Genomic DNA, 106,863 nt, shown 5'->3' on the forward strand with positions numbered 1-106,863 from the left:
AGCAGAGATATATCTCTCTTGTCTCTGTTGTTCTGTGAATCTGTGTGCGTCTTTCTTTCTGTAGGGAGTGAGTGGGTGGTGCTGTGCGTTTTGGGCATGGCGATTGCAGCGGCAGCTGTCGTCGTCCCATTGGGCATCCTCTTCTTCGTTTCGGGCCTCGTCGTGAATATCGTTCAGGTATTCCTTTGTAAATTTGACTCCGATTTGATTTCCGTCAAGTTCTTGGATGGATTTCTCTAATCCTTCAATTTTTTGGGTTGGTTTGGTTGAGGTTTCGGGCTTTTCGGGTTTTTTTTTTTTTTTTTGCTTTGTTAATTTCATTGGTTGCTCATTAGAGGTAGAGCTCGTCAGTTTCCTTGCATGTGAATCTAGGTTTTTGTTTTCGCCTTGTATTGCATTTGAGCCAATCTCTCTTTCTCATATGCAATGAGTGAAGACTTGTTCATTTCTCTTTTTCTTTGTTTGGTTTCTGAGAAAATGTGGGGAAAACACGATAAATTAATATATTAAATATTTGGTGTTCCATAGCATGCGACCTCGCCAAATCAAAATCCACTAGTCACTTGAGCTCAATATATATTTTTTTTTGTTTGCCTTTTCATTTGTAGGAACATAAGAGCATAAACATTTTATTTGTTCTGTTTTTGCTTAAATTAACATAATCTCGTGTTAATCTTGTTATCTCTCACTGTGTATAACTTGTTTCTTTTTTTATTTTTCCAATTAGTTAGGATCAGTTAACTGAGTGAATGGACTGTTGGACCTTCTTTTCAGGCAATTTGCTTTGTCCTTGTTCGGCCACTGTCGAAGAATACGTACAGAAGGATCAACAGAGTGGTTGCAGAATTGTTGTGGCTAGAGCTTGTATGGCTGATCGATTGGTGGGCAGGAGTTAAGGTGTAAATCACCCTGCTTACGATGCCATTTTATTGGTTTATACAGAAGAATTCTGAGTAAATCTTAGTATACAGTAGTCATTTTTTGGAGTAATTTCATTTACTTATAGATGGCATAGTTCTAGATGATACAGCTTTGATTCTTGAAGAGGATTCTGTTGTAATATATATTTGGGTAGGCTTGTTTTAATTCTAGTCTGTTTAATATTATTGGGAAGCTGTAATTAGTTTTTTATTTGTTCATATATCCACCTTGCAGTGTATGTAGTGTGGCATGGTTCTATCTGTCTCTTTTTTGTGGTATTTCATTCGATATCTCTTAGACTCTTTCCGTTGTTAAGAAAACGCAATCTTAAAAGTGTTGACAATGATGATATTAACTCCCAACTAGCAAGGCTGATCCTAGCCAGCCATGAGGGTCAAATATTGAGGAGAAGTAATCAAGATAAGAAGCAGATTGAGTTCTACTTTTCCACCCATGCAACCACACCCAGGACTACACAATGGAGCTTAAATGTCAAAATTGTAATAGGAAATCTTTATAATGAATAGAAGTTAACATTGGTACTACTTAAACAACAATTCCTTATATTCCTATTTTGTGTCGCTCATATTTCTTCTTTCAATATTTTTTTTAAAAGATTTGCGTACTTTTAACTGACATGTTTTTGGAGAGAATTTGCTAATATGACAACCTGTTATAACAGAAACCTGATTGGTAACACCTAACGAATTCCTTATGAATGTGGATTTATGTTATAGTTTGTTGTAGCATCTGGAAAATTAAATAATGATCACTGAAACCCTTCTGGCTGCAGATCCAACTATTTATAGATCGTGAAACCTTTCAATTAATGGGTAAGGATACAGAACTTGTTGAGTGCAACAGTTTGGTGCTTGGTGTTTCTTTGTGTTGGAGGAAAAAGGAAAAAGATATTCTCCTGTTCCAAATATTCCAAGTAGCTTATCTATCTGCTCATGTGGTATTTTTTCCAGGTAAAGAACATGCACTTCTCATATGCAATCACAAGAGTGACATTGATTGGCTCCTTGGATGGGTTGTGGCTCAGGTGCATGACTTATATTGTGTGACCTTAATCACATGTGTCCCACACACATACATGCAGTGCACATTTATATGTTGTGGGTTTAATTGTGTGAGTGCACATTGATACGAGCAATCCAACATACACTTGTCACGTTTGTTTATTTGATGCATACATAAAGAGATAATCAGATACTCTGACAAAGAAACATTTTCGCATAAATACATATGTATATGTATCTATATATATCTGATGTTTATATACCGTGTACATGTCCCACTTATAGACTCTACACCCTTTCATTATTTTTTTTAATGAATTTTGTTACTTATTAAATAATATATACTGCGTAGTCAGGGAGTCACAAAAACATTCAAGTATGTGTCTCCTATATCTAGGGTACTGTTTGAATTGATAATTAGTGATTTTGATGTCGGTGATTTATGTTATGTTTTCTATTGCTGATTGATTATTGAAATTCAATTACAACAGCGGTCAGGTTGCCTTGGCAGCACATTAGCTGTAATGAAGAAATCATCAAAGCTCCTTCCGGTATGTTTCCACCTTGAAAATTGTGTGTATGATTGAGATGAAATTCATTATTCCAAAAGTTCAGTTTGCACTTATAATCAATCCTTAGTCGGAATGTCTTTTTAACTTATAAAAAGAAGAACGAAGAAAAGAAAAATGGAATAGATTTTTAACCTGCTAAATGGACTAGCATTGTTCATTGTTACTCTGGTGTAGTCATTCAGTGGTTATGACAACTTAGGGAATTCAGATGCTATTCAGTATTTTAAGTGTGTATGTCCTGATAGGGAGTGAGAAGCTGGGTTCATATTTGTGTTTTTATTATGAAGTGAAATGTGAAATTATTACAAGTTTAGAATTTTGACTCAATTCTTTCCCTTGTCAATCCGGTTCTTGTTTCTTATTACCTGTCATTCACTATAGGCATCCTTATCCTTATCCTTTTTCTTTCTTTTTTTTTTTTCTTTTTTTGAGGGGAGTGTTTTACACACCCCTATATATTGAGGATCAAGACTATGTCCAATATTTGCAGGTCATAGGTTGGTCAATGTGGTTTTCTGAGTATCTTTTTCTGGAAAGAAGCTGGGCCAAGGATGAAAGCACATTAAAGGTATGGGTGTATAAGAACGTTTTCTCAATATATGTATACATGCATAAACTCAACCTACACAAGTACTCATACATGTATTTTTAATACGTACATCTCTCTCTATCTGTGTTTGTGTTTTTGTTTGGAATCACCCATGTTGATCTCATTTGAATCTTGTAAAACTACATGTAAAACTATATCTGCAGTCAGGCCTTCTACGGCTAAAGGACTACCCTCAGCCCTTCTGGTTGGCTCTATTTGTAGAGGGAACTCGCTTCACGCAGGCAAAGCTTTTAGCTGCTCAGGAGTATGCAGCCTCAACAGGGTTGCCTGTTCCTAGAAATGTTTTGATTCCTCGTACTAAGGTCAGATTCTCATGGCACTCCGTCTTTTTTTTTTTTTTTGGTCTCTTAAAATTAATTTCTTTCTTCTTCCCTGTTTTTGAGAGAGAGAGAGAGAGAAGGAGAGGGGGGGGGGGGGGGGGGGGGGAGGGCTTCTGAAAGTTCTTTACTTCTGTACAAGAAAAAAAATCACAAATAACCCGTCTTAGGAGCATCCCCTAATACTTACTAGCCACCTCATGTTAGTATCTGTCTGTGCCTTTGTAACTGATTTCATTTTTATCGCCCAACTAGGACTAACAAATATTTTGAGCTAACATTTACCTACCAGTTTGGCTGAAAAGAATGGTACCCCCTGATTTTAGTTTTTGATCCTCACGTGGTAATCAGTTGAGCTAAATCCCTTTCTTAAGCTTCATTTCTTTCCTGTGTTACTGCCATTTGCTGTTTGATCATCATGATTAATGATACACTTGCTGTGTGGAAGCAGATGTTTGGGAGTGATTCTATGTTTAGAAACCTATCAACTCTGCTAAGTTTTCTGGGGTTATTACTTTCTTTATGTCAATAAAAGAAGTTCTTAGGATACGGATACTTGGGGAACTGTATTCCTTTTAGTTAAGTTAATTTAAATTTATGAGTTCATCAGTTCTGATAAGACTTGTGATGAGGCAATTATTAATAATGATTCAAAAGTCAAGTGAAGGCAAAGAAAGATTGTTTGATGACTTAGAAGTTTCTTCAATCTTTTCATGTATAGATCAAACGTATTGACTTCTTTTAGATGTTGGACAATATAGCACGTGAATTCAACAAGAAAAAAAAAGGGTTAGAAACTGAAGAGGGCCAAAGAATTTCATGATGTAAGAGATTAAAATTTTTGAATAGCAAGGCAACCGTGAAAGTTCTTTTATAAAACTTATATTTGCTTGAGCAAAAGGGATGACGAAAGTTACGTGCTCAGTTCTTTCAATGTAACTCAAGCAAGCTTTGTTCTATCAAATTGAGTTTCGGTGTTTAAATCCTCTCAGTTATGCAAGTGGGAGAAGCCTTATAATGTATTCTGGTTGATCTGGGCAGACTTGTTCCTATAAGCTTTACACAATTGTTCCTATCCATATTGATTCAATCCTTATCTTTTGCTGACCTGCATACTATGGTTGTATTTCCCAGGACACATGCCCAAGAGGGAGACTACTGACTATAGAGTAGTTTGCAAACTATATGGTTTTCTAAGAAAAGAAACAGAACCAGATGTCAAATAGTACTGACTATATCTATTTTGCAAAACAGATGCTTTCCTAAGAAAAGAAAAGAAACGGAACCAGATCTCTCAGAGTGTACTGACATAGGATAGCCTTATACAATTGGACATTCCTCCCTCCCGTCACTTGTATTGTGAAGTTGGTATTGGAGTGATTAATGCTGTTTATATTCCATCCTTTCCCTAGATGGGATCCATGTCTGTTCTCAATTTTAATCCGTCAATTTATTTTGTATTTTACTTAACAAAAAAAAAAATATATATTTTGTATTTGCATAACCATGAGCCATCCCTCTTTTGGATTCTAATATCCACGGTACTGCTTTCAGGGATTTGTTTCAGCAGTAACTCATATGCGCTCATTTGTTCCAGCGGTTTATGATGTAACAGTGGCTATTCCTAAAAATTCAACTTCACCTACAATGCTAAGACTCTTCAAGGGTCAACCTTCTGTGGTAAGCCAACTAAAGTAGTAGCTTTTTGAACTGCCACATAAAGTGATTTAGGTTTCTTTTTAACAACTGGGTTTGAATTTGGCATTGCTTCATTACTACATGCCATGTATATTTGTTTCATCTTGTCTAGAGCATTCTACTAATGTCATGTGTGGACCTGGAATTTGATGTATTAATTCTGCATTAAAATAATGCACATCTAAGCGAGGCTGCGGATTTTCTATTGACATTTGATTTTCCCCTGTTGAAACAACCTTTTCTTTCACTCTAATATTGTTTTAGGCTATATGTCATTTATGCTCCAAAATTGTAAAGCTTATCAGATGCAATAATTCCCCTCACCATGGATAACTTAAGGAGATGGCATGTTATTATGGTTGACTGATGTTGTATGTATAAGAGGAGTGGGGGAGTTTGTGGCTCATCTTCTTCTCCATTGTAAGATTGACAGTGCCTTGTTGAGTGCTATTTTCAATTGTGTTGGGTTGGCTTGGGTCATCCTTAATAGAGTAGTAGCTTGTTGGAGAGGGTTGGGAGGCAGTCTTCAAAATGCAGCTATGTGGATGATGCTCCCATCCTACTTTTTGTGGTGTGTTCGGAGGGAAAGAAATGATAGAAGTTTTGAAGATAGTGCTTTAGCTCTTAATTTGCGTAGTCCTCAGGGGGTTGGCTCAAGTGGTAAGGGTATTGATCTTTGTGGTAGTCCCATGAGGTCTAAAGGTTCAAATCCCCTTGAATGCAAACAATTCATTGGGGCCAGCCCGCAAGCGAAATCGGAGTATTACCTAATCCGTGTGGAGGGGGCTCTTTACACGGATCGGAGGTTTACCTGACAGAGGTGGGTACACTAAGTGGCCCTACCTTGGAAGGGTTCCTCAAAAAAAAAAAAAAAAAAACACTTATGAAAAAAATAATTCAGTGGCCATAGAATTTAGGGATAGATGGTACTTATGAAGAATGTAATAACAGTTTTGAAGTGTAGGGGTCCCTGCATTTGTCAATTCTCTCATGTTTTGCTTGTGAAAATGAATGAGCATATTAGATTAAGATGCAACTCTGGAGAGTGTCCGATATTGTTGACTCGGGAAATAATAAAGCATTATTAAATGCGTATGATAGCTGCATTAGTGAATTCTATAGCTGTCGCTCCTGCACTTAAACGGGTCAGTGAGAAGAAATATTTCTTCCAGTCGACCTGGGGATACTGCTGTTGAGCCGGCCTTTGCCCAGTACTAGGGACTTGTGGCTGGATTGAATCCTTTTCTTATTTGCAATGCTGCACCCCCCCCCCCCCCCCCCCCCCCACACACACACACACACAACAAAAAAAGAAGAAGACTTGTTCTTACTCTCCTGTAAGCGTCATGGACGAACCTAATCGTCTCGCAATTATGTGATCCAGCTCAATCAGTCAACCAGGACCGAATCCACCCAGACCCGGGGCTTTATCTCGGTTAAAACTCAACACAACCTTCTCGATTTCATCCGCCGTGACCTGTCCTTTGGGGTTTCTTTCTCTCATGTAATTTTACTCGCTGCAAGAGTATCTCACAAACTGGAGTTCAAGATCTCCGATTCAAATCCAATTGACTAGATCCAGTCACATGATCAAAAAACTATTCAGTAGGAAGAAACCAAGGGGATACTTGAAGATGGAGGAGATTGGGAGAAGAAGATAGATAACTAAGAGACAAGGATAGAGAAGCTTGGAGATGATAAAGGAGACGTGAGGGGAGATCAGATCTGAAAGGTTTAGAGAGAAGAACCTGGAGAAGATGAAAAGAGAGAAGGAAAAAATGGGCGGGGGGATGGGGCACAAGCTTTCAGATATTCCCCAAATCTGAATTATTTGCAATGAAGAAGCTTTTTATGGGGCTTATAGCTTATAGAACTTAGGGAATAAGAAAATAATATTCTAGATCCAAGTCTTTCTGACGAGGTTAGATGCAAACCCTTCGTAATAGATTCCTCTAATATCTAGATCTATATGGGTTCCACCAATTTCAACTCCCCCTCTTTTTTTTCTTTTTTCTTTTTTGGGTTGGGGGGGGAGTTGTTGTCATTAACAAATCACTTTGTGACTTTTTGATTATATTTGGTTTGGTTCATGTAACATGTAGTGCTGGCTCTCCTGCAGATGCACGTGCACATTAAGCGGCATTTGATGAAGGACTTGCCTGAAACAGATGAAGCTGTTGCACAATGGTGTAGAGATATATTTGTTGCCAAGGTGCATACTAACCCTTGTTTCAGAGTGTTGTTTTCATTTGTATAACAGTTATGCAAATCTGAAATGTTTATCACATGCAGTGGAAAATGAATAGTAAGACTTTAAAACAGCTGCATATTCTTGATCCCTAAACGTAAAAACATTTTATCTGGTTGTGCATGCAGTAAAGTCATTTATCAGTTTCCTCCTTGTGATTGTCTTACTGTTTGCTTTTGGCCTACCAGGATGCATTATTGGATAAACATGTAGCTGAGGACACCTTCGGTGATCAAGAATTGCAGAATACTGGTCGGCCAATAAAGTCTCTTTTGGTGAGATATTTGTTCTAAAGCAGCACCGACACCATTCATTTTCACTGTTCTGGGGTTGCAGGGGTTGTTTTTCTGATTAACTTGTTTCTTTTTTTGAACAGGTTGTTACCTCTTGGGCATGCCTGCTTATATTTGGGGCTCTGAAGTTCCTCCATTGGTCTTCACTTTTATACTCGCGGAAGGGTATTGCAATATCGGCAGTCGGTTTGGCCTTTGTCACTTTCCTCATGCAGATCTTGATTCGGTTCTCACAGTCAGAGCGCTCAACCCCTGCCAAGGTTGCTCCAGCGAAGCCCAAGAATGGGGGAGAGCATCCGGTAGCCAAACATCACTAACTCACCTTTTCCTTCCCCAGAGTCGTCGTCCATACATTGTCAACTTCATCAACAGTTGTAATTTTGAGAATTTAGTATACTTGTAATTGTGTTTGTCTCGCTTGCTTACCTCAGCGTGCTTCCATTTTAAAATTCTAATTAGTATGTCTTTATTTATTTTTATATAATGCACAATATGTATGAATTTCTATTCATTATTTGCTGTTCAATTACGGTAATTCTGTATAGACTCTCTAAGTTGAATTTAGCAGCAGTTGCGGTTCTTTTGTATAGCAAGAATTCTAATTTTTTTTCCTTCAAAAAGAACACCAGGTTCAGTGGGATAGAGATTCCCTACAATTTACCTGCGCAAAGAGGGCAGGGGAAATTGTAGGGGTTCAAGAGAGGGACCCTTTGTTCCGGTAATTAGGATACAAGGATCAAACCGCATAAAACGCAAGTTATAGAAGCAAAAAGGATTTGACTCCGTCGTTAACTTGTCCGTGAATCGAGTTCTGATTTATAAAAGTACAGGGCCTATTTCAGATTAGAGGATGAGTCTTTTCTTCATTTTCTTTAGAAAGGATTATGATAGCATGTATTTTTATATGAAATTTTGTGGATTTGAGGATTTATAGAATATTGCACATCATTCTCTCTCTCTCTCTCTCTCTCTCTCACGCACATTCTTTCTCTCTAGTTTTCATTTTGTCCTCTTTCCTCGACAAAAATAAGCCTTTATAGTGATAAAGAAAGAAGAAAGATCTTATAGCAAGACTGTTCTCTAGTGAAACAATTACGGTCGGAGTGCCTAGAAAGGTTTGTCCTTTTTCTGACGAAACGGGGGCGTATATTATCCGCCGGATTGCCAGTTCGTTTGAGTATTTGAATTTTTTTATTATATTCAAAAGTGTGAATACCGAAAAATTTTATTTTAGAAAATTATGTTTGGATGGTTTAAAATCTGAAACAAAATTAAAAAAAAAAAGATTTTTGGAGTGTGAATTGAATTGAATATAATTAAGAAAAATATATACAAAAATGGTTTTTTTTATTATTATAAAATTAAAACTAATTATTATTATTATTTTTTTAAAAAAACAAAAAAACAAAATTTGGATGGTTTTCGAACCACCCTAGGGGTAGCTCTGCCACCCCCATGGGTGGTCGGCCACCCTCAACAGTTGTTTGGAGGTGGCCGAGCCACCCTTGTAACCGCTCGGGGGTGGCTCGGCCATCCCTAACCAGCTATTTTGGGGATGGCTCGAATCTGACGGTGGTGGCAGAGCCACCCCCGGACACCTGGGGCTAGTCTAGCCACCATCCCCAGATGCCTAGGGGTGGCTTTCTTGGGTTTTTATTTTTTTGGTTAAATACAATTCACCCCCCAAAGTTATCACCCATTTTCAATCTTGCTTTAAATCTTTAAAAATTTGTAATGTGGCCTCACAAAGTCTTTCGATTTTTCAATGTCGCAATTCTGTTAGCCTTTTTTGTCAAACCATACATAATGGGCGTCACGTGCTCCACCCGTGATTTTTTCGATACAAGGTTCTCCATTTTACTCACTCCAAAAAGTCATCGTTTATGCTGTTCACTGATGTGCAAATTTTAATACTCGCAAGCACACGAATCGTTTGCAATATAGTGTATGTGCAAGTGCGATATCGTATCTACAGAGAATTGTGTTGCAAAAATTAATTTCTATTTAAACTAATTCTATTTTAACATAGTTCTGAATTTTGGGGTTTTGTGAAAAAAATAAAATAAAATAAAATAAAACAAAAGAAAATGTATTAAGGTTTTAGAATCCACACCTGTTAGAACAGTTTCTGATATGGTAGTTGATGAACCAGTTGAGCCTATCTTCGCTATCCTGCAAATAAAACAAACTACGTCGGGGGGAATCCGACAATCCCACTCCGATGCCTTTGTCAGTTTTTATCTTAAGTGTATATCACTCTTATATCACAATGAGCAATCTAAATTACCTGCCCAGTAGTGAGGTATTTATACATGTCGTGTTGCAAGCGATCTGGTTCTTTCGTTGGACCACGTGTCAGGTTTGGAGTGGGATCAGGGCACACGCTTAACAATCGTGGCCAGGTTGGTTTTTTAACCGTCTGGAGATTGTGGAGAATAATGCTTCACGACCACTACTGGAATCTGTTGTAATACCCCAAATTTTTATTAGACAACATATATTTTTTTTTTTAAAACCAATAAAAAATACCTATGTTTATTAATTAGTTTTTTAAAAAGTAACTCTAGTTAATTTAACTAGATAAAAGTTAACTATGGGTTAACTAGATTTTTATTAAAAAGATTAACTTAGGTTAATCTAACTAGGATAAAAAGTAACCTTAGTTAAAAAAAAAAAAAAAGAAAAGAAAAACTTGCACGGCAAGTTCTTTTATTGTTTTATAAAATTCATATTTTCTTTCTCTTTCTTGGTCTTCTTCTTTCTTTCTTTACTATTCTTCGTTTCTTCTTTTTCTTATACCTGAGAACAGAGAGGGGGACTTGAGAGGAGAGAAACAGAGGCGAGAGAGAGAGAACACAATCGAGAGAGAGAGAGAGAGAGAGAGAGAGAGAGAGAGGGCCGATCGTGGTGGACCCAAACCGAACCGGAGAAGAGAGAGTCGGGGGAGGCTAGTCCTCCATGGGTCGCCGGAGGACGCGACTTCCGACGGCATGGAGCGGGACTTCCGGTGGGTGAGCTGGGTCGGCGTCGTCCAGCAGAGCAGAAGCCGATTTTCGGCGGGCTCAGGTGTTTTCCGGCCTAGCCCAGTGACCCCAAATCCGACCCGTGACCCGAAGCCCAGTGACCCCAAATCCGACAGACCCAGAACCCGGTCCTCCATGGCGTTTTCCGGCGACTTCCAGAACTGATTTCCGGTTGTTTCAGCATGGTTTTCTGGTGGATTTATGAGAAACCCCCAAAGTAAGTGGTTTTGTAATACTAGATTAATTATTGGTTTAATCTTGTTGATTTTTTTGAGTGGTTGATGATTTTATGGGATTGGGATTACTATTAATTTTGGGTTGAATATGTATGGTTTGGAAGCTTGATTTCTTGTTGGAATTGTTGGGATAGATGGATTCGTGATCCCTGTTCTTAACTGGCAGTGAGTGAGTTTTATAGGGTTTTGTTTAGCCGATTGCGTGTGTTTGAAGTGGTTAACTCTGGAATTGGGTTGTGAAAATGTAAAATGGGTTTTAGTTTACAAACTGTTGGAGTATTCGGTTGGATGATTCTTTATCTATATGTGGGTAGGAATTTGGATTGTGGGCTGACTTCAGGTGTTCACTGTTTGGGTATTCTGTAACCGTGTTCTTCCTCTGTTTCGGCCAGTAGCGAGTGGGATTAATAATTAGTGGACACGAGGGAGTTTATGTTTTTGGAGGGATTTTTCGTGGTTTAGGTCGGTTGAGTTTGTAGTGAAATTTCTAGAATATTGATGTTTTATTCTATTAAGTGGTATTGTTAAATTATAAATATATATATAGGATAAATTAATTTAAGTATTAAAACTGAAATTTCAGAACGCTCCGCTAAATCCATCCTTGTGCTTGATCTAGGTAAAAGGTCGATTCTGACGCTAATGGAAAGTCCAGGTAAGGGGATACAACACCGAAAAACCCCAACAAGATTTTATTATAAATCTTTTGAAAAAGTGTTGGGGAATTTTACAAAGCGTTGCTCATGCGATTTTTAATGCCATGCTTTATTACTCATATGATATTGTTTAAGAATTTTGAGCATAAATCACAGTTTTGGTTAAGAGCATTTTTAAGAATTATGATTTATGCATAATTATAGTTAAGACTAAGAGCATTTTAAAATTATGAATTATGCATACTCACAGATATGATTAAGAGCATATTTTAAAATTATGATTTATGCATAATCACAGTCATAATTAAGAGCATTTCAAAGTTGTGAAATATGCATGATGAAAAAGAGAGCATTTGAAAGTTATGACTATAGAGCATTCCAAAATAAATGACTCTATTTATGAATACAGTTTTGAAAGAAAAGAGAATCTAAAGTTAAATTCTGCACATGACTACAGTTATAAAAGCGGCTCTTACAGTTTTGAAATAAAGTTTACAGATAAAGCAGAGCCTACAGTATTACAGAAAACGTTTATGTGCAGTAATTGTTTAACCTTGAGGCACTACTACAGTTAGGTCGGTACCGTATAGGGTAGCATGGCAAACATACAGTAAATCGGTGTGTGCTACCATCCGAGGTTGGCCTTCACCTAGGGAAGACCCCCAACCCGGCGACTCTTCTCTGTGACGACAGGCTGAGTCTATAGGTCCTTTGGACAAAGCCAACGTGTGCCGCTCACGGGAATTGGCGGTGTAGAGTCAATAAGAGGTTAAACCACAGAGAAAAGATTAAAGAGAAAACTGATAAATAGAAATTACTGGATCATAATAAACTGTCATTCTCATAATAAACTGTCATTCTCATAATAAACTGTCATTCTTATATCATTATTCATAATCTACAAATTCTATTAAATTGTTCATATGCTATGCCACCTGTTTTAAAACAATACATCTCATGTTATGAATCATGCCTTAATATGTGTTTTCTTATAAAACATAAACAGCCTAGCATATCATCTTCTCAGACAATTTTTCATAACTTGAATCTCTAGCTTATACTCAATCTAAAATCACATATTCATACTTCTAAACATCATCGTAATCTTAATATATTCAAATACATTTAAATCATCTAAAATAAATTAAAATCAATATACTATTGGTTTAGGTTCTAATTCAATTTACTTTATGCAATTCATCATATGTGAAATTAATTCTTAACAGTGAGTAGAATAAATCTGTCATTATGCATGACTAAAGATTATGGCATAAAGGTTTATAGCATGTTTTATTTTCCCTGGTGTTGTATTTTCCTTACTGAGTTGTCGAACTCACCCCTTCTTCCTCCACCCCTCTCCAGATGACAACCGTAAGACGAAGTCCCTTTCTTGTAAGGGAGTAGACCTCGCTGAGAGCGATAGTTCGTGATGAACCAGCCAAACCCTAACATTGTATAGTACGATTTGTTCCTTTTGGAGTTCATGATTTTGTATAGATTTATATATAGAAAGGTTTAAGAGAGTAGAAGTTTTAAATTTTTAGTTGTAAATGCACGCTTTTATTTATAATGTTTGTTTTTAGCACTTAAACTCACGTTTTCCCTTATATCCAAAAACGGGGGCGTGACATCTGTTCTCAACCGCCGACGCGATCGTGGTCCAGTCGGTCTTCAACTGCTCTTAGATCGTGGGGACACCTTCCTAAGTAGTAGCGGTCGTGTAGGTAGTGGGGTTTCCTCCCTGGCTGGTACAAGGTCGGTAATTTACCGTCCTTAGCCTTATCGTGGAAGTCGGCAAATTACCGCCTTTAAATACGCAGACTCGGCTAATTAGCCGAGTATGATTCTGATGGGCCGTGAATCTGGCCCATTGGGCGAGATCGGGATTATTTCCCAACAACACCCACCAAATCACAGCAACATATTCTCATGTTCGCCAATACATATCCGAATTCTCACCGTACAAATCCTATGTATGTTCTACTATGCTTCAAAAATTAATTAAATCATTAAATGAATCCGTTCTTTGCACAAATCACAAAAGATATCCGGTTTAAATCAAATCATCAAATATATTCGTAGAACAAAACACAATGAATATCCAATGTTTTGATAAATGAAAAATCTAAGCAATCAATTAAATGAGACTATCTCGAATCATCACATGTATCCGGAAATCACAATAGATATCCAAGAAATCATCTCAATAATTGAAAAGAAGTAAAACACTGGAAATATTAAACCCAATAAAATGGGATAGTATAAACTCTCATAAAAATATTGTTGTTCTTCAAATGTGAGGTTTCATCATCAACCTTAGTTGAAAAACTAGCTACTCATCACTAAGAAGAAAAAAACTAAATTTTATTAAGAACATAAAAATAAAAAAAAAAACTTACAAAGAATAAAAGCCAAAGAACCCAGCTGCCGCTATGTACAATGTTAGGATGTGTCATAAGTGGTGCATATCATGGGGTTTTTATGGCAAAACATTAGGTTAGACCCCATATTTTAAAATGATACCTCTACCTCTCAAAACCCTAATAAGAGAAAATAATGCTAGGGTTTTGAATGTCTACAGCCGCCAAGAGTAAGGAAATTCGCGTTCTTATATTGCAGGGCCCTTATAGCATAGAAAACATTCGAATTAGGAAAATCCTATTTCACAATGATTTGTAGTATTTTAAATTATCTTTTGAACGCCACTGATTTCACTTTAATTAGATATTTGAGCTGAAAGTTATGATCAAAATATTATAACTTGTGCAGAATGTGAAATTTAATCCAATTCGATTTTGACTTTGTGCTTCCTTCCAAACTTTTCATTTTTCACTTTAAAATTGCTGTTTTCTCTCAATGGTCTGAAAAATACCAAAATACAAAAACTAATAAAAAACATTATTAAAAAATAACAAAGCTAAAGGTTTAACAAATGTGAATTAATGGGTCCAAATATACAATATTTGACACTCATCATTCACTTTCAGGTCAGAAGGCAATGCCAGAAAATTGAAGCGCACTCAATCTGTTTGAAGCACCCATCGAGCAAGGCCAGAGAATTGAAGCGCACTCGGTCTGTTTGAAGCACCCATCGAGCCTTTCATGGCTGACTACAACAGCCGCATAGCGACCCCCTCGTCACAGTGTGATTCCTCAACACACTCTCCTCGCCTTTTATGGCCAACCGCAAGGCCCGATCCCCTGCCCCCAAAACTCCGTCCAACAACCTTATTGTTGTTATTGTTAAGATCTTAAGAAAACACCGTAAAGGGCCAAGCAAAATGGGGTCGAACCACCGCGCCGCCAATAGGCAAAACTGTGAAGAACCGCAATGTCACGCCCCCGTTTTGGGATATAAGGGAAACGCGAACTTGAGTACTAAAAACAAACATTTTAAATGGAAGCGTGCATTTACAACATATAAATTTAAAACTTCCTATTTTTAAACCTTTCTATTAATAATTCTTTACAACACTTTGAATTCTCTAAAAGAAACAAAACGTACTATACAATACTAGGGTCCGGCCGGTTCATCACGAACTATCGCTCTCAGCGAGGTCTACGCCCTTACAAGGAAAAGACTTCGTCTTACTGTTGACATCTGGAAAGGGGTGGAGGGAAAAAGAGGTGAGTTCGACAACTCAGTAAGGAAAATACAACACCTGGGGACATAAAACATGCTATAAACCTTTATGCCATAATCTTTAGTCATGCATAATGACAGATTTATTCTACTCACTGTTAAGAATTAATTACAAATATGATGAATTGTATAAAGTAAATTGAATTACAACCTAAACTAATAGTATATTGATTTTAATTTATTTTAGATGATTTAAGTGTTTTTGAATATATTAAGATTACGATGATGTTTAAAAGTATAAATATGATATGTGATCTCTAAGTGATTATAAAGTGGAGATTATAGTTATGCAAATTGTTTAAGAAATGACCTACTAGACTGTTTATGATTTATAAGAAAACACGTGTTAAAAATATGATTCGTGATAAGAAATGTATTGTTTTAAAGCAGGAGGCATAATCATATGAACAATTAATAGAACAAATGAATGAGGAATATAAATAATGGCCTATGAAATTATTAATGATCTAGTAAACTCTGTTTTCTCTTTAATCCTTTCTCTGTGGTTTATCCCTTTATAGACTCTACACCGCCAGTTCCCGTGAGCGGCGCACGTTGGCTTTGTCCAAAGGACCTATAGACTCAGCCTGTCGTCACAGAGAAGAGTCGCCGGGTTGGGGATCTTCCCTAGGTTGAAGGCCAACCCCGGCCGGTAGCACACACCGACTTACGGTATGCTTGCCTTGCGCTACCCTATGGGTACCAAATCTAACTGTAGTAGTGCCTCAGGGTTAAACAATTACTGCACATGAACGTTTTCTGTAATACTGTAGGCTCTGTTACAACTGTAAACTTTATTTCAAAACTGTAAGAGCCGCTTTCATAACTGTAGTCATGTGCAGAATTTAACTTTAGATTCTCTTTTCTTTCAAAACTGTATTCATGAATAGAATCTTATACTTTGGAATTCTCTGTAATCATATCTTTGAAATGCTCTTTATCATCTCTCTGAGTATGCATAATTCATAATTTTTGAAATGCTCTTAATCTTAACTATAATTATGCATAAATCATAATTCTTAAAAAAAAATGCTCTTAACCATAACTATGATTTATGCTCAAAATTCTTAAACAATATCATATGAGTAATAAAGCTTGGCATTAAAAATCACATGAGCAACGCTTTGTAAAATTTCCCAACACTTTTTCAAAAGATTTGTAATAAAATCTTGTTGGGGGTTTTTCGGTGTTGTATCCCCTTACCTGGACTTTCCATTAGCGTCAGAATCGACCTTTTACCTAGATAAAACACAAGGATGAATTTAGAGGAGCGTTCTAATATTTCAAGTTTAAAACTTAACTAAGATATCTTATATATATATATTCTACATACAAAATCTCTATTCTAAATTTACTACACTTATGAAGACCATATTTCTATCCAACTAATATTTCCCTAGATAGAAATTCATTTCAATGAAGAAACACACTATATAATCATCTAGAGAAAATATCAATAATTATCCCACAACAACTAAGCTCATAATCAAGCCTAAAGCCATGGTCAAAACTCAACTCTAGGAATCACAAGCAATCGGTTACACGGCTAAATCGGGAATCCAAATTCACAAAAATTCCCAAAACAGTACACAGCCAAACTCATAAAAATTCTCCATATTTATAAATATGGCAGAACACCTCAATTCACCCAACTCTCAGAGTGATTCCAGCAACTAAAATCAACACATCACTACTGACACATAAAATCAATACTTAAAACTTAGCTCAACCTAACAGTGGATTATTTCCATTCAGGAGTACACGGCCAATCTTCAAAACCCATAATACCACACAATCGGTTAAGAGACAAGAAACCCAAATCAGACTATAGCCAAAACAGGAGGAATATACACTCACTGCCAACAAACCGGAATCACACCCAATCAGTTTAACAAGCCTCAACTAGAATCACCCCACTGCCAAAACCTTTACAGCCAAATCAGAAACACAGGCAACAACAAAAATATTCATCATCAATTCCTAAATATCATGCATATTGATCAAATAGCACAATACCCATATATACCTATTCAATCGGCCAGCACCCATGGAAATCCACAAAACAGAAAATACCAAACAATGATATCTCCTACCAATATTCAATCACCACATAATTAACAAGAAATTACTCTAATTTAAAGAATAACTCACATTAAGGATTTTCACAGAAAATCCACCGACAAAAACAGTGAAATCGGCAACGGAAAGGATCGCCGGAAGTCCACCACCGAATAATCGGGTTGCGGGTTGCACTCCCGGGTCTGGCGGGTTGAGGTCGGGTTCTGGGTCACAGGGCTTCGGATCTTCGTCTGGGTTGCTGCACACAGGTCATAACTCGTCGGAAACCACTGCTGGAACCACCGGACATCGCCGAAAAACCGCCATGGAGGACCGGGTCTCACTCGGGTTCAATGGTTCACGGCTTCAGAGGATTGGGTTGCGGGTCTGGCGGGTTGAGGTCGCACGGTCTTCACGGCTTCACGATCGGAGCTCCTCCATCGCCGGATTTCAATCCCAGCCGTCGATCATGGAGGATCGGAGCTCCTGGGCTCACGGTCCACGAACCGCCCCGTCGGGTCACCCACTCACGGATCCACCGAAACCCCTCTCTCCTGATCTCACAGTCTCCCTGTCTCTCTCTTTCCCCCCTCAATCTCTTGATCTCCCTCTCATTCTCACTCTCTCATTCTCTCAGTTCTCTCTGTGTCTTTGCATCTCATCGGAAGAGAAGATAAGAAGAAGAAAGAAAATAAGGAGGAAAGAAAAGAAAGAAACAACTTGCACGACAAGTTGTTCGAATTTTTTTTTTTTTTTCTTCTTATTGAGTAAGTTACTTACTTACTAAGTTATATATATACATATATTATTATTATTATTATTATGTCTAATAAATCTGGGATATTACACGCAAGGCGTCGCAGGGTCTCCTAACCCCGAAGATTCCCAAAACCAACTTCCCCGCGCGGCCGATTTGGTAGAAACTCAGATCTACCCATTCCACCATCAGATCAGAGATGGGTCCTTATCGACTCAGTTCGGTGCAGTCCACCATCGGATCTAGGTTGGGACCGGGCCTGGATATCGATCAATTTGCTCCATCTAACTGGAAAATCGAATAGAGGGTAAAATGCATGAAATGGTTGAAGGTCAGTTTGGTAATTGACCAGGTCTAAATAAGGGTAAAATGGAGACATTTGCATTGAAAAAAAACCATGTGTGGAGCATGTGACGCCCATTTCGTATGGTCTTACGGAAAAAAGGCTAATAAAATGGCGACATTGAAAAATTGGGAAACTTTGTGGGGGTACATTGCAAATTTTTAAATATTGGAAGCAAGATTGAAAACGAGTGACAACTTTTGGGGGGGGGGGGATGAATTGTATTTAACCCTTATTTATTTATTTATTTCGTTATTTATTTATTTATTTTGTTATTATTTTTGAGTTGGGTTTGATTTTTGGGTTAAATACGTTCAACCCCATGTGGTTTAACGACTTTTTGTTTTGTCCCTTGTGGTTCATTTCGTATTGTAGATAGTACCTCATTTATAGCTAAAGACGAAAATGACACTTCTGTCTAACTTCCATCCAAAAATTTACGAAAAAGTCCACATCAACACCTCCCCTAAAAAAAAAGAAGAAAGGTGAGGGTCCACTTGACTTGCCACACGAGCTACCAGTCTTAAATCAATCAAATAATCACATAGATGAAAAATGTTAGGAAGAGAAAATATTGAGTAATGCTATTCTTCACACTCATTATAAATTGGCTGATGTGACGTATTTTAAGTGGGTTTTTTATGTCAATTATTTAAAAAAAATTAAAAAAAAATCACTTAAAATATACAACGTTAATCGATACGAAATTGGTGTGAATAGTAATGTTAGTAAAAATTATTACTTTTGTCGTGCTTAGCCCTTGAAAAACAAGATTCATGTATTTTTTTCTCGGGCTTAGGGTATTTTCAATGGCTTATCCATTTTCACCTTTAGGCTAAAATAGCTAACCAATTCACCAAAAATTTCCTCCATTTGATTATGTCAATCAAATGCAAAATGCGTTTGTGATGTATATACGTAGAGTTGCACTATTCACACATGCATATTATTAATTTTAGGGTTAAATACCTTTTTAGTCCATGAGTTTTAGAAACTTTATTTTTTAGTCAGAGTTTCAATTTGCATCACAGATGATACCTCAGTTTTGGGAAATGACCGAATAAGTACCTCGGTTAACTTCTCCGTCCAAAAACTAACAGACCGCCACGTGTCAATCTCATAGGTTGAGTTTGGTTGACATGTGACACTATATAAAAAAAATTAAAAATTAAAAATCTTTAAAAATGAATTAAAAAAACATAATATTAAAAAAAATTAAAAAAAATTGAAAAAAAAAAAAAAAAACAAGGGGTGGCTGCCACCCCCCTTGGCAACCATGGGGTGGTTGGCCACCCCCTTGGCCGGTATGGGGTGGCCGAACCACCCTATGGGGGGTGGTTCGACCACCCCTTGACAAAAATAAAAAAATAAAAAAATTCAAGATTGGTTTTGGCCCTTGGGGGTGGCCAAACCACCCCCATACCGGCCAAGGGGGTGGCTCAGCCACCCCTTGTTTTTTTTTTTTCAATTTTTTTTAATATTATTATTTTTTAATTAATTTTTAAAGATTTTTAATTTTTAAAGATTTTTAATTTTTTTATATAGTGCCACGTGTCAACCTATGAGATTGACACGTGGCGGTCCGTTAGTTTTTGGACGGAGAAGTTAACCGAGGTACTTATTCGGTTATTTCCTAAAACTGAGGTATCATCTATGATGCAAATTGAAATTCAGGGACTAAAAAATAAAGTTTTCAAAATTCAAAGACTAGATGAGTACTTAACCCTTATTTTTATTTGTTTATCTTTCTTTCTCTCTCCCTCTCTCTCTCTCTCACACCAAAACTCATTTACTCCGTAACAATATTATAATATATCTCTGAATTTAGGAAATTGTATGCCAAAGTACGTTTATATGGCAAAATCTATGTTTGTCATTTTAATGTCACACTCATGCGAACTACCTTATATGAGAACTAAAAATTTACTGACTTTATAGCAAATAATTATTCAAAAAAAAGACTTATTGTTGAATAAATGTCTTAGAATTAATATAATGAAAGAATAAAAAAAAAATATTATAATAATATAGAAAAATAATAGATAATCAAATGTGTAGTACCTTTTAAAATTTATTGGTTAAAATAAATAAAATAAATTTTAATTAATCATTTTAAATATAAAAATGCATAAGCCATTAAAAGTTCGCCTATTGCACCTGGGGATCGTATTGTCCCGGGCGCTTTCAAAAAAACGTTTACGGTCCGTATAGACGAAATTAAGCCCTTACGTTACGTACGTGCGAACACCTGAAAAAAGAAAAAAAGGCCCCTACGTCACGTGCGAGTTTTTTGCACCGAGTTGAGACAGGCTAGGGAAGGGGCCGAACACGCACACGCAGTCACCGCCTGCTCTCGAACTCAACTCAGCTCTCTCGCTACCCCGCCGCCGACCAACAATCCTTACCCGCCGGTGTCTTCAGCACCGGTCATCGCTCTCTCTCTCTCTCTCTCTCTGTTCCTTCAATAGCTTTATCACTTGCCGACTTACATAGCCTTCTACATCAGCAACACCGTCATGGCGCAACCCCTAGAGGTCTCTCTCTCTGTATTTTTACATGTATTTGTGTGGTTCCTTAACATTGCGTAATAGATTTTATGCCAGTAAATTATGAAACTTTTTTTTCTTTTTGGCTGTTGTGTGGTTCCTTAACTTTGCGCTATACATTATGCCAGTAAATTATGAAGCATTTTATTCTTTTTGGCTGTTTAATAATGAAAGTAGCTAAATTTAATGGAGCCAAGTGATTTTATGGAACTCAGTTTAGTGGAGTATATAATTTTCTTGAGCTCCAAGTAACAAAAAGCTCTTAATCGTTATGCTTGGAGTTGTGGAGAGACAATATCTGGTTTCTTGATTTTCATTTAGTTTGGAAGTATCTGGTAAATCTGCGTGGATTTGTGGATTTGGTTGGTTTGTGTTTTTGGCTTGTTGGAAATTCGAACTAATGTGACTTTTTTCCTTTTCTCTTTTTCGAATAAGAAATGGGATTCACAATTTCATTATGCTTTCTATCTTTTTCTTGACACTTAATAGTAGGGCTTAAGCTGAAGACTCTGAGGACAAGTTTTTAGGTTTTACTTGTGATACATTTTGAAAAGTGCTTATCTGATAATGCAGAGACTCTCCAGGTCTTTTGTGGTATATTTTCTGTATAGAAAAGTTTGCATTATTTCTTTTTCTAAAAAAAACTGGGCGTGAAGACTTAACTGTTATGTGTATTTGTTATGATCGAATCTTAGTAAGTGAAGGTGTATGAGGCAGAATTCTCTTGGGTCCTGAAAAATCAAATCTCAAGGTTCTGGGATATTGTTTCTCCTACTCTCTCTCTCTCTTGTGCGCACTTGATCTTTTGTGTGCAATTGCTACTAAATGTACTGAACGCATGACTGAAATATGGAATTCACCATATTTGTCTTAACCTGAGCATTACTGCAGGGTACTACGAAGTCTTTCGAAGCAGTTAGGTTCAGTTTCTTTACAGATGAAGAGGTTCGAAAGCACAGTGTTGTGAAGATTACAAATTCAATTTTGCTTGATAGTATGGAGAGACCGGTGCCTGGTGGATTGTATGATCCAAAATTGGGCCCACTAGATGAAAGGACGCTGTAAGTCTCTTTTAACCCACCTATTTAGATTGAGCCCTATGGTAGGTGTTTTCTGTCTTACATTATTCACATTTAAGGCCACATGCTTGTTAATGCCTCTGTCGGAATCTGATGACACCCAGGATGAACTTTTGTGTGGTCTGTTCTGTAATTAATATTCCTTTTTTAGTTTTATCATCTTGTGGTCTGTTCTGTAATTATTATTCCTTTGCTAGTTTTATCATCTTATTTTTTTTGTTAGACTTATTGTCAAAGTTTTAGTTATCCTTTTTGTCCCCCCCTCCCCCTCTTCTTCTCTGTCTCTGCTTCTGCTTCTCCCCATTAAACAATATGTCCTCCTAGTTTAATTGACGAACGAATATGTCAATTTAGAGGTAGATAGTCCATGCCCATGATACTAGTAAGGGGGATATTTTAAAGTAATAAAATAACACGCAGTTATCTTTTCACTGATACAATTGACAATTTTTTAGTATGGTTGTTTTTTTCTTTTTCTTTGCAGCAGCTTGTACTGATTATAAATGGATTCTTCATCATGTAACAAATTTTGCTCATACTGCTGGTTTACTGGAAATGATCGTGTAATAATGAACGATGTTTAATAGGTGCATTTGTTGTAGAATACATGGCAATTTTTGTGACGTAGGGATGATACAGTTCTTTTGTTTCTGATGCAGTTGCAAGACATGTGAGCAGCGTTCATTCCATTGCCCAGGCCATTTTGGTCGCATAGACCTTGTTTCACCAGCCTATAATCCCTTGCTATTCAATATTCTTCACAGTCTTCTTCAGAGTACTTGTTTCTTTTGTCACCATTTCCGAGCAAGCAGAAGCCAGGTATTTTCACTTTGATGGGGCAATATATAGTACCTCCTGGGCCTCATGGAGACTGTTGTGCTTTGTTCCTTTCATTGACCTTGCTTTTTGAATGTTATTTTCTAGTTATTTTTTTAGATCCTTGTTGGCTTTTATATCTTCTCTAATGGTTTTCTTTTGAATTTTTATACCAATTTAAGGTTGAGACATGTGTTTCTCAATTGAAACTCATTGTGAAAGGTGATGTTGTTGGGGCCAAAAGGTTGGACTTGGATACATCGAGTGAAACCTCATATCCAGATGACATCGATGTGAGCCAGTATACCGATAAGGAGCATTTATGTCAGCAAGGATGGACCTCTCTTCAGTTTACTGAAGCTATGTCTGCTTTGAGAAAATTTATGAAGCCAAGATCTGTGGTTTGTAAGAACTGTGAGGCCAGAAATCCTAAAATCAGTAAACCTACTTTTGGATGGTTTTATATGGTAAGTTTTTTCATTTCGTCACTGCTTGAAAACTGTCCATGTAACCAGCGATAGTTCCTTTCTTATTTGCCTTTAACTTTTGGTGATATTTGATGATATTTGAAGGATATATATATATATATATATATTTTTTTTTTCTTTCAGTTCTTGTAGTAAAATGCATGGATTTATTTGTCTGCTTGTGAGGGCTTGGAAGCCTGGAACTTTGACAAATAACATACAGAAACCAGCAACTGATCTAATTTCAATAAGAAGTGGGAAAAAAAATCTTAAGTGAATCCATAGGATGGGAGTGGCTATTAAGATGCCCTTTCTTTAAAAAATTGCTCAAATTTAATTTGTAAAGCAGATTCCATATCTGATTGTGTTTGATTGTGTATGTAATTTTGTGTTTATCTAAAGACTTCACCTAACTAATTGTTAAGAAACATTAAGTTGTGGACAGATATATATTCATTGCAGGCATTTACCCTCCTTGATTCTTTAATAATTTTTTTTTAATAAGTAAAGTATATTGAAAAAGCGCAAAGAGGCGCAACCCATAGTACACAGGACGTATACATGAGGCCCTTAATTCAAAGAAAAAAGAGAGCACCTATCTATGAATTCAAAATAAGAACACTCATGGATAAACTGAATTTTCTCTCTCCACATAAACAACGTTTGTAGCATCATTTTCTTCAAGTTCATCAAATCAGTTTCACAATCTTCAAAACAACGTGCATTTCGTTCCCTCCATACACACCACATCAAACACAATGGAGCCATGCGCCAAATTGGTATCAAAGTCCGATTACCCTTTTGCCCCCTCTAACTCCCCAACATATCTTTCACTGATCGCGGCTTTAGGTTTTGTATTGCTCTGCTCTTTTTCTCCATTTCATCTTTTTGGTTGTTAATCGAGATTCATTTGTTCATGATTATTAAAAAGAGAGAATGCTCTTTGCATAGTGAAAGGGTCTTGTTCCTGGCTCATGCAATAATAATTTGAAGAGGGGATAGGAAGTTAGTAATGGATTAAGAAACAAGAGTTGACCGGCAAGATTGTTGGAAGGTTTGAAGGGGGTCTATTTAGAAGGATGGTTCCTGCTTTCTTAGAGTGATGCTTCTCAATTTTTGATCTAGGACAGAAGTTATGATACCAAAATTGATGTAGAACAAAAGATTTGAAACCAAATCTTATGTTGGAGAATCTGGAAAGCAACTTGTTTTAGGGTTCAGGACAAGTTATGGCTACGATTTTGGTGGGAAAAAGGCTGGAAAATATTAGGGAATATAGGGTTTTTTTAATGGTATAACAAAAGGTTAGGATTTGGAGATGAAATAGAGAGGAAAATTTAGCATTTGGCTGGCTGTTTCTGGGCTGTGAACAGTTTTTTTTTTTATAAAAAAAGTAAATTTAGTCTTATTTAAAGCGTAAGGCACCCTTAAGTACACAAGAATTATACAAAATGAAACACCTAACTAGGAATAGAAAAACGGATGTGGAAATCGGCAAAACTAATTGATAGTGGCTTGTTCTCCCCGCTGTGAACAGTAACTCGGGAATAGTCTTTTAATTTTTTTTTTTTTTTGGATTGTTTGAATGCTATTTGATGGATAGGTGGTTTGGGCCGTTTAGGATTGATTCTGAAAAGCTCCATTAACTATGGCGATGCAAGCGTGCCCTATTGGCGAAGGAAAGGCAAGGCTTACGTGCTGTAGCGTTGAGTGCTCCTTGTGGGTTTCGGGTTTGAGGGCTTAGGTCCTTGCGGGTTCGTTTGGGTTTTTTTTTTGTGGGCTAGTTTGGTTGTTCCTATGTATACTGCCTGTATACATAAGGGCGCTTGACACTGTTCTAATAAAACCTTTCTTACTTATAAAAAAAAAGGGATTGATTCTAGGGAAACAATATATAAAGATCAAATCATATATTGATTGGAATTCAAAACAAAATTGCTGGAAACTGAAAGAAGAGAAAAAAGAAAAGAAAAGAAGAGACAAGCCTAGGTATCATACCTAGTTTTTCCAAGCATCACAACTAGGGTTCCTTGGTATCACACCTAGTTTTTCACCTAAAGGTTAGCTAAAAGACAACAAAGGAAAACAAAGAGAGAGGACATGATGTTATGATGGTATCCCATTTATTATTTGCAGATGATACGTTGATCTTTTGTGATCCTATTGCTGACTAGATTCGAGACTTGAGGTGTTTGCTGCTTTGTTTTGAAGCAGCTTCGGGCTTGAGAATTAATTTGTCTAAATCTGAGATGGTTCTGGTAGGTGAGGTAGGGGATGTGGAGGAGTTAGCTAGTATTCTTGGGTGTGGTGTGGCCTCACTTCCGATAAAGTATTTGGGTCTTCCGTTGGGTGTTAAGTATAAAGACGCTCATATGTGGAATAGTATTATTGAGAAGATGGAAGTTAGATTAGCGGGGTGGAAGAGGTTGTGTTTATCTAAAGGTGGGAGGTTAACTTTGATCAATAGTACTCTTTCAAGTGTACCTACGTTTTTTCTGTCTCTTTTCCCTATTCAAGTGGGAGTGGCAAATCGTTTGGAAAAACTTCAGAGAGACTTCATTTGGGGTGGTATTGGAGATGAATTTAAATTTCATTTGGTTAATTGGCATACAATTTGTTCTTCAAAGGCTTTGGGGGGACTAGGAGTGAGAAATATGGTTTTGTTTAATAAAGCTTTGATGGATAAATGGTTATGGAGATATGCTTTGGAGAGGGATGCTCTTTGGAGAAAGGTGGTAGATTTCAAATATGGAAGTATGAGGGGTGGTTGGTGCTCTAAGGAGGTTGGAGGTTCTTTTGGGTTTGGAGTTTGGAAGAGTATTAGGAGGAGATGTGATGCTTTTGCAACTCATGTGAGATATGAGATCGGGAATGGTTCGAAAGTTCTGTTTTGGCATGATGTGTGGTGTGGGGAGATTCCTTTGAAGACTCTTTTTCCAGAATTGTTTCTCGTTGCTAGAAGCAAGGATGCTTGGGTGGAGGAGAATATGCAGAGACAAAATGGCACAATTCTGTGGAATATTTTGTTTTCTCGCCCAGTTCATGATTGGGAGGTGGAAGCGATTAGTAGATTTTTTGAGATGTTGTACACTTGTACACTCTTAAAGTTAGAAGTAGGGAGAGGATAAAATGTGTTGGATTCCGGAGCGAAAGAAATCATTTGAGGTAAAGTCTTACTATGAGGTTTTATCTAGTCCTATTCAGTCTTTATTTTTGTGGAAAAGTATTTGGAAAGTTAAAGTCCCCCTGAGAGTGGCTTTCTTTGTGTGGACGGCAACTTTAGGGAAAATTTTAACTTTGAATAATTTACGAAAGAGAAACATTATTGTGATGGAGTGGTGCTTTATGTGTAAGATTTTTGGAGAGTCCATTGAACACTTGTTTCTGCATTGTATGGTGGCTATAGAATTGTGGAGGACGATTCTGCAAATGTTTGAGGTGGAGTGGGTAATGCCGTGGTCGGTGAAAGATATGTTGGGGAGTTGGAGGGGGCAAAAGGGTAATCAGACATTGATATCGATTTGGCGCATGGCTCCATTGTGTTTGATGTGGTGTGTATGGAGGGAGCGAAATGCACGTTGTTTTGAAGATTGTGAGACTGATTTGATGCATTTGAAAAGAATGATGCTACAAATTTTGTTTGTGGAGAGAGAAACTTCAGATTATGCATAAGTGTTCTTATTTTGAATTTATAGATAGATGCTCTCTTTTTTCTTTGAATTAAGGGTTTCATGTATACGTCTTGTGTACTATGGGTTGTGCCCCTTTGTGCCTTTTAAATATGCTTTACTTATCAAAAAGAAAAAAGAGAGAGGACAAGGAAGAAACAAAAACAAAAACAATAAAAATTACAATGTTAAAGTATTTTAATGGGCTAATAACTAATTTTTCTCTTTGGGTTGATTTTTGTAGAGTGGTATGTCAGGTGCCAATGCTAGACGGAATGTAATTCAAGGGATCAAGGTGGGAAGGTCATTAACTGGTGGAACTAATGGAAAAACTTCTCTTGAGGTGCAAAACACCAGTGATATGACTCCCTGGGGGGATGTTGTTGATACTGCTGAAACAGAAACCTCCAGTGCTATCTCTTCTGAAGCTCAAGATAGTCCTGCAAGAAGGCATAGAAAAAAAGGAGGGGAAGTGCCTCTTGAGTTCTTTAAGCAGAAGGATTTATTTTCGGGACCTCTTTTGCCATCAGAGGTATGCTACTTGGGGAAGTTTCTTTTTTACAATCGTAATTGCCGTCATTTGTCTATGGTTGTCATGACTTGGGTTCAATGTTATAGGAACCTAATCTGATTTTGAAGTGCATTTTTAAAGTTTTCTCTCTCTTTCTCCATTTTCTCTTCTAATTTACAGGTTAAAGATATTGTGAAGCTTCTCTGGGAAAATGAGAGTCAGCTGTGCTCATTTATCAGTGATATTCAGCAGCAGGGACTTCAAATGAAAGATGCTTACTCTATATTCTTCTTAGAGACTATTCTTGTACCTCCAATCAAATTCCGCCCCCCATCCAAGGGAGGTGATTCGGTATGTACTTGTTCTTGAAAGAAAATCTTGCTCTTTTTAAAAAAAGTGGGGGTTTGTTTTCTTCTATTCCTGTTTGACTTTGTTTTTCCCTCGATTGTCGTGATCCTGGAAAATATTATGTTGGTTAAAGATATCTGTGCTGTGGTTTTGTTGGCAAATCTAGCAATCTTAATAGTTGGCTTTCTTTGCTTTCCACCAAACATATTAATCATTTAGATTATCATATGAACGATGTTTATGCATTGTTGCGATGCTTGCACACATTGTCTTTTGAAAAATTTATATTCTTAATCACATTATAGTTGGCATGGTTTATCTCTAGCTCTGTCGGCCTGTTTCTCTCTTCCTCTGGTTTGGTTGAAACAATGTAAGCGTATGGTGGTTAAAGAGGAAGCAAATGGTAAGTCATGTTAGGAGCATGCATTGTGGACCTAATACGATATTAGATGCTCTCAACTTATCAAAAAAAAGAAAAGAAAAGCGATATTAGATGCTCTCATGGAGCATCTGAGAAAGGTAAAATTACTTTGGCATTTTAGATAATCCAATTAATGTGTAAAATCACTTTTTGAAGATATTTTAGATCATTGTAATGTTACATCTTGATTTTTTGGTGTCTTTTTTGCACACATGCTCTGTACTAGAGCAATGCTCCCCGCTTTTCTTGCTCTAAGTATTTTCTGGACCCATTGTAGTGTTCATTATGACAACTAAGCTAGGCTGGCCTCTATCATGGTAAAGTTGTAATTATGTCAAACTGTATCTTAAATAATCATACCACGCTCTGAAGGCAGTTGTTTATGTTAGAAATAGTGCTACTTGTTCTAGTGGCAATTTATTTATTTTTGCTCCGACCCCCTGTTTTGCTTATACTTTTCGTTATGTGCTTGTAATACTTGGAAACTGTTGACTATTGTAAATGCGACTCAATTGGAAAAGGATAAGAATAATGTGGCTTCTACTTGAAGGGTGAGTGAGTTGTTGGTGAGTTGGAGGAAACAATTGGGAAACCGTACTGCTTTGAAAATACAGGTGGTCGCTCTCGGAGTATTGTTGTATGGAAGATGGTTCCTTCTTGTCTTTTATGGTGCTTGTGGAGGGAACGTAATGATAGATAGTTCAAGGACAAAGAAAGGACGACTGAGGAGCTTATTACTTTTTTTTTTTTTCCTTTCTTTGTACTCTTGGACTGCGGCATTCCTAACTCCTTTAGTGATTTTTTTGTTCTTTTTTGTTCTCCTTCTTAGCCACTTTTCTTGTATATTCCCTGTGTATTTGATTGCCCTTTGCGTTTTTTAATGATATCTTTCTTACTTATCAAAAAAAAAAAAAAAATGGAGGTTGGCTCCTTTGCGTTTAATGTTGTGCTTTGGAGTGAGTAGAATGCAAGGAGCTTTGAAGATCGTGAGATTGTGATGTTAGAGCTGAAGAAGATGATGTTACAATCCCTTTATACATGGAGAGTAGCATGGAATAGTTTGCATATTTATAATTTTTTGAGTTTTTGGAATCTTGTTCTTGTGTACTAGGGTTGCGTCCCTCTGCACTTTTTAATGAATTTGGATTGCTAAAAAATTCTATTATTGTTACATGTAAAGTTGAGTGAGGTTCAGTATTTTTTTGTTTGTTTTTTTTGCACCTGCAACATGTGTAGCGGGATGAATAACTTAATGCTATTTTTTAATTTGTATCTACTACATTCTTTTGATTTTAAGGATGCTTCATTGAATTACATATATGATGTTATTGTAGGTAATGGAGCATCCTCAAACTGTTTTGTTAAATAAGGTGCTACAGTCCAATATATCTTTGGGAAATGCGCATGTTAACAACTTAGAATACTCAAAGATAGTACGCCAGTGGATGGATCTCCAACAATCTATAAACGTATTGTTTGATAGCAAAACTGCCACAGGTGAGTATAAATTGATGCTATCTTCCTTGATTGGACTTCTAATTTCTGTTATGTTTTTGAATATGAGTAAATTCCATAGATTCTCTTTTGATTGCATTTCAAATATCTATAATCATATTACTTAAAAAAAAATCTATTAATCAAATTAAAATATGCAATGCCTTACATTTATCGGCTTTTACTTTGATCAATGATGAAAATCCTATCTCTCCATTACTCCTCCCCTCTCTTACCCTTCTTAAACTACATGTGTAATGGTGTGTATATGCTTCTAAAGTGTATGATTGTAATGAATGTCTCGTGCTTTATCTTAGAGTCTGCGTTAAAAAAATAAGGATTGCGGTTTTATTCCAAAGATTACCTGAGGGGAACTGGTCATGGGTAGAGTTATTTGAATTGAAAAAAAAAGTGTTCCACTTTGTTTGCATTGTTAATACTTATTTGTGTGCATTGGATGATTTAGTGTATGTCCTTGGCTTTGACAGTGCCTGTCCCTTGTTTCAAGTATAATATGCAAGTGTTAAAATAATCACTGCCTGTAGCTGCTAACACCCGTTTTCCTTTCTCTACTTATGGTAGGTCAAGGTCGAAGAGATGTAGCTTCAGGAATTTGTCAGTTGCTGGAAAAGAAGGAAGGCATGTTCCGCCAGAAAATGATGGGAAAGAGGGTTAATTTTGCTTGCCGCTCTGTCATATCCCCAGATCCTTATTTAGCTGTAAATGAAATAGGAATTCCTCCATACTTTGCATTAAGGTTAACCTATCCCGAGGTAAGAATGGACAAATTTTAATTATCATCACGTAGTAATGAATATGTAAAAGTGTTATTTTTGTTCCTTACTTTATCACTATAAGTTTTAATTAATTATAGAGCCAAAGGGTTATGCTCTTGATGGAATCTCAGTGCGTGAGGGTAAGTGTTGGCGTGTGAGATTGGTATCGGAGGTGTATCATCGCAATTCTGTTTGTTTGAGTTTCATTTGAATTGAGAGATGGGATACTTGGGATTTTTCTATGTAGAAGCAAAATCATTTGAGATTCGTTCTGAGATTGGTGTTAGTTGTGTACGTTTAGTAGAGAGAAGTAGAGGAACTATCCGGTTGGCTGAAGACTTCGATGGAGGCGTTGATAAAAGGAGGAGCTTTGAGCGAGTTTTGTTGGGCCTATCTTGTGGGAAATACAATGTATATTTTGCAGCAGCAAGTAAATAATCATGGGAGATTCTTGGAGTTATCGGAATGTGGTGGTGGAGGAAGGTGTAGTTTTGTTATAGTACTAGAGGGGAGAGAAGGAAGAGGATGGGCTAACTGCCTATCTCAGTTGAGGCGCCTGGAGAAGTATTATGAGAAGAAAGATGTTGGGGGAGAACAAAAATGGGGAGAAGCAAGGAGTTTTCACGGGCTTATTGCGGACAGTGGACCAGGGAGGGTGGTCTCACGCGGAGGTGTTGGAAGGGAAGGGGCAGTCCTAGGAAAGAGCGTCGTCGAGCAGGGGCAACATGGGCTTTTCTGGATAGTCAATGCCAAATATGGAAAATTTTGGAAGGAAGGAGACACATTCACCGGCCGGAGATCACGCGGGTAAAGATGGAGAGGTTGTATTGACAAAGCCTGTTTTGGAAGGAGCTTTAATTTTGCAGCCGTTGAAGAATATGTGTATGTCGATTAAAAAGGAAGCTGATAGATGTCTGGGTTGGTTAGAGATGGGCTCCGTGCTAAATGGGGCCGGGGAGATATAAGGCACTATCGAAAACAATTTAAAGGATTTGAAAGACAAGGTAATGGTTTTGTCTAGAGAGGAAGATGAATTTGTGATGGGCCGAAAGGAGTTTGGGTTTCTAAAGAATAAGGAAATGGGCTCCGAAGGGGGAAATTGGGAAGGAGCATTTCAAAGCCCAACCATCAAATGAAAAAAGAAGAGTTGAACTTGAGACGGGTAACTTCTTAGTGTATAGTAGTCGGGTACAACCTAAGCATAGAAGCAAGTGGGGGAGCGAAGGCCCGTGTTGGGCTTGATGACGGGGATGACAACGACGAAAGTCGTATCTGACCCAGAGGGTGCCAATGTAGTCTCTGGGTGCATGGGTGGTGTAGTCCACAACATGGCATCAAGTGTCCCTCCTTTGGCCTTGAGTTCGAAGCTTGATATGGTGGAAGAAAATAATGGGTCTATGGCAAATAACGCCAAAGAGCACAAAACAAGTGGAGGTGAGAGTAGTATAGTTGGGGAGTCATCTTTGGCTTAGATTTCTCGGTTTCAAGTTCGTGAGGGAGATAATGCGGAGGGGGTTGAGGGTGTTGAGTGTTAAAGGGGTGTAGTTTTGGTGGGAGGTTGCGACAATGCATTGCAGAGGGTGGTGTCTGAGTTGGGTAACCAGATATTGTATCAGAGGGTAGAAGGATGTCAGTTTTTTGGGAGTTGAGTAGCACTTGTGGAGAATGAGGAGGGTGTAGTAGGGAGCTTCGTGGGTAGTAAGGATAGTTTATGCTGTGGGGTTGTGGTTGATCTTGCACTAGTCGTGGTGACATGTATGGAAGAGGAAAGTAGGGAAAGTGAGATGTTGGATATCATCCACTGTTTGTAATTGGGGAAAAAGGAGGATCTTATTTGGTGTCCTAAGATTGGGCGATGGAGGGTAAAATTTTTTTTGCCATGTAGTTGGATTGTCTTGTGAAGGTTTTGAGGATCAACTTATGACTTTATTCACTGCGATTGAAGCTAGTTGACCTCAAAATGGGGTGGGTAGTGTCACAGACTTGAGTGGAAAATCTGGGAATAGAGGAGATTGTGAATTAAAGAGATTTGGTATGTTCGGTGAATTCTGATGTTAAGGGAGGTCAATCTCATAGAGTGACATGTGAGGGGAGGGGTGGCAAATGTTCTTTATGAAACCTAAGATCATATCATGGAATGTGAGAGGCCTGGATGATAACGAGAAAAGGATGGGGATTAGAGGGCTTCTAAGGAGTGGGCAACTGATATTGTGTGTTTTCAAGAGACAAAAATGGAGGTTATTACTACGGAGGTGGTTTGTAGTTTATGGGGTTGTAATCATGTGGATTGATTGTATTTGGGGACGGCAAGGGCATCAGGAGGTATTCTGTTAATGTGGGATAGGCGAGGGGTGGAGAAGATTGAGGAATGTGCGGTAAGGTTTGTGGTAGCGTGTTCTTTCAGATGCGTTACAATGAGTTTTGGATTTGCATTGCAGGTGTTTATGGGCCAAATGATGATGTGGAAAGATGTCTTTGGGATGAGTTGGTTGGTTTAATGAGTTTGTGGGAGATGTCGTGGTGTATTTGTGGGGATTTTAATGTAGTTTGGTATCCTTGTGAAAGATTTGGCGATCAAGGCTGACACAAGCGATGGTGGAATTTTTTAGAATTCTTTTGAGTAGGGACTCATGGATATTCCATTGGTAGGGGGAGTTTCACGTCGTCTAATAATCGAGATGTTGAGGCATGGCCCATAATTGATAGATTCTTGCTATCCAGAGTTGGAGGAATATTTTCCAGATGTTTCTCAGAAATGTCTTCTTAGGTTATTGTCCGATCATTTTCCATTGATGTTGGATTGTGGCGTGGGGAGTAGGGGTAGTAGGTATTTTAAGTTTGAAAATATGTGGCTGCAATCAGAGGGTTTTGTAGTGTAGGTCAAAACGTGGTGGGGGTCCTATAATTATCAGGGTGTTCCTAGTTATGTGTTGGCACAGAAATTGAAAAGCATTGAAATTTGATTTGAAGAAATGGAATGAGGAGGTCTTTGGTAATGTATGGAAAAGGAAGAAGGAGATGGTGGATGGTCTTTGTGAGCTGGATTTGATTGCGGGGGAAAGATTATTAACTGGAGATGAAAAACTTAAGAAAGAAGATTATTCTAAAAAGTTGGAGAAGAGTATCTTTCTTGAAGAAGTGAGTTGGAGATAGAAGTCAAGGACCCTTTGGTTGATAGAGGGAGACAATAATACTAATTTTTTTCTATCGTTTGGCAAATTCGCATAGAAGAAATGATTTGGTGTAGTCTCTAGTGGTTAATGGGAATATGACGACTGATTCAGTAGTAATTAAGGAACATATTGCGAACTTTTATAAACATTTGATTTTGAACAATATATGTGGCGACCAAAGGTGGATTGCCTCTCATTCCTTTCCATTGATAAGGGGGAGAGAATTTGGATCGAAAGAGAATTTGTGGAGAGTGAAGTGTTGGAGGTGGTGAGAAATTTAAATGGAGATAAGGCGCCAGGACTTGATGGATTTTCTATAGCTTTTTTCCAGAAATGTTGGGAGGTATTAAAAGAGGACATTATGGCGGTGTTCAAGGAGTTACATAGTTGAGGGAAGTTCGAGAAGAGTTTCAATGATACTTTCGTATCTCTTATTTCGAAGAAAGTTGAGGCAATGGAAATTAAGGATGCGTCCTATAAGCTTAGTGGGTGGTGTGTACAAAATTATTTCTAAAGTATTGGTAAATAAGTTGAAGTCAGTATTTAGGAAGATTGTCTTAAGTTCTCAGAATGCGTTTATTAGGGGTAGACATTCTGGATTTTGTCTTGGTGGAGAATGAATGTTTGGATAGTCGGATTCGCTCTGGGGAGCCGGGAATATTATGCAAATTGGATTTGGAGAAGGCCAATGACCATGTCAACTTGGAGTTTCTATTATATTTGTTGAAGAGATGCGGCTTTGGGGTGAGATGGGGCAGTTGGATAGATCATTGCATATCTACGGTGCGGTTTTTCATTCTCATTAAGGGTCACCTTTGGGCTTTTTTAATAGTTTGTGTGGATTAAGACAAGGGGATCTACTGTTTTCATTATTGTTTGTGGTTATTATAGAAGCATTAAGCATTATGATGTTTGCTACGGTGGATAGTGCGTGGGCTTTTATTTGGATTTTCAATGGGACCGAGGAATCATGAAGAGATGGTAGTGTCGCATTTGTTGTTTGCAGATTATACATTAATCTTTTGTGAGCCTAGTGGTGAACAACTTCGTAATTTGAGATGCATTTTCTTATGTTTTGAAGCAGTGTCGGGGTTGAAGATAAACTTGTCTAATTCAAAGATTGTTCCCGTAGGCAATATGGCGATGTGGAGGGTTTGGCAGTGTAAAATTTCCAGGTATTGCACTCGGTCAGTCTTAATAGAGGCAGTGAAGACAAATTGTGGTGGACCCCTTCCAAAAAAGGTTTGTTCAAGGTAGGGTCTTTCTTTAGCTCTCTGACTTGCGATGTGAGAAGTCACTTTCCGTGGAAGAGTGTATGGCAGACTCAGGCTCCTCCGCGGGCGGCTTTTTTCGCTTGGTCTGCGGCTCTAGGCAAGATCCTAACGGGGGATAACCTCAGGAAGAGGCATATCATTGTGGTGGATAGATGTTGCATGTGTAAGAGAAGCGGGGAATCAGTGGATCACCTTCTCCTTCACTGCGATGTTGCATACGCTATGTGGAGTGCTATTTTTTCTCGTTTTGGGCTGTCTTGGGTTATGCCTCTAAGAGTCCTTGACTTGTTTGAGTGTTGGTGGACGGCTGGGAGGCAAAGGAGTGCTGTTATCTGGAAGATGGTGCCAACATGCATTCTCTGGTGTGTTTGGAAGGAAAGAAATGATAGGTGTTTTGAGGACTTGGAGAGATCATTGGAGGAAATTTTAGCTTCTTTTTTCATACTTTGTATCTTTGGACGGTGGCTTTTGTGTCACCGTTGTCGTTTACCTTTGATGAATTTCTTGTTCGTTTTTCTCTTTCTAGCTAGGTGCGTTCTCTTGTATACTGCCGGTGTATTGAGGGGCGCCTTACGCTTTTAATAAGACCTACTTATTACCTATCAAAAAAAAAGAGGGTTTGGCTAGCATTCTTAGGTGTAGAGTTGCTTCGTTTGGGTCTTTTTTTGGGTGCTCATTACAAGGCTTCTACCATTTGGAGTGACATTATTGAGAAGATGGAACATAGGTTGGTGGGTTGGAAGAAGCTTTATTTGTCAAATGGAGGCAAGTTAACTTTGAGAAAAAGTATTTTTTCTACTTTGCTGACGTATTATTTGTCCCTTTTACCTTTTTCGGTAGGAGTGGCTAATTGACTGTAAAAACTTAAGAGGGACTTTCTTTTGGGGGGTATTGGCGTTGCGTTTAAGTTTCATCTAGTGAAGTGGTCAAAAATATGTACTCATATAATTTCAAGGGGTTTAGAGGTGAAAAATTTGATTCAGTTTAAGTGAGCCCTTTTGAGTAAGTGGTTTGTGGAGGTATGCTACGGAGGTGGAGACTCTGTGGAGAACGGTGGTGGACATTAAACATGATAGTATGAGAGGAGGTTGGAGTTCTAAGAAGGTTTGATGGCCCTATGGTGTGAGAGTGTGGAAATGTATAAGGAGGGAGTGGTAAGGTTTTGCTAAACATGTGAGGTATTAGGTAGGAGATGGACCTAAAGTGTGGTTTTGGCATGGTGTTTTGTGCGGGAGCAGCCTTTGAAGTTCTCATTTCCGGTAACTATTGCTTGTGGTAAGGATGTGTGGGTAGCGGATCATATGCAGTTCTGGAATGGGAACATTCGTTGGAATATTATCTTTACAAGACTTGTGTATGATGGGGAGGTGGAAGTTGTTTATGGTTTCTTTGAGTTGTATTCTCAAAGAGTAAGGCATGGAGGCGAGAATAAAATTTGCTGGATTCCTTCTGAAAGGAAGTCATTTGAAGTTAAGTCTTACTATCAGGGTGTTTTCTACTCTGGTAAGGTCCCCTTTTCCATGGAAGAGTATTTGAAAAGTTAAGGCTTCCTTGAGAGTGGCATTCTTTGTGTAGATGATAGCTTTAGGGAAAATCTTTACTTTGGATAATTCACGAAAGATGAATGTTATTGTGGTGGAGTGGTGTTGTATGTGTAAGAAATGTGGGGAGTCTATTGATCATCTTCTCATTCATTGTGAAGTTGTAACAGAATTGTGGAGTGCGCATTTTCAGTTGTTTGGTGTTGCTTGGGTTATGCCTCGAAGGGTGAGCGAGTTGTTGGTAAGTGACAATTGGGAAACCGTAATGCTTTGAAAATATGGAGGTTGGCTCATTTGTGTATAATGTGGTGTCTTAGGAGAGAGTGGAATGTAAGGAGCTTTGAAGATCGTGAGAAGAAATTGTTAGAGATGAAGAAAAAGATGTTACAATCCGTTTATGCATGGAGAGTGGCATTGAATAGTTTGCCTTTTTCTAACTTTTCTAAGTTTTTTGGAATTTTGTTCTTCTTTTTCTATACTTGAGGGGTTCTCTTGTGTACTTCTTTTGTATTAGGGCTGCGCTCCTTTGCACTTTGAATGAATTTACATTACATATCAAAAAAGAAAAAAGACTTTATCACTATATCTTATTTAATTTAGTTATCTGCTTGATCTATTGATTGTTATCTATAGAAATGCATTAACCTGCACCTGGTTATGAAGCATATTGCTTGCATCTTGATTGCAATAAATTTGCCAATCATGACCATTCATGTATGTTGGTCCTACTTGTGATCCATGTAGGTCAATAATATCGACCCTCGTACATTGGATGGCATTGAAACATTGTATGGCAAATATTGCATGTGAATAATGTCCCCTTGGATATGTAACTACATTGTTGGCTGTATACCTAGATAGTGAGTGTAGGTGTGGACACTTTTAGTCCAGCATGCGTAATGTAGCACAGATGAATATTTGTAGGGGAGAATATGAGAGGAAATTTTCTTCTCTATATGCTTTTTGTGTTGGCCTGTAGCTTGCTTCATTCCTGATGGCTTCTAACTATCTTCCATGTTGGACTTCTTTCAGCCAGTCTTGTACTCATAATTTTTTATCCTCAACTGTCTTGATTTTCTTGTTTACTAGAAATATGGACTCTAACTAATTGGAAACATGTGCAAAATTGTGCAAAATTTCAGTGGGTCTATTGTTGATGCTAGATATTCAAATGTAGTCTTTTTCCCAGACTCACAACCTACATATACACGCGCACACACACATGTAGAAGACAAGACTGGACTGGATTGTTTGTTTTTCTGATGGATGTGCAACTCTAGATGGGTGGTTGGCAAAGAATTTATTTTGGACCTTTACTGTGCAAAAAGGTGGACGATCTGAAATCTAGAATTTTAAATTCTTTTCAAATTACTTGAGGTCTTTGAGGCGCGACATAGTGAATAGCCTTTTGTTCGTTTGTTTGCCTTATATTATAAAATAACGACATTGAGATGGGTCATTTTGTTTTAATTTGAATTTATTCTTTTTGATTATTACTTGGAAAATTTTGTATGTATGGAACTACATGTTTCTCTGATATTTTCTAATTACATAGTGTGCCTTTAGGTGCAGGGAAATGTTGTTAGTATAATGATGCTTTGATTAATGAGTTCCCCGTGTTTCATTTTTGCTCTTGATGTTGATATTTCTGCAGAGGGTGACTCCTTGGAATGTTGAGAAGTTGAGGAAGGCTATCATCAATGGTCCTGAAATCCATCCTGGAGCTACACACTACGTTGATAAGCTAGACACTAGGCAACTACCGGCAGGCCAAAGCAAAAACGAGCGCGACCGCCGCACTTCAATATCAAGAAAAGTATCATCCTCTCAAGGTCTTCTCACGCAACATGGGAAAGGCTGCGATTATGAATTTGAAGGCAAATTTGTACGTCGCCACTTGCAAGATGGGGATATTGTTCTTGTCAACAGACAGGTACTGGTTGATTAGATTTCACATATATAATTTCTTATGCATATCCATATGTGATGAGAGGTGCAAGCTTCTACTTTCTTTGGCTGACATTATCAAAATTATCGGAAAGTGAGCTGGGGCACTAAAGTGCTGCAAACACATGCTGAAAGGGCTCATGATGTTCATATGTTATCTTCAACATTGTTTGTTAAGTGCGATCCGGATTGTAGAATGCTACTATCCTACGACACTTGAACTGCCATCTGATCTGGAGTGCATGGAAACTCATTGGTTGGTGGGTTTGGGGTGGAATCTAGAGTTGGGTCATGGATTGGGCAGGATTGCTATCCTATCCGAAACAGAGAATGGAGCTAAAAAATTTAGAGTGCTCGCAAGAGGTCTCTAGGGCTTCCGTTGGGTTTCTTGGTGTTTCTTCTGTTTTATGGGTTTCTGCGGATGTTTTCTTTGTTTTCTTTGTTCTCTTTTATTTATTTATTTATTTTTTGTGTTGGTGGTCTTTGTGTATACTTCTTGTATGCTCAGGAGCATCTTATGCTTTTTTAATGATATATTTTTTGCTTACCTATCAGATTTTTTTTTTTTTTTTTTGCTGCTTTGTGGGCTTTCTTTCTTTATGCTACTTAAAATTTTGGCTAGTGCTTTATGGAACTCTACTTTTGGATTATTCGTCTTAGCGTGGGTCATGCCTCATCGAGTGAGAGATCTCTTTGCTTGTTGGCTCGTTGAGTAAAACTCTCTAGAAGATGATTCCGTTATGCTTGATGTGGTGTATTTGTAGAGAGATATTACCGAAGCTTTGAAGACAAAAAAAAGATGGTGGTGGAGTTAAAGGCCTTCTTCAGTCCCTTTTCCTTTGGATGGCTGCCTTTGATAGTTTCCATATTTCTAGTTTCCATGACCTCTTTGATCTTTTTTTTTTTTTTTTTTTTTTTTTTTTTTTTTTTTTCCTTTTTCTGGTTAGGTGTTTCTTTTGTATATGTCCATGCTATTCTTGGGTGTGCCCTTTGATTTTAATGAAAATTCGATTACTTAAAAAAAAAAAAAAAAACTTTCTAGATGGTCTCTTTGGGATGTCCCCACCCTTGGGTCTTCCAACAATAAAGCAACTCTAGGATGTTGTTAGGCATAGCCCATGAAACCTCGAATAAATTGAGAATCAAGTGTCAAATATCACTAGTATACTCATAATGAATGACAGGTTATTTATGGTTTCCTTATTCTTTTTACATAGGCAACACCGGTTTGCAAGAGTGAAATCCCGTCTTCTAAGATTATCAACCATAAGAATTTTACCCAAAGCTGTTGTCCATAAGAAGAAAGCGATGCGAGGGTGGGGTCTTAACTTTCCAAACACTTTTTTTCCAGGGGAACAGATGAGGCTCTCCAGTCTAAAGTTTATGATAGAAGCTCTTCTCTTTGAAGCCGCAACATTCTATTGGTCACCCTTGGATGGGTTTTTGAGGAATATGACATATTAAGGAAAGAGTTGAGAGATTCCAGCTCCCAATCCTTGGTTGCCATAATGAAACTCGGTTTCCAATGTATAGAAGAGCCGGTGGAATTCAAGAAATCCAACACCAAGGCCTCTTTATCATGAGCTATCGAATGAAGTTCTGGGAATGAAGACTTAAGAGACACTTCTCCGCATTAAATTCTGGGAAGGAAGACTTAAGAGCCATTTGTCTGTACCACACGTCTTGCCAAAAGCGAAGGCGGGATTCATTCTTAACCTCGAAGGAGACAAGGTTGGAGAAATACCCCCAGCCATTTATACTATTTCTCTAAAGACACACCCTTGAGCTTCCTCTGAAAACCAACCCCCTCTCTGGACTCCATATTTTTCAACAATCACGTATCTCCATAGAGAATTCTCCTCTTGTAGGAATCTTCAAAGTCATTTACCAAGCAAAGCTTTATTGAACAATATGATATTTTTAACTCCCAACCCTCCTCTGGGGATTGGGGAGTAGATAGTCTTCAAGTTCACCGGGTGAAACTGAAAAGATAGGTGTAAGCAGCAACGAAACCAACCGGAAACCAGATACCAGTAAGAGAAACTGCATGTGGAAGGCCAACAAAGGACCAGGGGAAGGCTCAGGATTACCAGGAGGAGCAAGGCAACCTATCAGACAAGGTCATGGCAACTACAAGAAAACAATGGTCACTCCAATTTGAGTCGTCGAAGGCAAGGCAGAGAGTGAAGGTAGAGGAAGAGTAAAGCTATTATAAGTTTCATCGCCTGGACCATCCCAAAGGAAATCCCTCTAAAGACGTTCCAATCGCCTAGCAATACCTGCTGGTAAAGGAAAAATGGACAAGAAGTACGTAGGTAAAGTGTATAATGTACTCTTGATTAGAGTTAGGCAACCTCCCCGAGACAAGTGGATCTTCTTCCAACTAACAAAACTTTTTTCTGTTTTCTCAACTACCCATCCCAAATAACTTTTAAGAGTGCCAATGTCTTCATGTTTTCTACTCCACTTGTCATGTCCCAGCCCATTATTCCACTTTTCATGTTCTTGTCTGCGTTAAGCTGCCCTTTCAGGGTCATGGAATTTACTTCTATACATGCACTATATTAGTGTTTTTTTTTTTTGTTATTATAAGAGTTTTATTCAAGAAACAATGAGAAACAGGAGTAGGAGAAAACCAACAACCAAGGTAACTCTTAACACAAGGCTGGATCACAACTCCTATCTTATCCAAAGAGCCACAAATCAAGAATCATTTGAACTAGATTGCAGTGGTGATTTTTGTATTTAATGCTATACAGTTATCTTGGTAAATTTAACTTGAAATGCTACATGCATGAGCATAATAACTAATGCAGTCATCCACATCATAGCATTTACTGAGAGAAGGATTATCCCCCCAAATGCTCTGAAGCCTAGGAATTGAGTTTTGGACAAATATCAGCTGTAAAATTCATTTTTATAAAGATATTTCTAACTTTAGAAAAAAAAAATCAGCTTATAGGTATATTTCCTTTACAAGTCATCAAAGTCCCGTGTATAAGGGTTGCGCCCCTCTGCGCTTTTTATATAATTGCAATTACTTATCAAAAAAAAAAAGTCATCAAAGTCACTTCCAGCTAATTCAGAGGCCTTAGAACCAGTAGCCTTTATAACAGCATCTTTTTTTTTTTGATAAGTAGAGAATTTTATAAAAAGAGTAAAAGATGCCCCTAAGCATACAGGAAGTATACAAAGAGGAAACCAAAACAGCAGAGCAAGAGGAGAGAGGAAAAACACCCGAAAAACCCAAAAACATAAGGAAACCCAAAGACCCCTACAAAACCAGCCCACAAAACCCACAGAGTAAAACATTATAACAGCATCTTTCTCTCCTTTTGCTAGTTATAGCCCTACATTGATAGCTTTTAACTCATGACACAACTGGAAACTACTGAAGAAGCCATAACATATTTCCATATAAAATCTATGGAATGCTGCTAAACCAACCTCAGGAATTAAGCTATGACATGCATCTTAACCACTTACCAAGAAACCATTTCTAATTTAGTTGGCTATACTGTTTTGTTCCAAATTATTTTTTGTAGTTTTCCTGTATGATCTGAATTGTATCTTACAACTGGAGTTTTCATATATTTTTTTTTAATTGATTGGTGGGAGAGTTTGACTAATAAATTTTCATTGCAGCCAACTCTTCACAAGCCTAGTATAATGGCACATGTAGTTCGTGTGTTAAAGGGGGAAAAAACAATTCGCATGCACTATGCAAACTGCAGGTACCATGCAGTTCGCTTGTTGATTTTGAATTTTTTTATTGCATTTATGTTATGCATGTACTTGCATCAATTTCTCTGTCTTTTCTTTTTATGATTGAATATTGGGGTTTTCCTTCCACGCATGTGTTGATTAATGATTTTGATTCCAGTACATATAATGCTGATTTTGATGGTGATGAAATGAATGTACATTTCCCTCAAGATGAAATTTCTCGTTCTGAAGCTTACAACATTGTAAATGCAAATAATCAATATGTCAAGCCCACAAGTGGTGAGCCCATTAGATCCTTGATTCAGGTATCAGTTATTATATTATATAATCCTTAGCAATGAGATGGTTTTTTCTTCTTATAATATTATAATTTGTCTAATCCATTTTTTATTTTTTATTTTTCTAATATTTTGCAGGATCATATCATTAGCGCTGTACTTCTTACGAAGAAGGATACTTTTTTTAATCGCGATCAGTTCAACCAGCTTCTTTATTGTGCTGGCCTCTCTGCATCTAGTCCAGCCTCTTTTTTTGGAAAATTTGGCCAGAAAGTTTGCATATTAAACTCTGAAGATGAGATGCAACCCCTTCTGCCAGCAATATGGAAACCAGAGCCTCTTTGGACTGGGAAACAGGTTAAGCAAACTAATTCTGTATTTCAGTCTTAATGTCAAGACCAGTTCAAAGCATAAAATAGATGCTTTCTTTTCTTGCATGACTATAAATAATGTTCCTGGACCTTTGAATGTGAACTTAACAAATCTGTTCCATTGCATGCTTGTCAAACAAAAGTTGGTGGCATATTGCAGATGATTTCATGGTCTAACTATAATTTTGTTTAATTTTCCCTTTGTAGGTAATTAGCGCCTTGCTAAATCATATTACCAAAGGTCACCCCCCATTTTCTGTTGAAAAAGATGCAAAACTCCCGCGTGATTTTTTCAAGAGTAGAAGTGATGAAGATGAACTGGACAAAGATAAACTGAGTAAAGGGAGAAAGGTTGACGAAGATGCATCAAAGAGAAAGGAGCCTGATGAAGATAAATTGTTGATATATAAGAATGACTTGGTGCGTGGTGTTATTGACAAGGCTCAGTTTGGTGAATATGGTTTGGTTCATATGGTGCAGGAGCTCTATGGCTCAAATACTGCAGGCATCTTGCTTTCTGCGTTGAGTCGTTTATTTACTACCTTTCTGCAGGTCAGCCAGCTTTGATTGTAAATTTGCAAACTAACTGTTAATATTCTCTTCAAGAATTTTTTTCTCAACTTTGGTGGCATGTTTGTTTGGTCAAATAATTGGACTTACAATATGCCATATTATGCTTAAAAAACCTGGATGGATCTTTATGATTCAGATGCATGCGGCCACATGTGGAGTAGACGATCTTTTGCTGACGGTGAACAAAGACTATGAGAGGGAAAAAAACCTTCAAGATTGTGAGAAAGTTGGTGAAGATGTTCATCTTTTGTTTGTTAATGGCAAGGGTGGTGATGAAATAGGTATGCTATTGTTCATGTGGAACACTCTACATTAAACCTCGTGTCTCCTGTACAGGTGTGATAATATTATGATCAATGTGGTCAAGAACTATGAAAAATGAAATAGTTTTAGGTCAATATGTTAACTCTTGGATATTATAAAAGGTCAAATTAGTTGGTTGTTTTAATGCTGTGGATGATGGTTGGTGACACAGATTTTCAATTCTCTTCTTCTTCTTGCTTGCTCCTCATTGGTGCCTATGGCTCAATAGGGTATTGACACAGTTATATATTTTGACTGAAGCAATCGAGTGTAGTTGCACCAAAATTAGAACTTGACTGTTCTTTCTTAAAATGTCTGGTATGAAAAGACATGTTAAGAGGCATTAAATGATGGTTTTGAAATAATGACGCTAGAGCTAGCATATTTAGATGTCTGAATGCCTGTTTCTGTTCCCTCCCATCTTTTATTTTCTCTGTGTTGACTTGTAGATCTAAACCTGGATTTTCCTTCTCATGGTCATATAATCCTCGTCATGCTGCTTATGTCGAATGAAAAGTCATGTTTCTTTTTTGTTGTCTGAAGTGTAGAGAGATAATGGACATAGGATTTTTTGTGGATGATGTTTTAGGCTTCTTGTGGCTTTTAGTGATTTCACAGTGAGTAGGTGAAAAAGATGCGCTGAGGTAATGGTTTATGGAAAAATCTTGAAGAGCTTGAAAACTTGCTCTATTTAGAACCCGTTATTACTTACAATCTCAATTAGAAGGCTTCTTGTTTGAGAAATGTTGAAGGTCTAGAAATCCTTTGGATCGAGATGTGGTTTTCAAAATATTCTAAAACCTTCAAACTCACATTCCGTGTTTCTTTCTGAGGTTCTTTTTATGAGCTTCGTGTTTTTATTTCTGAATTAGACTGCAGCTCTACCACTGCAGTTTACCCTTACGACAGCTAGAGGCAAGTTGGAGCTGTGGGCATTATCTCTGTCCTTTTTCTTGTCTATTTTCCCCTTTTCTTTTTCTATTATTAAGTTAAAAAACTGTAGCTAGCCCTGCAATTACTAAGCACATTTGAGGCCCTCCAATTGAAATAGCCTTTGGTCTACATGGCCAAGACATATAATGGTCTCCGTCCATATGAATTACTTCTTTTGACCCTTAATTCCATTAATCATAAATGGCTGAAGTCCACATTTGGCTGGATATATCAAGAATTAATGCGGTTTATGCATTTCTTCATATGTTTGGTGTGCATGTACCATGTGACTGTGTGTCTCATTCAATTCCAATAACCACTCCACATTAAGATGTTGACCCGTTTTTCTTTTCTTTTCTGATTCCTCTCAATTAAATTTGCTACGTTCCGTTTCTTGGATAAAGTTTCTATGTTCACATATGCTTTAGAATGTGTATCTTTGCTTATTCGTTGAGAAAGTACACGCACAAACTCATATGTACTGGGACAGTTTATTCTTACAAATATCTGACTGAACTAGCATATATATATATATATATTACATCAATATATGATCACCCTGCAGCCTATCTTTAGTTATCTTTCTTGGGAACTTTGTTTGTCTTCAATCAAGTTTCAATTTTGTATCATTTTATCCAACTTGCCTTTTGTAATGGGTATCTAATGTCTTGACTATGCTGTTAGCAGATGCAGATGTTCTACGAGTGAATATTGAAAAAAAGATACGGAGTAATGGAGAATCAGCCTTAACAGACTTGGATAGGAAGATGATAAGTAAACTTAATGAGGAATTAAGCAAGAACTTCTTCAAGGAGCTGTTGTCCAAAGGGTTATTTAAGCCCTCAGGAAAGAACTGTATTTCTCTCATGACTACATCTGGGGCTAAGGGTGCTACAGTAAGCTCCTATCGTTCTCATGATACTTATCCTTTTTATAGTAAATATTTGATTGAAATTCTTACTGGCAAGGCGATATGGCTTTAAGTGTTGAAATTCCACCTAGAAATTGAGTATCATCCTTTCAGTTCTATATTACAGGAGAAAGCAATAGCATGATGATAATGTAATTTCAATATAGTTTCTATATGTGGGTGGATGTTATCTGTGAGTAAAACTATGAAGCTAGCCCTTTGGTGATAGCTTACTTTCTCACAGACCATTCTTTGAACTTATTTTTTGAAGTAATTAATTTTGTTTTCAAGCAAGTTGTTGTCAATTCCTTTCAAGGGTCCAGAATAGACAAAAGTTGTGTGGCAAAATACGTGGTTTATTTGTTATTTTGTGGATGGGGGGCTTATTGTATGCCATGATCCATTGTTTGTTTGGTACTTGTGCCTTATGATCTTGCATTTTAGTTCATCTCTTTGTGCTCCTAATTTAATTTTTCCAATTTTATTGCTTTTAACTTCCTAACTCTTGTCTTGCTTTCTTTTCTAGTATGTTAGAAAACGCATACTTAATAATTTTTAATTTTAAGGTGGAAAATGAGCTAAAGATGACAAATGTTTTTTTTACATTTAGTTTAATGCTTCTTTTTTTTTCTTTTTTTTTTTATAAGTATAGTATATTTCAAAAAAAGCATAGAGGGGTGCAATCCAAAGTACACATGATGTATACATGATACCCCTAATTCAAAGAGAAAGAAGAACACATATCTAAAAAATTAGAATAAGAACACAGGCATAGACTGTATCGTCACTCTCCACATAAACAAGGTTTGTATCATCAACTTCTTCAAGTTAATCGAACCAGTCTCACAATCTTCAAAACTATGTGCATTCCGTTCATTCCATAGACACCACATCAAACACAACGGAGCCATTCTCCAAATTGGCACCAACAACCGGTTTCCCCTTAGTGTGACTTTTATCATTTGTGCTCAGGGTACTGTGTTCATGGTTCGTTCTCTAATTACATAACCTATGATTATTAGAAGTCAAAATTGCGTTGGTCAACTTAAGTTGCATTTGGTTTGTCTGTTTTTTAGATTTGGTTGTTGGAGACGTGATGCCTTAGTGAACTTCCTCTGGACCTTGCATGTTATGAACTTAGAACTTCAAACTTTGGTCGTAGTACCTTTGAAGTAATCATGACAACATTTGTCCTGTCTATGTATTTAGGAAATGGTTCTGATCCAAGTTTTACTTGTAAAACCTGCTTAACATAAGCTCCTTTGTTATCACAATCTATTATTCATATACTTTTTGTTAAGATTATATAGCCTTTTTCATTGACTGCGTCATGCTTTAAACAGGTCAATTTCCAGCAAATATCTTCCCATTTAGGCCAACAAGAGTTAGAAGGCAAACGAGTCCCTCGAATGGTTTCTGGAAAAACTTTACCCTGCTTCTCTCCATGGGATTGGGCAGCTCGAGCTGGCGGCTTTATTATTGATCGCTTTCTCTCTGGTCTCCACCTTCAAGAATATTACTTTCATTGCATGGCTGGTCGTGAAGGGTAAGTCAAAATTCTATCCATGTCTTTGTCCTTTCTAATGGGTATAAGTAATATATTTTCTTCTTTTATTTTTCTTTAAGTAATCGAAATTCATTGGTAAGTGAAAGGGCGCAACCAAAATACACAATAAGTATACAAGAGAAATACCTAATCAAAAAAATGAGAAAAGATAAATAAAATCATGAAAACTAGAAATCTGAAGACAATCATAGGCAATTGCCCAATGGTAAAGGGTTGTGAAGAAGAAGGCCTTAGTACCACCATCGTCCTCCCACAATCATCACAACTACGATAATTTCTCTCTCTAGATACACCACATTAAGCAAGACATGATCATCTTCCACACTGCTACACTTCAAAAAGTATCACATTGCTCTCTTGAACATGCAAAGAGATCCGCCAGCCGTCGAGGTATGACTCACTTTAACCCATAAAAGCCGAAAATAGAACTCCATAATGCATTAGCAATCTTGCAATAGAGCAGAAGGTGATCTACAATTTTTTCATTCTTCTTGCACATGCAACACCAATCTACCACTATGAGATGTTGCTTCCTTAAGTTATCCATAGTGAGGATCTTCCCTAAAGCGGCAGACCAAGCAAAGAACACGATTCTTAAGGTAATCTTATTCCTCCAAATACTCCTCCAAGGGAAATGAGTACTATCATGGAATTTAGGATAATATAGAATGATCTGACATCAAACAACCTTCTTTTGGAAGGGGCCCAACAAAGCCTATCTTCATCACCCTGTCTTAGTTTGATGGAATACAACAGATTGAAAAACGTGGAGAAGAAATCCACCTCCTAGTCCTGTGCCTCTATGATAAAATTAATGTTCCACTTATGAGAGTCATTAGAAATCTATAAGTAATATGCCATGGTAGCATCCTTGAAGTGAGCAATACACTGAATAACTCTGGAAAAAGCTACCTTAAGGGTTTGCTCTCCACACCACACGTCATGTCAAAATCTAATTTTGGAGCCGTCACCCGTCTCAAATCTAATATATCTAGAGAATTCCACCTCAAATCTAGTATATCTAGAGAATTCCCTCAACCTTTTCTTATATTTTTCCATAGACCAACCCCATACGACCCATTAAGCTCACCATAACCCCACCCACCCCACGAGCTGCCATATTTTCAATCCACTACTGCTCTTTACAAAGCTTCTCCTTCAAAATCATATTGCCATAGCTACTTTCCCATTAGAGCTTGGTTAAACGAAAGTAATTTATGACCCTCAACCACCCACCGAAATAAGAGAACTAACCTTGGACCAACTCACCATGTGAAATTTGAACTCTTTACCAATACTACCTGACAAGAAATCCCGTTGTAACTTCTCTGTGCAATTGGCAATACCACTAGGGATGGGAAAAAGAGACAAGAAACAGGTAAGCAAATTAGACAATGTGCTCTTAATCAAAGTAATCCAACCATCCTTAGACAAGTACAACCTCTTCCAGCGAGCCAAACGACATATTATCTTCTCAATAATGCCATCCCAAATAGATTTGGTCTTAAAGGATCTCCCAATGGAAGACCTAGATATTTCATAGGCAAGGAAGAAACCTGCAGCCTAGAATGTGATTGACATTGCAAACATAGACAAACTTTGATTTAGCCAGATTAATCTTCAAACCTATTGGGCTTAAAAGGATCTCCCAGCGGAAGATTTAGATATTTCATAGGTAGGAAGAAACTTGCAGCCTAGAATGTGATTGACATTGCAAACAGAGACCAACTTTGATTTAGCTAGATTAATTTTCAAACCTGAGACAACTTTGAAAAACAAGAACAAGCAACACAAATAATGGAGGTGATCTAGGTTTGCCCTGCAAGTATACTCTCAGTGTACCAAGGGGTGCCTTACGTTTTTTTTAATGAGATTGGTTTCTTACTTATCCAAAAAAAAAAAAAAAGGTTTGCCCTGCAAAATAATCGAAGTGTTATCCACAGACAAAAGATGAGAGATGTTAAGTTCAGCAACATTCCTAGACCCCACTGTAAAGCCTGATAAAAATGTCATTCATTATTGCAGAGATCATTTTAAAACCTCCATAACGATGATAAGCAACAAAGGAGACAAAAGGTTCTCCTTGTCTTAGGCCACAAGAACTACAAAAAAATCTTGTTGGAGTGTTGTTCACAAAGATAGAAGAAAAAAGCATCGAAGAAATACAATGAGCTACCCAAAAATACGATTTCCCCCCAAAACCGCACTTCCCCAGCATATGCAACAGAAAACTCCGATTCACATGGCTCCCAGATTTGATTCTACCATCAAGGCATTTGTTAGCAAACAGAATAGAATCTAGGCTTTGCCTTCCCCCAATGAATGGATCTTAAGAGTTGGAAACAATCTTCTTCAGAACCATTTTCAACCTGTTGGCAAGTACTTTTACGACAATATTGTAAACTCCACCCATTAGACTAATAGGGCAACAATCCCTAATAGCCCTTGATTTTTTTGGAATGAGAGCGATGAAAGTTGCATTAAGACTTATTTCAAACTTGCCTCTAGCATGGGAATCATGTAAAACATTCATTATATCATCTTTTAAAACATCCCAACAAGCTTGGAAGAACGCGATAGAAAAACCATTAGAGTCTGGGGCTTATCACTGTTCAAGGCTTTTACCACCTCAAAAACCTCACCTTCCTCAAATGCTCTCTTCAACCAATTAGCCTCAACCTCAGCAATGGAGTCAAAAGAAATGCCGTTCAACTTAGGCTGCCAACTAAACTGTTTGGTATACAAACTTTTATAGTCCTGCACAATATGTTCTCTAATCTCAGAATGATCTATAGAAACTATACAATTAACCATCAAAGACTCAATGGATTTATTTCTTCTATTCGAGTTGGCCATTTGATGAAAAAACTTCTTGCATTTGTCACCTTCTCTTAACCACAACTCCCTCGATTTTTGCCTCGAACTCACTTGCTCCATAAGAGCATACCTCTCCAAATCACTTATAACTTTAGCCTTCATCAATTTTTCTTTTTGATAAGTCTTCATCAATTTTTCCTTATCACATAAAGCTCTTTTTTCTTTCAGAAGATCAAGATATCGTAACTCATTCAAAAGAATTTTTTTTCCCCCTCTCTCTACATGGCCAAACACCTCTTCATTCCAAACTTTTAAATCAACTTTCAAAGCCGTAAGTTTACGAGCCAAAATGAAATCGAAGCACCTTGAAAGTGGCAATAAGTCCACCACTGTTTCACCCTTTCCGCAAATCCCTATGACTTTAACCACATATTCTCGAACTTAAAATTCCTTTTACCTCCATGAAAATCTCTACAACCAAGAATAGGGAAATAATCTGAGCAAATTCTTTGCAACCTCTTTTGGGACACTTTAGGAAATTTGGCTTCCCAATTAGAAGAGACTAGAAATCTGTCTATTCTAGACCAAAAGGGAGGATCCCAGTTGTTCGACGACATAAAAGTTCTACTTTCAAGAGTAATATTTATAAGACCATGATAAAAAAATGAAATAGGAGAACTCCACCATAACTGAACAAAAATGGGCTTCACACGATCCCTCCCCCAATGCACCATGACAAATTCCACCAACTGAGCAAACCAGCCAATTCATCCCGTAAAAATCTTCTAACACAATTAGAGTTAGGACCATAGGCACCATCAAAAGCCCCCAAGTAATTTATCTCCGACATTTCGAAAAGATTGTCTGAGGACCACACTTAATGAAGCGGACGTAACTAATTTGAATCTCTCCTTCCCCCTCCTCTTGGGGTCAATTACTTAATTTACTTATAGAAAAAGAAAAAAGTAAAAAGAAAAAAGAAAAAGCGTTTTATCAGGCCAATGAATATGGCACACGATAAAGATGACATGAAAATCGGTTGGTAAAGAATAACCATCAGTGATTTAGTTGAGCTTGAAACCATAAAAAATGGTTAATTCCAGCCAATAATTACGTAGCAATTTTCCAGAAAACTGTAACATTACTAAGCTATGATTTCGAAGAGAGTTTAGCCTCAGCAACCTACAGTACCTAAAAAGATGCAAGCAATTTTGTCGAGCTGTCTCAAATACCCTTGAAAGCTTGCTTTCTAGAGGCTGTTGGTCATTCTCAAGAATGTTATGCCAGTGGAATTCAAATGCCTGAACCATAAAATGGTGTCTATTTTTTCTAACAATACATCAATTGAGGTCAGAGATCAGTCAGTAAGATCTGACAAACAATACATCAAAATATGATTTTTATTTTTATTTTTATGCGTTTAAAGCCCTCAAAATTAATACTACATCAACTGAATAAAAAATGAAAGAAAGAAGAGGTGTGGAAGAATGTTGGAGAATTTCTTTTTCGGTGGTAGTTATTTTGATAAAATAAATTTATCTTTCCAATTGATGCATGTAGTAACTGAGACTGCTCATTGTTCAATATTTTGTGATGTATTGTAACACATCTCAGTTCCACGTCTCTTGGTGCTGCATGTTGAAAAGATGGAGAGAATGGTAGAGGTAGAGGGAGAGAGTAATGTGGCAGCTGATGGTCAACAATCTTGGGGGCAGTGGTTTTAGTATTAGACCACCACACAGGATGCTTGCAGTAATTGTACTGATAGGGTGGTTGTGTTTGCTGGAAATTAAATCAGGTGCTACGGTCTTTTTCTTTGAAGCTGGATCAGGCTTTGGTTGGGAAGTAGGTTTGGGTGAGATGCCCAAATGTTTTTTTTTTTTATAAGTAATAATTCATTAAAAAGCGCAAAGGGGCGCAACCCTAGTATACAGAAAGTATACAAAAGAGCCCCTAATTAGTGGAAAGAAACGAGCAAGAAAGTAAAAAATCAGCAAACGACATACTACCCGGGCTATGCGCCGACACCCAAAGATATAACATATTAAGCACATTTCTACAAAGAGCCCCAACCATAACCTCCACATCCTCAAAAAGCCTAGAATTTCTCTCACGCCACAAGCCCCACAAAACACATAAAGGAACTTGCTTCCAAATACGGATAACAGGACCCCGACCCAGCAAGGTGCCCCAACCACTCAATAAATCCAATACACTACTAGGCATAACCCACTCCACCCCAAACAAGCTATAGAAAGGGGATGGTGATAGCTTGCTTAATGTGAAGTATGATAAGAATATATGTAAGTGTGGGCATTGCTCAAGGCAAGTAGTGAGTGACCAATATGTCCTCGATGAAGTAAGGGGAGTTAGATGTTTTAGTTAGGTTATCTTGTTGTTTGCATGAGAGATGGGACCAGCATATTTAGAAACTTTGATCCGCTAGATAGTTTATAATTCTGTTTCATGGATGTTCAATCAAAATATTTACTGGATTGAACATCCACATGAAAGAGAGAAGAGTATAGTTTATGAAGGTTGATGTCAATGCTTGATTAAATTTAGTATCTTGTTTCTAACATATTCAATTGAAGTATTGACTAGAAAGGATCCGTGTGCAATGCAAGTGCTCTAATGCTAGTATGTGTGTGCATAATTATTGACATTGCTTGCTTTAACATTTCTATGTGTTTTTTGGATTTCAGTCTGGTGACTAATTTTAAGAATATGAAGTCTTTTTAATATTTATTCTTATCTACGTGGAAGGTGTAGACTATTTTTACTCACCATAAATTGATCTCTTCAAGTATGGTCGTTTTGTTAGGTTGGTTGACACAGCAGTGAAAACATCTCGCAGTGGATATCTTCAAAGATGCCTAATAAAAAATCTTGAGTGCCTAAAAATTTGTTACGATCATACTGTCCGTGATGCTGATGGTTCCATTGTTCAATTTCGCTATGGAGAAGATGGTGTGGATGTCCATCAAACAAGTTTCCTGGCAAACTTTGAAGCGCTAGCACCGGTGAGAACTTGTTCATGTGTGCGCGCGCATGCGTGTTTATTTATCTAATTTATTGTCTTCCAAACAAAACTAGTTTCTAATAAGTTTCATTTCTTTTTTCTTGCTTATTTTCAGAATCAAGAAATAATTTTCACAAAAAGTTGTCAAGAGCTTCGCAAATCCAATAGTTACATTAAGGAATTGCCTTATGCCCTTAAAGAAAAAGCAAGGGACTTTGTGCATAAATTCTCCTTGAAGAAGAGAAATCCTGATATTTTCAAAGAAGAGGATTTCCTGAAGTTAGTGGAGCACAAATACGTCTTAAGTCTTGCACAGCCTGGGGAACCAGTTGGTGTGCTTGCTGGGCAGTCTGTAGGAGAGCCATCGACACAGATGACGTAGGATTGCTTATTTACTTATTCTTGTTTCATGGAATGCTGTTTAATTTTATAATAGTGTAAAACATGTTATGCTAATAATAGTTGCTTGAGTGCATTTGCATGTTTTTTTATGTTAGATGGGTAGCGCATGTGCCATGTTCATAGGACTTTTAGTCAATCTTGGTGATGTTTGACAGACGACGTAGGATCGCTTATTTACTTATTCTTGTTTCATGGAATGCTGTTTAATTTTATAATAGCGTAAAACATGTTATGCTTATAATAGTTGCTTGAGTGCATTTGCATGTTTTTTTTTTTATGTTAGATGGGTAGCGCATGTGCCATTTTCATAGGACTTTCAGTGATTCAATCTTGGTGATGTTTGACAGATGACGTAGGATCGCTTATTTACTTATTCTTGTTTCATGGAATGCTGTTTAATTTTATAATAGCGTAAAACATGTTATGCTTATAATAGTTGCTTGAGTGCATTTGCGTGTTTTTTTTATGTTAGATGGTTAGCGCATGTGCCATGTTCACAGGATTTTCAGTGATTCAATCTTGGTGATGTTTGGTGGATGCCAATAAATATGGTTTTTTATTCTTCCAACTTCAGAGTCTTTATGATGTGGTTATAGCAACACAACCTTATGCTTGTTAACAATTTCTACTTCGACCGTAATTTTTTTTTAGCACTAATCAAACTAAAACACTGGACTTTTTGAGTGACCTTAGCCAGTATGTACAGATAGGTAGAACTCCTTGAGTTAGCCAATTGGGTTATATATTCATTTTTCCAATGTTCTCACGTTTTTGGTTAATCTTCATAGTTCAATAGTTTCTGAGAGTACTTTTTTGGAGTCATGTGTTGAACCTGTTAAACTTGCCCATCAAGGAACCATCTTTTGTTTGTCTAGGACTCTTTGTATGAAGGATGGCTGGTTTTATACTCGTTCAGTTGTTTCCTTTTTGTGACCTTGAAGGTTTTAAGCCTGCTCCTTGAGGTCCCCCCCCCCCCCCCCCCCCCCTCTCTTAATTTAAGTGGCGTCATCTTGCTTTGAATTAATTGAGAAATACAAGTTGATGATGACAAAGAATATTTTTTGAAAATTATTTTTAAATAATTCAATTAGTTATTTTAGTAATTTTCTTTAATTCAAATTTGATTGAGAACATTGAAGAGGAATGATGAAAAGTAACTGAACTTGTGTCATGTTAGGAGTCATAAATACGATTGTGCATATGTAACCTCTGTTGGACTTGATGAAACATTAAAGGATAATTTAGGGTAGGTATGGATTGATCAACTCAGAAGACATTGGATGAAGAGTAAATATCAGTAGTAACTGTGTCAATGTCAAATGTTGGATTAATATATAGTTAATTGATTTTCATGCAAAAGAAAAAGAGATAAGAGATGGAATTTTAGAACTTTTGATACCATATTTACAATTTTATGTTTGCAAAAGACATGCATTAAATAGAGGAATGATAATGCAATTATCATTTTAAATTGATCAGTTATGAGTTGAATATAATTTTGTCCTTTATCTTTGGACGGAGGCTTTTTTGTCACCTGTGTCTATTAGCTTTTCTTATTTTCTTGTTCGTTTTTCTTTGCCTTCTTAGGCGTTTCCTTGTGTATACTTTCAGTGTACTTAGAGGGTCGCCTTACGCTTTTTTTCTTTATATAAAATTTCATTTACTTATCAAAATTTTTTTTTTGTCCTTGTATAAAATTGACTGAATGATTTACAATGATAAAGTGATACATTAGAGAATTAAAAGCTGATACTATAAGCTGCAATAACTAGTCGTGAGTTAGGAAAAGGTATTAGATTCACACAGATCTTAAGCAAGGATAGTCTACAGTGAATATTAATTTCAAATACTGAGATTGTTTAGAGAGAAGATTGATCCTTACCTGAGAGATTACCTTGGTTTGGTTCCTAGAAAACATTAGGAAAAGGAAGAAAAATTCTCAAAGAGAGATTCCTATGTAAGCAGTTTTAACTATTTTTCTTGTCTTCCTGTTACATAGTTTAACAAACAAACAAGGAAAAGAGTGGTAGATTTAGGAAAGATAGATATGTGGATGTGATCAACATGAGTGATATTATAATGAGAGTAAATATGGTTGCAGGAGAAATTGTTTTGTAGTTGTAACTGGCTTACATCGTGGATTAATTATGTGTCGTTATTTTTTCCCCAACGCCATGGTTTGTACAGAATTTCTTGGTGTCAGCTTGCAACATAGGTTTTAGTCAATGAAACTGTAGAATGGGTAAGTTGGTACTTCAGAATCTGAAGATGTTTATTTAGGAAAGTTTAATGTGGTTCCAAATTGTCGTAGTGTGAGGATCAGATTTAATGTATTGCATAACAGTTTCAAGTGTCACATACTAATGATCCTAATGATTTTATGTATTTTTTTAACCTTTAAAATAATCTACAGTATTGATCTTGCCATGGTTCTTAAGAATTTATTGGGCATACTTTTTTTTAGTTACTTATGACTTCAACACAGGAGAAGAAAAAAAAAAGCAGAATTAAATTTACGGTACATGTTCCTGCTTAGACATAGAAATATCTGAACAAGTGGTGTTGATGGGCCACGTATCCTCCGTCTGTCCTCTGTCCACTGTCCTCGTTTCTTTTTCCAAGCAAATCCGAAATTTAAACAAAGTGCCTTTACTTCATTATTTGAGAGTGTAGGATAAACCGCAGCGGCTTTCCTCACATTGTCATTATTAGCTGACATCTTCCATTCTCCACCTAAGTGAGGGCTGCATGGTCTAGCTCCACCAGAAACATAACCTCCTATGTGACCACTTTCAGTTGGCCTGAATGCTATTGTGTCTGGGTGCACTCAAATAATCATCACGATCATGCTGAATCACTGAAGGATTTGATTTAACCTGTTGAAGTATTGGGAGGTCATATGAACTCTCTGCTCGTGGTGGTGGATTGGGGGGGTGGGGGGAAGCACTTTCTGGATTTCTGTCAACCTTTGTATTTAATAAAAGAGTGCAGTTTTTTTTTTTTTTTTGCTGTATATTAGTTCTCCTATCATGTGTTTGACCATAACCTCATCCATCTTCTCGTTGATTGTACTCGATGTTTGTGTCTGTGATACAATTTGTCGAAATTCTGTATGAACCTTTATATAAAAATATTCACCCACTACTTTTCTTACTGACCTGGAATTTCCTAGATGCAGATTATATGATTTGTTTTGATCTGCTTGTTATGTTCCACTGGCTAGATTTGATTGTAGTGGCTGTTATTTACTAAGTTGTACAGTAACGATTCTGTTATTATTTTTTTATTTATCCCATGTCATCTGAAAATGTTTCCATTTATCAGGCTGAATACGTTCCATCTTGCTGGGCGAGGTGAAATGAATGTGACGCTTGGAATTCCACGTCTACAGGAAATCTTGATGACTGCGTCAAGTGATATTAAGACGCCTGTGATGACATGCCCCTTCCAACTAGGGAGCTCAAAGTAAGTTGCAAACAAATCCATTTTGCGGCTAGGTTCTTTACCCTCATTGATATTGCTTGAAAATATTTGTTCATCTAAGTAATTTCTTTTGAGTTTCAAGTTACTTCTGTGGTGGTTCTAAATTCTAAGTAGGGCTGTAATCAAGCCGAGCGTTGAATGTCAAGTTTGGTTCATTTAATTTTGTTTCAAATACGAGTCAAGCTCGAGCTTATCGCTGAGCTAGATAATTTGTTCAAAATCATTCATTTAGTTTTCGAACGAACTTGAGCTTTTTTTACGAGCTGCTCAATTAACTTACTCATTCCTTATATAAAGTAAATATCGTCATTGTTTATATTTTTTGTAATTGCATGCTAATCATTTGTTAATTATTGTTAGGATTTTATCATTCGAGTTAATTAGATAAATTGGTTTTTATTTATAAACTTATAAAATTTAACTTCACAAGTCTTGTATTTGTAATAAATCACATATAATCATGAAATTGATCATTTATATTATACCTTATAGCCTTATTTAGAAACTTGAACAATCAAATCTCGGTTTTATAGGTATTTTTGTTAGTATATATATACATTCATTATACACACACACACACACATACATATATCTAGATCTAGACTCACAATTACAAGAATTCAAACTATATCTATCATATTAATAAGAGAATTCCCTTTTATCGTTTTAAATACTTAAGATGTTCTAATTACAAAGTTAAAAATAAAACTATAGAAAAAACAATAAAAATGAAGTTATACAAGTTTATATGAGTTCGGCTTGTTTAATAAATGAGCTTATAAATGAATTGAACACGAGTCGAGTTTATACAAGTTAAGCTCGAGCTGTTTACAAACAAATCAGTTCATTTATAACCCTAGTTTTGATAAGTGGTGTCCAAATGCTATGCAGAAAATAATTTTTTTTTTTTGGGTTTGTAGACCATTTTTCACTTTTATAGGACGGGAGATTGTAGGAGGTCATAGAATTGAAGTAGTGGTGAAAAGTAGGTGGAAGGTTAGGGTTCATGTATTCACAGTTTGTCAAATTTGCCACCAGAACATATTAAATCATTAATTAAATTGGAAAATGTTTAACTTTGTATGATTCTCCATCCACTGATGTAGAAAATGGTCTCACATTGTTCCTTTTTTGTTTCAATTAGAAAAGAAAAAATAGGATATCTGCTTCTGAGGCAGAGTACTAAACTGCAAAAAAAAGGGCTCTTGAAACAGTTCTGGTACCAGTTGAAGAACACAGATTTTCTTTCCGTTTTAATATCTATTCAGCAAGTCAACTTAGTTACCTTCTAAAACAGTATTGTATTAGATTACGTTTCATAGAATGTTGCTCATGGAAATAATGAACTAAACTGTGTAAACAATAAACTCATCCAAGTAATATGATCAAATAGAGACAATTGTACAAAACTCATTAAATGAAGGAAACTAGGCTATTGATAACAATGATAATAATAAGATTACTAACAATAATAACAAACATTTCCTTATAATTCAAGTATCTGTAGGTACACGATTTTTCTTCTAACAATCAAGAATAAAGGGCTTTCTTGGAAATAAACTAATAATTAGTTGATGAAGTCATTAACTATCTACTGTTGAACGAAGAACATTCCTCAGACATTACTAATATTTCTCTCTCTCTCCCCCCCCCCCCCCCCCCTCCCCAAGCCCTCTGAAAGTACTAATCATTGGAGAGTATTAAGTTATCAATTATTATCTACTGAGATGGTCAAATATACATGCACACATTTGCCTTTAATGAATATGGCAGAGGATTGAAGAGTCACAACTGCGAAATTCAGAACAGACACTGATGGAGGGCAGAGTTAAAACCTAAACGAATGAGATTCTTTATTTATTTCTAAGATGCCTATAACACCTAAAAATAATTCCTGTCCAAAGATCGAAATTTAGCTTTATCCCTGATAAAGAAGTACATCTAGGATATTGCTTATCAAATACAGAAGGATATTTTTATGTATGTATGTATGTTTATTTTTTTTCTTTTCATTATTTTTTTCCCTAATACAATCATTTTTTTTTTTTTTTAAAAAAGAAACTTAATTTATGTGTAAGTTACACAGCGGTAATTGTATTGTGAAATTTGGTCGCCCCCAATTCCCCTTTTTTTTTTAAAAAAAAAATGATAAGAAACACCCTATGTTCTGTGGTACAAAGCTTGATTGGAGGATAGTATTGTGTCTTGGGTTGTAAAATGTGCCATCAAATTCTACAATGTTGATTATGCAAGTTCTTTCCTTCTTTAGTGGCAAAATTTATGTACTCCTTGTAGGTTTTTTTTAATCTTACGGCCTGCTGAGCATGGAGCATCTGATCTTGAAAACTTTTAAAATGTAAAGCTTCTAACTACCACTCCCTCTGTTTGTTTGATAGACATGCATTACGGTGATGAACACGCACTAGACACATGTATACAAATATATACAGAAAGAGGTTGATATTTGATGAATTTGTTGTCTACAGGGAAGATGCCTCTCGTCTTGCTGATAAGTTGAAGAAGATAACTGTAGCAGACATTATAAAGAGTATGAAAGTATCTGTAATGCCAGCTGCTGTTCATGAACGCCAGAATTGCCGTATTTATAAGCTTGAGATGATGCTTTACGTACCTGAAAACTATCCAAAACACACTGATATTTCATTAGAAGACTGGGAGGAAAGCCTAAAGGTTGTTTTTGTGAGAGAGCTGGAGGACGCGATACAAAATCATCTGCTCTTGCTTTCTAAAATTAGTGGCATAAAAAATTTCATGCCAGATTCGCAATCAGATGCTTCAAATGGAACAGATGATGATGCATCTGGCAACAGATCAGAACGCCAGGAGGAAAATGATGATGACGAGGATGTTGATGATGGAGGGTCTGAGGATCTTGGTCTGGATGCACAGAAGAGAAAGCAGCAAGCAACAGACGAGATGGATTATGAGGATACTTCTGATGAGGAACTAAATGAAGGGGAACTAACAGCTGGCTCTGAAAGTGAAATTGACCAGGTAGAGAATGATATTGAAGTGAGTAAGGATGATGTCATTGGGGGGATGCCTGATGCAAAAGACAAGACATCTGAACTATCAGGACTTGGAAAATCCTCTAAGCAAAAGTCAAAGGGCAAAAAGAACCAACCAGAAGTCAAAAAGAAGAAGAGGTCCAGAGGAAAACTAGTCAAGAAAGATTATGATAGAGCATGTTTTGTGAAAGCTAAGGGAATGCACTTTGAGGTCCATTTTCGGTTTATCGGCGAACCCCATATTTTACTGGCCCAGGTTCTTTCACATTCTCTTTCTTTTCTTTTTCATTCCTGATGGTATCATCCATCTTATTGATTTCTTTTAGCAAATATTTTCTTCCAAGTTTTTTGTTTTCTTTGTGGCCCTCGGCGCAGATTTCCATTTATTTTTCAGTTTCACATCAACCTTTCTTGTTACTCCTATCAGGTGGATATTTCCCTCCTTTTCCCGTTGGTCTGTCCTGAATTCATTGTGTTTTTGGAATAATTTGCAAAACTCTTCACTTTCCAAAATCACCTCTATTTCACAAGTCCTCCTTCTCTTTTTATGCTGGGGTAACTTGGAAAACTTGAAATTAATTGCAGTGTCCATAAAATGTTGCCTTTTTTTGAAAGAGGAAAGTATTTGGTGGATGGATGGAGTATTCCATGGTTGCTTTGGCAACTTTAAAGTGCCCTATTTTCTTTCAAACTTTGTTGAAAAGTTGAGATATTGTGCTTATCAGTGGCAGTGTCAGGAATTCATCTCTTGGGGTGGAACTAAAATAATAAAATATAATGACAAGATCATTTTTTTTGTTCTCTTTATATACTATGTTTCTTTTATATATAAAAAAAAATATTATAAATACAATTCCACAAAGAAATGAAATATTTTATTCCACAATATGTATATCACAAAAAGTATATCTATTAAACTTCATAAATATGTGCCAAAATTGATATATCAGTAAGGTAACATGTAGGCACTAGTACAAAAAGAAACAAAAATACAAAAACAAAGCGTCTAAAATTGTAGCCTACACCCTTTTAGATAAATAAAGGGGAAAAGTCCACATAACCTCATTCAAATTACCACCCAATTGACAATGTCCCCTTCAAACTTTCAATTGGGACAATGCCTCCCCCTCCCAAAATACCAAAACATTGTCAATGTACCCCCAAGGCCAGCAAAAAGACAAATATGAGGGACACTTGGATTTATGTGCTTGAGCAAGATTGTCTACATCCATCTTGTAAGGGAGATCAATTCACAATGATCAGGGGGAATTACATACTCTGTCTCTCTCCCTCTGATATAGATGTACAACAGGATACCCAAAATGTTTGACCCTGGGAACGGACCCTGCATAAATTACCCCCAACATGAGCATACGACCTGCCAGTGACACTATGTGGGCCTCTGGCTTCCGGCAAAGGCCCTTTCACTTCTGATGATTGACATGGTCAGAGGATGCCAGCTTGTATGTAATGTAAGCCCATTGGAGGTAGTGCTGAGACATGGATTCTGGTCTTCTAAGAGCTTAAAATGCTGTCTACTACTGTCTAACAACTATCAAACTATTTATTGGCCTGGAAATCACGACTCCATAAAGGGTCAGGATTAGCCTCCCAATAACAAACCGTGGTTACTCAACTTTTATTTAGAAGAGAAATGCAATTGCTCTTGCTTATGTCACATTTTGTGATTTGGCTTTTTTTTTTTTATTATTATTATTATTATGTTTTTGGAAAGGATGATACATTCTTGTGATTACTGCCCCTTGTTGAAATTTACGTTATTTCTTTTGCAAAATTTTATGTAGATTGCTCTAAAAACTGCCAAGAAGGTTTACATCCAGAGCTTTGGCAAGATTGATGGGTGTAAAATCATTTCGTGCAAAGAAAAACAAGTGATATACTATGGTATAAATCCCAAAGACCGGAAGAGTATCTCACCAGCAGAAAAAGAAAAAGTTCCGGCTCTGCAAACCACCGGAGTGGATTTCAGTACATTGTGGCAGTTCCAGGATGCTCTTGATGTCAGGTATTTATATTCCAATAACATCCATGCTATGCTAACCACTTATGGAGTGGAAGCTGCCAGAGAAACTATTATCAGGGAAATACAACACGTTTTCGGTTCTTACGGTATTTCTGTCAATATGCGGCACCTAACACTTATTGCTGACTATATGACTCATTCGGGTGGCTATCGTCCGATGAATAGACTTGGGGGAATAGCAGAATCAATATCTCCTTTTTGTAAGATGTCTTTTGAGACGGCTTCAAAATTCATCGTTGGAGCAGCATATCATGGGGAGACAGACGATTTGGAGACCCCATCTGCTAGGATCTGTGTTGGATTGCCAGTGAAGATGGGTACTGGATGTATTGATGTGATGCAGAATTTGGAAATCTGATGTATAGAAGTACCTCAGCTTTAAATTATTGCAAATTTTGGGGTCGGAAGTACTACCGTTAAAGTTGGTTGTTGAGTAAAATTTTTGCCGATATCCTAATCTTTTTGAGATCTACAAGACTTGCAATCTCAATTACATAGGTATGAATTGATCAAACAGTTTGAGATTTCTTCATAGCAGTAGCTCATCAAATTAAAAAAGTGGTAGAATTTTCAATTTCATAGAAGTTCAATTAAGGAACTACTTGGAACAAGGCAAATTCTAAATATACTGGTAAATCTCAGAAAACAATGACAATCAGCAAAAAAATTCTTGGGCAAAACTACATTTATCTTCCTTTTACTGCCAACAAATTTGCAATGTCCCTTTTTGCGTGATCCAAAATGATAAAATATTTACGATATTTCTTCTTCTTCTTTTTTTTTTTTTTTTTTTTTTTTTTTTAAAAAAAAAAGACATTTCAGGAAAAAGCAAATAATAATAATAATAATAATAATAATAATAATAATAATCAGGAAAATATTTTTTATTTTTTATTTTTTTCTTACGGGTATATTTGTTATTTGGGGAGTAGAAATGGTAGACCAGGAGGTTATGCAAAAATTGAAAGATTGAGAGGAACGTTGCAAATTTATTGCTAGTTAAAAGAGGTAAAAAATAGTTTTCCCAATTTACTGAGGGTCAAAGCTTTTCTCATATTAATTCCCTCTTCCTGATTTTTGACTCTTACGTTTTTGACAGATTTCAATTACGTGCTATGTAAGTTAATCGTGCCAATGTTTATGTTAATTTTGAATAATAATTCAGTTTGGTGGCTTTCGAAAGACATGATGAAAATGAGGTGATGATAAATTCAATGACCTGACATGAAATATTATGATTTTGCAATAAGAACACATAATAATTATATGGCATATTTTGAGTAAGATGAAAATGAGAAATGATTGTCGTATAAATTTTGTATAACTCTTAACTTTTTATTTATTTATTTATTTATTTTTTTTATGATTAACCATTAGATCTGTTTTCCTACATGTAGACTATAAATATCCAATGGCTGATATTAAAAAAAGTTATTAGAGTTATACAAAAGTTGTGTAAGAAACATTACTCGATGAAAATAAAACTTGTTATCCAACGTAAAGGCGTTTAGAAGATCTCCTTGAGTTTGGCCGCTTACCTACAATGAAAAAATCACTGAAGATTTCATGTTAAAAATTAACGGCGAAGATTGTAAAAATGAAGAACTCTATTTTTTTTTTTTTTTCTTTCTTTCTTTCAGGCAATCTCCGAACTCCAGTGATATTGAGACCCCTTCATAGTGAAGCTGATTTGGAATCATGGTGTGGATCCCACCTCATGTGAGAGAGAGTATGTAAGAGGTGTGTAAAGAGTTGTTTTATCTTTTCCCTGTGGAGCTTTACCGTAGGTATGATAATTGGTAAAGATATTTGTTGCTCACGAGTATTTTATTTTTATTATTTTAAAAATATATAAAAAGGCCAAAAAAGAATCGAGTCTTTAAGAGCTCCATCTAAAATCGTGTTGCTTTAAGCCACGAAAGCTTTTTCTTTTATCAAATATCACGAATCAAAATTATCATAAAAAAAAAAAAAAAAAAAAAAAAAAAAAAAAAGTAATAATAATAATAATTAAAAAAAATTAAAAAGTTTTCATCATTGTGCTAATATTACACGTAGTTGCTACTATGTGATAACCTTTTCTGTGACTTTCCATAGCAATCATTATTGGCAAAAAAACACTTATCACCCATTACAGCAACACAAATCTTTTCATACAAAGATAGATATACACGTTAATCAATGTACAAAAATGTTGCTCCCATATGCTCAGAATACACGCATGCACATGAAGCAAACTAAGAGTATTGTAGATTCACGTTGGAGAGGGTTCGGCTCCATCATGGAGAGCACAGCAAACAGTTGCTTTATGATGTCCCTGATACACCTTGATTTCTTCGCCATTTGACATGTTCCAAAGTCTCGCCGTTGTGTCAGACGAAGCTGCACGGATAAGGGATGGAGGTGCCAAAATTAATTGGAGTTATAGTAACGAATATAATTTAGGAAGAGCTGCTTCTTGTTTAATAGATCATAGCCTAGATCCTAAGTAGTAGAACCAGCCTGCCTTGAAAGAGAGTTTTTAATACAAATACCTGTTATAAGATAGGCGCCATCGACTGAGAACACACAGTCCCATACCCAGCGTTGATGTCCTGGAAAGCACATGGAGAAGTAAAATCAATATCACCATTGGCTCAATAGTAACAGAAGCAGACGCAGTAGCTAGATATCTAGAAAATGTAATGCAAGCAGAAATTAACTACTGGGTCTATTTTTGACATGTAAATAAAACAGCAAGCACAATAGAAAGTTGTGACTTGATGAATACCTGTTAGAGTTTTCTCTAATGTGAAGCCATCGACATTCCATATCTTGACAGTGTGGTCAGCAGACGCAGTAGCTAGATATCTAGAAAATGTAATGCAAGCAGAAATTAGCTAACATCTTACAGCAGGCAGAAAGTTAGGCATAAACAAAGCAATATGCAAGTAAGATACATATTTGATAAAATAAAAATAAAAATAAAAAAAGAATAGAGAAATGAAGATATTAAATCTAGGGAGTTGCCTCTGTGGCTCACAGAACTCGGGTGAAAGAAGGCACTTAAGGATATATTCCTTATGTGCTTGCAGCTTATGAAGTGGCTCAAAGTTTGTCATAGTCTGCAAGAAAATAATTCAATGTGGCACAAGCCAAATATGATATCAGGGCAACATAGACAACTCAACTAAACTCAATTAAGCCTTTTTCATCAGATTGTGAAGTGCATGAAGGTGCTACCTGGGTCCCTCGTAGCAAGCGCCAAACATAACATGTCCCATGATTATTTGCAGCAACAACCAAGGTCCCATCCCACATTACAGTTAGAGACCGTACTGCAGTATCGACCTCTGGCACCTAGATAGACAACGTAGAATAATGATATTTTTAAACCTCTTTTTTTTTTTTTTTGGGGGGGGGGGGGGGGGGGGGGGGGGGGGGGAAGGGGAGAGAGAGAGAGGGAGAAGAATGCAAAGGATTTAACATTTTCTAGAGGGTAAAATTTTCAAAGCGGTTTGCCCGCTTGAAGTCATGAAGACAAAACTCCCTTTGATTAGAGGAGGACCATCTTAGTACATTAAGCTGTATGAGACGAGTAAAATCGTGAAAACATTAGGGTTAATTTCAGACACTTCATCAGAAAATCATGCTCTAAAATAAATCACCAAAATTCTATATGACCTGACATCAGCTGCACTCAATCCCAAGGCTTTAGAGTTTGCCTACAAAACAGATTACAACATATTCCTGTGCTTTTCGAGGCAGTTTTCAGTCAGAATTCTCTGCAAATTTTCTGTAACTCTCCTGACAATAATTAAATATCTGCCTTCTTAATAACTAATTGTCCTTTTTGGTATAGAATAACAAACTGATATCTCTTACCCAAATAACAGTAAAACTTCCAAGAGAAAATAATATGACATCCTAAATTTGCCACCCTGATTCAAGATGTACTGAAAAACAAGGAAACAAAGCATACCAATTCGCAGCTGCATGAATTTGCTGTTAAATCCCACACACGAATATTCCCATTCTGGTCCCCAGATATAAGTTCGGTCTGCAAGACCACATGCATAGAATTATATTAGCATGCTATGGATACACCAATACTACATGTATAATCTAATAAACACCACTACTACAACTAGCTAACAACTTTACAATTGTACGGAATAATAATATAACCATCCAAATTATTGCATTAGTCAAAACATGTCATAAACCATAGTGGACACCCCCAACAAGAGCACTGTGGAATGCAATCCAATTTTTTGGACAAGAGTGAATGTTAGCAAAGGACAATAATCAAATTAAGAACACCTTAAGAATAATTTTAATTGGAAAGAACCAAAGAGGTAGATCCCATGAAGCAATTGAAACAAGGGATATTGATGGCCAATCTCGTCTCAAGATAACTAGACTAATTTGCCAACTAAAAAGTCACAGCAATGGCACCTAAGGCACTGCAAAAAAAGTTTGCTTGCAAATGCAGTCCCCTGGTGATATATACTAAAGGCTATTTGGAGAGAGAGAGAGCCAGCTGGTTCAAAATCATATTCAAAAATCTATCGAAGCAGGGAAAATGAAGTAACTTCTCTATTATCCAGACTTCTTTTTTATAAGTAATTTTGTCTCCAAGGGGAGATGGAACTAGTGAACTCCACTTCATGAGGCGTAGTCCCCAGTTGATTGAGATACCCTTAGGGACCTCTATTATCCAGACTTGTCTACCAAGATTATTATTAGAAGATTTTTTATAATTTCCTGAACAATTTTTAAAACTACAATAAAGAAAATAGGAAAAGAATTCCTTTACATAAGATTCTAAAGAAAGATTCATTAATTAAATGAACTTGCATAAGGAGCCCTGAGAGCCCATTTCATAGCCACAAAACAAGGACGACAAAGTAAAAGCTAAGGATTTAAAGTAGCCACTCCACGCACTACTTATTATAAGATTTCAATACTTTTTCCTATGTCTTCTCAACAATTACATAGAAACTAACAGTATTTATATCAAAGTTAATATTCAATGGCTGTAAAGAAACTATGGTACTCAACCTGGTTTGGGTGCAGTACAACAGTGTTGACAGCTGCTCGGCTTTCATATTCCCTTTGACAACCTGGAGCCCTGCACTTCATCTAAATAAGAATAAGTCTAAATAATATCAAAAGATTAAGAGGGCATAGAAAAACAATTAATAAATAAAAAGTCCACAACATATTTTCTAGGGAAGATAACTTTTACCTCAAATCCCAAATTTTTACTGTGCCATCCTCAGAACCCGAATACATCCAATTTCCATCACATTGAAACCCCACCGCCATCACATTATTAGTATGTGAATCATAGCTCATCACCTGTAATGCAATCAGAAAAATATAATCCACATCAGCCCATAGAAGAAAATATGTAAAGCCAATAATGAGTATTAATTAAACAATTCTTTTCTTCTTTTTTTTCCTTTGATACGTAAGACATTGTGGGAGAGACATACTGGCTGAGGGCTGTTTGAATTAACATCAAACAATCGAATGTGAGGATTACCAGCTGCAGCCAGGAAGCGTTTATCTGGGGTTATCTCAAGCCTATTGATATGCTGTGCAAGTCACATATGGCAAATCAGATGCAGCATGAAGTATTTAGAAGTGTCAGAAATTTTTCCATATATCAAAACAAAGCATGATGGCCAAGAAACAGTAAGGAAGAAGGAAGACAATTAAGTTTTACATTTTTTATTATATGGACCAGCGAACCGCAAAAATGCTCCATTCCAAGCTCATACAGCATGGCTTGGTCGAATTTATTTATTGTACACAAAACCAATACATAAACTTTCTTGCTTTTCTTTCAGCAATGAAAAAGGGACATAGGGAAATACACCCAAATACTGTTTGTCACCTTGTATAAATAATCAAGAAGGTTAAATAAAATTCATATGCAATAGGATTATGATAGTATTGATCAAAGTACAACTCCTACACAGGAAATGAAGTGTCCAGATGTTATATACAGTACATGTGTAGCTTCAATTCAAATAAATGTGCTATTATCATAACAACACGACTAAAAAGCCATATAGCTTTGGGCAACCCGAAACATAATATTTCAGCTGAAGCTCCTCTCAAGATTATGCATCTGCAATACCCCAAACCACTCATTTGAAATTAGTATGCTTTTTGTTTCTTCTTTTCTTTTCTAAAAAAACATACCAACCAATTGTTCCCATCGGTTTTTGCACCAAAGTGTGACAACCCAAGGTATGGCACAATCACTGGATATTTGAAAGCCCATACTAAAGTGTGACGAGCATATCAAGGAAATCATAGTTCCTCTTTTTGCAGTCCAATTCCCCTGAACCAAGGCAACTCAACGGGAGAAGAGGGAAGTTCAGGTAAAATAATCTTCTCTACAATCCATACAGCTCAGGGTCAGTCAATCAATGGTTGTAATCATCCAAACCTAAACACTGGTTTTTGGCAAGCATTAGTAGTACTAGCCCAACATAAACCAGAAGTCATTCTCTAATATCTTTGAAAATCTTAAATTCATTATACTAAAGATGGATGTCACAGTGCTGATGACACCACTTCGGCGGCATTCACAACCTATGTAATATGATTGATGACCACAAATCAAAAGTAGGTATTTTCTACGTTTATCAATCTAATTATGGCTGGATTTGACAATTGGATCAAGGGTGTCCGCATGTATGTATGTGTGTATATATATATATATATATATACACACACACACACACAACAAATCAGGGGATTATGGATATTACTATAGTGGGTTCGACCAGTGCAACAGGGATTTAATAAAGGATGTCGATCGAGGCCTATGCAATTTCATATTTCGCCATTAAGCTGCAATCCATTTACGCATCTACCAAAACAAGTAAACTAATTTGATTCTTCCCATGCTTCGGTACTTCGTAACCCCCATCACTATAACATGTATGCCATAAATTCAGATAAGAAACTTGATTACTTACCAAAAAAAAAAAAATCAGATAAGAAACATCGTTTCAAAGCTCAAGTCAATCCTTTTAAACAAACTATACGATCAAATCATGCATAACGAACACCAAAGCAATAAAGAAACAGAGGATTTAGGAACAAACCGAATCCGGGTATTGAATAGTACGGTAGCAGCGACCACTTTTGGCCTCCCAAAAACGAATTGTGTGATCATAGCTAGCTGTTGCAAGTATCACCGACGGTTGGGTCATATCAATCTGCTCTTAATCAACAGTAACACACTACTTAGCAAAACGCTTAGCACATCAAATTATCCAAAAAAAAAAAAAAAATCAAAGAAGAAACTGTAAGCATCAAAATAGAAACCAACCTAAAAACAGGGTTGAATATACATATATATACACAAATATATAGTGCCTGTTAAATCTCGCAAAACAGTAACCAAGAGCAGGAAAAAAAAAAAAAAAAAAAGTTTAATGGTGATCAAATGGCAAATGGCAAATGACAAAATTGAAGTGCAAAGTTGAGAAATTTTCAGGTGCTAGAGTAAAGGGGAAACGGTAATGAAGGTTGATTTAGCTTTTAATGCAGTGAAAATTGTGGAATTAGGGCTTTCATGGGTTTTTGTGAGCTGCAGAGAGAGCGGGGCATTTATTTATTTGGTTTAGGTCTCGGGAACAAAAGGGATCACTGGGCAATTCTTTTATTTGTTGGGTTCTTGGACTCTCTTTAATTGAAATGGAGAAACAGAACAACATGTGTGGGCTTTCTAAGCCCAATAGTGTGTTTCTGTGGATTCTCTCGGTTACCCTAATTTAAAACAAAATACACTCTTCTCAAAATTATCGAGAAATTTCACTTAGGCCTCGTTTGGTTTGTGGAATGTCTATTCCATTAGGAAAAGGAATAACTATTCCTGGGAATAGATGAAGGTGGAATGGAATAACTATTCCTATTCTTTTGTTTGGTTGTAACAGTGGAATAGAACATTGCATATGTATTCTTTTGTTTGGTATAGTGCAATACATTGGTAAATGAAATCATATTATAATCAAATTTCCTAAAACACCCTTATGATAAAAATATAATTTATATTCTTAAGGACATTTTTTTTCTTTATTTTAGAAACATAAACAATCATACTATGACCTTTTTTTTGTTTTTTTTTTTTTTTTTTTTTTTTAATTTCATAGAGTTCATGGCTTTTTTTTTTTTTTTTTTTTTTCATATACAATTACGCTACAAAATGATTTGTAAGGAAAAAAAAAACACACACACACACACATATAATCATCATATCACCATCATAAAAAAATAAAAAGAAAAAAAATAGATCATCTGCAAAGCCCTTTTTATTTTATTCTTTTTTATTTGTTTTCCAGCAACAAACATTCATTCTTTGCTTATAAAGTAAAATGATTTATAAGAAAAAGAAAAAAAAAAAAAGAAAAAAAAAAAAAACATAATCATCATAAAAAAATAAATCATCTGCAAAGCCCTTTTTATTTTATTATTTTTTATTTGTTTTTCAGCAACAAACATTCGTTCTTTGCTTACAAAGTTTTTCTCAAACCTCCACCAGGCAATTGGAGTCCTCCCGATATTAAGAGGTACTCGTTTTGCTACGTCTAAGTGCATTCTGTAGGCTAAATCATAGGAAAAAAAAAAAAAAAAAAAAAGACTGACCCACAACAAATTAAGTTGGGTTGAGAAACAGAGAGAGGGGGATGAGAATATAATTGCAGAGATGGAGAGAGATACTGATGGTGCATTTGAGTAATGAATTTTTGAAATCAGAATTAAATTCTTGTTCTGTTTGCGAATTTTGAGATTTGACTTTTTAGAAAGACAAAAAAAAATTGAATAAAATATTATTTGTTTATAAAAAGTTGAATAAAATATGATTTATTTTTAAAAAAAGTAGAATCAGAATTATATTTTATTTTCAAAATTTCGTATCCAAATACACCATGAGTTGAGAAACAGAGAGAGAGGGATAAGAGACTTGAATGTTGAGAGGGTTGGGGTTTTTGGGCAAAAGACGAATTTTATTTATTCCCACAGGAAAGGAATAAGTATTCCACTCCTTTTTTAGTGGAATACCTATTCCTCTTCGTAAGGGAATAGCTATTCCATGGGAATAACTATTCCCTTAAATAATATACAACCAAACAAAGGAATAGCTATTCAGTAGGAATAGTTATTCCTTTCCATGGGTCTAATCCGCAAACCAAACGAGGCCTTAATTCTTTTGACTTAACGTTGCTTTTGTAATTACCCCACAAATTTAAAAAATTCTCAATTTAATATATTCACAAACTCTCGGGGGTGGCGTCGTGCCACCCTTGGTCACCTCTGGGGTTGCTCGTGACCACCCCCGATTGGCTGGGGATGGTTGCTCAACTGGCAGCTACCCCTTTCATTTTTTTAATTTTTTTTATTAAGTGTGATACGTGTCGCCATCTTATTGGTGCTGACGTAGCGGCTAACAGAATCTGTTAAAATTTTTAACAGAATTTAACTCCAGTGAGTAACTTGTAAATTAGGCCAACCTTATGGGCTTCTAGCTGAATTAATTTTGATACGACATAGAGTGATTTGTAATTTAGGTCAATCACAGTGACCACTGATACAATTTTTCTAATTCAAATATTCAAGGATGAGTATTTTTTAAAATTTTGTTAGATCCTGACCACGTCTAAATCTTTGTCATTTTTTTTTAAAAAAAATGGGGTATTTCGAAGATTTTAACACCCATCCGTTAGGATTTTTCATTAAAATCCTGACAGGTGGGTGAAATTGAAAAAAAAAAATGAAAAATTATAATAAAATTTAGAGTTTTTGAAGTTTAATTAGAAAAATAATTATAAATGTGACAAAAGTTAAAGGGGGTTAAAGTAAAGTTTCTATCAAAATTATTAACAAATAATTCACAACAAAAAGTACTTTTCAGATATAAACCAGACCAAAAATACTTCTTTCACCATTGTATAACGCCAAAACATTCAATCCAAAATCATTATCAAACAACAAAAGTGGCCACCCACTTTATGAAAACCTCTAACGAGGTGATTAAACAGTAGGGTCTATCAAACTTATGAATGAAAACGACAACATCTTTGGACTCTCTTCCAACAATAATACAAACCTTATATCCTTCTTGACTTCTTCTGGTCCATCAGCAGTGCATGACTTAAAGAGATTGGGCCTTCATTAATTAATTGCCAGAAATGCTCTACCTCTCAAATTTTTTCTTTCTCAAAAGTAGTTTTCAAGTGATATGTTATCATCTCATGAGATTGTGACACATTTTTCAAAATATTAAATCTCATTCATAACTGATATATCATTAGAAAATCAATTTTTTTAAAATAAAATAATTAAAATTGATATATAAGTATAGTACTTCTCGATTATCATAAGCTTTGTAAGGATTATGGGTGGCTCGAGCCTTAAGTGGTCGCCTAAGACCCCCAACTAATAATAATACAGTAAATTTATGTACTTTTTTTTTAAAAAAAAAAAAAAATTAAGGCTCAAAAAAGCATTTGAAGGCTCTAATATGGTAAAAAGTTAATAAAATACTCTTTAATTAAAGTTCGCACTTAATAATTGTACAATAAATATTATTTCGAAAACAAATTTTAAGATTCTAATATAGTAAAAATTTAGTAAATAGTTTATAACTAAGGCCCTCAATCATGGTAAAAGTAATTACAAATTGAAAGTCTCATTATTCACATTCCGAAAAAACATCCATAAAAATTCTTGAAAAGCTTCACTTATTTACTCTTTTTAAAAGCCCCATTTTTACATTCATGAAATTAGTCCAACGTGCATAATTTTTTCACTAACGTTTATTTGAATTGCATGTTTAGAAAAATATGAAAAGTATTCAAAGTGCATACATTCTCATTGTTTGCATTGTGCATAATAGATAGAATTATACCATCGGTGTGTTTTCAATGTCCAACAATTTTTCGGCATTATGTTTTATTAGACATAAATCTTTATATAACTTATTTCTATTTTTCTCTTTATTTTTCTTCAAATCTTATTATTTCCTGTATTTGGATCAAGTGATAAGTTATTCTATATCTAATAATTAATTAAGTTATTAAAAAACATTTTATAAATAGAAGAAAGTGTTCTAATTTACATATTAAATAATATAAATATTAAAATAAATTGAATTGAATTAATATTTAAATATTAAAAAATTATTTAAATTTTTATCCAGCCGGCCCTGATAAGGATGACGATATATATCTATATAGTTCAATGCATGTAGCTCTTCTGGTTTTATTGCGTTGGTACTCCATAACATCCGAATCACTGTTTTGACATTAATGCACACATGAATCATGAATGTGAAACATCCATCCAGAGAACTATCATGTTTGGTCCAACGAACATTCCAACCAATCCTTGTCCGAATTTGCTTATGTGATCGATCTTAATTAAGAGTCTTTTTTATCATTTGAACCGGAGCTTGTTCTTGTCATTCATTTGAAGATATATATAACCGTCTTGTTCCAACGATGCAATATTGTTAATTTTTTTTGTTCTCTCAAATTAGACTTTTTAAAAAATTATTCATTTTAATAGATTTATGGTCATTACGATTTTAAAATAAGTTGAGTCAAAAATACGAACAAATATATATATATACACATATTCCTATTCGGCCATTTTCAATTTTTCATACTCAGGGAGGCGATGTGGACGTCCGAGAAGACCAGTTAAACAAGCGTCAAATCCAAGTTGGAGCTGAGTTTCCTCACACGTCCGTATTCGGTAATTGAGGAAGCAAGCCATGTTTGTGTTTTTGGTCTTTCGTTTGATGTCCGCCTGGCCTTTGTCCCAACAACAAAGCACGAGCTTTAATGCGAGTGGAGTACCTTCCTGTAGGCAGTAGGCCGATCAGATGGGCATTAATTCCGACTGTTATATATATATATACACGAGCCTGAAGAAGCAATTTATGAGTTAATTAAAGCCAATCTTTTTTTATGTTGTTAACTTCCATGCTTCCTTCATTTTGTACAGCTAGCGGAACTTCGAGTGATTTGGTGTATTTATAACCTGCTAGACCAGTACTTTTATTTGTTTGTTTAATTTATACTAGTTCAAACATATAATAAAATTTAAACAAAATAAAGAGATATATATTATAATGAAAGAACAGAGAAAATGAAATGAGAGATTTAAGTGGTTTAGTGTCCGAGGCTCCATTGTAATAAATGTCCTCTACGATTTCTTTTTTATTACATTGACTTGATTATATTTGTTTAAGCATATTTTTAGATGGTTAGATATACAAAGAGACTCCTGCAAAACACAAGTAAAACAATTAGGGTGACGTGAGCCGAATGGGAGATCGGTGAAAAACTTTCGATGCTTAAGTTAGTAAGAGCTCATCATGAGTGAATAGAGAAAACACAAAAGTACTAAGACACAATGATCACGCCTACTTGCGATGCAAAGTTGTGAGCATTTTATAAGGATTTTCCTTGTTTTAGATGAGGTTCACAAGGCAAGAGCCATCATCCGAGGTGCCCATATAGAAGGCGATGCAATATTTCCTTTGGGTTTGGAAGGCGACACTCCTATTTAGACTTAATTAGTTTCTTTTTGAGGAGGCTATCAACGACTCTTTCTTTACTCGAATAGGTCGAGGGTAGATGGGTAATTAATAAGTAGAACTTATTTCTTATGAGGGTGATTATTTAGTGTATCACCAGTTGCCCCTATTCCTATGGATGACTTGTTCAGCTGATTGGTCATTGGGAATTTAGTTTTTACTTGCAATCGGAGTTGCCTTTGGCCTTTAATACTAAGAACTTTTGGGGGTCGCCCAGCACGGACCATAGTCCTTTGCCCCCTTCGAGCCCGTGGCTCGGTATTTGACAAATCGTTAATAAGGCAAGGTTTTTAGTGTAGGTGCGTGGGAAAAGGTTGTGTCTTTGGTCTATTGGTCCGGCAGCTATGTTTGCTCAAATACAGGTAGAATAGTTTGGTGTCGAGGGAGGTCTTAGGTACCTTGAAAGCATATCAATCAAGTTTTTTGAGGCCCTGTTGGTGTAGTGACCAAGCAAGATGCCTCGTCGGGCAGGTGTCGAATGAGGTCTTAGGGTGCATTGAGAGCGTATCGATCAAGGTCTTCGAGGCCTTGTCAATGTAGTGACCAAACAAGGTGCCCCCTAGGGCGGATGCTGAGCGAGGTCTTAGGGTTCCTTGAAAGCCTATCAATCAAGGTCTTTGAGGCCTCGTTGGTGCAGCGTTCGATCAAGGAGCCTCGTCGGGTGGGCATCGAGAGAGGTCTTACAGTGCCTTAAGAGCATATCGATCAAGGTCTTTGAGGCCTCCAATACAAATAAAAAAAAAAATAAAAAAAAAAAAAGGTTTTTTGAGCTGTTTTTATTGGAGTCGTTTTAGTTAAAACGACTCAAAATAGATATTGAGCCGTTTTAGTAAAAACGGCTCTAATTGGATTTCTTATTATTGTTGTGGCATGTGGGCATGAACTTATAAAGTTATGAAGCTCAATTTATGGAGAAGACATATATCACACATTATCCATAATTGAATTATAATAATATCAATCATAACTTACTATAAATCAAAACTCAAAAGACAGGATCAACACATTCTACAGAACTTGAATTATTCCATATAGCAACATATGTGATTTGAGATAAATTGATATGTTTGTATACCATAAAAATGAGTTACATGCTTTTTTGGCCATTTACTCCCTAATAAGTAAACTGCTTAAATTCAGGAAAGAAGTAATTTCTTTTCTCACCTAAGTACACAGATCATGCAACACTATAAAACAGAACCTTATTAGAATAATGAAGAAATGTAGCAAACACCATCAATTGTTGAAAGCTTGTCTTCAAACATACAATTCAAATGTGCTTTTTCATCTATTGAATGTTTGAGTTATGATAATAACCTCCTAAACTTCCACGTACACATGCACAAGGCATATTGTTACAACGTAATGTTTGTCAATTAGTTTTTGGTACTCCAATTTCATTTTCTTATGAAGTGCTTGTGGAGATATATTGTAATAAGGATAAGAGTTGTTTGTTTTACAGATTTGTTATGTATCAGTGTAAAAAGTAAGATTATATATATAGAATTTCTTATTAAAATCACATTCTCACATTCATGACTAATGTTGGTTAATTTATATTGTTTGTTTTCGTAGGAGATATTAAAGCAAGCGACACCCACCCGAGCGGAAGTTTTTCTTGCAACCCACACAAAAAGGGATGGGACGCCTAGCACTCAATCAGCTCTAGAGACAATTGTGCGTGCTTAACTTAGTAATTTAGTTTGTGTTTTGTTGAATTTATCATATATATAGAAATAATATAAATATTTACCGAGTCAATTAAGTGTTTAATAATTAACACATTTAATATATATATATATGACAGGACAAGCTTAGGGAGCTGATGGCCGAGGACACTGCAAGAACGAATTTTGTATCTCCACAGGGTTCAATATTGTGGGTCGAAGATGGTGCGTTTGCAAGGGCAGTGGAAACAACTAAATACTCGAGTTGTGTTCATGGTGTTGGGCTTGAGCCATTGCACTATCAGTAAGACCCACTTCTCGCTCATTTGTATCATGCTTGTCTCAAGAAGCTGCAGTCAATACTCAAATAAATGAACTGAAGGCACAATGGGAGGAAGATAAGAGAAGAACAGATGAAAGATGGGAGGAAGCTAAGAGATGATAAGAACAGAGGAACGAGAAGGGAGATGGGAGGAAGAGAGGAGAAGAACAGAGGAACGAGAGAGGAGATGGGAGGAAGAGAATAGAAGAACAGAGGAACGGGAGATGATCCAAAGTCAAGTGATAGAGAATAGGAAAAATATGATGGAAAATCTTGCGGCTGCCAATGCTACACTAGTGGGCAACACTACGGCTATGCAAGACATTGAATCAACTAATGTCGTGAGGGTGAAATTTTCAATGGCCAATCGACTAGGTTAGCTCCCAACATGATTAACTAATTAACGAAGTGTGATTCTTTTAGTCTGTACTGTTGAAAATGTTACGTGTATCGTTATTAGTTATATATATATATAGTTATATAACATACATTTCATCTGAATCACTAATGTAGGTGATATGCCCTCAACTCAGGATGATGATTCGCATGAGCGCTTGTCGTCACATACAATATCTTGAGTCGTTTTGAATGTAGGTGGAAGTTTGTAAATGATGTAAATATTGTTTATATCGGTTGGACTTGGTTGGTTTGTGATTGTAAATAACTTTTATATATATATATATATATATATATATATATATATATATATATATATATATATATATATATATATATATATTATGTTTTGAAATTACTTTGAACGTTTTGGAGTTTGTATTATATATGTTGGGGTTTGAATGATATTATTTATGTTTATATGTTCTTTTATTTGTTAATGTTTTTATGGCTTGGTGTGTACATCAAGCTATAGTGATTGTTTATGAGTGTATGGAGTTCGGATTATGAGTGTATGTGATTGTTTATGAGCTCATAAATGTAAACAATATTCTTGTTATCAGGTATTTGATTTTTATTTTTTATTATTATTATTATTATTGGGTTTAGAGTCGTTTTTATGTCTGAAAACGGCTCCAAATGGTTGGAGCCGTTTTTGTCAAAGCGTCTCAAGCCATTTGAGCAGTTCGGGACCCAAAACGACTTAAAACTGTTTGAGCCGTTTAAACCAAAACATCTCAAAACAGTTTGAGCCGTTTTGGACTCAAAAGACTCAAACCGAGAATTACCAACCCTATGGTTTGAGCCGTTGTCAAAAAGGTTCAAATTGTTTTGAGCCCTTTTTAAGCTTTAAAACGGCTAAAAAAAAAAAAAAAAAGAGGCTCAAAAAGCCTTTTTTTTTTTTTTTTTTTTTTTTTTTTTTTTGTGGTAATGCTCGTTGGTGTAGTGACTGAGCAAGGTGCCAGTTGGGCGGGCGCCGAGCTAGCTAGATCTTCAGGTGCGTTTAGAGCATATCGATCAAGGTCTTTGAAGCCCCATTCTGTAGTGACCCAACGAGGTGCCTCATCGAACTAATGTTGAGTGAGGTCTTAGGGTGCCTTGAGAGCATATCGAACAAGGTCTTTGATACCCCGTTGTTGTATATTGAGCAAGGTGCCCTCTCGGACGAGCTCCAAACTAGGTCATAGGGTGCCTTGAAAGCATATCGTCTTTGAGGCCCCGTCGTTGTAGTGACTGAGCAAGATGCCCCGTCAGGTGGGCTCTGAGTGAGGTCTTACCTTGCGGGGTGCCTTGAGAGCGTACCAATCAAGGTATTTGAGGCCCTGTCTGTGGAGTGATATTCTATCAATAGAAATGATATTTTTATATATTTTATACATCTCAATACATATTTTTTTTTAACTTCGACTATTAATACTTACAAATAGATTCAATGGTTGATTTGAAAAAAATATATGACAGATGTACCGGAGATGTACATACAACAAGTCTCTTCCATCAAACATCTAGTATTCACTAACTTCGCATACACAAAGGAGCCAATGCTTAAAGAGTAATGTTAAAAACCACGCGTTTATAATTTATTCTAACACTATCTTACTATTATGTCGTCAATCTTTAGACTACATCAACAAATTAAGTTGGGTAATAATGGAAATCACTGGCACTCATCCAACTGAAAAGCGGCCATATATACGACATAAGATAACACTATTATATACCTAAAGAAAAAAAAAAGACAATTAATATATATTAATTGGAGGTTTGTTTATTTGTGTTGATTATAAATGGGGATTTGCAAACAGCAGGGCAGAGATGTCTGGAAATCTCAGAACAAGACATGGACATGGAAACTCAAAGTGGTGTTTATATATACATACATGGGTCTCGAAAGCTACAACGCAAACGTACACACTCGTGCTGTCTTGGAAACGCAGCAAAAGGATATATGGAGCATGGGATCACTGGTCAACACGCAGCGGCCGGCTCCCCTTTTACTACATGTTAGATTTGGTTCCCTTTTCTTTTTTAGCTCTACATTATTTATTTATTTTAACGTCGATCCCATGAATATATATACATAAAATATTCTTGTTTTTGACGAATAATACAGAAAATGTACGTGCTCTGTAGTTTTTTTTAAATTATATATTTTTACGTGATCAATCACAAAGCCAAATGCTTATAGGGCTTCACCCACTCCATGTATACACACCGGAATTGTGCTAACATGTTGGATTTTCTCCTTTGCAAACCCCCAAACCCCAAGAATTTGTCAACAGTACCCTAGGGATTCTGTGCTTAGTGAAGTGATCCAGAGACACAGATTAATTTGGTTCTTGCACGATACACTTCTTTATTATGGCTTTTGTCGTTTTACGCCAACTATAAGGACATAAAGGCGATCTTTTGGGCTTTGTTGCTCAAAATAATTGATAGTTTACTGAGATGCAAATAATGTCTCTCTTTTTTTCTTTTTGGAATAATTTCTGCTTTTATAAAATATTAGTTTTATTTTTATATATTTTTGCTAAACTGTTTTAATTATATGTATCTTAAGCAGAAAAATGTCTTGAATTTTCCTTAGCACCAATCTTAATCCTGTCTTAGGGGCTAAACTATACTTAAATTTTATAAAGATCACAGTTTGGGTCGATATTTTAAGATCACAAATGTCTTAGAAATATCAGATGTAAAGGCTAAAGTTTCAGCTGTCAAATATCAAACATTGCACGTGTATCCGATTCTGGAAAATGCCCAGATCGATCCATGAATTAATTAGATCGCAAATTCAAAATAGAAATTGTTGAAAAGAAATGTCAAAGGATACGTATACACATTGATCTTAATTTATAAACGCACAGATCTTCAGCATACAATATATATATATTTGGGGTACATGCATGTATAAAATTATCACAAAATATGATTGAATTGAAATGAAACATATAATAAGGACACAATTTTGACCGTCATCAATACCTATTTAGAGCATGTGATTTCCGCTCTTAATTATTAGATTATGTACGTGATTCTCCTTTAATTGGATCAACAGAGCATGTGACACTGGTATATATTAGATTATGTGATTTCCAGTACATACATTTTAAAAATACATATAAGAATCACATGCTTTAAGAACATTTGCCATTTTTATAGATATTTTCAACTCAGTTTAGAGGAAAATTAATTATGTCCATATAATAATAAATAAATATGTACTATATATCAAATATGTTATATCATGCCTTTTAGAATCTTATTTGAAAACTAAGTAGTGCCAGGGATCGAGGGAAGTAAAAGCTTCTATGGCATTCTAAATCGCACTTCGCAAGGTTTGTTCTAAGAGTCATCTACGTGAGTAGAGCTGCATTATTGAACCCCAACAATCCCTCCCACAACGTGACACACGCGAGACTTGAACCCATGAAACTGGCTATGAAAACATTTGTTGGATCGGGCGTTTAACCATTTCTTTTGAAAATCAATTGGTGTCCAGTGAAAAGAGGCCAAAAGCCTTTTATAGTGTTCGAAATCGCACCCCGCAAGGCATGTTCTAAGAGCCGTTCATGTTTTCAGCAGATCGAGCAGCACTGTTGCAACCCAACAATATATTGTCATCCATTCTAATGAAGAAACCTTGTACACGTACAACTTATTACATGGAAATCAAATACGTACGTAAACTCTCCTATATATACAGCATAGATTAGGAAAAGCCAACTTTCCCAATATCCATCCTCTTTAATTGATTGGTTGCCTGAACTTTTCATCGATCTGTGATAATATTAATAATAATAATTCTAATCCAAATCAAGTGAAGGAGGAATTAAGAGGCAAAGCCTAGATTTAAGGTACACCTACACTTTCATGTGGTCACAAATGTAAGAGAACATACCCCACTATACAACAAAAATGGTACTTTGGCTTTCCCTTTTATATATATCCATGCCCGTCCCTACATATATTGTCACAAGCGCGTCTCAAACCCTAATTAAATCAAGTGACAAAAAAGGCCCCATAAGAGTGAAGTGGGCAGTACCCGTGCTTGTCAGCTTTGCAGCAAGATGTTAGCCTCAATTTTAATTGGTTAAAATTTTTGTTTTTCATCTTTTCTTACTCTTAAAAACATAAAAACAATTTATTGTTTTATTAATTAATGAGGCAATCAAGGAGATAAAGCATCATATATATAGAAATCCCTTAAACAAATACGTGTGCGTACAGTACTTCTTCAAGGACTGAAATTTTACAAGGTTTCAAACAAGTACAATTAAAGAGAATTAATTGGTATCTAGAGTTATATTATATTAATTTGATGCTTTAATTTAAGAAACATGAGCCATATTCCATCTAGAGCAAAACATCCTTTGTAATATAAAAACATTCTTTGAGTTGTGCTAGTTGCAAATTAAAACTCCCACAAAGGGGGTGAGGTTTGCCCACAAACTTGTCCAACTAGCTAGAATATAATTGTTCTATTCTTTACCATTAATCAATTTCCGACTAACTTTTACATTGAATTGATCATCAAAATAGTTACGGTGTGAATTAAGATCGAAGAGACAAGGACCCTCTTCATTTTTACGCCTAAACTAAAACTTTCAAATCATCTGGCAAACCATAATCTTGATCATAAAATGTGTAGAAAGGTGTAGACTAGGGTTAGCATCAACCCCATTAAATGCACCCACCTAAGTCTTAGTTTATTTCATGCTGGTCTATATGTTTGACAGGAATAAAACAAAACAACAGCTGTGAGTCGTACCAAAAAAAAAAAGAAAGAAAAATGCAACCCAATCTAGTACGTCTGACATCAGTAGAAATTCCATTAAACTATTTCTGAAGTCATATTATAGAGAGAGAGAGAGAGAGAGAGAGAGAGAGAACAGTGACCTGGATATGGAAAGAGCGAGCGAATATAGAATTGCTTCGTGATGAGGAAGATTGCAACAGTTGTGGGGACTGCGACAATCTCTTGAGCTCGCAAGTGGCCGGGCAGACCAGCGCGCGCGCACCAATGGAAATGTTGGGCTTCATTGAAACGATCTGCTTGCTTCTTGTCCCTAAAGCACACATTCTTTTACATCCCCCAGATGAAAAGTTCTGACCACATCTTTACATGCATTCACACACCCTTGAGTTCGATCTCTATAATTAAACCAATTATAACTTCGATCTCTTTTTCTAGAAAATAAAAAATAAAGGAAAAAGAAAAAAGAAAAAGAAATAGTTACTGATCATGATCTTTTAATGGCTCACTTTGTTTGTCGTCCTTGAAGAACAGGTGGACAAGGTGCACCCACGCACATGTGACATGCGGTGATGTTGTCATGCCTTCTCCATCGATCTGAGCTCTAGGTTCAGTACTCATGGTGCAGTGGTGATTGTTGCAGAAACAGTGGCAGCATATATATATATATTTCAATTATAGCTGAACATTTGAAGAAAGCATGTGGAGGTTTGTCGAGTCTATGGGCCTATATATGGCCTTTCTCATTACTGTTTGCAAACAAAGCAAGGGATCGAGTGCGTCCAGCTATTATGGGCGCATTACTTGACAAAAGAAAGATAAAACAGGCAAGTAAAAAGTGCGTATACTGATGCTTAAAGAGTTAAAGTTGGTAGGGGACACACACAAAAAAAAAAAAAAAAAGCGGGGGGGACGACTGTTGGGAATTATATATAAATATATAACTGGTTCTCAATACTATTCTTTGGTAAAGTTGTTTGGATAGTGAAATACTCTCTTTATGTTTTATTCTCGTACTTTCAAATTAGCATTATACAATACCGATAACTTTTGATACGATATTTGAATTTGATATGAATCCAACATGAAATGAGTGAGTTAGGTTAGGGTTGAGATGTTTCATCATCAAGTTGTGCACTTGAGATGTTGTTCGATATTAGGATTAGAGTATTATGCATAGTCTTATGCTACAAATACTCGATACTGAAATATCCTCTTTATATAATATTTTACAAGGCCGACAATTTTTTATACGACTTTTGAATTCGACATGAACCCAACACGAAATTAATGAGTTATGTTAGGATTGAGGAGTTTGATCTGTTTAATTAAATGGGTTGGGTTAGGATTAACCTATATATTTTATAGTCATGACTCGACACGCGAACACAAATTATCACCTCTAAACAGAACATAAATCCTTAATTAGTTTGCCAAATAGGCTCTAAACTAAGGATTCTTTACAAGAGAAAAACAGATATCGATTTGTATTTGGTATCGTAGTTTCAAATGGGGTATAATAAGTACAATTACAAAATTTATAGAGTTCTGGTAATGGATTTCAGTTGGAACAAATTATTAAAGAAGCTAAAACTTTTATAATTATTAAATCTTAAAAATTTGAAAAAAAAAAAAAACTACAGTGAACATATTAAGCCATGAGATCTAAGTAATGTGTAAGATTTATCTTCTATAATGTTATTATTATGTGATATCTATGTGATGCATATTGCGTAGATCTTTATTTAATAAAATAAATGAAATTAAAAACTAAAACCAACACAAAATTTTATTAATAAAAAATTATTAATACGAGTTTGTATTGGTCAATTTGATAATACTTTAAAAGAGAAAAATAAATGTATTAATTAGAATTTTGGGAAATAGAGTTTCAAACAAAATATTGAAATATAGTAATAAAGTAGTATATCCAAAATTTGAAACTTTCAGTAATAGAGTTTAATTAGGTTGGAGCAAATTGTCATTTTTATTCAAAAAGTTTAAAATCTTTAATTAACAAATTTTTCATGATTAATGAAATCGCCAGGAACCTATATCTTCTTCGTGCGTCCTTTTTTTGAAAGGATCGATTCTCTCTTGTACAACAATATCGTTATGGTTCACAGCTCCAAAATCAAGAAAATCTATTTCTGACCTAATTGTCAATTATTGATGTTCGCTAGCTAGTTGCGGTGTATAAGTGGACTAGAGTTCTCTACAATAATTATTTGTCTGAATTTAAGAGAATTCGGACAGATGATTATGAAATACTACTTATAAAATCCACCTGATCGGATAAGTGTGCATGATTGGACAGTGATTGAAAAAGACTACTTATAAAACCCACCTGACTAAATAAAAATTGGGTTGTCCAACCAGTCATGTGGGTTTCATAAGTGGTCTCTCACAATCACCTGTCCAAATTCTCTCAAATTCAGACAAAGAATTGTAGAGGATCCTAATATATATTATATAAGTTTATAACTAGAATGAGAGAAAGTGGAGAATTTTTTGGGACAGGCTAGCTCAAGAATGTATTTAATGTAACATCATTTTCTGAGTCAAAGTAAAAGTTGATTAACTCATTGTCTGACTTCCAGTCTTCTACTTCTAATTATGGCTCGCAATTCATGTTTGTGTGTCAGATTTGAGTCGTGTTGAGACAAGAATATAAGATTATAAATGTCAATTCTAATCCAACCTATTTAATTAAATGAGTCAGATCTCTTAAAAGAACTCTTTAATTTTGTGTTAGGTTCATGTCGGGTTCGCAGGTTATATCAAAAATTGTCAGCCCTAAATATTTTATGTTGGGTTTAGATCGTATCGAGGTATAAGTATAACATTACATAAGTCAAAACTAGCTCAACCCATTTAATTAAATGAGTCGGACCTCCTAACCTTAACCTACTAGTTTAGTTTTGAGTTCGTGCCGGTTCATAAATTGTATCAAAAATTGTAAACCCTTGCTTCTAATAAATGATTGGTCAATTCTATTTCTTGGGACCTCTCGGAAAAAATTATTAATCATTAGTTCTTGTAGCTCTTTAATTTGGTTGTGATTTTCTTGTCTTTATGGAGGGCTGTTTTGTTGAGCTTCTTTGTTTGTATTTGGGCTATTAATCCAGTCCTGATTTTGTATTATTTGTTCGTTTAATGAATTATTATTCATAAAAAAAAAAATAATAAATTAAATTAAATCTTAAAAAGAAAAGCAAATTAGAAAAAGAGTGGCTTCTGTGAGTCTGTGACATTCACGAAATCGAAGGTTTTCTTTTCCTTAATCTCCTACTGATCATGTTTCGATTAGTTTATATCGTTAATTTCTACATTCTTGAACAAATCTCTTTGTCAAACACAACAATTCTCTTAAACATTAAATAAAATTATAAAAATTAAGTACATTAATATTTAATGAATAAATTCACAAATGGGAAAGTTCATGCATGGCACAGACCACGGATCCAGTACTAGTACTTACTACGTACCCAAAAGTGTCTGAAATACTGCCATCACTTTTTTTCAAGCAGCATTTTTCCAAAAAACATTGCAAAACATTGTGAAAAAAGTGAACAAAAATGAGATAAACGAAGATCTTTTAACTAAAGTTGTTTGTTTTTTTCAGATATTTAGGCACGTTTGATGTAGTACTACCCAATTCATAAACAATTAACCAACAAATGATTTAACCCAAAAAAAAAAAAAAAAAAAGGAAATAAAAAAAAAAACGCAGCTTCCAAAAACAAACATTTCTTTTTTCTTGTCTATTAATTAAGAGTAATAATTTATTGTCATCTTTTTGTATAACTTTTCACCACCTTATCTATGTGGCAAGGTTATCCCCTACTACTTTTTGAGTTTTAATAATAAAATAAGGTGGGAGACCACCATGCCACATAAGTAAGGTGGTGAAAAATTATATAAAAATGTGGCAATAAATCATTACTTTATGAGTTCTACTACAGTAATCCGTAGTTAATTTATTCTTTTATTAACTTAGATTCAGCAAAATTCGATCATCTCAAGCCCGGCCTTGTACAAGGACAAGGGGATTTGGCTTAAGTACTCGTAATGGTCTAAATTTAATTTAATTTCTTTTATTTATTTTTATGAAATTGAGAAAATTATGAAAAAATTATGTAGGGTTTTTTTTTTTTCCTCAGCATTTGAGCTAAGACCCAAGAACAAATACTTTATCAATTAACTTTTAGTCTTTTAAGACCCCTCTTCTTTTCGAAATATGATTTTCTCTATTTTAAGTGAAATAATTAAAGATCATTTGACGTTTCACGGTCAATATGTTGTTTTGTTATATTTAACGGTATATATGGTATCGCATCATTTAAAATTTTTAAATGATGTAACAACATATCCACCATGTGACAATATATATATATACACCATTAAATTTGTGAAATTTGTTATAAATAATTAAATAGATATTCTTAATTTTCCTTTAAATGAAGAGGATCCTAATCTCTTTTTTTTTTTCTTTTTTTTTTTTTACACTAATTAACGAAATTTGATCAGAAATTCCTTATACAATAACAAAGGCTTTAAATATCTAACTAAACTAAACCTCACGCACCCATGTGAAACAAACTTTATAATTATATATACAAAGTAAAGCTAGAATTTTTTTTTTCTACAACTATCCACTATATATGTAATGTGGTTGTGTCAATTCATCCTTAACTTTCCTTTTTCTTTTTTACAAAAAAAAAAAAAAAAAAAAAAAAAAAAAAAAAAAGAGGTGTGATCCATGAGTGGATTGACACTACTACATACGTTATTATAGTGAGATAATTGCGAGATGTACACGTGTTAACATGTGATTAGGGCTACATCAATCACGATTTTTTTTTTAAAATATATTGTAACTCATCAGCAAATTGTAAAAGAGTTGTAGATTTAACATTTATATATATATATATATATATATATATATATATATATATATATATATATATAAAAGCAAATATAATGATATTTTAGGAGGATTCTAGTCAATATGATTGCCCCAAGCCTAACTTTTCGACTTCTGAGGAAAAAATAAATGAGTGTTAAACGTTAACTAGCCACCAATCAAACCACAAAAACGGCCAGTAACGGTATTTTCCTAGATTCTGTTCATATATTAGATTTAAGAAATAAATAAAATAATAGATTCTCTCTTCTAATACTAATCAAAAAAAAATTAATTAATTAATTAAAAATATCTTCCCCACTCGCCTTTACTTACTTTGGTTCTATTGCGTACTGTTCACCTCTCTCCACTCGCCACTCTCCACCGTCCACTAGCTCCCTTCAGTCATCTTGTACTCTCTCTCTCTCTCTATAAAAGCAATCCCACCACCACCCAAACTGATCCTCCCTCCTCAGTACAGCCTTTTTCAGTTTTCACCATGGCAGACCCCTACTCAAATTTCTTCACAGGTCTCTTCAAATTCAACCCTATCCACCATTACCCACCTCCTTCAAACCCTCCACCTTATGCTCACAACTTCTTCATCAACTACCAGACCCCTCCCCCATCCCCTCCTCTCAAGGAAGCTCTCCCTCTCCTAAGCCTGAGCCCCACAAGACAAGAACAGCAGCAACAAGAAGAGTACTACTGGACTAGTAGTAGTACCGCCATGGATATCGACAAGATCAACAAGCAAACAGAAGATGACGACGACGACGCTGCTGATGCCGTCACTGTTGCACTCCACATAGGGTTACCAAGCCCTAGTGCCGCCGAGATGGCTTCTGTTCTCTCTGCTTCTTCTTCCTCAGAGATCGCTGATAATAAAGATCATGGAGATCATGGTGGTGGTGGTGATGATTCTTCTGGGGGCTACTCCAACAGGCTCAACAAGGCCGGCCAGTACTGGATCCCCACCCCTTCTCAGATTCTCATTGGCCCCACACAGTTCTCTTGCCCTGTTTGTTACAAGACCTTCAACAGATATAACAACATGCAGGCAAGATTCTTCACATGGATTTCTTTCTTCTTCTTCTTCTTCTTCTTCTTCTTCATTTTCAAAATAATTTAGGGAAAAGAAATTAAAAAAATAAAAAATAAAAAATTGACTAGACCTTAGCTTCCTTTCCTTTTCTGTGTCTATGACTTTCTTGCCTGATTTCCCAATATTTCTCTGGGATTTACCATATTCAAGGCCTTTTTATTTTCTTTTTCTGCATGGTTTCTGGTTATAACTATTGGGGGTTTGAATAAACATATTTTTCTGATCCCAACCGAGTCGGAGATCAATGTTCAGTACCTTCCCTTTATGTGATTGAACAATACGTGCTATGTTCCTTATGCTTTTGGTACTTCGAAGTCTGTGCTGCACACGTTGGCAGGCCTGTAGAACTGAAATCTCACAGTTCTTTAACCAGAGATCTCAGATCATGAACTTTATCCATCCATTAACGATCGATTGAGCTCTCTTTGTGAATCCTTCAGTCTGCAGCAAAACAGTTTTCGGACATGAAAACCCCATCATAAGAAATCCCAAAACTCCATCATAGTCTTCTTTACGTTTTCTTTTGCTGATGTTGTGAAGATCAGAAGGAAAGAACCTTGTAATCTGAGCAATTTTGGCAGAACAAAATAAAGCCTTTTGTTTCATATATACGTTCATAGCAAACCCATTTTCCTTTAGGGTTGTATAAGCTAGGAATTTTAAACTCATGTTCATTTTAAAAAAATATAACGGATCGAAGCGACAAAGTGCTTAAATTTTGGTAGCTTTTTGGGTTTTGGGTGTTCCTGTAATTATTGTAAAATGTAAAAAAAAATTCTCTTTCTGTAGATGCATATGTGGGGGCATGGCTCTCAGTACAGAAAAGGGCCTGAATCTCTGAGGGGCACTCAGCCAACTGGGATGCTTAGGCTGCCATGTTATTGCTGTGCGGCGGGGTGCAGGAACAACATAGATCACCCGAGAGCGAAGCCGCTGAAAGATTTCAGAACTCTTCAGACGCATTACAAGAGGAAGCATGGAATTAAACCTTTCATGTGCAGAAAATGTGGCAAGGCTTTCGCCGTGAGGGGGGATTGGAGAACCCATGAGAAGAACTGTGGTAAGCTTTGGTATTGCATTTGTGGGTCTGATTTCAAGCACAAGAGATCTCTCAAAGACCATATAAAGGCCTTTGGAAGCGGCCATGCAGCATATGGCATCGATGCTTTTGAAGAGGAAGATGAGCCGGCATCCGAAGTAGAGCAAGATAATGAGTCAATGCAGTGATATAAAAGAAAAATTGGTAATTATGACCTCGATCATTTGCATTATTATGAACTGTAGTATATAAGAATCACTTTACTTGGAGAGCCAAATTTAGTTCTTTTTTTTTTTTTTTCTTTTTTTTTTTTCATGTTTCTTTCCTCTTCTTTTTTCCTTTCTCTTTAGCATTGTAGGATCCAAAACACATCCATTTGTTGGCCAAGCTTTTGTAAATACATTTGCCTTATGTTGATGACTTCTCTTTCCTCCTACTGATCTGCTTCCAGTCCTTGACAATGCTGAAATATATAAGAAAATCACTAAGAAATTAAGTTGTTTTGAACATGGTAGGAAAACCAAAAGATGTAGCCTTGAATATGTTTGGAGAAACCTAATTTGGATGATCAGTGTCCCTGAGCATTCTCAATCGTTCTTGAAATTTTTTCCAGGAGAATCTTTAGCGACAGTCACCTTTTTTTTCTTTCTCAAAACGATTGACTGGGATATATAGGGAAATATGGTTGAGAACATTGCTGATAGAATATATAGCAATAGAAATAGTTACATGTTTTATCAGAATGCTAATACTATTTACTAACATTATTTTTATACAACCGGATGATGTGACAGAAAAAATTAATTTTTAAATTAATATTTATAAATAAATAAATCATCTAAATTATATAATAATTATACACAATTTACTAAATAACATTATTTTTAATAGTTTATATACAGGCTTGTGAAAATCATATCTTATATATGTATACAAAAAAAAAAAAAAAAAAAAATTATAATTATAGACCAAGGACGAGGAGGTAAACAAGAAGGAAACCTTATTTGAAATAATAATATATAAGACGACCCTAGATCTTGTAACTTTAAGGGCTGATGATGAAACATCCAAGAATAATTTTTTTGTGGGGGCATAATTTAAGAATTTTTTTGGCACAATAATTCATTTTTCTTTATGAGATCCTCATCATTTGAAAAATCCAAGAGATGGGCAGGAAGGATGTAAAGGAAGCAAAAACCCTCGCAACGGACACCTGGACAGAAAAAATGGATAACAGGTCGACAGACACAGGTGTGAGAAGTATATATAGTTGAGATAGTCTTTTCATCCAGAAAATAAACATCAGCTTTTTGTTGGGGCTGCATTCGATGCCTTCTTGCTTTGTTTAGTGGAGGAGAGATGTGTTTGTTGATGGATGGAACATATACCATTTGAGATTCACACTACTATTGTTTGGAAAATTCAAAGCAAATGATTAGCTTTTGAAGAGAGAGAGAGAGAGAAGGGTAAAAAAAATTAAAAAAAAAAAAAAAAAGAGTTTAACAGACAGATAAGATATATAGGCATGAGAAATAATAATAGTACTTGGCTATATAAGCTGTTTGTCAGGTTTAGGGGATTGGATTGAAATGAAATGGATCCCGTTGGCAGCTTTCTTGAGAGAGAAAGAGAAAGAGAGAGAGGGGCTAAAAACTGCAACAGTGTGGAGACCAAGTTGCATTGGTTGGGCTTATTTGCTACAAACACTGATCCCTTCTACAGTAGCTCATACGCCACTTCTCTGATGGTTCCACTGTACACTGAAATGACCTCTCAATAATATTTTGACCGCCTCTCTCTCTCTCTCTCTCTCTAGCGCACTCTCTCGTCGACAGGTTTCCTGCAATACTTGTTGGTAAATGCATGTAGCCTCTAGCGGCCTGTTGTTCATGAACAAACAATAATGACGAACTGGAATACCATGACAAAAAAAAAAAACCGAAATTACAGTTAAAATTTATCGTTTAGTTATACTCGAAGTTTATCACTTAATCATAATAATTAGAGATTATTACTTAGTTATAGCTAAAGTCTAATATTAATAGTATTATTCTCATTTACTCTATTGTAGTTTAGCTTAGAGCTTTAGGGTTTTATTATATGAACATAAATCATAATTTATCTCCATTTTGCTTTAGCTGTCTTACTTTTCTGTTTGTTTATGATCAATTCTTTATTACTATATCATTTCAGTTATATAGTAATTTTATAGCAATCTAATCAATATCATTGCTTTTTCTTTTTCTTTTAGGTTTGAGCAATATTTTGGCGTCACTTTTGCGAGGGACAGGAAAACGATCTTTTATTTTGTGTAAAACCATGAGCATCACAAAGTGAAGTTACTGACCCCTGACAGTTGGTCCTTCGTTTACTGTTAGAAATATGTATCAGATGATCAGAACAGTGAACTAGAACTAAAGCATTTATTGACCATCAATATCCTACCCTTTGTTAAGGAGACCGTTCCCCACCGGAATTGACCCTTTGGGCCACTCCTCTTTCCCACTATACATCCCCCCCCATCTCTCTCTCCCTCTCTCATCCTTTAATTTTTTTGTACTGTAAAACAAAGACCTTGGTCTGTCTGAAATCTCACCAATATATTAATATATATACCACCAGTATGCCATACTATATGATTATGTATAACACGGTCCATGTATGAGGGAAACATTTATTTACATGAGTACTTATTTATATACCACGTTGGGCATTTGCTTCCCACTTACATTATGTTCTACTTCAATTTTTACTTTTTTTTTTTTTTTTTTTTTTTTTTTAACAACACATGATAAGTTGAATTACATTGAAGACTTTAGAGAGAAAATTAAAGCTCATTAGATCTTCTTTTCTTTTCTTTTTTTTTTTTTCGTATCTAACAAAACGTCTATTTAAATCTCAAAACTCTTTACTTTTCCTTATAAACTCTTTACTTTAAATCCATAAATAGAGAAATGATTAAGAGCGTATAGTTACATAACATCTCCAATAGAATAACCAAATGGCTCATAATAGTCAGATTATTTTTCTATAATGAAGTATTTTTCTTCTCCAGCAGAATAGGTAGAATAATATTTTTCATTTTAGTGTAAATAGTGAAGAACCTATTTACTATTCACACTACAAAGAGTTTTTTACTATTTTCTCTCTCATTTTCCATCTATCTCTCTCTTTTGCCCTCTTTCCCATACAAAATAATATTTAAAGAAAATAAAAAGTAGAATAAAGAATATGTTGGAGTGTGTATAGAAAAATGAATAGATAAAATAAAAATTTGTACTTTTTCATTAATTATTTTGACAATTTTTGCTGAAAATGCTCGATAAGTCAAATTTTTAATTTAAATATTGCACTAATATTTATGAACTGTCACATCAATTAGTAAATAAACTTACAGAAAAAGTTATAATATTCCTAAGATTGGAGGATTGGGACATAGCCTTTATATTAATTATAAGTGAATTCTCTCCTAATCTTACAATCTTGACCGTTTATTTGAAGATTTTAGTGATGAATTAAATATTGGCTGGAGGCAATTCCTTTTTCTAAAAAAAAAATAAAAAAAATGAGCACTAGCTACTCCTTCGTATACATATTCCAATACAAAGAGACAGCTTGTCTCCCTTAGTTAGAATCACTAGCTCTACCTTTCGTTTTTATATATAAAAACACTCATTTTTGCCTAACAAACAGAAGCCACCAATCTTCACTTATTAAAACATAGTTTAATAAAACAAATTATTACGGGAATAAATAATAATGACGACGATTGAGAGAGAGAGAGAGAGAGAGAGAAAAGGATCGATTTAATTACTTTTCTTTAATTTTGGTTAAAGAAGAAAAATCAAGGCATAATATACGCAAGAGCACGAGGGGACAACTAGCGTACTAACATGATTAGAACCCGACGATAACCTTAACAATACAAAGGTAGGACCAACCCGCCAAGCACCTAATATATAATTATATACAAGGGAACAAGATTAATACGACATTAATTATCAATCGAGAGAGTAAATAATTTTCAGAAATATCTCACATTTTCAATAAAAAAAATAAAAAATTCTAGTTATATTTATCATAAAAGACAGAATAAATATTATGAACTTATTTGTAAATTGGCATGCACGTTGAACATATATATATATATATATATATATATATATATATATAGAGAGAGAGAGAGAGAGAGAGAGAGAGAGAGAGAGAGAGAGAGAGAGAGAGAGAGAGAGAGAGAGAGGTCTTCTAAATTGGTTTCGAATGATCATTAAAGTCAAATAGCTTTTTACTTGAAATAAAATAGTGAATAGTGTATTCAATATATATTAGAAACAACAAAGCACCCATTTTTATAATTAAAGAAAAGAATCAAAATTAATTATTATTTTTTTACTTTGTTATCGATCTCTTATGTAAAAATGTTTAACCTAAAAAAGGTAGAAATGGTTGAGAAATTGATGTATAGGACGCCATTCTATCGTACGTATCCATGCATGTATACGCAGTATATATATATATATGGCCTGGCCTTGTAAGATGTACGTACAATAAATGGACCAATTGTAAGAAAGCAAATTTGAGGTACTTTTGATTCTCAAAGTATATGAGACAACTTTGTTTGAGAGGCCCCAACGAGCAAAAAGAAAAAGGGCAAAAGGCAAAAATAATCTTGACCCATAATAACGTACCTTTGAAAAGAAGATCAGAAAATAAGATGGAATAAATAAAACAAAAGGAAACAAAAATACTTCTTTTGGACTATACCTAGAGACCTCTTTCCCCATGATCATTATCCATGACATATGCCTACACTTTGATCCATTTTCTTCTGCTAAAGTTTTCTTGCTTTGATGCTTGGAGATTCTCCAAGTTGTAGAGCTAGCTATAAGCTAGGTGCATGTTGGGTATCTTTGTTTTGGGAATATAGAGAAAAAAAGAAAAGAAAAAAAACTTCAAAGAGAAGAAAGCAAGCATTAATCTTCAACATATTTAATACCCATGATGTACACAACTCGAGAGAGAGAGAGAGAGAGAGAGAGAGTCTAGGCTTTTTTCTCTCTGCTCAAAGTCAGGAAGAAAAGTTATGTTTGACGTTCATGCCTATCAAATCATCTAGGTATAATCTTGTTTTTAAAGGGCTATTTGAAACATGCAATCAAGGTCTATTTGCTGAAGATCCTATTAGAGATAAACATTTGTATTCTAAATTAAAGCCAAAGAAACCCACAGCCAAGGGTACTCATTCCAAGCAAACCCCCCACAGGAACAACCTCTAAAAAGTACTTCAAAGATTATGAGAGCATTCCGTGCAAATTTGCAACTTGGCAATATAGAATAATAAATCCTCCCCAAATTTATGTTTGTATAACATGAGGTCGTTGATCATCATTAAGCTTTGTGCCATTTGAAGATATATTATATATATGATAATATATGTGGGTTTTCTTTTATCTTTTTTTATTTTTCATTTTAAATTTGAGTAGTAATGATGTGGCCAGTTAAGATGCCCCCGACAGCTTAGGAAGCCCAGGGTAAATTTTTCTTTTTTTTTTTCTTTTTTTTCTTTTTTTGACAAATACGTACATAGGTGATTGGAAATTGTGGGTGGCTCAGATTGATTAATTAGAAGTAGTACACTGATGGGTAGCATGTATCTATCTTCCCAAGTGAAAATCCTGATTGCAACTTAATCAAACCTAGTTTTTGACCGACTAATCACATAGCTTGGATCAATGCTTCGGTGGGTCATGTGTAAAATATGGATTGTAGCCTTGTAGGGCTCACTTTAGATGATATTTACCGATATCATGATATCTTTTCCAAAACCAGATCAATGAAAATTAAAGAGGAAACTTTTTCTTTCAGAAAGACCACTTTCAACATCTTCCCAGAAGGATCTTATCCCTGGAATTAATACAGTATTTTTTAAAAATAAAAATAAAAAAGTGGAAAAGGAAAGGTGAAAAGCAAAATATGTCCTATATTTTTTGTGACAACAAAAAGAAAAATCATCATGGAGAGAGAGAGAAAGAAGAGAGAGAATTATAGTTAGGTGAGGGGTGAGCATGGGGCGGGTTTCCCCCTTTTTTGGCCCCGCCCCGCACACATGCGGATTATCAAAATTACACTTGTAAACCGCATAAAATTAGTGACATCCGTGCGGGGTGGGGGTGGGTGATGCGAGGCGGGGGATGTGGGTTGTATGGGTATCCCCGATTCAGGCCAAAACATAAGAAAAATCAAACCAAAGCCAGATTCAATACCAAATGGCAAACATACACAAGTAGTGATAATTCTTTCCGGTATATGTTGTGTATAAGAGGAACCCACAACAACAAGAATATTCTTGAAAGAGGATTGCCATAAAGAAAATTAGACATTCTTGGACTCACATCCTCATCCTGTGTATCAGCAGGACTACTTGGTAATGCTTTGTTTACCCATAGGCCACTGGACCGATGGAGCTAGCAAAGATGGGAACGATCGATCGAGGTTGTGGGCTGTTGCGCTGTGCGGCGTAGGGGAAAAAAAGGGAAGATGAAGTTAGGGTTTTTTTTGAACAGTTGCTTTTTTAGTATTTAGGCTAAATGCACCGTATGGGTATTTAGGCTAAACACACCGTTTGGAGTAGGGAGTGTAATGACTAATAACTATATCACACTTTAAAAATTACTACAACATGCATGCGACACGTGGTCCACTAGTCTTCAGCTCTTCATCTTCCAAATTCTTCCTCTTCTCTTCTTTTCCTTTTAGGTTTCACCGTTTCAACTTCGGCTCTTTTCCTTTCTTCTTTTCGCAAATCCTCCAGGCTCCAGTCCTCCTCCATTCCGCCGTCCTCCTTTGTTAGTAACAAAGATGAAGAGAAGAGGAAGATGAAGAGCTAGAAGAGGAAAAAAAGAAGAGAAACATGAAAAGGGGAGTGCGGCTGCGGCGCGCTAGGGTCAAGGAAGGGGGGTAGGGTTTTTTTAATTATATATATAATTTGTGAGGGTAGGGGCGGGTCCCTAGCTTTTTTCAAATGGCCCCCTTGCAACCCGCACCGCATCGTGCGGAGGGCCCAAATACAGGCCCGTGGCCTGCACCATGGGTGCTATTTTCCTGCTAGATGGGGCGGGGCAAGGCGGGTATTGCAGTTTTTTGCTCACTCCTAGGTATAAGATATATAATGTGACCGAATAATGTAGAGAGAAACTGTTCTATGAATGATAAGGTTGACAAAATGTTTGAGACTCAATTCCCAAACTGACCTAGAACTAGTGGGCCAATTTCTAAATTAAACAACAATAGGGAGAGAGCAATTTGCTTTGGAATTGGAAATGAAAGCAAGGCCTATAAATTAACAGAATTTAAGTAGTAAATTTATAAAACTCTCAATTGTTCAAATTCAAAAATTAATAGAATAGAGATATTCAAATGGACAAGGGTTTTTTTTTTAAAAAAAAAAAAAAAAAAAAAAAAAAATTAATCACGCAAACCTTTCATAAATGTAGAATTTAAATATTACTGCGTTCAGCAGTTACAATGTCAAAAATACTAAGAGGGCCTTCCTCCATATGAACTTGTTATTCCATAAGAGAAATCGCTTCCTTGACTATCTTATGAGCTACTTTATTTGCCTTCTTTCTAACACGGTTCACCCTCCATAACTGCAAAGTATTAAGCATAACTCAGGCGTCTTTAATCAAGAGATCATACCTACACCATTCTTTCCTTATTTATTCAAAGCCTGCACAATCTGGATAGCATAACCTTCTAGTTCTACATGTTGATGTCCCAGCTCCCTAGCAAAAATTGTTGCCTTCATAGCCGCCGTAGCAAGGTCTATGATATGTTGTCAAGGGGCTTGTAAAGTCGCCAAAACCACTCCCTCATGGTCTCTTACAATCAGCCCAATGCCCATCTTCTCTCTAGCCTTATTTACCATTGCATCCTAGTTAACCTTCACACCGTCCACTTTTGAATAGACGAAGTACCCTCACTTTTAGCATGTTGCCTAGCATTAATTAGCAGTTTGGAATTCCTCAATGGAATTTAATGCTTTCCTAACAATATGATTGGGATGGCTAAAGGTTCTCCAAAAAATTACATTGTTTCTCCAAAGCCATAAATTTCTAGCCACTACTGCCAAAGTAGAAAACTCTTCGTCATCCAACTTATCTAGCCGCTCTTTTACAATATGAATAAATTCATCATTCTTCACATTGTTTTTTTGTATTCTTCTTCCACACATATTCCAAGCATCTCTGGCTTATGGACAACTCCATAAGATGTGCCCTGTAGTTTCCACAACTACTCCACAAATAGGACATAACGGGGTCATCTACCACTTTTCTCTTGATCAAATTTGCTTGAGTCGGCAAACCATTCTTGCAGAACCTCCACATGAAAACTTTCACTATATTTGGAACTGTCATCTTCCAATTTTTTTTCCAAACATGTAGAACTTTGCCGTTTTGCATAAGAAAATTCCCCTATGTTATTCGCTACAAGATTCCTGTCTAAATGATAGGCAGTCTTCACTGAAAAGTCTTCGTTTAATTTCCTGTAAATCTCCATATCTGTTGATCCCTACCACTCAAAGGGGGAAGGGGGGGAGGGGGGTGTTAAGCAAGTCTCCACGTCAGATAATGCAACAGATATTCAAAACAGAGATAGCATTGATTTCAAACGTTAGTTTCATATGTATAGATTAGATTTTATATATTCAAATTTTGTATTAAGTTTAGATAGAACAAACTCCAAGTATCAAGGAGTTTCAGTTTTGATTGTACTCTATTTAAACCCATGTACATACTCAGTAAAGATTATCAAATATTCAATCAATTCATTGAAATCTTACATGGTATCAGAGCCTCTTTGCTCACGCTATTGATATTCGATCCTTTCGTTTTAATGGCCTCTTCCAGCTCTGCTTCTGTTTCTACCTATACTTTTCCTAATGTTTCTAATTTGGTAACTACCAAACTTACTGAAACTACCCATCTTGCTTGGCTTTCTCAGTTTCTCCCTGCTCTTCGGAGTGTTGATTTACTTAGTTTTGTCGATGGGTCTGAATGTTGCCCTACAAAATTCCTCACTGATGCTACTGGGAACACTACTGCAACTGTGAACCCAGCCTTCACGCTGTGGAACACAAAAGATCAATTTCTGCTGAGTTGGATTAACTCCACTCTCACCAATGTTATTCTTGCTAATGTCTATGGTATGAATACCTCTCGTCAGGTTTGGGATTATCTGGCTAATCGTTTTGCCTCTCAATCTCCTTCGCGGATTGCTGTTCTTAAGCGGCATCTACAGAGTATAAAGCAAGGTTCTCAGTCTTGCTTGGAGTTTCTTCAGTCAGCAAAATCTCTTGCTGATCAACTGGCAGTTGTTGGTAAGCCAGTGGAGGATACTGAACTTATTTACTTTGTTATTGGTGGTCTTCAATCCTCTTTTGCTCCATTTATCTCGTCATTCTCGTTTGCTACACGGGATCGTGTTCTGTCCTTTGACGAGTTCCAGTCAGAGTTGTTAAACTTTGAAAACATAATTGTTGCACATCAACCCTCTGTTCAACCAGATTCTAACGCCTTTGCATTATATTCTGCCAAGCCACATCAAGGTGGTCCAAACCGCAAGCAAAAGTTCTCTCCACAACGGAAGTTCCCCAATCATGTGTCCAACCGAAAATACTCAACTGCTCCTCGCTACGGCTCTTCCCAGAAGCCTATTCGCACTCCTGCTACGGCAGCTCCTAATTTCCACTCTGACAGACCAGCTTGCCAAATCTGTGGAAAATTCAGTCACAATGCCTTAGACTGCTTTCATAGAATGGATTACTCCTATCAAGGGAGACATCCTCCCTCTCAGTTGGCTGCTATGGTTGCTCACCCACATGAAGATCCTGCAGATAACACATGGATTGCTGATTCAGGTGCTAATAGTCATATAACTGCAGAATTAGAAAACTTGTCTCTCCAACAGCCGTACCTCGGATCAGAAACTGTTACCGTTGGTAATGGATCAGGTTTAAAGATTGCTCATATTGGTTCTTCCTCCTTTACTACTCCATCTAGTTCTCTTCAATTAAAAAATATTTTACATTGCCCTTCTGCCTCAGCTAATTTATTGTCCATTCAGAAATTCTGTGCTGATAATGATTGTTTTTTTGTTCTTACTGATGCCTATTTTCTTGTGAAGGACAAAAAGACAGGCACAATCCTACTGCAAGGTCCGACTGAGGATGGGTTATATCCTATTCATCTCAAACACTTCTCCATCAATAAAGGTCGAGCTCTTGTTGCTCTGTTGGGAGTTCGTACCTCATCTTCTATTTGGCATTATCGTCTTGGTCATCCTTCCGCTCAACTTGTTTCTAGTTTAATTCGGTCTTACAATCTTCCAATAACTGGGACAATAAAAAGCTACGATTTGTGTGACTCGTGTCAGCTTGCAAAGAGTAAACAACTTCCCTTTTCGGAGTCTTCACGTGTGTCATCTTCTCCTCTAGAGCTTATACACTCGGATGTATGGACCTCCCCAGTATTGTCCATTGGTGGCTGCAAGTTTTATGTTCTTTTTATAGACGATTTCTCTAGGTTCACTTGGTTGTTTCCTGTTAAGCAGAAATCTGATGTTTTTCAATGTTTTGTTAAATTCAAATGTTTAGTTGAGAATCTTTTCTCTTGTAAACTTAAGCAATTTCAAAGTGACGGGGGTGGTGAATTTAATTCTATTCAGTTTAAGAAATTTCTTGATGACAATGGAATTTTACATCGTGTCTCTTGTCCTCATACGTCTCAACAAAATGGTTTGGCTGAACGCAAACATAGACATATAATTGAAACATGTCTTTCTTTACTTGCCCACTCGGGTTTGTCAACCAAATATTGGGTTGATGCCGTCTTGACCGCAGTCTTTCTTATTAATAGATTGCCATCACATGTTCTGAAAAATCTTACTCCTTATCGCAAGCTTTATAATTTAAATCCGGATTATTCCATGCTTCGCGTATTTGGGAGTGCTTGCTACCCTTTGTTACGTCCATATACAGATCATAAGTTAGCTTTTCGTAGTAAACGTTGTATTTTCTTGGGGTATTCATCTAATCATAAGGGATATCGGTGTTTGGATCCTCTCACAAATCGGGTGTACATTTCTAGGAATGTTGTTTTTGATGAATCTTCTTTTCCAGCTAAATCTGCTCCTCATTCGGAACTTGCTGCTACGGAGTGTTCGTCTTTTTCGTCTCCTCATGGAACAGGCACTGTAAGTAACAGACTACCTTTTACTCTCTCTATTCCTATTTCACCTAGTGTTTTACCAACATTTTCTACTGGTCCCCACCATGTGTCCCCTTCAGTTGCTAATGAACCCATGACTATCTCTAGTCAACAGCCCATCCCTTCATCAATTCCTATTGAACCCAACGTGATTTCCCAATTGCCTTCTCCATCTAGTGCGCCATCCTCTTCATTTCCTTTAGATTCCACTAGCTCTGACCCTCAGGGTACTGCCTCATCCTCTATTTCCTTGCCCACACACCACATGCAAACAAGGTCTCGAACAGGTTCTCTACGCCCTAAATCTTTTCCTGATTTCCAATTATATTATTCCACGAGACATCCATTAAGAGCTTTTAATGCAGTAATCTTACCACCTGAGCCTACTTGCTATACTCAAGCAGTTTCTGATCCTAATTGGAGGGCTGCCATGGGAGCTGAATTTGATGCTCTTCTTGCTAATGGGACTTGGTCTCTTTGTCCTCGTCCATTGCACAAGAATGTTATTCGTAACAAATGGGTTTACAAGTTGAAGCAGAAACCTGATGGAACTATTGATCGTTATAAAGCTCGATTAGTTGCCAAGGGCTTTGAACAATTGGATGGTTTGGACTACAATGAAACATTTAGCCCGGTTATTAAACCGGCTACTATTCGATTACTTCTTGCACTTGCAGTGATGTTTGATTGGCCTATTCGCCAACTTGATGTATCCAATGCCTTCTTGCATGGATTTCTTGAAGAAGAGGTATTTATGGAGCAACCTAGAGGGTTTGTTGATTCATCTAATCCTACCTTTGTTTGTCGACTTCATAAAGCACTTTATGGACTGAAACAAGCACCACGTGCTTGGTATACAAGGCTTTCCCAATCCTTGCTAGATCTTGGCTTTACTAGCTCCCTGGTTGATACGTCACTCTTCACATATCATCACAAATCAGTTCATATTTTTGTATTAATCTATGTGGATGATATTATCGTGACAGGTACTAATTTTATAGCCATTTCAGATATGATCTCCAACTTACAACAGGACTTTGCTTTAAAAGATCTTGGTCCTCTCTCCTACTTCTTAGGAATTCAGGCTACCAGAGATTCTAAATGACTACATTTGTATCAATCTAAGTATATTATGGATTTGCTGCATAAATCCAAAATGATTGGTGCTAAGCCGTGCAATACTCCTTGTTCATCTGGTTCTAAATTATCAGGTTTTGATGGTTCTCCATTGATTGATCCTGCTGAATATCGAAGCATTGTTGGAGGGCTACAATATTGCACACTTACTCGGCCTGATATTTCTTTTTCGGTAAATCAATTATGTCAATTCATGCATTCTCCTACAGACAAACACTGGGCAGCGGCAAAGCGAGTACTTCGGTATCTTAAAGCTACTATTGATCATGGTATTCATTATTCCAAGTCTTCACTTCAACTAAATGCATATTGTGACTCAGATTGGGCTGGTTCTCCAGATGATCGGCGATCTACAAGTGGTTTTGCGGTGTTTCTTGGGTCGAGTTTAATTTCTTGGAGTGCAAAGAAACAACATGTTGTTGCTCGTTCTTCAACCGAAGCTGAATATCGGTCTTTGGCTATTGCTACAGCAGAACTTTATTGGTTACGGATGTTATTTAAGGATTTGAGGATTCCTTTGACATCTCCTCCTATTATTTAGTGTGATAATATTAGCGCTTTGGCTTTGGCTTCTAATCCGGTTTACTATGCTCGAACTAAGCATGTTGAAGTGGATTATCACTTTATTCGCGAGAAGGTCTTGAATAAAGATATTGTTCCCAAGTACATCTCTACTGTTGATCAAGTCGCAGATGTGTTCACAAAGGGACTTTCTGCTATTCGTTTCTCACAGTTGTGTAACAAACTTCACATTTATCCAATTCCCCTTCGTTTGAGGGGGGCTGTTAAGCAAGTCTCCACGTCAGATAATGCAACAGATATTCAAAACAGAGATAGCATTGATTTCAAACGTTAGTTTCATATGTATAGATTAGATTTTATATATTCAAATTTTGTATTAAGTTTAGATAGAACAAACTCCAAGTATCAAGGAGTTTCAGTTTTGATTGTACTCTATTTAAACCCATGTACATACTCAGTAAAGATTATCAAATATTCAATCAATTCATTGAAATCTTACAGGGGGTTCTCATGTGAACTAGTGGCCATATAGGAGAGTAATGAAAGGACGAGTTGGGTATTGAAAAAGCAAAAATGGTGAATTTTTTTTTACTTGTTGATAATGTGGAGGATATTAGGCATTCGTTGAAAATAAACATTATCGACATAGATTGTTGGAGTATTGGAGAAAATCTAGAGATGATTTATTTGGGTTTGTGGAGGATGATGAAGTTATGGCCTCCACATGCAATCCTTAAAATTAGGGAAAGGAGTGGCAAGTGGGAGTGTTGGAGACAATTAGAATAAAGAGGAGAGGCTGAAACTGACGCAGGGGAGACCTTACACCCATGCTTATTATGTCTAAATAATGCATAATACTTGTGGAAAGGGCATCTACCCTCCCCCCTATGAAGACGTAGGATCATAAATAGGAAAGCTAAATTGGGTAGACAACTACAAAGTGGCTTCAATCCCTGCTTTCCCTCTTCATGTCAAACCAACTCCATAATTCCCTCATTCCACTGGGAATTCATCACACCTTCAACTCGACAAAAAGTCAGCCTCCGCAGGGGATCGATCGATCTCATCACCCATTTTTCCTTTTTTTTTGTTTCATCTAATAGAAATTTAATTTTTTAAATATATATGTATGACGGGGGATTAAACAGACTATAAATTTTTAATAATCAAGTACTATATATATAGGATAATCTGTGACAAGATACTATCACCTATTTATTTTTTCATTTATATTGGTGTATTTTTCAACAATATTTTTAGACATTTAATAGGTTAATAATTTTTTGAAAAAAGAATAAAATATTAAAAAAAAAATAGGATCTTAATATCTTTTTTCTTTTTTGGAGAAAAAAATAGATATATTTTTCTTTTATAAAAGGTGCAATGCTATTAATTCACCAACTTAAATAGGAGCAACTATATAAATGATTTGGCTTAATAGATTTTAAGGCAAGCACTTAGCTTATATTGTATTCCTTTTATTATTATTATTTCTCTCTTTTTCCTATAATCATTTTTCTCTCTTCTCTATCGGTAGATTAAGAAAACAATAAATAAAATAAAATAAAATAAAATAAAAAAGAGAAGAAGAAGAAGACTAAAAAATATATTTAAATAAAATAAAAAATAAATCCAGCAATTATATATGCATATTACAAATTTTTCTCAAAATTTTCCATCTTCTAACGTGAAGTTAAAACATTTAAATACATAATAATTGTATATATTTTATTTTCTTGCTTTGTGAGTGTTTGCCAATTGCCATTTCCATGTCAGCCATGGCCCAATTGCAGGCCCTAGCAGCATGATAGCGTCCATAAAGGCAGGGCATGGCCGCATGGGCAAAGTAGTACGTACAAAGCATATATATCTCTGCTTACCCAAATCTTCCTCGCTCTTTATTATTTTATCATCACTTCTGCCAACTCTTGAAACCATACATGATATATATATATATGCCACAGGGGAACAACTTATTAAGAATGTACGTTGCTACAGGGGAACATATCACGTTAATTCGTATTAATTAATGCACCGACCGTCGTCCCATAATATTCTTTTCAGTTTGGCCGGTTCATTAAATTTTGAAATTTAAGGCCATAAGTTTAATAAGTGGAATTATTTTTTTATATTTAAATATTAGTTCTATTTTTATTTATTTTTTTATTTTATATGTCAATTAGAGCACTTTCTTTTATTTGTAAAATGTATTTTAAAACTCTTTTTTTTTAAATAATTTATTAAATATAGAATAACTTATCACTTAATTCAAAGACATAAAATAATAAGATTTAAAAAAAAAATAAAGAGAAAAAAAAAAAAAAAAAAAACTATATAAAGATTGATGTGTAATAGACATAATGTGAAAAAAAAAAAAAAAAAAAAATTGTTGGATGATTACTTAGTTAGTTGAATCTAACAGGCATTTCCTCTTCCCAATAAAGCACAGCCTCATAAATTTGGATGATTACTTTTCCTGGGCCAATGTTTACAGAACCTTTGTATGGGCTGACAGGTAATGATTGAACCACCTAATTAAATTCTCCTCAGCTCTAATATATGTTACGTACTCGATCTTATAAATATATATATTTTTAATAGGCTTGACAATTCGAATTGTCGTGTCAACTCATTTAGTTGGTGTGTCAACTCATCGGATTAGCGTGTCAACTCATTTAATTAATTTGGTAAAAAATATGTAATTATCACGTCATAAATATGTTATAAACGAGTCGATGGGTCATAAACAGGTTGGTGGATTATAAACGTGTCATAAACAGGTTGACGGGTCATAAACGAATTATAGCATAAACCCAAACCCTATATATTCGTGCCGTGTTCGTGTCGATTTCGCGGGTCGTGTCAAAATTGCCAAGCCTAATTTTCAGAAATGTTAGAGTATTTATTGCAGTATTTTCTGAATTTTTTTATGCTGTCTTGACACACAAAAAAAGAAAAAAAAAAAAAAAAAAAATCGATTTCAAGGCGTTTTTTTTTTTTAATTAATAAAGAAGGTATAATAGATACGTCTCATTTCTTATATATATATATATATATATATATATATATATATATATATATATATATATATAACAGTGATAGCACAATGCATCTTTTTCTCCACGATCGAGCTGCCCTTTTACTGAGAAAATGGGGGGCACCTTCATGTTTGTGCGATCTTCTTCGCTCCTTCAGTGGATGGAACACGTACTACTTTTTCTCCTCCCTCTTTTGCTTTTTTTTTTTTTTTTTTTTTTTTTTTCAGCTCTCCTTGAGTGAAGGTGTCTTTATCTCGATCCCTTTTTCGATCCCATACTCTTTCTATTAATAAGACTTTGGGAAATCCAATCAAAACCACACCTTTTTCTAAACGAAAGGAAAGATGATTAAACAGACAGCTTTTCCTCCAACTATAATGCCTTTCTCACTCACAGATTTTAGATTTATGTTCTTTAGGACTTGTAATGCTCTAACCCTGGCCTTGTTTCATCCACAATCTACCCAACACGTACGAAGTCACAGAAGCTGTTCTCACAAATATATGCAGTGTTCGATCAGTACAAAGAATGATCGATCCTAGGGGACTAGAAAGTGATCAGGCTGCCCATGCGCTATAAGCAAATTCCCATGTAGATCATTATCATTTTCTTCTGCTTTTGACCGACGCCCTGTTTGTTAATTCGAAGCTGTACGTACGTGTGTGATGGATATTGTTAGTTGCCCATTCATCATCATCATCATCATCATTATCATAAATAACATTAATAAGAATAAGAATAATGTTTTTTTTTTTTTTTTAAGTAGAATGTTATACAACTGTCGTACAACTTAAATGATGTGATCGACAGTAAAAATTAACATTTGTTTTAAAAAATCAAGAACTAATTTTCACTGCTACGTGATTACGTCATCCTAGCCGCACAACAGTCTCTTAAGTAGTATTTCTCTAATAATAGTAAGGACGGTTGCTTTTCTGAGCAAGTTAGAATATATTAAAAAGAAAACAGATGAGTAATACTACACTTGCAACTTTTTACAACATCCTAACACGAGTCAATATATGATTGGATCCACGCCAGCCACTACAATTTTATTTTATTTTAACTTTTTTTAATCACATGTTGACATATATACGTCAACAAGTTGTAAAATAAATGTGAGTTTAATGTTTTTCAAACGGATGTAGATGCAAAAAAAAACATACCTAAGACACTTATCCAAATAATCCAGATAGGGTCTCTCACATCATCTGCTTGAATTGTTACAATTTAAATAAGTAATTGCTGTGGATCTTTATCTGGCTAGAAGAAGACATCGAGATCAGGATGTTGTTAATTTTGTTTATTAAGATAATACATTGGAGGAAAAATTGGAAGGGCTTTTCTTTGCTTTGTATATGTGCTCCCAACAATTTATGCCTTATGGAAACCAGGATTAGATCGGGCCATCCACAAATCTAACTCCAGCTTTGGATAGCTGGTTGGAGCCGATTGATCGGCCCAGATCGATCATGTTTAGGTGGGACGGACTGGATTGTCATTTTTTTGGACTGGAGCTCGCTAGTCTGAACCCAAATGTAAAATTTTGCTTGGGTCAGCCCAATTATGGGTGGTCAGAACGAAAGTTGAGGAGATTTCCCTGGGACTTATTTGAAATTGAAGGAAAATTTAAAGCCCAACGTAAAATATTTTTTTATATTTTTAAGTATTTTGTGCAATAAAAAATGACGGTCAACAAAAATTATGTTCAATTTGATGAAAAAGTCTCTTTAATTTTTAAAAAATGATAATCATTTTCTGCATTTAAATTTCACATTCTTGTACACACGTTTATGAGAATCTTAGAGTTTCTTGGTACCCACAATCTGTTGATGAAGGTCCTAGATTTCGAGATCCAGTTGTCGAAATCCAGCGGCTCTGGCCAGATTTCAGTCAATGTCGCTAGAATCTAGCAAAGTTGCTGGATTCTGGCCCATACTCCAGCGATACTAATTGGAATTCGGCCACTGTACTAGGGGTGTAAATCCGGAGCGGGTTCCTGGGTATTGGGTGAAACCCGGGAACCGGCTCCGGGTCCCCGAATTTTAGGCTTTTAACACCCGGGCCCGGACGCGGGTATCCGGGGTGTCCGGGTACCCGGTTTTACACGGGTACCCGGGTAAAACCGGGTATCCGGTCCGGGTTATATATTAAAAAAAAAAATTTGCCCAATTTTTTGAAACTG

At 36.0% G+C, this 106,863-nt stretch overlaps 4 protein-coding genes and 1 long non-coding RNA gene across 8 annotated transcripts in view; 4 read left to right on the forward strand and 1 right to left on the reverse strand.

Annotated features, from left to right (window-relative positions):
* Positions 1-8,223, forward strand: part of LOC133873035 (1-acyl-sn-glycerol-3-phosphate acyltransferase 2) — an 8,468-nt gene extending 245 nt beyond the window's left edge. The window contains exons 1-11 of the mRNA XM_062310746.1: positions 1-177; positions 775-897; positions 1,715-1,754; positions 1,893-1,966; positions 2,435-2,494; positions 3,006-3,083; positions 3,269-3,427; positions 4,997-5,122; positions 7,260-7,352; positions 7,577-7,663; positions 7,765-8,223. The exon at positions 1-177 is cut by the window's left edge and continues 245 nt beyond it. Of these exons, the coding sequence (XP_062166730.1) occupies positions 97-177; positions 775-897; positions 1,715-1,754; positions 1,893-1,966; positions 2,435-2,494; positions 3,006-3,083; positions 3,269-3,427; positions 4,997-5,122; positions 7,260-7,352; positions 7,577-7,663; positions 7,765-7,998 (1,155 nt within the window). The 5' untranslated portion in view covers positions 1-96 and the 3' untranslated portion in view covers positions 7,999-8,223. The remainder of the gene's footprint in view (positions 178-774; positions 898-1,714; positions 1,755-1,892; positions 1,967-2,434; positions 2,495-3,005; positions 3,084-3,268; positions 3,428-4,996; positions 5,123-7,259; positions 7,353-7,576; positions 7,664-7,764) is intronic.
* A 2,565-nt stretch (positions 8,224-10,788) lies between these two features.
* Positions 10,789-13,187, forward strand: LOC133873813 (uncharacterized). The gene is made up of 3 exons (XR_009901158.1): positions 10,789-10,921; positions 11,560-11,595; positions 12,959-13,187. It is a non-coding gene; the product is annotated as an uncharacterized LOC133873813 (long non-coding RNA).
* Positions 13,188-20,671: 7,484 nt separating this feature from the next.
* On the forward strand, positions 20,672-62,540 carry LOC133872729 (DNA-directed RNA polymerase I subunit 1). Of its 2 annotated transcripts, XM_062310311.1 has the most exons (22): positions 20,685-20,828; positions 20,886-20,931; positions 21,835-22,004; positions 22,682-22,841; positions 23,021-23,305; positions 27,218-27,505; positions 27,665-27,835; positions 29,588-29,750; positions 30,330-30,520; positions 38,166-38,444; positions 42,104-42,192; positions 42,342-42,489; positions 42,601-42,819; positions 43,041-43,385; positions 43,543-43,687; positions 45,327-45,538; positions 46,896-47,098; positions 52,761-52,959; positions 53,074-53,336; positions 56,685-56,825; positions 59,330-60,128; positions 61,678-62,540. In XM_062310311.1, the coding sequence occupies exons 2-22, from the start codon at positions 20,914-20,916 to the stop codon at positions 62,272-62,274; spliced, it is 5,085 nt and encodes a 1,694-aa protein (XP_062166295.1). In that variant the 5' UTR covers positions 20,685-20,828; positions 20,886-20,913; the 3' UTR covers positions 62,275-62,540. The 2 variants fall into 2 exon arrangements, with proteins under 2 accessions (XP_062166296.1, XP_062166295.1); XM_062310312.1 differs by having other exon boundaries at positions 20,672-20,931; positions 45,330-45,538.
* A 1,360-nt stretch (positions 62,541-63,900) lies between these two features.
* LOC133874278 (target of rapamycin complex subunit LST8-1) lies at positions 63,901-69,564 on the reverse strand. Of its 2 annotated transcripts, none has more exons than XM_062312158.1 (11): positions 69,253-69,564; positions 69,026-69,139; positions 67,397-67,498; positions 67,147-67,259; positions 66,960-67,029; positions 65,878-65,955; positions 65,139-65,255; positions 64,926-65,020; positions 64,687-64,766; positions 64,451-64,510; positions 63,901-64,298 (listed from the first exon to the last, which is right to left on the reverse strand). In XM_062312158.1, the coding sequence occupies exons 2-11, from the start codon at positions 69,131-69,133 to the stop codon at positions 64,171-64,173; spliced, it is 951 nt and encodes a 316-aa protein (XP_062168142.1). In that variant the 5' UTR covers positions 69,134-69,139; positions 69,253-69,564; the 3' UTR covers positions 63,901-64,170. The 2 variants fall into 2 exon arrangements, with proteins under 2 accessions (XP_062168142.1, XP_062168144.1); XM_062312160.1 differs by having other exon boundaries at positions 69,026-69,144.
* Positions 69,565-86,964: 17,400 nt separating this feature from the next.
* LOC133873136 (zinc finger protein WIP2) lies at positions 86,965-91,447 on the forward strand. 2 transcript variants are annotated; one of them, XM_062310865.1, is made up of 3 exons: positions 86,965-87,630; positions 88,465-88,918; positions 90,966-91,447. In XM_062310865.1, exons 1-2 carry the CDS (start codon positions 87,070-87,072, stop codon positions 88,900-88,902), a joined length of 999 nt encoding a protein of 332 aa, XP_062166849.1. In that variant the 5' UTR covers positions 86,965-87,069; the 3' UTR covers positions 88,903-88,918; positions 90,966-91,447. The 2 variants fall into 2 exon arrangements, with proteins under 2 accessions (XP_062166849.1, XP_062166848.1); XM_062310864.1 differs by lacking the exon at positions 90,966-91,447 and having other exon boundaries at positions 88,465-89,131.
* The last annotated feature ends 15,416 nt before the right edge of the window (positions 91,448-106,863 follow it).

This window comes from Alnus glutinosa, chromosome 7, assembly GCF_958979055.1.
Source record: "Alnus glutinosa chromosome 7, dhAlnGlut1.1, whole genome shotgun sequence".
In the NCBI taxonomy this organism is placed as follows: Eukaryota; Viridiplantae; Streptophyta; class Magnoliopsida; order Fagales; family Betulaceae; genus Alnus; species Alnus glutinosa.

Excerpts from the sequence above, each read along its gene's own strand:
- LOC133872729 (XM_062310311.1), top strand. Across the intron at positions 27,836-29,587 it reads CATCCAAGGGAGGTGATTCG|GTAATGGAGCATCCTCAAAC; the intron begins GTATGTACTTGT and ends ATGTTATTGTAG. Across the intron at positions 47,099-52,760 it reads TGCATGGCTGGTCGTGAAGG|GTTGGTTGACACAGCAGTGA; the intron begins GTAAGTCAAAAT and ends TCGTTTTGTTAG.
- LOC133874278 (XM_062312158.1), bottom strand. The coding sequence starts at position 69,133 with ATGACCCAACCGTCGGTGATACTTGCAACAGCTAGCTATGATCACACA. Across the intron at positions 65,956-66,959 it reads TTGTACTGCACCCAAACCAG|ACCGAACTTATATCTGGGGA; the intron begins GTTGAGTACCAT and ends GTGGTCTTGCAG. Across the intron at positions 64,511-64,686 it reads ATTAGAGAAAACTCTAACAG|GACATCAACGCTGGGTATGG; the intron begins GTATTCATCAAG and ends TGTGCTTTCCAG.
- LOC133873136 (XM_062310865.1), top strand. The coding sequence starts at position 87,070 with ATGGCAGACCCCTACTCAAATTTCTTCACAGGTCTCTTCAAATTCAAC. Across the intron at positions 87,631-88,464 it reads ACAGATATAACAACATGCAG|ATGCATATGTGGGGGCATGG; the intron begins GCAAGATTCTTC and ends CTCTTTCTGTAG.